This window comes from Bufo bufo, chromosome 4 (assembly GCF_905171765.1).
Source record: "Bufo bufo chromosome 4, aBufBuf1.1, whole genome shotgun sequence".
Taxonomy (NCBI): domain Eukaryota; kingdom Metazoa; phylum Chordata; class Amphibia; order Anura; family Bufonidae; genus Bufo; species Bufo bufo.
Window position 1 is genome coordinate 632,192,087 of NC_053392.1, and position 128,257 is coordinate 632,320,343.

A 128,257-nucleotide genomic window follows, 5' to 3' on the forward strand; every position below is an offset into this window, starting at 1 on the left:
AGAGAGTTATACTTCTTGTTAGTTTGGAATGCACTGCTAACTTTGAGATAAGATTCAGCAGAATCTTTTTAATTAGTAGAATTTGATTAGTATGATGTGGAAGTATTAACTTTTATGAATAACTGTTATATCTATACTGTTATAAAATGTATGCTTTTTATGGAATAAAGTAGAGTAGTTGATTCAGCAAGCGTGTCTGTGTCTGCTCTCCGAGCGCTCATAAATAAAACTTCAATTTGGAATCCCGACAATAATAGAGGTGGGGGTTTAGCCCCAACAAAGGTTAGAACAAGGGCTTCAGTTTAGGAAGGTAAGGGCTTCAGTTTAGGAAGGTAAGGTTAGGGTAAGGGCTTCAGTTTAGGAAGGTAAGGTTAGAACAAGGGCTTCAGTTTAGGAAGGCAAGTGTCACGACCTATGGTGTGCGCTGTGACACTGTTGCTACACTTGCGGTTGCCCGCGGCAACGTGTTGCTGTGTGAGCATGCGGTGGCAGTTTCTCGGCCTTCTGGGTGATTGCCGTGACATGGTTGCCACGCATGTTGTTGCCTGTGGCAACGCGTGGCTTTGTATGCTTGTTTGTGCACTTCCCCTTTATGTGGCTTCCTTCCCTTGTCTGGTGTTGGAAGGGTTAACTCCCTTCCTAGTGTTTTGTGAACACTGGGTTTATGTGTGTGTGGCTGCGGCTGCTTGGGCTATTTAGCCTCTGCTGGATGCCTGAAGCTGAGGGGTACTCCAGCCATGGTGTATGCTGGAGCTATCCTCCTGGTCTTCACATGCCATCTGTCCACTGAGGGCCACCCTTGTGGTCATTGATGTTCTTATGGTGTCTCACGTTTATTGCAGCTATGGCTGTCCTGGGTTCCTGTGTGGTTTGTGCTGTGTCCTTATGTTGGTGTGGACAGCAGCACTTGTGCACGGGTTCCAGTCAGTGTCTGTGGCAGGTAAGTGTGTTACTGGTCTCGCTTACCTGCCATCTCTATAGCTGTATGTGTTCCCCTCTCCTTGCAGCCTGGCCTCAGATAGAGACTCCTGTTCCTCCGTGACTGGGATGAACAGGTTGTCTCTCCCCTGCTCCTAAGTGAGGGATTACCAGGGCGACTTAGGGTTTCTAGGAATCCGGAGTATGAGTCGTCCTACCATTGGGGTCCGCTCATACAGTGAGGAGTCAGGGAGAGGATTAGGGACGCGGTAGGAGGTGACCTGCTCCCTTATTACTCCTTTTGGCCAGGCTGATCCCCTTTACCCTCTGACACCGCACGGTGGGGGGTTTCCTCCACTCTCCGTCGTGACAGTAAGGCTAGAACAAGGGCTTCAGTTTAGGAAGGAAAGGCTAGAACAAGGGCTTCAGTTTAGGAAGGAAAGGCTAGAACAAGGGCTTCAGTTTAGGAAGGAAAGGCTAGAACAAGGGCTTCAGTTTAGGAAGGAAAGGCTAGAACAAGGGCTTCAGTTTAGGAAGGAAAGGCTAGAACAAGGGCTTCAGTTTAGGAAGGTAAGGCTAGAACAAGGGCTTCAGTTTAGGAAGGTAAGGCTAGAACAAGGGCTTCAGTTTAGGAAGGTAAGGTTAGAACAAGGGCTTCAGTTTAGGAAGGTAAGGCTAGAACAAGGGCTTCAGTTTAGGAAGGTAAGGCTAGAACAAGGGCTTCAGTTTAGGAAGGTAAGGCTAGAACAAGGGCTTCAGTTTAGGAAGGTAAGGTTAGAACGAGGGCTTCAGTTTAGGAAGGTAAGGCAAGGATGAGGGCTTCAGTTTAGGAAGGTAAGGCTAGGGTACGGGCTTCAGTTTAGGAAGGTAAGGTTAGAATGAGGGCTTCAGTTTAGGAAGGTAAGGCTAGAACGAGGGCTTCAGTTTAGGAAGGTAAGGCTAGAACGAGGGCTTCAGTTTAGGAAGGTAAGGTTAGAACGAGGGCTTCAGTTTAGGAAGGTAAGGTTAGAACGAGGGCTTCAGTTTAGGAAGGTAAGGCAAGGATGAGGGCTTCAGTTTAGGAAGGAAAGGCTAGAACAAGGGCTTCAGTTTAGGAAGGAAAGGCTAGAACAAGGGCTTCAGTTTAGGAAGGTAAGGCTAGAACAAGGGCTTCAGTTTAGGAAGGTAAGGCTAGAACAAGGGCTTCAGTTTAGGAAGGTAAGGTTAGAACAAGGGCTTCAGTTTAGGAAGGTAAGGCTAGAACAAGGGCTTCAGTTTAGGAAGGTAAGGCTAGAACAAGGGCTTCAGTTTAGGAAGGTAAGGCTAGAACAAGGGCTTCAGTTTAGGAAGGTAAGGTTAGAACGAGGGCTTCAGTTTAGGAAGGTAAGGCTAGAACAAGGGCTTCAGTTTAGGAAGGTAAGGTTAGAACAAGGGCTTCAGTTTAGGAAGGTAAGGCTAGGGTACGGGCTTCAGTTTAGGAAGGTAAGGTTAGAATGAGGGCTTCAGTTTAGGAAGGTAAGGCTAGAACGAGGGCTTCAGTTTAGGAAGGTAAGGCTAGAACGAGGGCTTCAGTTTAGGAAGGTAAGGTTAGAACGAGGGCTTCAGTTTAGGAAGGTAAGGCAAGGATGAGGGCTTCAGTTTAGGAAGGTAAGGCTAGGGTACGGGCTTCAGTTTAGGAAGGTAAGGTTAGAACATGGGCTTCAGTTTAGGAAGGTAAGGCTAGGACAAGGGATTCCGTTTAAGAAGGTAAGGCTAGGACAAGGGCTTCAGTTTAGGAAGGTAAGGTTAGGGACCAGGGATATCAGGGGAGCTCAGAATCGCGACAACCAGGTCTTCCGTTATATAACAAGGGGCAGCCCTGTCTGGGGCCATTAGTAATGGGGCTGGAGGAGGAAAGAGCCATTTACCCCGATCCGTGCAGAGGAGGAGGGGGGGGATGAGATAAAATATTTTATGTAAAAATGTCAGGCCATTACCTATTTGTCTGAGGGCAGAGAGCAGAAAGGTCCAATTGACTTGGTCAAAAGCTTTCACAGCATTGACTGAGATCAGGCAAGAAGGGATGTTTTTTTTTTTTTTTTTGTTTGTTTTTTTAGAGGCATGGGAAATCAGTAGATTCTTTTATTGGTATTATCGTGGGCCTCCCTCTGGGGTATAAATCCAACTTGATCAGTATCTATAATTTTGGGTATATAGCAGTTAATCTGATAGGGCCTTGGCGAAAAAGTTCATGTCTGGATTGATGAGAGAAATGGGTCAGAAATGAGAGCATTGAGTAAGATCTCTGTCAGGTTGTGGGAGGACTGTGATGTGGCCATTAAAGATTGCAGTGTGAAGGGAGAAGGAAAAGAGACTGCGATGAACACCTGTGAACCCATCTGGGCCTGGACTTTTCCCTCCAGGAGAGGCCTTAATGGCCGCAGGTTCTGTAAACTCCCTCTCTAACGAGGCAGAGCCGTCTGTTGAGTATAATCCTCCACTCGCTGGGTGAAGTCTACTGAGGACAGATTGGCCAAGGGTCTCTGTAAATTATAGAGTGGTAGTAATCCTTAAATGTACTTACCACCTCCTCTGATGTAGGACGCATAACTCCGGTCCCAGACTATATAGATGGGATGAAGGTGTTGGAATAACGTGGGTGGATAAAGCGAGGACCTTGCCCAACGTGTTAGGAATATTCCTAACAAAACCTTTTATACCTTTCCCGACCTGATCTAGAAGAGATCTCAGGTCCATCCTGGTCTTGAGGAGGGAGGATATCCTAACAAAACCTTTTATACCTTTCCCGACCTGATCTAGAAGAGATCTCAGGTCCATCCTGGTCTTGAGGAGGGAGGATAAAATGGTGGGATTTGTTCTTGTTTATGTAAAATCTCAAAGTCTTGGATTTGTGCGAGAAGCTCATCAATAATAAAGACCTTTTCTTTCTAGCGCCCTGCTGTCGGAGAACCCCCGTATGACACCCTGCAAGCCTTCCACTAAGAGAGTTGGAATCGAGTGAAACAAAGGGAATCTGTAATGGTCTGTTCCACGGCCTGACAACAGACTTGGTCTTGGAGTACGTTCTGCTTCAATGACCAGTCCTATTCCCTAGGGACAGTGTCAGGTAGGGAGCGTGATGCGAGCACACCATCCGAGGGAGAAAAGGGAGGACATAAGAAAACTGAACGCAAGAAAAACTAAGTGTCCCCAGGCCAGGCAGACAGGGTGTCAAATCAGTGTCCACTCGGGGTCAGGCCGACAGAGATAAAGGGCCCAGCAAGGATGGGCTCATCTAGGGAGTCAGGTATTTGGATCTTGAGCTCCGTCATGATTATCAAGCTGAGGCTGGTTATTCCTGTGTCCTTGTCAGGTCTCTCTTTGTGGCAAAAGGTGGAGCAAAGGGCCACTCAGAAATAAATCCAGAGTGGAGAAGGAAGTCCAGAAGATCGTCGGTGGAGGCACCAAGACGTACTTACAATTGAAATAGAAAACCCCAGGAATGGGGTAGACCCTTGTCATGTAGGGCCGACAGCAATGGGCACAAAGCCCGTCTCTTTGGCAATGTGGGACGAGAAAGGGCAGCTAATAGCTGTTTGGCTGCCCCTTCCTAGTCAAGTGTCCCTTTAGTGCGAGTCAGTCTCATGATTTCCTTCTTGAGATGATAAAAACGAATCCGACAGATCACATTGCGTGTTCTGGCCAGGTCAATGCTGCGAGGCCCTAAGGTCCGGAGCACTCCATTCAGCTCAAGTGGAAAATCGGTAGGCTTATAAAGAAGAGTTTTAACTAGTTGTCGGACAAAGGTAATGAGGTCCGAGGCACCAACCTCCAATAACAACGGACTCGAATGTTGCTCCTCCTAATGGTTCTGTGCATCAAACATGTCCAAAAGCATTTGGGAGGCATTCTAGAATAGGTCGTCAATATCAGATCAGCAGGGGTCCGACACTCCACCGATCAGCTATTTCAATGGGACGCTGTGGATGTGATGGTGAGCAGATAAACAATGAAGAGGAGGCAGCACGGCGTACACCTTCTCTTCAAACATCTGATCGCCGGGCGTGCTGGACCCCTGCCGATCTGATATCGATGACCTATCCTGAGGAAAGGTCATCAATAAATATAATATGGACAATCGCTAGGATATTCCCCCATTGTCTGATACAACGAGAATGGAGCGAAGAAATAAATGGAGGGCGCATTGCGCATGCGCAGCCACCCTCCATTTCAATGGGGCCGCTGAAAATAGACGAGCGCTGGTTCTGCTATTTCCATCTGCCCCATAGAAATGAATAGGAGCTGGGACCGCGCATGCGCTTCTATTCACTTGTAGGGTAGCAGTTCTTAGTGGTGGACGGACCAGGGGTCCTCCAGCCACAGCTCTCCCCACTCCGTTCTCCTTGTAGGTGCGGGTCCTAGCGATATGCTCCCATTGTATGTGATGGGAATACCCCTTTAAGTCCGCTATGTCAGCGCTCACCTCAGATAATCGTGAGAGTTCCAGGCTCTCTCTTAAAAGAGGAGAATACTCGCCTCCGCGATGCTTCAGGCCTGCTCCAGTCCGCCATTACTGCACATGTGGCTCCGGTGTTAGACGTAGGAAAATAACGAATGCCGCTCCTGGTGTGAGACCTCTCTGGACGGTGTCTGGGAGCCAAGGTTGGATTTCTTCTTTCACCGATTTTAGATGCTAATGATGGTCGGGGTAAGAGCTCTCACTCCATGCGTCTGTTCGGCGCCATGGTCAGGCTGTGTCCCTCCATTATTCCCATCTCCCCCTAGTAGAAAGCTGGATCCAGTCTGTGCATCTGATGAGACCAGGTTGGTCTTTTAGGCCTGAGGACCCCATAAGACTAAGCGCACAGGTCCTTCCTCAGGATTGGGAGCGGACCAGTTTATTACAGGTGAGGGACACCTTCAGAGCCTTTTATTGCATTCCTCTTTTTAGAGGGGAGACATAAGACTTAAAGGGGTTTTGCTCATGTGGTCACTTACCTCATGTACATGTTTCCCGCGCCATTTCTCTTTCAGTTTGGACCCATTTTCACCCTGTAAACCGATCCCTCTGGTTTGTTTCCTTCCTGTATCCAGCCATACCCATGATGCAGTTCTCCAGCCTTGCCCCCACCTAGCTTATAGCTCCTCCTACCCAGCATGTTCCACAGACTCCCCATCGCTGCCCCGCCCATGGACATGACATCACTGGAAATAAAGATCTGCATGGACATGGTCATGTGACCACATGATATTTTTGCCAGCCGCACAGGTTCGGCTGATGAGTGTGGGGGGCTCCTGACTGACAGGTGATGTCGTGGGACACAAGGATCATGTGATATGGATATTGTCGGCCGATCCTTTTGTTCTCCTGTGAGAGAAGTGTCCAGAAGCGTTTTTCTCAATTCTCCCCATAGAATACACAAGGCTGAGCTGATGTGTCTGGGGCGGCCGGCAGGGGAGTCGGGAGAGGGGGCAGCCGGCAGGGGACCAGAGAGAGAGAGAGGCCGGCCGCCGGGGGGGCGTTGTGTGTCTCAGGAAAGGGGGCGATGGGGGGAAGGCGTTGTGTGTGTCAGGAAAGGGGGCGATAGGCGGGGGAGCAGAGAGAGAGAGGAGAGGGGCGGCCTGCGGGGGGGAACAGAGAGGGTGGTCGGCGGGGGGGGTTTGTGTGTGAGGAGAGGGGGGCCTGCGGGGAAACAGAGAGAGAGGGGGGCGGCCGGCCGACAGGGGGATTGTGTGTGTCAGGAGAGGGAACGGCCAGAGCAGAGAGAGAGGGTGGCCGGGTAGAGGGTGGGGTGGCGCGTTGTGTGTGTCAGGAAAGGGGGCGATAGGCGGGGGAGCAGAGAGAGAGAGGAGAGGGGCGGCCTGCGGGGGGGGGTTTGTGTGTGTGTCAAGAGAGGGGGCAGCCGGCGGGGGGAGGCTGTATTAATGGTGTATGGGCAGTGTTAGCACATAACTCATCTCAGCGGCTGCATTAACCCCCGGAGGAGCCAGGGCCAGGTCAGCAGAGCAGAAGGTGGACCTGTCCCAGCTCAGCTTCTCTTCCCAGACATCTGTGGCTACATGTGCGTCATCCACCGTATAGAAGAGAAGAGGCCAGAGGATGTAATCTGTGGTGGAGGAGCACTACTACCCCCAACATGACAGGAGGATGGACTCCGCTCACTTCTGGAGCACACGTTTCAGACCAAGGACACAATTACAGAAGAGATTTCATTTAATGAGCAGTTTACGTCCATGATCTAAAAAATACCAAAATCAAGAAGTCCGGGATGGGCGGTCAGCGCAGGAACGGCGCTCCGTTCTCACATTAAAAACAAAGTCCTAATAGGAACCTGGCGCTCAGCGAGTCCCCGATATGGCGTTATACCGCAGGGTCCTCCCAGTATAAACCGTAAGTCGGCATTACATAGAAAATGAAGGTATAACATGTTATACGCTAATTAATCATGGGGGCGAGGCCTCTGTCCTAAACCCCCCCTTAGCGCTGACGCCCCATCTCCTCTAGATCTCAGGCCGCACCGAGCGGCAGCATCCGAGGCCGACCTCCATCAAGCTCAGGAGAGTCAGGCTCGGACTCTTCAGATTATCACAACGCCCCCACGGCTTTTCAACCCTAATTAGTAAAAACGTGTGCGACCTTACAAGTGCATTTTCTACAGAAATCTTATACAGGGGCGCCTTCATAAAGCCAGTCCCTGGCAGTATTACCCCATGTGGGGGTCCCGGGGCATCAAGTTCCCTTTAAAACACTTTGTGGGTCAAATAAATAATTTATAATCGCCCAATAAAAACCCAGTAATAAGAGGAGTCCGCGATACATGATCCTTGTCTCCTGACGTAAACATGGCGGATAACGGAGGTGCAGAGCGCCCCATCACGGTATAAGGTGAAGGGTCACACAGAGGGGTCCCGAGAGGCTGGGAGAAACCCAGCGCCCAAGACCCTTACGTGACAATTGCAGATGGGACAGGGCACCCGAGAGTAGAGGGTCCCACAATGGATGTCGGAGCGTGAACCTACCACCGGGCTCAACTGGCGGCACTCGTCAGTCCTGAGGTAGAGGCAGCCTCTGGGGGCAAATTATAATCCAAATATAGCAGCTGACAGTAGGACTGAGCCTCCAGGAAGATGCTCGGAGCACCCGGCTGTCCCTGGAGCACAGTGGAAGAGGCTGTGAGGACGGGGCTCACGTCCTGGAGATGGCGCTGTAGGAGCCATGTACATATCACATGTATGAGGTACATCCACGGAGTCCGCTGTCCCTAAAATCCGCCGTGGATCCGGTGGGGCAGCTTTCTATTGCACTGGAGGCGAGTGACTCGACTGCCGGGCACATCACGTGATCAAACGCATCTCTGCGCCCAGCAGTGGGCATCCCATGATGTGATTATATAGAGGGCGAGTGAGGGTAACCCTGAGATAATACCAGATATTCCCCCCCCCCCACCATGTATTTGGCATCGAGTAGAAGGGTCTCTGTGTCCTCAGTTATGAAATCCTCTCAGTGTGATCGGAGCCTGAAACCAGACGTAGTCGTCGCTGGGGTAGGTGGTGTCTTCAGTTCCACTGCTGGACAGTTTGATGGTCAGGGTGTGGGCCCTGGTGGGCACCTTGTAGTTGAGTTTGGGTCGGAACCAGTCTGTGGCACAGTGTCGATGTCCCAGAACCATCAGCACCACACTCATGAGGCCGGAAGAGCGCAGGTCACTGAACGGGTCCGCCAGGAAGAGCGCCCGGAAGAGCTGACGAAGGCAGGAGCGCGGGCTCAGGCTCTGCTCACCGTTGCCCACCTGGATGCCCTCCATGTCTATCACATACAGCTCCTTAGGGCTGACAGCGGAGCCCCCCAACAGCAGCAGGACCCGGGGCACAGCCGTCAGTGTAAAGAAGACGTCCAGCTGGGACATTAACTCCGCCAAGTCTGAGAGGGCGCGCTGACACTGGCGGGAATCTGACGCCTCCTTTATCGGTCTTCTCACAACCTCTTCACCGTCCTGGAGAAAAGAGACAACGTAAGGGGCTAAAAGGCGGACCGAAAGGAGGTAGGGGGGGGGGGGGCTGGCGGCCACTTACCTTCTTCCCACTACAGAAGTGGAGAAGCTGCTCGTAGGGTAGGGGCAGCTGGTGCCTCTGGTGCAGGATGTGCTTCAGGAGCTCGCAGATGAAGCGGCAGCAGCTCTCCCTCGTCACCGGCCCCGGGAAGGCCACGCAGACGTCAGGACCCTCCCTCGAGCTGCGCCTAATGGGGCCACGAGGTCTGCGGGGCGGCTGCTCCATTCTCTGTGCCTGAAATACAATGTCAGGTACATCACTCACCCGTATGGACCCCAACACTGCTCCTCCTGTACCCCACCAGCACTGAACCCCTCCACTGCTCCTCCTGTACCCCACCAGCACTGAACCCCTCCACTGCTCCTCCTGTACCCCACCAGCACTGACCCCCTCCACTGCTCCTCCTGTACCCCACCAGCACTGAACCCCTCCACTGCTCCTCCTGTACCCCACCAGCACTGAACCCTCCACTGCTCCTCCTGTACCCCACCAGCACTGACCCCTCCACTGCTCATCCTGTACCCCACCACTGCTCCTCCTGTACCCCACCAGCACTGAACCCTCCACTGCTCCTCCTGTACCCCACCAGCACTGACCCCTCCACTGCTCATCCTGTACCCCACCAGCACTGACCCCCCCACTGCTCCTCCTGTACCCCACCAGCACTGACCCCTCCACTGCTCCTCCTGTACCCCACCAGCACTGACCCCTCCACTGCTCCTCCTGTACCCCACCAGCACTGACCCCTCCACTGCTCCTCCTGTATCCCACCAGCACTGAACCCCTCCACTGCTCCTCCTGTACCCCACCAGCACTGACCCCTCCACTGCTCCTCCTGTACCCCACCAGCACTGAACCCCACCACTGCTCCTCCTGTACCCCACCAGCACTGACCCCCTCCACTGCTACTCCTGTACCCCACCAGCACTGACCCCTCCACTGCTCCTCCTGTACCCCACCAGCACTGACCCCTCCACTGCTCCTCCTGTACCCCACCAGCACTGACCCCTCCACTGCTCCTCCTGTACCCCACCAGCACTGACCCCTCCACTGCTCCTCCTGTATCCCACCAGCACTGAACCCCTCCACTGCTCCTCCTGTACCCCACCAGCACTGACCCCCTCCACTGCTCCTCCTGTACCCCACCAGAACCCCTCCACTGCTCCTCCTGTACCCCACCAGCACTGAACCCCTCCACTGCTCCTCCTGTACCCCACCAGCACTGACCCCCTCCACTGCTCCTCCTGTACCCCACCAGAACCCCTCCACTGCTCCTCCTGTACCCCACCAGCACTGAACCCCTCCACTGCTCCTCCTGTACCCCACCAGCACTGACCCCTCCACTGCTCCTCCTGTACCCCACCAGCACTGACCCCCTCCACTGCTCCTCCTGTACCCCACCACAACCCCTCCACTGCTCCTCCTGTACCCCACCACAACCCCTCCACTGCTCCTCCTGTACCCCACCAGCACTGACCCCTCCACTGCTCCTCCTGTACCCCACCAGCACTGAACCCCTCCACTGCTCCTCCTGTACCCCACCAGCACTGACCCCCTCCACTGCTCCTCCTGTACCCCACCAGCACTGAACCCTCTACTGCTCCTCCTGTACCCCACCAGCACTGACCCCACCACTGCTCCTCCTGTACCCCACCAGCACTGACCCCTCCACTGCTCCTCCTGTACCCCACCAGCACTGAACCCCTCCACTGCTCCTCCTGTACACCACCAGCACTGAACCCCTCCTCAGCCGCCCCCCGGCATCACTTTCCTCTCAGGGGCCCCCTCCTCTTCCCCGGGGCCCCTCCGCGGACTTTCCCTCCCATTCTCACCAGCACTCCCGGGTCTCGGTTCTAACACTCGGCGTCACTTCCTGTTTCTCGTCGCTGACGTCACTGTGGGCGTGTCCGCTGCATTGCACTAGAGGCCGTTAGAAGTCCTCCCTCCAGCGGCCGCCATTTTGCTGGAGCCAAGAGCTCACCTGTGAGAGCGGAGCGCTCCCTTCAGCTTCTCCAGCAGTACACGTCGGCTGAGGCCGCAGGGCATGCTGGGACTTGTAGTGTCGCTCGCTGCCCCCGGGCTGAGGTCGGTGCGCTCAGTCTCCTGTGTGTTTGGCTTGTTTTGGTGGCCGTCAGCAGTTCTGAGGGGGCGGGGCTGATGACCGCACAAATCCTTAGGCTGCACTACTGAGGGCGGTAAGATGGCCGTCTGACAGGAGGCCCCACCCACATCAGTATGTACATCCTGCAGTTGTCAGTAGTGCAGCCTCAGCACCACAGGCCGATTACCTCCGCTCCGTACTCCCTGATTTCCTGACAGGTGGAGTTTTGTCACAATACAGGATCTAATGGAATATTGAACCCCCTGACGCCCCCTCTGAATAAATCTACGGGTGCTAGGACCATTGTGACGTTGTAAGAGGTGACTGCGCTGGAGCGATGTGCGACGCCCTCCTGCTCTCCTGCTCAGGGGCGGCCATAGCCTCATACTGGGGGGCGTGAACCCCGTCTGCACCAGGCAAAGGGTCTGATAGGGGCCTATAGGATGGGATATACTGTCCTCGAGGCTGCACCACCGAGACGGAGAAGCCGTGAGGTTCTGTAAACCGTTCCTGAGATCTGCTGCTGGTGATGATGTTTTCAGCACCTAGCTCCAATCTGTAGGGGGGGGGGGATGCCTCCTGTTTATTCACGTCCCAGTTATCACCACTTGTCAGACACTGAGAGGACAGAATCCTGAGCTGAGAGGCCTTGGTCTATCCCTCCAGCAGATGGCTGAGATGTCAGCGCTGGTCAACGCTGTGTGTCTTGGTGGTTGGGAGAAGACGATGAGAATGACAGGAAGAGGAGCAGAGAAGAGAACCTCTGCCCGGACGGGTCCTCTGATTAGAAGAATGGCGCTGAGTGATCTATTACTGCAAGTGAAATGTCACATCCCAAGCCTAGGGCGGCAAACAGCGTCCACACAACCATCAGAAGACTTCTGCACGACACTGGGCTACGAGCCGGACATCCAGCTACAGGTGTCCACTGACCTCCGCTCACCGCTCTCAAAGGCTATCCTGGTGCTCAGCAAGACGGCAATGGAGGCTGGAATGGAGATGTGTCCTCTTCAGTGATCAGTCCTGCTTTGGTCTCAGATGCAATGATAGCCAGATATCAGGCTGGAGATCATGTGGACAACACCATGCAGAGGCCTTTATAAGGGAACATCACACCAGTCCTACTCCCGGGATGGTATAATATACGGTGGATTTGGTCATGGAACCAGTGTTCCCGCCATTTCTCCAAAGTGTCCAAGGAGCCGCTTTTCAACAGGACACCCCCAGGCCACATATTGCTCGTTCTACGTATTACCATGGACTGTAGCGTCTCCGGACTTGTCTCCTATCCAGCACATCTGGGACGTCATTAGTCGGAGCTGCCAGCAGCTGATCTTGATGATTTGTGTGCCCAGGTGCATTCAGTTTGGCAGAACATTCCTCAGACAACCATTAATAACCTCACTGATATCTGGGAAGGCGAGTGAGTGCGAGTACATGTGCGAGTGGAGTTCATACTCCATACTGATTGCATCAAGAGGTTTTGAATAATTTGTTTCCATCATTTGCATATCATTAACATGTCTACCGATCCTGGGATTTCCAGAATTCCACGACCTTTCCTTCCTGGTGTTGTACTTTCAGTGTTGAGGAGTGTATGTAAGTGGAACCTAGTAAGATTATCAAAATGGCGACAGAAGCGTTAAATACCGCCGTCCGGTCCTGGCGTCGTGCCATTGGGCGATGTTGGTATGGCCTCCCAGACCTTGGAATCTAACATCTGGCTCTCTCCATCTTCAAGGATAGGCAGCTGCGCCGGGGATATTTACTGGGAAGAGCCGTTCAGGCCTTCATAGTAATCCTGGGAAATCCGCAGTATGAATGGGATTTGTGGTCGGATATCATAGAGACATCATGGGAAGAGCCCTGCAACTTGGTCATAGAGCCAAGGAGCGAGCCGCCCGATGTCCCCATCTATAGAGTCTGCTTTGGGTGCATTTCGCCTGCATTGAATAAACACGTCTAGTAAGCGTCTTGCTGGAAGGTAGGCTTGTTCTGCACGGGGAGGTCCTGGGTTTTGGAGTATTGAGTTTCCAGCCGAGAAGCCGTGTAGTTGGTCAGACTGAGTAATGTCAAGCACAGAGGGTGTGAAACCATCGACTCCTATGTCTAATGTATGCAACAAAAAAGATAAAGTGAAGTCTCAAAGGAAGCAGCTGTTGCTGGGTGATTCAATCATAAGGAGTGTGGAGCTTAAAGAAAATGGTTTTGTGAGATGTCTCTCTGGGGCTACTGCTAGAAGAGATAGAAGACGTATTATTAATATTGTTAAGCAAGCAAAGCAGGAAGGGGACGTGGATGTTCTTGTCCATCTAGGGACAAATGACCTGGCTTGCAATGAAGTGTCAGAGGTGAAAAAAACTTTTATCACACTTAGTAATGACGTACAGGATTTTGCATCCAGCATTTCATTTTCTGAAGTTCTGCCTGTGCATAATGTTCAGAATGATAGGCAGAGGCGCATAAAGGAGTTCAACATATGGCTTGGTAAATGGTGTCAAGAGCAAGGATTTGGCTTTGTTTCTCATGATAGCTCTACTTGGAATAGAAAGGAACTGTACAAAAAAGATGGTTTGCATCTTTCTCTCAAAGGAACAAATGTACTTAGTGAACAACTCCAAGAATTTGCGAAAGAGTATTTAAACTAGGAAGGGGGGGCAAAAGAGTGAAAATAAAAGAGTCCAATTGCCCCCCGAAACAATGCCAGAACAGGTCAGAAGCACTGAGGTTAAGAAATGATAAGCTCAGAGTCCTGTCTACAAATGCTCGCAGTTTAGGTAAAAAAATCAATGAACTTGGGTCAATAATGGCATCTGAGAATGTAGATTTAGTGGCTGTTACGGAGACATGGTTTAATGAAAGAAATGACTGGGACATAACCATACCAGGGTACTCTTTATACAGAAGAGACAGAGAAGGCAAGAAAGGAGGAGGAGTGGCCCTGTATGTGAAAGATAGCATTAAATCTAACCTAATACAAGTTGGTGAGGCCAACATAGAGTCAGTTTGGGTTACGTTGCAGTTTGCTAACCATGCAGTAACTCGTGTAGGTGTGATATATAGACCACCTGGTCAAGTTAAAGAACTAGATGATCTACTAGTTGAAGAAATAGCTAAAATGACAATGAAAGGAGAAGTTATCATTATGGGAGATTTCAATCTTCCAGATATAAACTGGAAAACCAAAATAGCAAGTTCTACCAGGAGTACAGATATTCTAAATTCCCTACTGGGGTTATCTCTACAACAAGTGGTTGAGGAGCCAACCCGGAGGGAGGCCATTTTGGATTTGGTATTCACAAACGGGGATTCGGTATATGATGTCATTGTAGGCGAAACCTTGGGATCTAGTGATCACCAGTCAGTGTGGTTTAATATAAGAACTGTGAAAGAGTCCCACCACACAAAAACAAAAGTTTTAGATTTTAGAAAAACAGACTTTTCAAAAATGAAATTAGTCATAAATGAGTCCTTATCAGACTGGAACGGATTACATGGAGTCCAGGAGAAATGGGACTACTTAAAAGGTGCATTATTGAAGGCAACAGAAAATTGCATTAGACTTGTCAGTAAAAGCAAAAAAAGGAGGAGACCACTGTGGTACTCAGCAGAAGTGGCCCAAATCATTAAAAATAAAAAGATAGCATTTTGTAATTATAAAAAAAAACCAGAGCAATGAAGATAAGGAAATCTACAAGATTAGGCAGAGAGAGGCCAAGCAAGTTATAAGAACTTCTAAAGCGCAGGCAGAAGAAAAACTAGCTCAGTCTATGAAAAAAGGGGATAAGACATTCTTCAGATATATAAATGAAAAAAGGAAATTAAAACAGGGAATAACTAAATTAAAAACAAAGGACGGAAGGTATGTAGAAGAGAATAAAGGGCTAGCCGACTGCCTTAATGAATACTTCTGTTCAGTTTTTACAAAAGAAAAAGAAGGAGAAGGACCTCCACTAGAAAGAATGACTAATAAATCGTTTGATGCATGTATCTTTACAGAGGAAGATGTTCTAAGTTTGCTGTCTAAGGTGAAGACGGATAAGTCACAGGGGCCTGATGAGATACACCCAAAATTATTAAAAGAGCTTAGTGGTGAGCTGGCAAAACCGTTAACAGATTTATTTAACCAATCATTAGTAACAGGAGTCGTCCCGGAAGATTGGAAATTGGCTAATGTCGTGCCCATTCACAAGAAAGGTAGTAGGGAGGAATCGAGCAACTATAGACCAGTGAGTCTGACATCAATAGTAGGCAAATTAATGGAAACCCTATTAAAGGATAGGATTGTGGAACATCTAAAATCCCATGGATTGCAAGATGAAAAACAACATGGGTTTACTTCAGGGAGATCATGTCAAACAAATCTTATAGATTTTTTTGACTGGGTGAATAAAATAATAGACGGTGGAGGTGCAGTAGACATCGCATATCTAGATTTTAGTAAGGCTTTTGACACTGTCCCACATAGAAGACTTATCAATAAACTGCAGTCATTGAGCATGGACTCCCATATTGTTGAGTGGATTAGGCAGTGGCTGAGTGACAGACAACAGAGGGTTGTAGTCAATGGAGAACATTCAAAACAAGGTCATGTTACCAGTGGGGTTCCACAGGGATCTGTACTGGGACCAATTTTGTTTAATATCTTCATAAGTGATATTGCAAAAGGCCTCGATGGTAAGGTTTGTCTTTTTGCTGATGACACAAAGATATGTAACAGGGTTGATGTTCCTGGAGGGAAACGCCAAATGGAAAAGGATTTAGGAAAACTAGAAGAATGGTCAGAACTCTGGCAACTGAAATTTAATGTGGATAAGTGCAAGATAATGCACCTGGGGCGTAAAAACCCAAGGGCAGAATATAGAATATTTGACACAGTCCTGACCTCAGTATCTGAGGAAAGGGATTTAGGAGTAATTATTTCAGAAGACTTAAAGGTGGGAAGACAATGTAATAGGGCAGCACGAAATGCCAGCAGAATGCTTGGATGTATAGGGAGAGGTATAAGCAGTAGAAAGAGTGAAGTGCTTATGCCGCTGTACAGAACACTGGTGAGACCTCACTTGGAGTATTGTGCGCAGTACTGGAGGCCATATCTCCAGAAGGATATAGATACTCTAGAGAGAGTTCAGAGAAGAGCTACTAAACTAGTACATGGATTGCAGGATAAAACTTACCAGGAAAGGTTAAAGGACCTTAATATGTATAGCTTGGAAGAAAGAAGAGACAGAGGGGATATGATAGAAACTTTTAAATACATAAAGGGAATCAACTCGGTAAAGGAAGAGAGCATATTTAAAAGAAGAAAAACTACCACAAGAGGACACAGTTTTAAATTAGAGGGGCAAAGGTTTAAAAGTAATATAAGGAAGTATTACTTTACTGAGAGAGTAGTGGATGCATGGAATAGCCTTCCTGCAGAAGTGGTAGCTGCAAATACAGTGAAGGGGTTTAAGCATGCATGGGATAGGCATAAGGCCATCCTTTATATAAGATAGGGCCAGGGGCTATCCATAGTATTCAGTATATTGGGCAGACTAGATGGGCCAAATGGTTCTTATCTGCCGACACATTCTATGTTTCTATGCCCCCACCATTCAGGTATGTGCTCTCAGGGGATCGGTCACATAGTTATTCCAATGGATTTTGGGGTACTCTCTGAACTCATCCAGGTTTTCATATTCTAGAACTTTTTTGTGACAATATTTTCTAGAGAGAGGAGGAGTGGGGCGTGATCCGAGATGGCGGTCGGGGTTATTCGGGAGTTGACGTTCTGCTGAAAGAGAGAAAAAAGAACGAGAAAAAAAATTGATGGGAGAAAAGGTTTTCTGTGCGGCCGAGTGACACGTGTTCCCTGGAACGGATGGTCATCTCCCCCCACGGATCACGAAAACCCAATCGTTCTTTAAGGTGCAGAAGAGATTGAGTAACGGCTGCATCACCTGGGTAGATCTATTGGTTTGGAGCATAGACTTTTACCAGGACGTACGGAATCGCATCAATCTGTACTTTCAAAATTAAATATCTACCCTGGAGATCAATGGTGGTGTCCTCTATGGAATAAGATGGGGCCTCCCCAAGACACTGAGCTGTGGGAGGCAGTGAGGCGCCTGTAAACCCTCATTGGTGTCTCACATCCACGTCTAATTTCGGTCTTCTGATTAAGATCTTTTTTTCTTTTGACAGGAGCCCCTTCCAGGACAGGAACCTCACGACCGCTGGGGTCTGATTAAATTCATGTCGGCAGTATAGAGTCTCGCTGTCTTGAGTCGCAAAGTCAATGTTATTCCCCGCGGGACGCAGGAACGGCTGGGTCAGGTACACAAGGTGGGAGGATAGGCTCTCGCTGCTGTGACTGCAAAACAGACAGAGAACGCCAGTGGAGCCACCGCCATCTCAGTACACAAGAAAGCCCTGTACAACACAAAGGTCGAGGGGCAAGAACACCGCCGAGGTGGCAAGCACTAGAGACTCACGAATGTACGGAGAAATTGATATAATGGGTGGGAGCTGGGCTCCCATTAGTGGAATTTGGTTTCCGAGGGATCTTCGAACTTGCAGGTTTAGGTTTCATCTCGTATCTGAAACTTGGCCGGATAAAGAAGCTGAAATCTGGTGCGGCGTTCTGACAGCATGCGACAAATACGCATCCTTTTTTGGGTTATCGCAGCAGAAAAATCCCGGAAGGTTCGGCGATAAGCTTGTAGCATCTTCTCTTTGACAGTCCAACTAACCCGATGGGGTCTGTTACCCCAATATTTGCTGGCTACGGGATCATCAGCCATTTCCGATTTCTTTTGTCAGGTAGTCAGTAAGGTCCTGGCCTCCTACAAAATGCTAATTATTACAACAATGTCTGTTGTCCAAATCACTGATTCTGTCTGGCAGCACAGTCCGGTGGACTATAGGAAGTCAGTTTATCCCTCCACGTTAACAGAATATCTGAAAGTTCAGCGTATACCGCGTGGTCTTAGATGCGTGATCGCACCTATTCCGCTACAGGATGATGCGGTTTATTTGCCAATGTAGTATGCAATGAATAATAGACATTCCCTGGGGTTAATGTTGCTGACGATGCAGCATTTACAGCTGGCGAGTGAATCGTTGCGCACAGAAATTGCTAAAGTTGATGAAATAAAAAAAATCTAAACCATCGAGGATGACCATGTTATACAGGCGGATTTAAATGCCGATACTGAGAAGCTACGGGCCACGATCCCGAAAGGAAAAATCTCTAAGCTTGAAAGAGACACCCGTGACTAGTTGCACAATAGAGTTTATACATGGGCGGAGGAAAACCGCCGAGCCCGCGGGCGAAGAACGGTTCATCCGAACGTGTGTCTGAGGCAGGAGAGGAGCCTCTGGAACTAATCATATGACGGTGAGATCTGGACGTTTAGAATGAAAACCAAAAAGAAAAAGGTACTAAAAGAGACTTCAGGGGAGTCGGCGACGAGCACTCGGTCAGAGAAAGAAAAGAAAAGAAAAAGGGACAAAAAGGAGACCAGTAAATCTATGGCCGATCTGACGGTGAACTAACAGACACAGAGCTGCTGCTGATGATGATATAACCGACTTTCAATTTCTGATTGGTTTTTATACATTTTGTCGACAGATAAGATTACAAATATTTTTTTTTGATGTGGATGGATTGAGAGGTAGGAGGATATCCCCTTCGGACATTATTCCTGATCCTCTACAGATTAAAAGTTGCTTTGATCCAGATATAAAAAAAAATGACCCATTGAGTTCACTTCAGTAAAAAGTCTTTGGGATAAGGTTCCACCTAGAAAGGAGAATCTATCTATGGCTACTTTCACACTATGACGGATCTCAATATCGGGAAAAAAAAACGCTTTCGTTTTATCCTCATTCATTGTCAATGCGGACAAATCGTAACAGAACGTTGCGCTCCAAAATGCATTCCGTCCTGGGATGTGTAGCAAGACGGCTCAGTCATGACCCCAAATGCAAGTCAATGGGGACTTTTTGGACAGGATCGACGGAATAAACAGCAGCGATGTCAGGTACCTGTGCACATTGGACGTCCATAGTTTTTATACAAATATACCGCAGGAGGAGGGACTGGAACGTGTATGTGAACAGCTAAAGCGCAACGCGAGGTTTAATAACCAGATCTTTATTTGGACAAAAAAACGTATTTTCGGTTTGATAGCGATTTTTACTTGCAGCTGCGGGGGACTTCGATGGGGTTCTTCGCCGCTCCGAGTTTCGCTAATATATTCATGGAAGCCTTCGAGACACGGCATGTATTCTGTGTGGGCGGCTTCGCTATGTGGACGCTGCGCTCATGCCGTGGAGGGGGGATCAATCTCCCCTTCTACAGTTTGTTACCCATTTAATCGATCAGAGTTACACCGAGCTAGGATGAAAATGTTATTCATTTTTTGGATGTGGAATTACGGCGAGCGTAGAAGAGGGAGGATGTGAGACCGCGCCATTCACAAAGACCACAGATGGAAATAACCCGCTGCTTCGTTCCAGCCACCAGGCGCTCCTATTTCTTCTAGTATCCCTAGGAGCCAGTTCACACGGGCCAGAAGGATATCCAGCACAGATAAAGAATAGGAAAAAAATCGCTTATTGGCGGTTAATAATTTCACACAGAGGGGTTATAATAAGAAAGAGGTGCCTGCGACGGGAATAGAGGTCGGTAAAAATACAGGCGAAAAAGAGGGAGAAGCAAAAGAAACAATGTGTTTCCAAATGTGATCGACCTTCTAAACTACAGGGAGTGCAGAATTATTAGGCAAGTTGTATTTTTGAGGATTAATTTTATTATTGAACAACAACCATGTTCTCAATGAACCCAAAAAACTCATTAATATCAAAGCTGAATATTTTTGGAAGTAGTTTTTAGTTTGTTTTTAGTTTTAGCTATTTTAGGGGGATATCTGTGTGTGCAGGTGACTATTACTGTGCATAATTATTAGGCAACTTAACAAAAAACAAATATATACCCATTTCAATTATTTATTTTTACCAGTGAAACCAATATAACATCTCAACATTCACAAATATACATTTCTGACATTCAAAAACAAAACAAAAACAAATCAGTGACCAATATAGCCACCTTTCTTTGCAAGGACACTCAAAAGCCTGCCATCCATGGATTCTGTCAGTGTTTTGATCTGTTCACCATCAACATTGCGTGCAGCAGCAACCACAGCCTCCCAGACACTGTTCAGAGAGGTGTACTGTTTTCCCTCCTTGTAAATCTCACATTTGATGATGGACCACAGGTTCTCAATGGGGTTCAGATCAGGTGAACAAGGAGGCCATGTCATTAGATTTTCTTCTTTTATACCCTTTCTTGCCAGCCACGCTGTGGAGTACTTGGACGCGTGTGATGGAGCATTGTCCTGCATGAAAATCATGTTTTTCTTGAAGGATGCAGACTTCTTCCTGTACCACTGCTTGAAGAAGGTGTCTTCCAGAAACTGGCAGTAGGACTGGGAGTTGAGCTTGACTCCATCCTCAACCCGAAAAGGCCCCACAAGCTCATCTTTGATGATACCAGCCCAAACCAGTACTCCACCTCCACCTTGCTGGCGTCTGAGTCGGACTGGAGCTCTCTGCCCTTTACCAATCCAGCCACGGGCCCATCCATCTGGCCCATCAAGACTCACTCTCATTTCATCAGTCCATAAAACCTTAGAAAAATCTTGAGATATTTCTTGGCCCAGTCTTGACGTTTCAGCTTGTGTGTCTTGTTCAGTGGTGGTCGTCTTTCAGCCTTTCTTACCTTGGCCATGTCTCTGAGTATTGCACACCTTGTGCTTTTGGGCACTCCAGTGATGTTGCAGCTCTGAAATATGGCCAAACTGGTGGCAAGTGGCATCTTGACTTTTCTCAGTTCATGGGCAGTTATTTTGCGCCTTGGTTTTTCCACACGCTTCTTGCGACCCTGTTGACTATTTTGAATGAAACGCTTGATTGTTCGATGATCACGCTTCAGAAGCTTTACAATTTTAAGAGTGCTGCATCCCTCTGCAAGATATCTCACTATTTTTGACTTTTCTGAGCCTGTCAAGTCCTTCTTTTGACCCATTTTGCCAAAGGAAAGGAAGTTGCCTAATAATTATGCACACCTGATATAGGGTGTTGATGTCATTAGACCACACCCCTTCTCATTACAGAGATGCACATCACCTAATATGCTTAATTGGTAGTAGGCTTTCGAGCCTATACAGCTTGGAGTAAGACAACATGCTTAAAGAGGATGATGTGGTCAAAATACTCATTTGCCTAATAATTCTGCACGCAGTGTAATAAAGAGAAGGTCATTCTGAAATATTGGGAGGTCCAAAGACATGATCACAGATTTGGCAGAATGTTTGTTGATAGCCCCCTTTTTGCTGATTAGAAGTTACTTACGCCGTAAAAACAGAGTTCCCTTGCAGCCCAGAGGAGGGCGCTCTCCCCTGCCTGAGCTCCGGGAATTGTGGGTGATGCTGTAGTGCACCCCACACAGGGATTTTGCAACGTGCGAGACACGTAATGACATTGACTGCTTGAAACGCCCATGTGGTAAGATATATTGGGCAAACATCTTGGCCTATACGGATCAGAATCAATGAGGATAAGTCCGGCATTAGGAAGGAACTCAGAAGGGAGAGTAAGATGGATGCAGTGGAGGTGAAAAAACAAGGTGATCGGGCCCCTCAGGTGTCAGGTCCTGGAGACAATGAGGAGGAGAACAGTAGGAGATTGTTACAAAGGGAGACCTTTTGGATACTGAAACTGCAGTCTTTAATACCTAAAGGGTTAAAGGGGTTGTCCGGGTTCAGATACCCTTATTTTCACCCCGGCAGCCCCCCTGAGGCTAGCATCTAAATCGCGCAGGGCAAGCGATCTTTTATTTACAATAACACACTGCCGCGTGGAAACTTCCGCCCGGCAGTGTGTTTGGTGACGTCACCGGCACTGATGGGCGGACTTTAAAACGGTAAAACAGCTAGGGCAGCGCTAAATCCCGCCCATCAGTGTCGGTGACGTCACCGGGCTTCCTGGCAGCCCCATGGAGAGCCCCGGTACGTCACTGTATCTCCAAAAAATGCCTTTGCCCTGCGCGATTTACCATGAACTGCTCCGATGCTCCTGTCAGGGGGCTGCCGGGGTGAAGATGGAGGTATGTCCGGGTTCAGCTCTGAAAGCGGACAACCCCTTTAAATGAAATTTGTAGCTTTAGTGCATTTATATGATTTTTTAGGGTTATTTATGGCTATGTATTTTGTATAAAAGGATATGGTTTGTATATATGTATCAGCTGATAGTGCTATAAAACCCCCAAATCCCCCTCTACCTGCACGCATGAGTAAGGGGAGCGTTCTCACGAAACGTCGCCTGGAGGGGAGGAGGTGTGAACGATGTCTGTCTCCGCGTCCCTCATGATGTACCATTTTATATTGGAATGAAGTAAATAAAAGAAACCTTTTGGTTTAGTAGCAGCGACTTGTGAGTCTGACGTCTAGTGCTCGCTCCCATACGATGTGCATGTTGTCAGCAGGACTAGCCTCGGCCATGCACGTTTGGGCCTTCCTGATATTCTGCTTGATCCTCTTGTAAGGTCCATATCAGTGTCCCTCGGGAACTATGAAACAACTTATGAGAGGTGAAGAGGGAGAAGAACGCCATCGCACACTATCCTACGTCTCCATCTCTACAAGCATTCTGGGCCAGGACAACACTCGGAGCGAGGACTCCGCAAGTATTATACACAACTGTGTACCGGGAATAAGGAAAACTGGGGCTGCACCACTGACAGTCAACCACTAGATGGCATCATAAGACAGGATAAGTCCAAATGTCCAGCTGAACCCTCCCTATAGGGCTTGGCTAATTCCTAGTATCCACGTATTTCCTCTTTGCTCACGAATAGAGTTGAGCGAACCTGAACTGTAAAGTTCGGGTTCGTACCGAACTTTAGGGTTTTTTGGCACCCGGACCCGAACATTTACGTAAAAGTTCGGGTTCGGTGTTCGGCGATTTTTCTGGCGCTTTTTGAAAGGCTGCAAAGCAGCCAATCAACAAGCGTCATACTACTTGCCCCAAGAGGCCATCACAGCCATGCCTACTATTGGCACGGCTGTGATTGGCCAGTGCAGCATGTGACCCAGCCTCTATATAAGCTGGAGTCACCTAGCGCCGCACGTCACTCTGCTCGGATTAGTGTAGGGAGAGGCTGCAGCTGCTGTGAGGGAGAGATCAGGGAGGAATCTTATCAAGAACTGGTTATGTACTCAGCGATCTACAGAAAAAGTGTTTTGTGGGTGCAGTGCACAAATTTTAGTGCCCTAAATTGAAAAAAATCTTATTTTTAATTGTCGGGTGACATTTTACCATTTTTGGCGTATACAAACCCCTGCTGTGCCTGGGTGACAGGGCCTAAATCTCTCCAAATCCTCTGTTCTATTGCTGGGTGACATGAACCCCCTTTTTGCCGTGAATGAACCCCTGCTCTGCATTGCTGACAGGGGCCTAAATTTAGTGAAAACATCTGTTACTGATGGGAAGATGCGCGACTACAAGCGCACGCTGATGATGGCATTCCCACCTGACAGCGGGGGCACAGTGGAAGCACAAGGCGAAGGCAGAGGAGGAGGAAGAGGTCGCCAACGCAGCTGGGGCACCGCCAGCACCTGAGAAGGCAGGGTTAGCATGGCAGAGATGTGGAAAAGCTTTGTCAGCCTTGGAGGTGCTGCCCTGCAGCCAGTGTATAGTGTGAACGTGTGTTTAGCAGAGAGCATTATCACGGGCCGCAGCCAATGTGGACAAGCTGACGTTTATTATAATGAACCAGGCATGGACCCCACAGGACTTGTCCGTACCTTGTGCAGAATAGACATTTATACCAGCCTCAACCATCCATTCTTGTACTCAAGTGCACTTATTCTTAGTTTTATTTTGTTATATGTCCCAATAATTTGGGGGATACCCCAATTTAAAAATAAAAAATAACACAAATCAGTGTTGGCTACCTATTCCTCCTTCACCGCCGCTTCCACCTACACCGCCACGTCAACCTACACTGCCACATCCACCCATCCACCGCCTCCTCAACCTCCTACTCCTAGATCCAGATTATTTTTAATTTTTCAGTTTTTTATGTTATTTTAAGTCATTTCCCTATCCACATTTGTTTGCAGAGTCCTTGCCATGCTCTTAAGCAGATTTTGATGCCTTTTGCAGCCCTCCAGCCCTTTCCAGGACTATTTTACAGCCATTTTAGTGCCCAAAAGTTCGGGTTCCCATTGACTTCAATGGGGATCGGGTTCGCGGTCAAGTTCAGGTCCCGAACCCGAACTTTTTTTTCAAGTTCGGCTGGACCTGCCGAACCCGAACATCCAGGTGTCCGCTCAACTCAATTCACGAAGTCAGATCGCTGGAATCTCGCGGTGCATGAGCTCGCACATGCGCAGTTCCTTCCCTGAAGCTGATACCAGCACAGGGCAGGAACACTATGCCGGCACTGCGCATGCGTGAGCTCGCACATCGCGAGATTGCGGCGATCTGACTTCGTGAGCAAGAAGAAGATTTGTGGATACAGGCGGTGCTGGGCTCCTTCACAGGGGGACATGGCTGGGCTCCAGGACGGTTCGTACAGCCCCTTAATCATCCACCCTACAGTCCAGACCTGCCTCCAGTCATTAATCATCCACCCTACAGTCCAGACCTGGCTCCAGTCATTAACCATCCACCCTACAGTCCAGACCTGGCTTTAGTCATTAATCATCCACCCTGCAGTCCAGACCTGCCTCCAGTCATTAATCATCCACCCTACAGTCCAGACCTGGCTCCAGTCATTAATCATCCACCCTGCAGTCCAGACCTGGCTCCAGTCATTAATCATCCACCCTACAGTCCAGACCTGGCTCCCTGTCATTAACCATCCACCCTACAGTCCAGACCTGGCTCCAGTCATTAATCATCCACCCTACAGTCCAGACCTGCCTCCAGTCATTATCTGTCCACCCTACAGTCCAGACCTGGCTCACAGTCATTACCGTCTACCCTACAGTCCAGACCTGGCTCACAGTCATTAACCGTCTACCCTACAGTCCAGACCTGGCTCCAGTCATTAACCGTCCACCTTACAGTCCAGACCTGGCTCCAGTCATTAACCATCCACCCTACAGTCCAGACCTGGCTCCAGTCATTAACCGTCCACCTTACAGTCCAGACCTGGCTCCAGTCATTAACCATCCACCCTACAGTCCAGTCCTGGCTCCAGTCATTGACCGTCCACCCTACAGTCCAGTCCTGGCTCCAGTCATTGACCGTCCACCTTACAGTCCAGTCCTGGCTCCAGTCATTAACGGTCCACCCTACAGTCCAGACCTGGCTCTAGTCATTAATCATCCACCCTACAGTCCAGACCTAGCTCCAGTCATTAACCATCCACCCTAAATTCCAGACCTGGCTCCAGTCATTAACCATCCACCCTACAGTCCAGACCTGCCTCCAGTCATTATCTGTCCACCCTACAGTCCAGACCTGGCTCCCTGTCATTAACCATCCACCCTACAGTCCAGACCTGGCTCCCTGTCATTAATCATCCACCCTACAGTCCAGACCTAGCTCCAGTCATTAACCATCCACCCTACAGTCCAGACCTGGCTCCAGTCATTAACCGTCCACCCTACAGTCCAGACCTGGCTCCCTGTCATTAACCATCCACCCTACAGTCCAGACCTGGCTCCCTGTCATTAACCGTCCACCCTACAGTCCAGACCTGGCTCCAGTCATTAACCATCCACCCTACAGTCCAGACCTGGCTCCAGTCATTAACCGTCCACCCTACAGTCCAGACCTGGCTCCCTGTCATTAACCATCCACCCTACAGTCCAGACCTGGCTCCCTGTCATTAACCGTCCACCCTACAGTCCAGACCTAGCTCCAGTCATTAACCATCCACCCTACAGTCCAGACCTGGCTCCAGTCATTAACCGTCCACCCTACAGTCCAGACCTGGCTCCCTGTCATTAACCGTCCACCCTACAGTCCAGACCTGGCTCCCTGTCATTAACCGTCCACCCTACAGTCCAGACCTGGCTCCAGTCATTAACCATCCACCCTACAGTCCAGACCTGGCTCCAGTCATTAACCGTCCACCCTACAGTGAAGACCTGGCTCCAGTCATTATCCGTCCACCCTGCAGTCCAGACCTGCCTCCAGTCATTAACCGTCGACCCTACAGTCCAGACCTGGCTCCAGTCATTAACCGTCCACCCTACAGTCCAGTCCTGGCTCCAATCATTGACCGTCCACCCTACAGTCCAGACCTAGCTCCAGTCATTGACCGTCCACCCTACAGTCCAGACCTGGCTCCAGTCATTAACCGTCCACCCTACAGTCCACTCCTGGATCCAGTCATTGACCGTCCACCCTACAGTCCAGACCTGGCTCCAGTCATTGACTGTCCACCCTACAGTCCAGACCTAGCTCTAGTCATTACCCGTCCACCCTACAGTCCAGACCTGGCTCCAGTCATTGACCGTCCACCCTACAGTCCAAACCTGGCTCCAGTCATTAACCGTCCACCCTACAGTCCAGTCCTGGCTCCAGTCATTGACCGTCCACCCTACAGTCCAGTCCTGGCTCCAGTCATTAACGGTCCACCCTACAGTCCAGACCTGGCTCCAGTCATTGACCGTCCACCCTACAGTCCAGTCCTGGCTCCAGTCATTAACGGTCCACCCTACAGTCCAGACCTGGCTCCAGTCATTGACAGTCCACCCTACAGTCCAGTCCTGGCTCCAGTCATTAACGGTCCACCCTACAGTCCAGACCTGGCTCCAGTCATTACCCGTCCATCCTACAGTCCAGTCCTGGCTCCCAGGGGTGGCTGCTATAGGTCAGGGGTCAGTAACCTCCAGCTGTTGTGAAGCTGCAACTCCCTCAATGGGAGTTCTGAAAAAAGCCAAGCAGGTGTGCATGCTGGGAGTTGTAGTGTCATAGCAGCTGGGGTCCCAGAGGGCGCTGACCCCCGCTGTGTGGTAGATTAGATCTGCTTCCATTCCCGATCAACAGAAAGAAGGAAGTAAATGAAGAGGCTGTGGTCACATGACCTGCTGTGGACAAGTGACATCACAGGTTGCTGCTCCTTACATCAGCCATCATTGAGAAGGTCACATGACCGAGTCTGATGAAAGATCTGTGTAACCGGGGGTGGGGTGGATGTCAGGTAGGAATGTAGAGAGGTGACAGCTGTGGGTAGGTGACAGGTAGGTGTGTGGAGGGAGACAGCTGTGGGTAGGTGACAGGTACAGTACAGACCAAAAGTTTGGACACACCTTCTCATTCAAAGAGTTTTCTTTATTTTCATGACTATGAAGGTATCAAAACTATGAATTAACACATGTGGAATTATATACATAACAAACAAGTGTGAAACAACTGAAAATATGTCATATTCTAGGTTCTTCAGAGTAGCCACCTTTTGCTTTGATTACTGCTTTGCACACTCTTGGCATTCTCTTGATGAGCTTCAAGAGGTAGTCCCCTGAAATGGTCTTCACTTCACAGGTGTGCCCTGTCAGGTTTAATAAGTGGGATTTCTTGCCTAATAAATGGGGTTGGGACCATCAGTGGCGTTGAGGAGAAGTCAGGTGGATGCACAGCTGATAGTCCTACTGAATAGACTGTTAGAATTTGTATTATGGCAAGAAAAAAGCAGCTAAGTAAAGAAAAACGAGTGGCCATCATTACTTTAAGAAATGAAGGTCAGTCAGTCAGCCGAAAAATTGGGAAAACTTTGAAAGTAAGGGCTATTTGACCATGAAGGAGAGTGATGGGGTGCTGCGCCAGATGACCTGGCCTCCACAGTCACCGGACCTGAACCCAATCGAGATGGTTTGGGGTGAGCTGGACCGCAGAGTGAAGGCAAAAGGGCCAACAAGTGCTAAGCATCTCTGGGAACTCCTTCAAGACTGTTGGAAGACCATTTCAGGGGACTACCTCTTGAAGCTCATCAAGAGAATGCCAAGAGTGTGCAAAGCAGTAATCAAAGCAAAAGGTGGCTACTTTGAAGAACCTAGAATATGACATATTTTCAGTTGTTTCACACTTGTTTGTTATGGATATAATTCCACATGTGTTAATTCATAGTTTTGATACCTTCATAGTCATGAAAATAAAGAAAACTCTTTAATGAGAAGGTGTGTCCAAACTTTTGGTCTGTACTGTAGGTGGTTGGAGGGTGACGGCTGTGGGTAGGTGACAGGTAGGTGGTTGGAGGGTGATGGCTGTAGGTAGGTGACAGGTAGGTGGAGGGTGACGGCTGTAGGTAGGTGACAGGTAGGTGGAGGGTGACGGCTGTAGGTAGGTGACAGGTAGGTGGTTGGAGGGTGACGGCTGTAGGTAGGTGACAGGTAGGTGGTTGGAGGGTGACGGCTGTAGGTAGGTGACAGGTAGGTGGAGGGTGACAGCTGTCGGTAGGTGGTTGGAGGGTGACGGCTGTAGGTAGGTGGTTGGAGGGTGACGGCTGTAGGTAGGTGACAGGTAGGTAGGTGGAGGGTGACGGCTGTAGGTAGGTGACAGGTAGGTAGGTGGAGGGTGACGGCTGTAGGTAGGTGACAGGTAGGTAGGTGGAGGGTGACGGCTGTAGGTAGGTGACAGGTAGGTGGAGGGTGACAGCTGTCGGTAGGTGACAGGTAGCTGGGCGGAGGGTGACAGCTGTCGGTAGGTGACAGGTAGGTGAGTGGAGGGTGACAGCTGTGAATAGGTGACAGGTAGGTGGGCTGAGGGTGACAGCTGTCGGTAGGTGGTTGGAGGGTGACAGCTGTGGGTAGGTGACAGGTAGGTGGAGGGTGACAGCTGTGGGTAGGTGACAGGTAGGTGGGCGGAGGGTGACAGCTGTCGGTAGGTGACAGGTAGGTGGGTGGAGGGTGACAGCTGTGGGTAGGTGACAGGTAGGTGGGCGGAGGGTGATAGCTGTAGGTAGGTGACAGGTAGGTGGTTGGAGGGGGACAGCTGTGGGTAGGTGACAGGTAGGTAGAGGGTGACAGTTGTGGGTAGGTGACAGGTAGGTGGATGTAGGGTGACAGCTGTGGGTAGGTGACAGGTAGGTGGAGGGTGACAGCTGTGGGTAGGTGACAGGTAGGTGGAGGGTGAGAGCTGTGGGTAGGTGACAGGTAGGTGGAGGGTGACAGCTGTGGGTAGGTGACAGGTAGGTGGAGGGTGACGGCTCTCGGTAGGTGACAGGTAGGTGGAGGGTGACAGCTGTGGGTAGGTGACAGGTAGGTGGGCTGAGGGTGACAGCTGTGAGTAGGTGACAGGTAGGTGGAGGGTGACGGCTGTCGGTAGGTGACAGGTAGGTGGAGGGTGACAGCTGTCAGTAGGTGACAGGTAGGTGGAGGGTGACAGCTGTGGGTAGGTGACAGGTAGGTGGAGGGTGACAGCTGTGGGTAGGTGACAGGTAGGTGGAGGGTGAGAGCTGTGGGTAGGTGACAGGTAGGTGGAGGGTGACGGCTGTCGGTAGGTGACAGGTAGGTGGAGGGTGACGGCTGTCGGTAGGTGACAGGTAGGTGGAGGGTGACAGCTGTCGGTAGGTGACAGGTAGGCGGAGGGTGACAGCTGTCCGTAGGTTGTAGATGTCTAAAAAATAAAAAAATGGAGACAGCACGTCCAAAAGGTGGATTTTAATTCCAGATGCAACGTTTCGGCTTAGTGATAGCCTTGTTATTATTGGGGGGCTTTTACCACCTCCCTTGGAGACGAGCACCCGCAGCATTATTACTAAGGAGTGCTGTCCACCCGTGGTTTTTCAGCTGTCCGTAGGTGACAGGTAGGTGGTTGGAGGGTGACAGCTGTCGGTAGATGACAGGTAGGTGGAGGGTGACAGCTGTCGGTAGGTGACAGGTAGGTGGAGGGTGACAGCTGTCGGTAGGTGACAGGTAGGTGGAGGGTGACAGCTGTCGGTAGGTGACAGGTAGGTGGAGGGTGACAGCTGTCGGTAGGTGGTTGGAGGGTGACAGCTGTGGGTAGGTGACAGGTAGGTTTTTTGGAGGGTGATGGCTGTAGGTAGGTGACAGGTAGGTGGAGGGTGACGGCTGTAGGTAGGTGACAGGTAGGTGGAGGGTGACGGCTGTAGGTAGGTGACAGGTAGGTGGAGGGTGACGGCTGTAGGTAGGTGACAGGTAGGTGGTTGGAGGGTGACGGCTGTAGGTAGGTGACAGGTAGGTGGTTGGAGGGTGACGGCTGTAGGTAGGTGACAGGTAGGTGGAGGGTGACAGCTGTCGGTAGGTGGTTGGAGGGTGACGGCTGTAGGTAGGTGGTTAGAGGGTGACGGCTGTAGGTAGGTGACAGGTAGGTAGGTGGAGGGTGACGGCTGTAGGTAGGTGACAGGTAGGTAGGTGGAGGGTGACGGCTGTAGGTAGGTGACAGGTAGGTGGAGGGTGACGGCTGTAGGTAGGTGACAGGTAGGTGGTTGGAGGGTGACGGCTGTAGGTAGGTGACAGGTAGGTGGAGGGTGACGGCTGTAGGTAGATGACAGGTAGGTGGAGGGTGACGGCTGTAGGTAGGTGACAGGTAGGTGGAGGGTGACGGCTGTAGGTTGGTGACAGGTAGGTGGTTGAAGGGTGACGGCTGTAGGTAGGTGACAGGTAGGTGGAGGGTGACGGCTGTAGGTAGGTGACAGGTAGGTGGAGGGTGACGGCTGTAGGTAGGTGACAGGTAGGTGGAGGGTGACAGCTGTCGGTAGGTGACAGGTAGGTGGAGGGTGACAGCTGTCGGTAGATGATAGGTAGGTGGAGGGTAACAGCTGTCGGTAGGTGACAGGTAGGTGGAGGGTGACAGCTGTCGGTAGGTGACAGGTAGGTGGAGGGTGACAGCTGTCGGTAGGTGACAGGTAGGTGGAGGATGACAGCTGTCGGTAGGTGGTTGGAGGGTGACAGCTGTGGGTAGGTGACAGGTAGGTTTTTTGGAGGGTGATGGCTGTAGATAGGTGACAGGTAGGTGGAGGGTGACGGCTGTAGGTAGGTGACAGGTAGGTGGAGGGTGACGGCTGTAGGTAGGTGACAGGTAGGTGGAGGGTGACGGCTGTAGGTAGGTGACAGGTAGGTGGTTGGAGGGTGACGGCTGTAGGTAGGTGACAGGTAGGTGGTTGGAGGGTGACGGCTGTAGGTAGGTGACAGGTAGGTGGAGGGTGACAGCTGTCGGTAGGTGGTTGGAGGGTGACTGCTGTAGGTAGGTGGTTAGAGGGTGACGGCTGTAGGTAGGTGACAGGTAGGTAGGTAGAGGGTGACGGCTGTAGGTAGGTGACAGGTAGGTAGCTGGAGGGTGACGGCTGTAGGTAGGTGACAGGTAGGTAGGTGGAGGGTGATGGCTGTAGGTAGGTGACAGGTAGGTAGGTGGAGGGTGACAGCTGTCGGTAGGTAACAGGTAGGTGGAGGGTGACAGCTGTCGGTAGGTGGTTGGAGGGTGACAGCTGTCGGTAGGTGACAGGTAGGTGGAGGGTGACAGCTGTCGGTAGGTGACAGGTAGGTGGAGGGTGACAGCTGTCGGTAGGTGGTTGGAGGGTGACAGCTGTGGGTAGGTGACAGGTAGGTTTTTTGGAGGGTGATGGCTGTAGGTAGGTGACAGGTAGGTGGAGGGTGACGGCTGTAGGTAGGTGACAGGTAGGTGGAGGGTGACGGCTGTAGGTAGGTGACAGGTAGGTGGCGGGTGACGGCTGTAGGTAGGTGACAGGTAGGTGGTTGGAGGGTGACGGCTGTAGGTAGGTGACAGGTAGGTGGTTGGAGGGTGACGGCTGTAGGTAGGTGACAGGTAGGTGGAGGATGACAGCTGTCGGTAGGTGGTTGGAGGGTGACAGCTGTAGGTAGGTGACATGTAGGTGGTTGGAGGGTGACGGCTGTAGGTAGGTGACAGGTAGGTGGAGGGTGACGGCTGTGGGTAGGTGGAGGGTGACGGCTGTAGGTAGGTGTTTGGAGGGTGACGGCTGTAGGTAGGTGACAGGTAGGTAGGTGGAGGGTGATGGCTGTAGGTAGGTGACAGGTAGGTAGGTGGAGGGTGACGGCTGTAGGTAGGTGACAGGTAGGTGGAGGGTGACAGCTGTAGGTAGGTGGAGGGTGACGGCTGTGGGTAGGTGACAGGTAGGTGGATGGTGACGGCTGTCGGTAGTTGGTTGAAGGGTGACAGCTGTGGGTAGGTGACAGGTAGGTGGATGGTGACGGCTGTAGGTAGGTGGAGGGTGACGGCTGTAGGTAGGTGGAGGGTGACGGCTGTAGGTAGGTGACAGGTAGGTGGAGGGTGACAGCTGTAGGTAGGTGACAGGTAGGTGGAGGGTGACAGCTGTGGGTAGGTAGGTGGAGGGTGACGGCTGTAGGTAGGTGACAGGTAGGTGGAGGGTGACGGCTGTAGGTAGGTGGAGGGTGACGGCTGTAGGTAGGTGACAGGTAGGTGGAGGGTGACGGCTGTAGGTAGGTAACAGGTAGGTGGATGGTGACGGCTGTAGGTAGGTGACAGGTAGGTAGGTGGAGGGTGACGGCTGTAGGTAGGTGGAGGGTGACAGCTGTGGGTAGGTAGGTGGAGGGTTACGGCTGTAGGTAGGTGACAGGTAGGTGGATGGTGACGGCCGTAGGTAGGTGGAGGGTGACGGCTGTAGGTAGGTGACAGGTAGGTGGAGGGTGACAGCTGTCGGTAGGTAGGTGGAGGGTGACGGCTGTATGTAGGTGACAGGTAGGTGGAGGGTGACAGCTGTAGGTAGGTGACAGGTAGGTGGAGGGTGACCGCTGTAGGTAGGTGACAGGTAGGTAGGTGGAGGGTGACAGCTGTGGGTAGGTGACAGGTAGGTGGATGGTGACAGCTGTAGGTAGGTGGAGGGTGACGGCTGTAGGTAGGTGACAGGTAGGTGGAGGGTGACGGCTGTAGGTAGGTGACAGGTAGGTGGAGGGTGACGGCTGTATGTAGGTGACAGGTAGGTGGAGGGTGACAGCTGTAGGTAGGTGACAGGTAGGTGGAGGGTGACCGCTGTAGGTAGGTGACAGGTAGGTAGGTGGAGGGTGACAGCTGTGGGTAGGTGACAGGTAGGTGGATGGTGACAGCTGTAGGTAGGTGGAGGGTGACGGCTGTAGGTAGGTGACAGGTAGGTGGAGGGTGACGGCTGTAGGTAGGTGACAGGTAGGTGGAGGGTGACGGCTGTAGGTAGGTGACAGGTAGGTGGAGGGTGACCGCTGTAGGTAGGTGACAGGTAGGTAGGTGGAGGGTGACAGCTGTAGGTAGGTGACAGGTAGGTGGAGGGTGACGGCTGTAGGTAGGTGGAGGGTGACGGCTGTAGGTAGGTGACAGGTAGGTGGAGGGTGACGGCTGTAGGTAGGTGACAGGTAGGTGGATGGTGACGGCTGTAGGTAGGTGACAGGTAGGTAGGTGGAGGGTGACGGCTGTAGGTAGGTGACAGGTAGGTGGAGGGTGACAGCTGTGGGTAGGTAGGTGGAGGGTGACGGCTGCAGGTAGGTGACAGGTAGGTGGAGGGTGACGGCTGTAGGTAGGTGACAGGTAGGTAGGTGGAGGGTGACGCTGTAGGTAGGTGACAGGTAGGTGGAGGGTGACGGCTGTAGGTAGGTGACAGGTAGGTAGGTGGAGGGTGACGGCTGTAGGTAGGTGACAGGTAGGTGGAGGGTGACAGCTGTCGGTAGGTGGTTGGAGGGTGACGGCTGTAGGTAGGTGACAGGTAGGTAGGTGGAGGGTGACGGCTGTAGGTAGGTGACAGGTAGGTAGGTGGAGGGTGACGGCTGTAGGTAGGTGGTTGGAGGGTGACAGCTGTGGGTAGGTGACAGGTAGGTGGAGGGTGACGGCTGTAGGTAGGTGACAGGTAGGTGGTTGGATGGTGACGGCTGTAGGTAGGTGACAGGTAGGTGGAGGGTGACGGCTGTAGGTAGGTGGTTGGAGGGTGACAGCTGTGGGTAGGTGACAGGTAGGTGGAGGGTGACGGCTGTAGGTAGGTGACAGGTAGGTGGTTGGATGGTGACGGCTGTAGGTAGGTGACAGGTAGGTGGAGGGTGACGGCTGTAGGTAGGTGGTTGGAGGGTGACAGCTGTGGGTAGGTGACAGGTAGGTGGAGGGTGACGGCTGTAGGTAGGTGACAGGTAGGTGGAGGGTGACGGCTGTAGGTAGGTGACAGGTAGGTGGATGGTGACGGCTGTAGGTAGGTGACAGGTAGGTGGAGGGTGACGGCTGTAGGTAGGTGACAGGTAGGTGGAGGGTGACGGCTGTAGGTAGGTGACAGGTAGGTGGAGGGTGACGGCTGTAGGTAGGTGACAGGTAGGTGGATGGTGATGGCTGTAGGTAGGTGACAGGTAGGTGGATGGTGACGGCTGTGGGTAGGTGACAGGTAGGTGGAGGGTGACGGCTGTAGGTAGGTGACAGGTAGGTGGAGGGTGACGGCTGTAGGTAGGTGACAGGTAGGTGGATGGTGATGGCTGTAGGTAGGTGACAGGTAGGTGGATGGTGACGGCTGTAGGTAGGTGACAGGTAGGTGGAGGGTGACGGCTGTAGGTAGGTGACAGGTAGGTGGATGGTGATGGCTGTAGGTAGGTGACAGGTAGGTGGATGGTGACGGCTGTGGGTAGGTGACAGGTAGGTGGAGGGTGACGGCTGTAGGTAGGTGACAGGTAGGTGGAGGGTGATGGCTGTAGGTAGGTGACAGGTAGGTGGATGGTGACGGCTGTAGGTAGGTGACAGGTAGGTGGAGGGTGACGGCTGTAGGTAGGTGACAGGTAGGTGGATGGTGATGGCTGTAGGTAGGTGACAGGTAGGTGGATGGTGACGGCTGTAGGTAGGTGACAGGTAGGTGGCCCGGACATACTCAGCAGCACTGGCCCCGCCCCCTCCTTCCCCTCAGATTTTCCTCACTGCACTGAGCGGATGATGCAATCAAATTGCCATCACATGGGCGTGGCCTGTTTGTTGACATCCTCGTTGCTGTGGGCGTGGTTACGGACAAGTCTTCAGCGGGGCGGGGTTTATTGAATATAAACTCTATAGAGAGCCGTGCTGGCGTGTAATGGGCGGGGTCTGCGAGCCTGCAGGTGTCGCGGATTGGCTGCGTCACGTGTCAGGTGGGCGGGCTATGGGCGTGGCCAGGCCTGTTTGGACACAGGGGTCTCGGGTCTCTCCTCAGAGTAGTGACCGGCCGGGGAGGCGGCTGTGAGCTGTGAGGCCGATGCCCGCGCTGGGCGCTCAGTATAACGGGGCAGCGGGGATGGAGCCGCGGGTGTTTGAGCTGTTCGGACCGGCGGGCGGCAGCGGAGCCAGAGGGAAAGCCGGGAGCAAGAGCAAGAAAGCCGGGAAGAGCCGCGGCCGGGGAGCGAAGAGCAACAACCCCCCGTACCTGCCCCCTGAGGTGAGAGCGGCCTGCTGGATGTGCCCCCCCCCCCCCCGAGGTGTAAAGGACCCCCCCTCTAGCCTTCAGTGCCCCCCCAGCTGTAAAGGACCCCCCCTAGCTGTCAGTGCCCCCCTCAGCTGTCAGTGCCCCCCCCAGCTGTAAGTCCCCCCCCCTAGCTGTCAGTGCCCCCCTAGCTGTCAGTCCCCCCCCAGCTGTAAGTCCCCCCCCCTAGCTGTCAGTCCCCCCCCAGCTGTAAGTCCCCCCCCAGGTGTCAGTGCCCCCCCAGCTGTCAGTGCACCCCCCCCAGCTGTAAGTCCCCCCCCTAGCTGTCAGTGCCCCCCCAGGTGTAAATGCCCCCCCCCCCCCAGCTGTAAAGGACCCCCCCCCCCCAGCTCTCAGTGCCCCCCCCAGGTGTCAGTGCCCCCCCAGCTGTAAAGGACCCCCCCCCCCTAGCTGTCAGTGCCTCCCCCCCAGCTGTAAAGGTTCCCCCCTAGCTCTCAGTGCCCCCCAGGTGTCAGTGCCTCCCCCCCTAGCTGTCAGTGCCCCCCCCCCCCCAGGTGTCAGTGCCTCCCCCCAGCTGTAAAGGACCCCCCCCCCAGGTGTCAGTGCCCCATATCATGTGTTGCTCCCTGTGTTGTAGCTGTCCCTATATAATACTGCCCCATCTCCTCACTGCCCCTGTATAGTGTTACTGCCCCCGGCTGGGGTAACATTCTGGGGTTGTCATTTGTGTTGTTGTTCCTGGAGTAATGGCAGCTAAATATAGAGGAGGAGGAATGTCCTGATGTTCTGCGCAGCCGCCTCCTGACACTGATAGCATCGGGGCCGACGGAGGGAAGCATTACACCGGGTACAGGGGTAGGACGGTAGCTGGATTACACCGGGTACGGGGGGAGGACGGTAGCTGGATTACACCGGGTACGGGGGGGAGGACGGAGGGAAGCATTACACCGGGTACGGGGGGAGGACGGTAGCTGGATTACACCGGGTACGGGGGGAGGACGGTAGCTGGATTACACCGGGTACGGGGGGAGGACGGAGGGAAGCATTACACCAGGTACGGGGGGAGGACGGTAGGTGGATTACACCGGGTACGGGGGGAGGACGGTAGCTGGATTACACCGGGTACGGGGGGAGGACGGAGGGAAGCATTACACCGGGACGGGGGGAGGACGGTAGGTGGATTACACCGGGTACAGGGGGAGGACGGAGGGAAGCATTACACCGGGTACGGGGGGAGGACGGTAGCTGGATTACACCGGGTACGGGGGGAGGACGGTAGCTGGATTACACCGGGTACGGGGGGAGGACGGAGGGAAGCATTACACCAGGTACGGGGGGAGGACGGTAGCTGGATTACACCGGGTACGGGGGGAGGACGGTAGCTGGATTACACCGGGTACGGGGGGAGGACGGAGGGAAGCATTACACCGGGACGGGGGGAGGACGGTAGGTGGATTACACCGGGTACGGGGGGAGGACGGAGGGAAGCATTACACCGGGTACGGGGGGAGGACGGTAGGTGGATTACACCGGGTACGGGGGGAGGACGGTAGCTGGATTACACCGGGTACGGGGGGAGGACGGAGGGAAGCATTACACCAGGTACGGGGGGAGGACGGTAGCTGGATTACACCGGGTACGGGGGGAGGACGGTAGCTGGATTACACCGGGTACGGGGGGAGGACGGAGGGAAGCATTACACCGGGACGGGGGGAGGACGGTAGGTGGATTACACCGGGTACAGGGGGAGGACAGAGGGAAGCATTACACCGGGACGGGGGGAGGACAGTAGGTGGATTACACCGGGTACGGGGGGAGGACGGCAGGTGGATTACGGCGGGAGGATGATAGGTGTATTACACTGGGTACGGGGGGAGGACGGTAGGTGGATTACACCGGGTACGGGGGGAGGACGGAGGGAAGCATTACACCGGGTACGGGGGAGGACGGTAGGTAGATTACACCGGGTACAGGGGGAGGATGGTAGGTGGACTACACCGGGTACGGGGGGAGGACGGTAGGTGGATTACACCAGGTATGGGGGGAGGACGGAGGGAAGCATTACACCGGGACGGGGGGAGGACGGTAGGTGGATTACACCAGGTACGGGGGGAGGACGGAGGGAAGCATTACACCGGGACGGGGGGAGGACGGTAGGTGGATTACACCGGGTACAGGGGGAGGACAGAGGGAAGCATTACACCGGGACGGGGGGAGGACAGTAGGTGGATTACACCGGGTACGGGGGGAGGACGGCAGGTGGATTACGGCGGGAGGATGATAGGTGTATTACACTGGGTACGGGGGGAGGACGGTAGGTGGATTACACCGGGTACGGGGGGAGGACGGAGGGAAGCATTACACCGGGTACGGGGGGAGGACGGTAGGTGGATTACACCAGGTACGGGGGGAGGACGTTAGGTGGATTACACTGGGTACGGGGGAGGACGGTAGGTAGATTACACCGGGAACGGGGGGAGGACGGTAGGTGGATTACACTGGGTACAGGGGGGAGGACGGTAGGTAGATTACACCAGGTACGGGGGGAGGACGTTAGGTGGATTACACTGGGTACGGGGGAGGACAGTAGGTAGATTACACCGGGTACGGGGGGAGGACGGTAGGTGGATTACACCGGGTACGGGGGGAGGACGGTAGGTAGATTACACCGGGTACAGGGGGAGGACGGAGGGAAGCATTACACCGGGTACGGGGGGAGGACGGTAGGTGGATTACACTGGGTACGGGGGAGGACGGTAGGTGGATTACACCGGGTACGGGGGGAGGACGGTAGGTGGATTACACTGGGTACAGGGGGGAGGACGGTAGGTAGATTACACCAGGTACGGGGAGAGGACGTTAGGTGGATTACACTGGGTACGGGGGAGGACGGTAGGTAGATTACACCGGGTACAGGGGGAGGATGGTAGGTGGACTACACCGGGTACGGGGGGAGGACGGTAGGTGGATTACACCAGGTATGGGGGGAGGACGTTAGGTGGATTACACCGGGTACGTGGGGGGGGGGGGGGGGGTAGATGACAGCTTCTGTCAGCACAGTAATATGGATCGTGTCCCCCTCCCCCACTCACTGAGCCGGGTTAACCCCTTCCTGCCTGGCTCACCTGTAGAGTTCCCGCTGTACCTGATGTATTATCTCTTCTTCTTACAGGCGGAGGAGGGGAACATAGAGTACAAGGTGAGCGCTGCTCCGTGTTCATCTATTATTAGAAGTTTCATAACTTTACTGCAGGTTTGGGGAGGCTGGACCCCATGATACCCCGTAGAGTACTGCAGGGCCGCTCCCGCGCCGTATAATCACCCCCCCCCCCCCCCTCTCTTCCAGCTGAAGCTGGTGAACCCGTCGCAGTACCGCTTCGAGCACCTGGTGACGCAGATGAAGTGGCGCCTTCAGGAGGGGCGCGGCGAGGCCGTCTATCAGATCGGAGTGGAGGACAACGGTCTCCTGGTGGGACTGTCGGAGGAGGAGATGCGAGCGTCCCTGCACACGCTTCACCGGATGGCAGAGAAGTATGGCGGCCGCCCTCCCCGCATTGTACGCTTGTGTCTCAGCCTCGTGGCTGACGTTTCGTTTCGCGCAGGGTTGGAGCGGACATCACGGTGCTGCGGGAGCGCGAGGTGGATTATGACAGCGACTTCCCCAGGAAGATCACAGAAGTTCTGATCCGCAAGGTCCCAGACAATCAGCAGGTACCCTCACACTGTGATGTCATAGGGGCGTGTCCTAATGGCATCTTTTATACCATGTGATGGCAGCCAGGTCACACCCCTTGTAATAAAAGAAATCACATGGTCTCCAGGCCACACCTCCTGCCTCTGGATTCAGGTGTCCGGCTTCTTCGCACATGCTCAGTGATGGGGGCGCCGCTGATTCCGTTTTCTCTCCTCAGTTTCTAGATTTGCGCGTTGCTGTCCTGGGAAATGTGGATTCTGGAAAATCAACTCTCCTGGGCGTCCTCACACAGGGGGAGCTGGACAACGGGCGCGGGCGCGCCAGACTCAACCTCTTCCGCCATCTTCATGAGATCCAGTCCGGTCGAACATCCAGCATCAGCTTTGAGATCCTCGGGTTCAATAGCAAAGGAGAGGTGAGGGGATAGGGGGTGAGGAATGGGGGAGGGGGGCAGTGAGGAGATGGGGGTGGGGGGAGCGGTGAGGAGATGGGAAAGGGAGCGAGGGACGGTGAGGTTGAGGGGAAAGGGAGCGAGGGACGGTGAGGTTGAGGGGAAAGGGAGCGAGGGACGGTGAGGGGAAAGGGAGCGAGGGGCGGTGAGGTTGAGGGCAGGGGAAAGGGAGCGAGGGGCGGTGAGGTTGAGGGCATGGGAAAGGGAGCGAGGGGCGGTGAGGTTGAGGGCATGGGAAAGGGAGCGAGGTGAGGTTGAGGGCATGGGAAAGGGAGCGAGGGGCGGTGAGGTTGAGGGCATGGGAAAGGGAGCGAGGGGCGGTGAGGTTGAGGGCATGGGAAAGGGTGCGAGGGGCGGTGAGGTTGAGGGCATGGGAAAGGGAGCGAGGGGCGGTGAGGTTGAGGGCATGGGAAAGGGAGCGAGGGGCGGTGAGGTTGAGGGCATGGGAAAGGGAGCGAGGTGAGGTTGAGGGCATGGGAAAGGGAGCGAGGGGCGGTGAGGTTGAGGGCATGGGAAAGGGAGCGAGGGGCGGTGAGGTTGAGGGCATGGGAAAGGGAGCGAGGGGCGGTGAGGTTGAGGGCATGGGAAAGGGTGCGAGGGGCGGTGAGGTTGAGGGCATGGGAAAGGGTGCGAGGGGCGGTGAGGTTGAGGGCATGGGAAAGGGAGCGAGGGGCGGTGAGGTTGAGGGCAGGGGAAAGGGAGCGAGGGGCGGTGAGGTTGAGGGCATGGGAAAGGGAGCGAGGGGCGGTGAGGTTGAGGGCATGGGAAAGGGAGCGAGGGGCGGTGAGGTTGAGGGCATGGGAAAGGGAGCGAGGGGCGGTGAGGTTGAGGGCATGGGAAAGGGAGCGAGGGGCGGTGAGGTTGAGGGCATGGGAAAGGGAGCGAGGGGCGGTGAGGTTGAGGGCATGGGAAAGGGAGCGAGGGGCGGTGAGGTTGAGGGCATGGGAAAGGGAGCGAGGGGCGGTGAGGTTGAGGGCATGGGAAAGGGAGCGAGGGGCGGTGAGGTTGAGGGCATGGGAAAGGGAGCGAGGGGCGGTGAGGTTGAGGGCATGGGAAAGGGAGCGAGGGGCGGTGAGGTTGAGGGCATGGGAAAGGGAGCGAGGGGCGGTGAGGTTGAGGGCATGGGAAAGGGAGCGAGGGGCGGTGAGGTTGAGGGCATGGGAAAGGGAGCGAGGGGCGGTGAGGTTGAGGGCATGGGAAAGGGAGCGAGGGGCGGTGAGGTTGAGGGCATGGGAATGGGAGCGAGGGGCGGTGAGGTTGAGGGCATGGGAAAGGGAGCGAGGGGCGGTGAGGTTGAGGGCATGGGAAAGGGAGCGAGGGGCGGTGAGGTTGAGGGGATGAGGAAAGATGGGGATGGGGGAGGGCAGCTGTGAGGCAGGGGATGGGGTGACAGTTGTGTGAAGAGCTGGAGGCGGCACCCGGTGGTGATGATGATGGTACATGACCCGTCTGCCTCCATCAGGTTGTGAATTACAGCGAGTCTCGCACGGCGGAGCAGATCTGTGAAAGTGCCTCCAAGATGATCACATTCATTGACCTCGCTGGTCACCACAAGTACCTGAAGACGACCATCTTTGGCCTCACCAGCTACTGTCCAGACTTCGCCATGCTGGTGGTGAGCGCCAACACTGGGATCGGTAAGTGTCCTGGAGTCAGCAGCCACACATGGTGGGTCCTTCGGCCTGAGGAATGTCTTGGAAGGACCCGCGGCTCTGCCCCCAGTTGTGCAGACTGGTGTCCTTAGGAAATGTCCAGGTGAGCTCGTAGCTGCAGTGGTTTGGCTGAAAAAAGTGGGCGCAGAGGATCGCAGGGACCGGAAGCCGGAAGAATCCGCTGACATCAGCTCCTCCCAGTGATTCCGGGGTGCAGCTATTTGTGGGGGGTGTCCTGTGACGTTGTGCCTTCTTCTCTCCGCAGCGGGTACCACGCGGGAGCACCTGGGACTGGCCATGGCTCTGAAGGTGCCTTTTTTTCTGGTGGTCAGTAAGGTGGACCTCTGCTCCCCGGCCACGGTAGAGAGGACACTGCGGCAGCTGGAGCGCACACTTAAACAGCCCGGCTGCAACAAGGTGCCGTTCATGGTGCGATCCGAGGACGACGCCGTCACCGCCGCGCAGCAGTTTGCTCAGTCACCAAAGTAAGAAGCAAGGGGTTTGTGCCCTGTACCCTGGTGAGGTGTCCTCTGACCGCCCCTGACCCCTCATCTCCTCTCATTCTGTAGCATCACCCCAATCTTCGCCATCTCCAGTGTGTCCGGGGAGTCTCTGGACCTCCTGAAGGTTTTCCTGAATATTTTACCTCCGCTCACGAACAGCCGAGAGCAAGAGGAACTGATGCAGCAGCTGCCGGAGTTCCAGGTCAGTGTCGTAATCGTAAAGTCTCAGGCGGGCCCCTTAGGCCAGCTCTCGCCCCACATCCCAGGGGCCCCTTAGGTCAGCTCTCGCCCCCAGCGGCCAATGCACTGCTATAAGAGTCACTCTCTCTGCAGGTTGATGAGATCTACACGGTGCCAGAAGTGGGGACAGTGGTGGGAGGAACACTGTACAGGTGAGCGCCGGTCACATAGGGAGACCCTCAGTCTGGGTGCAGCCTCCACCCTCTCTCATGGGTGGGTCAGATTTTGGTCCCTTGGAGATGAGCAGTGTGTGACAGCCACTTATGTCCTCTGCTCATCTTGGTGTGTGTATGTATGTGGCTCCATTGCTCTGCTGGTCACTGTACATCATGGGGGTGGTAGTAGTCCTGTCTTGAGATGACTGGTCCTGTGATCTGTTTGCAGTGGGGTGTGCAAGGAGGGCGAGCGCCTGGTGGTCGGACCCACAGATGGAGGCCGTTTTCTTCCATTGAGAGTGTGCAGCATCCAGAGAAACCGCTCCACCTGCCGCGTGTTACGGGCTGGACAAGCTGCGACCCTGGCCCTGGGAGCATTTGACCGCTCCCTGCTCCGGAAGGTGAGTTCACCCTGGTGGCTCCTGCTGTGCGGTCACGAGACGCCCTGTACCTGAGCCTCCTTGTTTCTCCCTCCAGGGCATGGTGCTGGTGAGTCCAGAGATGCTGCCCACCGTCTGCTGGGTATTTGAGGCAGAGATCGTCCTCCTGTTCCATGCCACCTCCTGCCGGCGCGGAGTGCAGGTCACTGTCCACGTAGGGAACGTCCGGCAGACAGCGGTGCTGGAGCACATACATGGCAAGGTGAGTGGAGTCTCCTGTGGTGGATGATGGGAGTGGAGGTCAGGTGATGATGAGACTCTCTCTGCTCTGTCTAGGATGAGTTGAGGACAGGAGAGAAGGCCGTTGTCCGCTTCCGTTTCATCAAGCACCCGGAATACCTGAAGCCTGGCACGAAGCTTCTCTTCCGGGAGGGCGTCACAAAGGGGATTGGACATGTGTGTAGCCTGCAGGTCATCACCACGGAGACTGGCACCCTCTGACCTCTGCCGTGGTGCTGACCACTTGACCTGGTGCTGGAGATCAGGAGCCACAGAAGTGGACACAGTGACCCCAGGGCGGAGCTGCCCGCCTGATAAACCGCCCTCCCTGGGTTTTACTCCGCGCTCAGATGCGTCTTTTATACGGATGTTTTTAGCCCCTTTTCTACTGTTTATTTTTTTAAGTAATAACCCGATGCTTCATCTGTGTCGCCCCGGATGAGGAGGCTGCGAACCCCCCTGTACTGTGGGGTTACACATGGGACTGGAATACCCCAGGGTCGTACATCCGTCTACTCCATTATCCCCTGTGGTGGCCAAAGCCCCCGGCACAATGGGCTCGTCAAACGAGGTATCGGCTGCCACAGCGGCGGCGCTCGCTCTTCTAACCACGTGTGCAGTTATGTGGAATCGTGTGATGTCTATAGTTTTGCACGTCTGTTCAGAATAAATAGTTTTCCTGCGTGTGCGGTGTCCGTCCCTGCAAACGTAGGACACAGAAGCGGGGTGTGGAGATCAAGTGCCCACAGGTCCACGCCGTAATCATCTATCTGCACCCAGGGGTCCGGTAATCACGCAGCAGGGGGAGTTACTGCTCACAGCCAGGGGGGCACGAGCTACTCACGTAGATCAGCTGAATGACAAATCAAAAAAGTGCAAAAATATAAACATTTAATATTCAAATAAAAACAGGAGGGCGAGGGGCAGGCAGAACGTCACCAGTGGAGGAGCCGCAGTCAGGATGTCTCTGGTGGTGGAGGAGGGACAGCAAGATGTCGCCAGTGGAGGAGGAGGAGCAGCAACAGTCAGGACGTTGCCGGTGGAGGAGCGGCAGTCAGAATGTCAGCAGTGCAGGACATCACAGGTGGAGGAGCAGCAACAGTCAGGACGTCGCCGGTGGAGGAGGAGAGACAGCAAGATGTCGCCAGTGGTGGAGGAGGAGCAGCAAGATGTCGCCAGTGGTGGAGGAGGGACAGCAACAGTCAGGATGTCGCTGATGGAGGAGCGGCAGTCAGAATGTCGGCAGTGCAGGACATCACAGGTGGAGGAGGAGCGGCAGTCAAGATTTCACTGCCGGGTAATGAACAGTCTCTATCTGGTTAGAAGCAGCAGAGGATCAGATCTCCGATATAAAGTGCGAAGCCCAAGCTCCAAAAGATGAGGAGCGGCTATTATAGTGCCGCATACAATACTCAGACCAGCTGTCAGTGGGGGCTCTGACGGCAGGGACCCCACTAACATCTAGAATGGAGGGGCCCTTCACTGTGCAGGAAACACTCCATGGCAGCACCTACAGCTTTTCCAGGCTTCTGGGTGACAACTCCACTGGCCATCATTAGAGCGACGGCTGAAATAGGATCAGCCACTCTGGGGTGCTGTGATGGCAGCCATAGGATCAGCACCCAGCTTTCTCAAGAACAGACAAAGCTGGAACAAAAGCAGGATGCGGTCACTGAGGGTCACGTCTGAAGAACGCGTCCAGCGTGCGGTTGCCCTCGCTACGGGCACGCTTGGCACTTGGAGTCACCACGTTTTTAGCTTTGCTCTTCAGTCTGTGACTGGTGGGTGTCATGGCCGCCCTCGCTGTGTCAGGACGAGGAGCAGAAAACGAGTCCTGTAATTCCTGAGCAAAGTGGTAATCGTTGTGCTCCGGGAGGTCCCACACCAGGATGGGCTGCTGACACGTCTCACAGACCACCATGTCCTCATCACAGGTCGGAGGCTGGACCTCCGAGCTGCTGCAGGACGAGGCCGCTGCAGACAACTCCGGAGAACAGGGGTGGCTAGATTCACTCAGCACGGCCTGTGTACCTGGGGACAGGGGCGTAGAGGGGGATTCACTACATGCTGCTTCACCTGCGGGGTCTCTCTTCTTCTCTGCCGCTCTCTGGAATAACATGTGGATGGTGCTGGGTGTCCGGCTCCCCACATCTCGCAGCTTTTTGGGGGAGATGATTCTGCTGGGGGACAGCTGTGAGGTCTGAGGCTTCTGGGTCCCGGGTGCCTCCTTGCTCAGTAAACTTGCAATGTCTCCTCCAGAAGCTGCTGTCTCAGAGAACTTGCTTGCAGAAAGCTGGAGCAGAGTGAGGGGAGGAGACCTGGAAACAGTCAGCAGAGAAGAGCCGTCAGTGGTCACTCCGCTCTGTCCTCACGTCTACATATCATCTGCTGGACATAGATGACCACCCCCGAGAAGTGGACAGGAGCGGTCAGCGCCCCTCCCATTATCAGTACCTAAATGCATGACCCCCCCCCCCCCATAGAGGTGAGAAGTGGACACGAGCGGTCAGCGCCCCTCCCATTATCAGTACCTAAATGCATGACCCCCCCATAGAGGTGAACACGAGCAGTCAGCGCCCCTCCCATTATCAGTACCTACCATGGATGACCCCCCAGAGGTGAGAAGTGGACACGAGCGGTCAGCGCCCCTCCCATTATCAGTACCTACCATGCATGACCCCCCCCCATAGAGGTGAGAAGTGGACAGGAGCGGTCAGCGCCCCTCCCATTATCAGTACCTAAATGCATGACCCCCCCCCCCCCCCAAAGAGGTGAGAGGTAGACACGAGCAGTCAGCGCCCCTCCTATTATCAGTACCTACCATGGATGACCCCCCCCCCCCCCCCCATAGAGGTGAGAAGTGGACAGGAGCGGTCAGCGCCCCTCCCATTATCAGTACCTACCATGCATGACCCCCCCCCCCCCCATAGAGGTGAGAAGTGGACAGGAGCGGTCAGCGCCCCTCCCATTATCAGTACCTACCATGCATGACCCCCCCCCATAGAGGTGAGAAGTGGACAGGAGCGGTCAGCGCCCCTCCCATTATCAGTACCTACCATGCATGACCCCCCCCCCCCCCCCATAGAGGTGAGAAGTGGACAGGAGCGGTCAGCGCCCCTCCCATTATCAGTACCTACCATGCATGCCCCCCCCCCCCCCCATAGAGGTGAGAAGTGGACAGGAGCGGTCAGCGCCCCTCCCATTATCAGTACCTACCATGCATGACCCCCCCCCCATAGAGGTGAGAAGTGGACAGGAGCGGTCAGCGCCCCTCCCATTATCAGTACCTACCATGGATGACCCCCCCCAACAGAGGTGAGAAGTGGACACGAGCGGTCAGTGCTCCCCCATTATCAGTACCTACCATGCATGACCCCCCCCCCATAGAGGTGAGAAGTGGACACGAGCGGTCAGTGCTCCCCCATTATCAGTACCTACCATGGATGACCCCCCTCCCCCTATAGAGGTGAGAAGTGGACACGAGCGGTCAGCGCCTCCCCATTATCAGTACCTACCAAGCAGCCTGTTGGGCCCCCGCTTTATTGAAGCTTTTCAGGAGGATAAAGGCGTCGCTGCTGATCTTCTGGGCGTCATAGCGGCTGAGGGCACAGACCCGGGACAGGCCGCTAGGGTCACCCTGGCGATGAAACCCTACGGTCAGCTGTTTGGCCACTCTGTGATTCTGAGGAGGAGAGAAGATATGAAGGACTGGACGTGTGCCACATGAGCGGGATGATGGAGTGGTCAGGATCAGCGGTGCTCACCATCTCTCGATCCTTCTTGAGCCGCTCTTCTAACTCCAGACACAACTGCAGAAGCCAGAACTGCACCTGCGGAGAGAAGAGGCAAAATGACACACTGAACTCAGACGTGGACCCCGAAGCCCACAGGCGCCAGGACACGGAGAACCCCGAAGCCCACAGGCGCCAGGACACGGAGAACCCCGAAGCCCACAGGCGCCAGGACACGGAGAACCCCGAAGCCCACAGGCGCCAGGACACGGAGAACCCCGAAGCCCACAGGCGCCAGGACACGGAGAACCCCGAAGCCCACAGGCGCCAGGACACGGAGAACCCCGAAGCCCACAGGCGCCAGGACACGGAGAACCCCGAAGCCCACAGGCGCCAGGACACGGAGAACCCCGAAGCCCACAGTTGCAAGGAAAGGATCTGCACTACAGTTATGTGTGACGTGTTTCGGCTCCAATCTGAGCCTTCCTCAAACATGCAAACCCAGTTAGAGCACCCGCCTGAACCCATAGGTGAGGTCACGTTACCATGGTGACAAACAATTCACAAGGTCCATAGATAGTCCTTCCGAGTCCATGTTCGTAATGTCTTGATGCCGTCCATAGTGATTACGATGCATATAATCAGCGCACAACATACACGAAATTCGGGATATTTGTCTTGTGGGTGAAATTTCAGGATGAACCTAAAATGCCCTCTAACCTTTACAGGGGAACGTAATGTGACCGTCTCAACTTCTGAATGCACATGTCCCAACTGTTCAGTGTTTCAGGACTTTTTGCACAACTTGCTGTTCTCCAACAAGAAGCTTAACGGCAAAATTCACACCAGGTGTTTGATCCATGAATCGCCCAATAAATTTCCTGGTTCAATTAGAATTGGTATTTAAACAGTCCTCCTCATCATGCTGCTCACATTCTGACATAATGAGACCAAGACGACACCTAACAATTGATGAACAGTACCTCGCCATTGCGAGGCTTTCAAGCAGGATGTTCTCAGACGGAAGTGGCCCCTGAGCTTAGAGCGTCAGTGTCATCAACAGGTTGTATCAGAGATACAGAGACACTGGAAGAGTCACAGAAAGGCAGAGAAGTGGACGTCCTTTGGCCGCATCCCACGCCGATGACCGCTTCATTGTGAACAATGCCCTGCAGAACTGCATGATGAATGCCACACAAGTGTCACGTCAGACCATTGGAAACCATTGACATCAGCGTGGTCTGTTTGCTAGTCGAGCTGCAGGGTACCTGACCACACCACCCGGCACAGGCATCATCATCTTGTATGAGCCAGGGAGCATCTACACTGACGAGGGACCAGTGGCCTCAGTGCTGCTCACTGATGTAAGTCGATTCACGCAGAGCAGAGATGATGGCCGCCAACCATGTTGGAGACGTCAAGAAGAGCACTCTGCATCAGCCACTGTGGTCACCAGACGGGCCTTTGGTGGTGGTGTCAGTGTGTCTAGTCAGTACAGAAGTGCCCTACACTGTGTGACTGGTCCAGTGACAGCCCAGCCTACCTGAAGAACATCATTACTCCAGTCATTGTGCCTCTGCAGGAACAACACCGGCCTAATGTCATCTTCATGGAGGACAATGCTCCAGCTCATCGAGGTCCATCATTAGGGAATGGCTGCTGTAAAACTGGGGGACCTCACATGGAGTGGCCTGCACTTTCTTCACACATGAATCCCACTGAAAACCTCTGGGATCTGTACCTCAATGACCTGAGGGCCGTCCTTCAGGAAGAGTGGGATGCCATGCCTCAGAGGACAATAAGACAACTTGTGAACAGCAGGAGACGTCGTTGTCAGGCTGGAATTGATGCTGAAGGCCACAGGACAAGTTCCTGAGACACGGACATTTAGTGGCGGTATACCCAACACTGGGGTCGGCTCTGAGATGAGGAAATCACCATCGCTGCTTCTACTTAATGCCGACTTCCATCATATGTTATCACTGGAGCCTGAACTTTTATGTTTTCCATAAATTTCACCCGAAAGCCAAATATCCCTAATCGTGTTGAGAGAACCAAGGTGTGCAAACCGGTTACATCCATCCGCAGGCCACACAGGAACTTTCCTTACCTTCCCTAATTTTTCCAAATCAGAAAGGGGAAGGACCCAGTCCTTCAGGAGATCATGTTGTACCAGGGCAACATTTCCCAAACAGCAAGGAAGGGAAGGACCGAAAAAAGATGCCGGGTGTGTTACAAAAAGGACCCCACTTATCACTGTGAATCCCACCCTGTGCAGGAAGGACTGTACCCGAGTCCACCGCTCACCCACCCATTATTTCATCCTTTATGCTCCATGTGATGTCACCCCTTATATCTCTGAGATACCCCACACACCTTACATGTCCTCCTACCTCTACATACTCATTTCTGTCAGACACCCGTTTGCCCAAAATTGCGAATAAATCCATATTTTGCAGTCTGCCTGCTGTGCGCCCATACAGCGGGCTACCGGCACATATGGGGTGTTGCCATAATAGGGAGAAAGCGGGTAACACATACTGGGTGCATTTTCTCCTGTTAGCCCTTGTGAAAGTGAAAAATTCGGACCTAAAGTGACTTTTTAATGAAAAAAATGCAACCATTTTCACAGCCAAGTTTTTATAAATTCAGTGAAACTCTTGTGGGGTCAAAGCACTCACTACACCTCTCGCTAAATTCTTTTAGGGCTTTAGTTTCTATAATGGGGTCACTTTTTTGGGGTTTCACTGCAGGGATATCTAAGGGTCTTGTCAAATGCAACATGGGACCTTAAAACCATTCAAGCAAAATCTGATCTCCAAAAACCATAGGGCGCTCCTTCCCTTCTCAGCCCTGCAGTGCACCCATACACGAGTACAACAATATATAGATTTACAAATGATCCGTAAGACCAATAACGCCTTTTTTGTTTCATGCGCCAATTATTAAAACGTAACATTTATTAGATCCATTGTTAAAATATAATAAACAAAATAAAGATGTTATAAAATATCAGCTGTCACATGGTCGCTTTGTATTTCGCTCTCCAGTATAGGGCTGGTCCACGGTCACTGGCTTGGGGGCAATGAGACGGTGCTGCGTGCTACTTCACCGCTCACTGTCCTTTAGACCATTCGCTATATAATTGTCTAGACCCCAAGTGCTACTTTATTCCCTGTGCTAAAAACCTCACATGTTTCACCAGTCAAACTGGCGTCTTCCGGGGAACTGGGCAGAGGACGGCTCTATAAAGCCTCTGCTGATGACATCACCGATGTCTCTAACGTATCGCTAGTTTCCATATTCCCATGTGGGCGTTAATCCTGAGTTAAGGGTTTTTGGAAACTGTAAAAGTAGGAGGATACATTCTGAGGTTTGTTTTGCTGTTAACTCTTTGTTTTTCTGGAAAAAAATTAAGAAATTGAAAAATCAGCAACAAAAAAAAAAAAGTTACATTTTACCGCCATTTTGCATTAGTTCCTATAAAACACCTTGAATAACTTGAGGGGTGTAGTTTCTACTTTACTTTTGGGTGATTTCTACTATGTCAGCCCCACAAAGTGACTTCAGAACTGAATTGGTCCTTAAAAAAAAAAAAAAAAAAAGTTTGCTTCTAAAATTCGAAGCCACTTATGTCCTAAAAAAATATAAGATGACATTTACAAAAAGATGGCGACATAAAGTAGACGTATGGGGAATATAAAGTAATAACTATTTTATGACGTATCACTACCTGCCTTAAAAGCAGAGAAATTCAAATTTAGAAAATTACGAATTTTTCTGAATTTTTGGTAAACATTCGATTTTTTTTTTATACATAAGTGAAATATATCGACTGAAATTTACCACTGTCCTGAAGTACAATGTGTCACGAGAAAATAGTCTCAGAATGGCCTGGATAAGTAAAAGCATTCCGATGTTTTTACCACATAAAGTGACTGATTTACAAAAAATGGCCGGGCAGGAGGGCGGCTGTGTCCCGGGAGGCAAACTCTCCAACCTTGGGGCCTAAATCGCGAGGACGAGCCACAAAGCTTATGGTATTCTTTGTATACTTCTATATATGCATCGTAAGCACTATGGACGGCACCAAGACATCACCAACGTGGACTCTGGAGGACTATCTATGGACTTTATGTGAATTGTCACCATGGTAACGTGACCTGGGGCCCAGATTGGGGCCAAAATGTGTCACACAACTATATTGTGGCAGATAAAATGCAGCAGAGGGGGACAGCAGGACAGGGCGACCCCGGGGAACCCAGGCGGCAGGACAGGGCGACCCCGGGAAACCCAGGCGGCAGGACAGGGCGACCCCGGGGAACCCAGGCGGCAGGACAGGGCGACCCCGGGGAACCCAGGCGGCAGGACAGGGCGACCCCGGGGAACCCAGGCGGCAGGACAGGGCGACCCCGGGGAACCCAGGCGGCAAGACAGGGCGACCCCGGGGAACCCAGGCGGCAGGACAGGGCGACCCCGGGGAACCCAGGCGGCAGGACAGGGCGACCCCGGGGAACCCAGGCGGCAGGACAGGGCGACCCCGGGGAACCCAGGCGGCAGGACAGGGCGACCCCGGGGAACCCAGGCGGCAGGACAGGGCGACCCCGGGAAACCCAGGCGGCAGGACAGGGCGACCCCGGGAAACCCAGGCGGCAGGACAGGGCGACCCCGGGAAACCCAGGCGGCAGGACAGGGCGACCCCGGGGAACCCAGGCGGCAGGACAGGGCGACCCCGGGGAACCCAGGCGGCAAGACAGGGCGACCCCGGGGAACCCAGGCGGCAGGACAGGGCGACCCCGGGGAACCCAGGCGGCAGGACAGGGCGACCCCGGGGAACCCAGGCGGCAGGACAGGGCGACCCCGGGGAACCCAGGCGGCAGGACAGGGCGACCCCGGGGAACCCAGGCGGCAGGACAGGGCAACCCCGAGGAACCCAGGCGGCAGGAAAGGGCAACCCCGAGGAACCCAGGCGGCAGGACAGGGCAACCCCGAGGAACCCAGGCGGCAGGACAGGGCAACCCCGAGGAACCCAGGCGGCAGGACAGGGCAACCCCGAGGAACCCAGGCGGCAGGACAGGGCGACCCCGAGGAACCCAGGCGGCAGGACAGGGCGACCCCGAGGAACCCAGGCGGCAGGACAGGGCAACACTGAGGACATTAGCTTTACATTCACCCTTTAATGAGCCGCACCTGATCCTGAGTGCACAGAGACGTCTTCCTAGGGAAGGTCTTACTGCAGCCGATGGATTTGGGTAACTGTCTGGGCTTCACAGGTTCGTCTTCAATGCCGCGGCACAGGAGGTAAAGCCATGAGCTGCAGAGCACAAGGTGGTCAGGTAGTGCTGAGGGAAATACCATCACAACATGGCGGACGGTTCAGACAATTCTCTAAAGGCGAGAAGCGGTTCCATGCAGCAGTCACCTGCCCGGGGACACTGCAGTGACCAGCAAGGCTCAGGACAGAGCTGCGCCCCGTTTTTATTACTGATCAGCCCCCGACTCACCCTGTCTTATCTCCAAAGTGGCTCTGAAGAGCGGATTCACTGAACGCCATCAGCTGCCCCATGTACTCCACCCCCAGGAGCTCCTTAATAGAGTCGCCAAGTTTACCTCCAAGATGGCGTCTGGTGAGAGAAGAGCGTTACAGCCGGAGAACATGAAAAATAGTCTTGTCAGTCCCACCTACGGCAACCGCCAGTGCTTGCTTTAAAGGCTATGTACACCTTTGGGGGCATTTTTATTATTATTAAATTGTTCTCATTTTGAGCTAAAAATCACTTTTTACATTGGTCTTTATTACAAATATGGAGCCCTTTTCTCTGTACAGATCTGAGATTCTCCAGTAGCAGGATCTGAATTTTCTCTCTGCTCAGTCAGACAGGGAGCTAACGGCTCCTTATCTCTGCCCTTATAAACACTCATTATAACTCAGTCCTTATCTTACTGATAAGAATGTGGCTTAAATAAGTGTTTATGACCCTTTGTGACAGAACACCTCAATAATTTTAATAAAGGCCGATTGAAAAAAAGATTTTTGGCCCAAAATTAGTAAAATGCAGTCCAAAAAAATAAATTACCTCTGAAGGTGTACATAGCCTTTACGTTGTGTATTTTCAGGTTACTGTCCCTTAAAACCACCATTACCACTGCAGGACTCACATTTTCCCGATGGGTAGCTGGCTGAACAGTCCGGGGACGCCGCTCTGGGACAGGACGGTTTGGCGGTTGGGTTTATTCAGTCCACACGTCAGCTTTGCCAGAACCTATGGCAGAGAATAGCGATAACGGGGAGGAGATCACTGGGAATCGGCGCAGGACGCGCAGTAAGTCATCGCCCGGATCGCTGTGGGCTGTGTCTGCAGTGATCCAGATGGTTCTGGTGCCGACTGTGCACACGAGCCTTACATCCAATCAGAACCCACCTTGTTGTGCGAGATCCCGGCCGAGCACTGGAACGTGGTCTCTGCCTCCACGGCCGCTCTCATCTCCTCCACAATGATGGCGCCCACCGTCAGCTGCAGCTCCGGGCTCTGAGGGTCTCCCGTGTCCAGGGAATTTAGCCACTGCTCCACCCCAAGGCGCCGCTGATCCTCTGAGACACAAAATCGGTGGACCCCATCAACCGCCATCTAATGGCTTCAGCTCACAAGGCGCCCCCCTATATGGGGTGAAGCCCAATTATACTGTCAGCGTCCAGCATTATTTCTAGATTATAAAGAAAAACATACAGACCCCCAACAGGCGTCTTCAGGGGCCACAGCTCTACTGAAAATTTACTACAGGGAGTGCAGAATTATTAGGCAAGTTGTATTTTTGAGGATTAATTTTATTATTGAACAACAACCATGTTCTCAATGAACCCAAAAAACTCATTAATATCAAAGCTGAATATTTTTGGAAGTAGTTTTTAGTTTGTTTTTAGTTTTAGCTATTTTAGGGGGATATCTGTGTGTGCAGGTGACTATTACTGTGCATAATTATTAGGTAACTTAACAAAAAACTAATATATACCCATTTCAATTATTTATTTTTACCAGTGAAACCAATATTACATCTCAACATTCACAAATATACATTTCTGACATTCAAAAATAAAACAAAAACAAATCCGTGACCAATATAGCCACCTTTCTTTGCAAGGACACTCAAAAGCCTGCCATCCATGGATTCTGTCAGTGTTTTGATCTGTTCACCATCAACATTGCGTGCAGCAGCAACCACAGCCTCCCAGACACTGTTCAGAGAGGTGTACTGTTTTCCCTCCTTGTAAATCTCACATTTGATGATGGACCACAGGTTCTCAATGGGGTTCAGATCAGGTGAACAAGGAGGCCATGTCATTAGATTTTCTTCTTTTATACCCTTTCTTGCCAGCCACGCTGTGGAGTACTTGGACGCGTGTGATGGAGCATTGTCCTGCATGAAAATCATGTTTTTCTTGAAGGATGCAGACTTCTTCCTGTACCACTGCTTGAAGAAGGTGTCTTCCAGAAACTGGCAGTAGGACTGGGAGTTGAGCTTGACTCCATCCTCAACCCGAAAAGGCCCCACAAGCTCATCTTTGATGATACCAGCCCAAACCAGTACTCCGCCTCCACCTTGCTGGCGTCTGAGTCGGACTGGAGCTCTCTGCCCTTTACCAATCCAGCCACGGGCCCATCCATCTGGCCCATCAAGACTCACTCTCATTTCATCAGTCCATAAAACCTTAGAAAAATCAGTCTTGAGATATTTCTTGGCCCAGTCTTGACGTTTCAGCTTGTGTGTCTTGTTTAGTGGTGGTCGTCTTTCAGCCTTTCTTACCTTGGCCATGTCTCTGAGTATTGCACACCTTGTGCTTTTGGGCACTCCAGTGATGTTGCAGCTCTGAAATATGGCCAAACTGGTGGCAAGTGGCATCTTGGCAGCTGCACGCTTGACTTTTCTCACTTCATGGGCAGTTATTTTGCGCCTTGGTTTTTCCACGCGCTTCTTGCGACCCTGTTGACTATTTTGAATGAAACGCTTGATTGTTCGATGATCACGCTTCAGAAGCTTTGCAATTTTAAGAGTGCTGCATCCCTCTGCAAGATATCTCACTATTTTTGACTTTTCTGAGCCTGTCAAGTCCTTCTTTTGACCCATTTTGCCAAAGGAAAGGAAGTTGCCTAATAATTATGCACACCTAATATAGGGTGTTGATGTCATTAGACCACACCCCTTCTCATTACAGAGATGCACATCACCTTATATGCTTAATTGGTAGTAGGCTTTCGAGCCTATACAGCTTGGAGTAAGACAACATGCATAAAGAGGATGATGTGGGCAAAATACTCATTTGCCTAATAATTCTGCACACAGTGTATATGTTTCATGTACTCTAAATAAGGCCATGCAAGATGACTATTCAGGAAACAATAAGGAGAGGGAGGGGCTAGCAGAGGAAGGGGAGGAGCAGAAAAAAAAAAAATTCACGCTAAACTCCAAAAACGGACGGACAAATTTACTGGCACCCTCAGCTTAATATTTGGTTGCACACCCTTTGGAAGAAATAAGTGACATCAATCACCTCCTATAACAACTGTCCACGAGCTTCTTTCACCTCTCACCTGGTAGTGTGGAGCACTCTTTTGTAGACTGCTCCAGGTCTCTCACATTTGAAGGTCACCTTCTCCACAGTGTTCAATGGGATTTAGATCCGAACTCATTGCTGGCCACTAAAGAACTCTCCAGCACTTTGTTCCCATCCATTCCTGAGGGCTTCTTGTAGTGTGTTTGGGGTCATTGTCCTGCTGGAAGACCCATGACCTAGAATGCAAACCCAGCTTTCTGACGCTGGGCCCTACATTGTGACCCAAAAACCTTTGGTGATTTATCAGATTCCATGATGCTTTGCACACAGTCAAGGCACCCAGTGCAAGAGGCAGCGAAACAACCCCAAAGCATCTTTGAACCTCCACCATATTTGACTGTACTGCGTTCTTTTCTTTGTAGGCCTCATTCTGTTTTCTGTAAACAGTAGACTGATGTGCTTTACCAAAAAGCTCCACCTTGGTCTCATCTGTCCACAAGACGTTTTCCCATATGGGCTCACTCACGCACATTTTGGCAAACTGCAGCTGAGTTTCTTTATGTCTCTGTGTCAGCAGTGGGCCCTACTCGGTCTCCTGCCATAGCGTTTCATTTCAGTCAAATGTCGAGGGGTAGTTTGCGCTGACACTTATGCTCCCCGAGTCTGCAGGACAGCTTGAAGTTCTTTGGAACTTGATTTGGGCTCCTTATCCATCATTCGGACTATCCTGCGTTACAACCTTTCAACAATTTTTCTCTTCCATCCACGTCCAGGGAGATTAGCTACAGTGCCATGGGTTGTAAACGTCTGGATTATGTTGTGCACTGTGGACAAAGGAACATCAATATCTCTGGAGATGGACGTGTAACTTTATATTTTTGATTTGTCCCACAGTTTTGGCCCTTGTGTCCTCAGACCCTTTCTCTTCTCTATGCTGATATATTCCACAGTTTTGGTCCTCACGTCCTCAGACCATTCTCTTCTCCACTTTCTGTTCTCCAGGCTGATATATTCCACAGTTCTGGTCCTCACGTCCTCAGACCGGTCTCTTCTCTCTGTTCTCCAGGCTGATATATTCCACAGTTTTGGTCCTCACGTCCTCAGACCGTCCTCCTCTCTCTGTTCTCCAGGCTGATATATTCCACAGTTTTGGTCCTCACGTCCTCAGACCGGTCTCCTCTCTCTGTTCTCCAGGCTGATATATTCCACAGTTTTGGTCCTCACGTCCTCAGACCGGTCTCTTCTCTCTGTTCTCCAGGCTGATATATTCCACAGTTTTGGTCCTCACGTCCTCTTCTCTCTGTTCTCCAGGCTGATATATTCCACAGTTTTGGTCCTCACGTCCTCAGACCGGTCTCTTCTCTCTGTTCTCCAGGCTGATATATTCCACAGTTTTGGTCCTCACGTCCTCAGACCGGTCTCTTCTCTCTGTTCTCCAGGCTGATATATTCCACAGTTTTGGTCCTCACGTCCTCAGACCGGTCTCTTCTCTCTGTTCTCCAGGCTGATATATTCCACAGTTTTGGTCCTCACGTCCTCAGACCGGTCTCTTCTCTCTGTTCTCCAGGCTGATATATTCCACAGTTTTGGTCCTCACGTCTTCAGACCGTTCTCCAGGCTGATATTTTCCACAGTTTTTCCTGCAGTGGATGGAGCTGGCCGGCTGCAGAGGCCTGCTCCATACATCACCTCACACAATGACCTACAGGTACGTCATAATGCGCTTAGGGATTAAAAAGGTGTCAACAATATTGCCTGGCCCATTTTTGGAGTTTTATGTGAAATTATGTAAAATTTGCCTTTTTTTCTCATTTTTTTTGTGTTGTTCCAATAAACATGTGTAATTGCAATAATTTTCTAAGAGAAATAATTTTATGAAAAATTTCAGGGGTGCCAACACTTGTGGCCACGACTATGTCAAAAGACACCGATTACATCCAGAGGGAGCATAGGTTTAATCAGGAGGAGACAGTAAGCATGAAGGCTTCATACTGCACCAGGTCTTGGGACTGGCCATTTTCTAGGTACATCCCTGCATACTCAGTACATCTATATACTGGGACACGGTGACATCACCTCCTTCAGGTCTGGATCGGCTGGCTGCTCGGCCCATACCGCAGACCAGGACTGGGGGATCCGATCACCTCGGCTCCATTGTATATTGGAGGCATCCTTGAAAGCTATCATACAGACTGGTTCTAGGACCCCTCAGTATCATCCCACTGACTCCCGGTGGCGACACCTCGGCCGGATTTCTGTGGACATCTGTCTGGACACGCCCACGGGGAGCCAACCTGAGAATTTCTTTATTGTGGCTTTTAGAAGAGAAGCTCAGGGTAATGTGAATGGGCACCAACACAAACCATCACAGGGCTCCAGATGGCGACTTAGAATTACAAAACCGGCGACAAGACTTTGTAGTCTTGTCGCCATTTGCACCGCCCTAGACCTTCCGCTGCTCTTTCATCAAACATTGCGCGTCACACATCGAATCTCCATCGCCAGCCCGGCCAGAAAAGCTACAAACCTCCTCCTCCAATCAGGTGTCCGGTCACATGCAGGTGAAGACTTTGGATTCTGTTCACTGATTGGCTAATCTGGCACTCCGGCATTGTGATAGAGACCCCATGGGGGAGAGTGTGCCTAGTAGAGGGGCTCCTGCCAGTCACTGACCGCCTGGCACTGACCCCCCTCCCACTTGTGCCGTTCCTTTCACCGTAGTTGTGCCCCAGGTCATTGAAGGACTGGGGAAGATATCTTCATGTATGGACTGCTAGGTGTCTGGGAACCCCTCCAATAATTAAAGTAGGGGTGCACCGAAATTAAAATTCTGGTCCGAAACCGAAAATTCAGGATGCCCTTGACCGAAACTGCCTTTTTGCCCAAATACTTTTAAAATACTTTTTTTTTTAATGATTGGCGCTGTTATGGAGAGGGGGATCTGTGGGTGGCGCTGTTATGGAGAGGGGGATCTGTGGGTGGCGCTGTTATGGAGAGGGGGATCTGTGGGTGGCGCTGTTATGGAGAGGGGGATCTGTGGGTGGCGCTGTTATGGAGGGGGGGATCTGTGGGTGGCTCTGTTATGGAGGGGGGGATCTGTGGGTGGCGCTGTTATGGAGGGGGGGATCTGTGGGTGGCTCTGTTATGGAGAGGGGGATCTGTGGGTGGCGCTGTTATGGAGAGGGGGATCTGTGGGTGGCGCTGTTATGGAGAGGGGGATCTGTGGGTGGCGCTGTTATGGAGAGGGGGATCTGTGGGTGGCGCTGTTATGGAGAGGGGGATCTGTGGGTGGCGCTGTTATGGAGAGGGGGATCTGTGGGTGGCGCTGTTATGGAGAGGGGGATCTGTGGGTGGCGCTGTTATGGAGAGGGGGATCTGTGGGTGGGCTGTTATGGAGAGGGGGATCTGTGGGTGGCGCTGTTATGGAGAGGGGGATCTGTGGGTGGCGCTGTTATGGAGAGGGGGATCTGTGGGTGGGCTGTTATGGAGAGGGGGATCTGTGGGTGGCGCTGTTATGGAGAGGGGGATCTGTGGGTGGCGCTGTTATAGAGAGGGGATCTGTGGGTGGCGCTGTTATAGAGAGGGGATCTGTGGGTGGCGCTGTTATGGAGAGGGGGATCTGTGGGTGGCGCTGTTATGGAGAGGGGGATCTGTGGGTGGCGCTGTTATGGAGAGGGGGATCTGTGGGTGGCGCTGTTATGGAGAGGGGGATCTGTGGGTGGCGCTGTTATGGAGAGGGGGATCTGTGGGTGGCGCTGTTATGGAGAGGGGGATCTGTGGGTGGCTCTGTTATGGAGAGGGGGATCTGTGGGTGGCGCTGTTATGGAGAGGTGGATCTGTGGGTGGCGCTGTTATGGAGAGGGGGATCTGTGGGTGGCTCTGTTATGGAGAGGGGGATCTGTGGGTGGCGCTGTTATGGAGAGGGGATCTGTGGGTGGCGCTGTTATGGAGAGGGGGATCTGTGGGTGGCGCTGTTATGGAGGGGGGGGGATATGTGCACTGTTATGGGCATAACAGTGCACAGATCCCTTTCCTCATAGCAGTGCACAGATCCCCCCTCCCCATAGCAGTGCACAGATCCCCCCTCCCCATAGCAGTGCACAGATCCCCCCTCCCCATAGCAGTGCACAGATCCCCCCTCCCCATAGCAGTGCACAGATCCCCCCTCCCCATAACAGTGCACAGATCCCCCCTCCCCATAGCAGTGCCATAGACTGATCCCCCTACCCATAACAGCCCCGGCCCTGCTGCTCACAGCAGACTAATCACTCACTGCATCTTTATTTTACCTTACAATCGTGACGCTCCAGTAACAACTCTGCAGGCAGAGCGGAGGGCGGCGTAACGTCACTTACTCACGTGATGCATTGCTCCGCCCACTTTATGAATGAAGGAGGCGGAGCAGGCGCGTCACGTGAGTAAGTGACGTTACGCCGCCCTCCGCTCTGCCTGCAGAGTTCTTACTGGAGCGTCACGATTGTAAGGTAAAATAAAGATGCAGTAAACCGCCCGCCCGGAGATGGTGAGTGACAAATCCCACACCCCATATTTTCGGCCGATATTGTCGGCCGAAATGGATTAGGTACATTTTCGGCCGATATTTTCGGCTGCCGGAATTTCGGTGCACCCCTAAATTAAAGAGTGGCACCATACCCTACGGCGCTCCCTGAAATAAATGCATAGAGAATAAATGTAGCGCCAAGGCGCACGCTCCACCAGCCTCTCCATTCATTTCGGGGTATGGGGCAGTCCCAGTGGTCAGAAATATAAAGCTATCCTGTGGATTATCAGATTACCAGAATACCCTTTTAAAGGGGTAGGCCCATCTCTCACTTTGGTGGCATAGGATAGGTACGGCCCCCAAAGTGAACGAGGGCGCCCCATGTATGCATGCCCACCCTGTATTGACTTTTAAAGAAGTGCCGAAACTTCCATAGAGGTGAATGAAATGAAGAGGTGATCGCGCCTGCGTAGTTCACGGTCCATTCACTTCTATGGAAGTTCTGGAAATAGCCGAGAGCGCCTGCCGCACATGCGTGGTGCTCTCCTCTTAATTTTGGGGTCCCTGTTCTAGAGATAGGTGGGAAACGGAGTGGGCTGTAGCTTAGAAAACCCCAGGCTCCTAAGCACCCCAGCTATATTATATGGATTTTAAATTTGGCGACTAAAAATTTCATTTGGCGACTAAATTGTTCAGGTTCGGAGCCAATGGCTCCTTGAGATTTTTTTAGTCTGGAGCCCTGGAACTGACAAGTGCTCGGCGCCTCCCAAAGACCTCGTCAGTACAACGACCCCAGGAGGAAAGATTGAAATCCCCCACCAGACAAAAACCATCAGAGTAATGTGACCGCTGACCGTGCCCATGGCGGTGCCAATAATTTACCATGAAACACAAAATACCTGTAAAAAAAACTAACAAACTGCAATAACAGAAGTAGAGAGAACAGAGCGATGTGTGCGTTACACGGTCCTAGTCTGCACAGGCGTCTAAAGCCGTCATACAAGAACTGGACACCGGATAACAGAGCGTTCTCTAACAACTTCATGGACCCTAGCGACCGTGTCCACGCTCTAGAGCTGCACTCACTATTCTGCTGGTGCAGTCACTGTGTACATACATTACTTATCCTGTACTGATCCTGAGTTACATCCTGTATTATACTCCAGAGCTGCACTCACTATTCTGCTGGTGCAGTCACTGTGTACATACATTACTTATCCTGTACTGATCCTGAGTTACATCCTGTATTATACTCCAGAGCTGCACTCACTATTCTGCTGGTGCAGTCACTGTGTACATACATTACTTATCCTGTACTGATCCTGAGTTACATCCTGTATTATACTCCAGAGCTGCACTCACTATTCTGCTGGTGCAGTCACTGTGTACATACATTACTTATCCTGTACTGATCCTGAGTTACATCCTGTATTATACTCCAGAGCTGCACTCACTATTCTGCTGGTGCAGTCACTGTGTACATACATTACTTATCCTGTACTGATCCTGAGTTACATCCTGTATTATACTCCAGAGCTGCACTCACTATTCTGCTGGTGCAGTCACTGTGTACATACATTACTTATCCTGTACTGATCCTGAGTTACATCCTGTATTATACTCCAGAGCTGCACTCACTATTCTTCTGGTGCAGTCACTGCGCACATACATTACTTATCCTGTGTTACATCCTGTATTATACTCCAGAGCTGCACTCACTATTCTGCTGGCGCAGTCACTGTGTACATACATTACTTATCCTGTACTGATCCTGAGTTACATCCTGTATTATACTCCAGAGCTGCACTCACTATTCTGCTGGTGCAGTCACTGTGTACATACATTACTTATCCCGTACTGATCCTGAGTTACATCCTGTATTATACTCCAGAGCTGCACTCACTATTCTGCTGGCGCAGTCACTGTGTACATACATTACTTATCCTGTACTGATCCTGAGTTACATCCTGTATTATACTCCAGAGCTGCACTCACTATACTGCTGGTGCAGTCACTGTGTACATACATTACTTATCCTGTACTGATCCTGAGTTACATCCTGTATTATACTCCAGAGCTGCACTCACTATTCTGCTGGTGCAGTCACTGTGTACATACATTACTTATCCTGTACTGATCCTGAGTTACATCCTGTATTATACTCCAGAGCTGCACTCACTATTCTGCTGGTGCAGTCACTGTGTACATACATTACTTATCCTGTACTGATCCTGAGTTACATCCTGTATTATACTCCAGAGCTGCACTCACTATTCTGCTGGTGCAGTCACTGTGCACATACATTACTTATCCTGTACTGATCCTGAGTTACATCCTGTATTATACTCCAGAGCTGCACTCACTATTCTGCTGGTGCAGTCACTGTGTACATACATTACTTATCCTGTACTGATCCTGAGTTACATCCTGTATTATACTCCAGAGCTGCGCTCACTATTCTGCTGGGTAGGAGTAGGTACCTCTGGTCAGGCTGCTCTGCTCGGTGGGGTTGAGGTGGGGGTAGCCCTGCACATGGGTGGTCTTCAGTGACCCCGGCGGTATGGGGCGGCCCGCCATCTCTTGTATCCTCCCCTGTACGGTGTCGGTCAGGTCGATATACGCCTCGTCGATGCTCGCTCTCTCCACCACAGCGAATCGGGACATGATCTCCATGACTTCCACGCTCGCCTCCCGATACCTGCCGGACACAAGGGGGGATGGAGCAGTGCGGTCACACCAGGCGGGCGGGGGAGGGGGTGTCACTCACTTTGACAGGTCGGCCTTCCCATGAGCCTCTCGGACGCGGGCGATCTGAAGCTCGGCGCACAGCTTCTTGGCGTCATTGGCGAACATGTTCCTGGTAACCCCAAAAGCTCGCGCTTCATAGCTGACAGCGATTATCCTGCGGACACAGGCGCAAATCAACAGCTGGAAACAAGCCCCGCCCCACAGCGCCAGAGGACAGCATGTGACTAGCGGACCATGCGGCGGATGGGGAGCCCGCCACAGATAGGCATCCAGGGCTCAGTATATTGTATCCGCCATGGATTATCAGACGGTACGTATATTATATCTCAGACGGTACGTATATTATGTCCGCCGAGGATTATCAGAAGGTACATATATTGTATCCGCCGTGGATTATCAGACGGTATGTATATTATATCCGCCGTGGATTATCAGAAGGTACATATATTATATCCGCCGTGGATTATCAGAAGGTACATATATTATATCCGCCGTGGATTATCAGACGGTACGTATATTATATCCGCCATGGATTATCAGACGGTACGTATATTATATCCGCCATGGATTATCAGACGGTACGTATATTATATCCGCCGTGGATTATCAGACGGTACATATATTGTATCCGCCGTGGATTATCAGAAGGTACGTATATTATATCCGCAGTGGATTATCAGACGGTACGTATATTATATCCGCCATGGATTATCAGACGGTACGTATATTATATCCGCCGTGGATTATCAGACGGTACATATATTGTATCCGCCGTGGATTATCAGACGGTACGTATATTATATCCGCAGTGGATTATCAGACGGTACGTATATTATATCCGCCGTGGATTATCAGACGGTACATATATTGTATCCGCCGTGGATTATCAGACGGTACGTATATTATATCCGCCATGGATTATCAGACGGTACGTATATTATATCCGCCGTGGATTATCAGACGGTACGTATATTATATCCGCCGTGGATTATCAGACGGTACGTATATTATATCCGCCGTGGATTATCAGACGGTACGTATATTATATCCGCCATGGATTATCAGACGGTACGTATATTATATCCGCCGTGGATTATCAGACGGTACGTATATTATATCCGCCGTGGATTATCAGACGGGACGTATATTATATCCGCCGTGGATTATCAGAATCATTGTGTTGCATTGCATGTTTTGTTTAACAGTCTGGTTCTCAGCCATAGCAACGTGCCCCTGCACTTTGGGATGTGCTGACTGACCCCCTTTTTCTATGGATTATCAGAAGGTATGTATATTATATCCGCCGTGGATTATCAGACGGTACGTATATTATATCCGCCGTGGATTATCAGAAGGTACGTATATTATATCCGCCGAGGATTATCAGACGGTACATGTATTATATCCGCCGTGGATTATCAGACGGTACGTGTATTATATCCGCCGAGGATTATCAGACGGTGTTATGGCGGTAGGCGGGGTCATGTGTTAGAGGTCATTGGTCACAAGAAGAACAGAGCGATCTAGAAAGATGAGACGTAGGACCAGGAGACGGGGGATTGTACCCTAACCCCATTATCATCCCTGTGGCTCGGGCCCCTCGCCCCCCCCCCCCCCCCGGTATAAGGTCTGAGGCTCGGGCCCCCCCGGTATAAGGTCTGAGGCTCGGGCCCCTCGCCCCCCAGTATAAGGTCTGAGGCTCGGGCCCCTCGCCCCCCCGGTATAAGGTCTGAGGCTCGGGCCCCCCCGGTATAAGGTCTGAGGCTCGGGCCCCTCGCCCCCCAGTATAAGGTCTGAGGCCCGGGCCCCTCGCCCCCCAGTATAAGGTCTGAGGCTCGGGCCCCTCGCCCCCCAGTATAAGGTCTGAGGCCCGGGCCCCTCGCCCCCCAGTATAAGGTCTGAGGCCCGGGCCCCTCGCCCCCCAGTATAAGGTCTGAGGCCCGGGCCCCTCGCCCCCCAGTATAAGGTCTGAGGCTCGGGCCCCTCGCCCCCCAGTATAAGGTCTGAGGCCCGGGCCCCTCGCCCCCCAGTATAAGGTCTGAAGCTCGGGCCCCTCGCCCCCCAGTATAAGGTCTGAGGCCCGGGCCCCTCGCCCCCCAGTATAAGGTCTGAGGCCCGGGCCCCTCGCCCCCCAGTATAAGGTCTGAGGCCCGGGCCCCTCGCCCCCCAGTATAAGGTCTGAAGCTCGGGCCCCTCGCCCCCCGGTATAAGGTCTGAGGCTCGGGCCCCTCGCCCCCCAGTATAAGGTCTGAGGCCCGGGCCCCTCGCCCCCCAGTATAAGGTCTGAGGCTCGGGCCCCTCGCCCCCCAGTATAAGGTCTGAGGCTCGGGCCCCTCGCCCCCCAGTATAAGGTCTGAGGCTCGGGCCCCTCGCCCCCCAGTATAAGGTCTGAGGCTCTGGCCCCCCAGTATAAGGTCTGAGGCCCGGGCCCCTCGCCCCCCGGTATAAGGTCTGAGGCTCGGGCCCCTCGCCCCCCGGTATAAGGTCTGAGGCTCGGGCCCCTCGCCCCCCGGTATAAGGTCTGAGGCTCGGGCCCCTCGCCCCCCAGTATAAGGTCTGAAGCTCGGGCCCCTCGCCCCCCGGTATAAGGTCTGAGGCTCGGGCCCCTCGCCCCCCGGTATAAGGTCTGAGGCTCGGGCCCCCCGGTATAAGGTCTGAGTCTCGGGCCCCTCGCCCCCCAGTTATCACGCCTGTGGCCCCTCACCCTCCTCCTCGCCACGTCTTGTACTGCGCCACCACCACCGGCTTGCTCTTCAGCTCCGGCCGCAGCCTCTGCTCCACCTGCACATAGAAGCAGTCCATGTCCACCAGGGCGACCACCCGCGGCCGAGCGGGCTCCATGGGGTGTCACCGACCGGAGACCCGAGCTGTCAGCTGACGGGGATGCTGGGGGTAGTAGTGCGGCTCTTCTCTTTCCCGCCACTCTTCTGACAGAACCAGTGACCTCAGCACAGGTGACCGCGGCTGCGCACTACAGTCCACAGGCGGGTCGGAGGAGGTCACGTGCCTCGTCAGGGTCATCCGCGCAGGCGCAGTGAGAGCGGTCGGCGCACAGTGTGAGTGCGCATGCTCTGTGCGGCTCACGCTGGTGCCCTCGCTGTGTATTGCCGGGGAGATGGCGGAGCAGGTCCGGGGTCTGTGCGAGCGCCTGGTGCAGGCGGTGACCGTCATCATGGAGCCCAGCTCGGCCCACGAGCACAGGCTGGAGGCGCTGCGGGTGAGGCCGGGCCCTGTCCGCGTGGGAGGGGTGATAATAATATACCGGGAGGGGTGATGATAATAATATACCGGGAGGGGTGATAATAATAATATACCGGGAGGGGTGATAATAATAATATACCGGGGGGGATAATAATATACCGGGGTGTCAATGGGGGGGGGGGGGGATAATATACCGGGGAGTATATGGGGGGGGTGATAATAATATACCGGGGTGTATATGGGGGGGGGGGTGATAATAATATACCGGGGTGTATATGGGGGGGGGGGGGTGATAATAATATACCGTGGTGTATATGGGGGGGGGGGGTGATAATAATATACCGGGGTGTATATGGGGGGGTGATGATAGTAATATACCGGGGTGTATATGGGGGGGGGGGGGTGATAATATACCGGGGTGTATATGGGGGGGGGGTGATAATAATATACCGGGGTGTATATGGGGGGGGGTGATAATATACCGGGGTGTATATGGGGGGGGGGGGGTGATAATAATATACCGGGGTGTATGGGGGGGGGGGGTGATAATAATATACCGGGGTGTATATGGGGGGGGGGTGATAATAATATACCGGGGTGTATATGGGGGGGGGGGGTGATAATAATATACCGGGGTGTATGGGGGGGGGGGGGTGATAATAATATACCGGGGTGTATATGGGGGGGGGGGTGATAATAATATACCGGGGTGTATGGGGGGGGGGGGTGATAATAATATACCGGGGTGTATATGGGGGGGTGATGATAATAATATACCGGGGTGTATAGGGGGGGGTGATGATAGTAATATACCGGGGTGTATATGGGGGGTGATGATAGTAATATACCGGGGTGTATGGGGGTGATGATAATAATATACCGGGGTGTATATGGGGGGGTGATGATAGTAATATACCGGGGTGTATATGGGGGGGTGATGATAGTAATATACCGGGGTGTATATGGGGGGGTGATGATAGTAATATACCGGGGTGTATGGGGGGGTGATGATAGTAATATACCGGGGTGTATATGGGGGGGTGATGATAGTAATATACCGGGGTGTATATGGGGGGGTGATGATAGTAATATACCGGGGTGTATATGGGGGGGTGATGATAGTAATATACCGGGGTGTATGGGGGGTGATGATAATAATATACCGGGGTGTATATGGGGGGGTGATGATAATAATATACCGGGGTGTATATGGGGGGGTGATGATAGTAATATACCGGGGTGTATATGGGGGGGTGATGATAGTAATATACCGGGGTGTATATGGGGGGGTGATGATAGTAATATACCGGGGTGTATGGGGGGGTGATGATAGTAATATACCGGGGTGTATATGGGGGGGTGATGATAGTAATATACCGGGGTGTATATGGGGGGGTGATGATAGTAATATACCGGGGTGTATATGGGGGGGTGATGATAGTAATATACCGGGGTGTATATGGGGGGGTGATGATAGTAATATACCGGGGTGTATATGGGGGGGTGATGATAATAATATACCGGGGTGTATATGGGGGGGTGATGATAGTAATATACCGGGGTGTATATGGGGGGGTGATGATAGTAATATACCGGGGTGTATGGGGGGGTGATGATAGTAATATACCGGGGTGTATATGGGGGGGTGATGATAATAATATACCGGGGTGTATATGGGGGGTGATGATAATAATATACCGGGGTGTATATGGGGGGGTGATGATAGTAATATACCGGGGTGTATATGGGGGGGTGATGATAATAATATACCGGGGTGTATATGGGGGGGTGATGATAATAATATACCGGGGTGTATATGGGGGGTGATGATAATAATATACCGGGGTGTATATGGGGGGGTGATGATAGTAATATACCGGGGTGTATGGGGGGGTGATGATAGTAATATACCGGGGTGTATATGGGGGGGTGATGATAGTAATATACCGGGGTGTATATGGGGGGTGATGATAGTAATATACCGGGGTGTATGGGGGGTGATGATAATAATATACCGGGGTGTATATGGGGGGGTGCGGTTATTGGGGGTCTCGTGTCCTGATCGCCCGGTGACCCGCTTCCTTCTCTCCCGCAGTTCTGTGAGGACTTCAAGGAGAAGTGCCCGGTGTGTGTGCCCTGCGGGCTGCAGCTGGCGGAGAGGTCGCACCCCCCGGTTGTCCGACACTTCGGCCTGCAGGTTCTGGAGCACGTGGTGAAGTAAGGAGGGTCTGCTGGGGAGAGCGGGGGCTCAGCCGGGCCGTTCTGAGGTTCCTCTTCTCCCTGTGGGGGCCCCTGTCCTCTGGGGGGGGGGGCGCCCACCACACTTTCTGACTACCCTGGCCCGCTCTGAAGATTTGGGGTTTCTTAGCCTCGTGTGGTATCGGAGGCAGCCCCCCCGCAGGTCGAGGGGCCCCTCCGCTCACAGTCCCCGACGACTCTTTGTAATGTTCTGTTGTGATCGATCTGATCTTTATTTACGATGACCTTCTCGCGTACACCGCGCTCTCGGGTCCCAGACTGGCGATCGTCCGGCTCCGCTATTGGGCCTGGATGCCTATAGACCCCGGGGGTCTGAGACCTGGCACGGGGGTCCCCCTCCCAGTAAGCTCCAAGCGCAGAGCTCTCCCATAACATATGCATCAGGGAGCGGACAGCCTGAGTGCGCCCGAAGGGAATGGGGCAGGAATAACGGGGGTTATCTGTGAGCCGTGGGGGGCGATCCCTCCAGTCCGCCCAGATTGTAGGACACCCCCCAGGACCGAGGCCTCCCCAGCTCTGCCGTAGTAATGATACAGGATGCGGTCCTGGGCGAGGGTCCCCGCTCGGAGTGTTGTCAGAGCCCCCCCCTCTGCAGATTCTAGGTTGCTGCCTTTTCCATACTGAGGAGCGGAGTGTGCGCTGTTATCGTGCACGCGCTGCGGACCCAGGCGGGGGTTTCCGGTGAATCCAGTGAGCGGGGGATGTGACAGTCTGCGGCGGAGGATGAAGCCACAAGCGGTGACTCTCCAGCTCTGCTCTCGAGGACTCGGCTGCAGGTGGCGGCGGAGGATGCGCTCTCCTCCTCCTCTCTCCTCCGCTCTGCGCTCGGCCGCTGTGGTTTCCTCTGCTTCATTCATCGCTGATTCCTCAAAGTCCCCCCCCCCCCCCCCCCCGCTGTGATCCGGGGAGAACGAACATCATGTGATATAATATAACACACCGGCCTCATCCAGAGTTACTGCATACTCTAGTCCAGTGATAGGCAAACTGCGGCTCTCCAGCTGTTGCAGAACTACAACTCCCAGTATGCAAAGACTGCCTACAGCTTTCAGCCTACAGCAGGGCATGGTGGGAGTTGTAGTTTTGCAACAGCTGGAGAGCCGCAGTTTGCCTATCACTGCTCTAGTCAGACCCGGAGCTGCATGCATTATACTGCTGTGATATCATGTATTATTCTCCAGTCACATCCAGAGCTGAGGCATGTATGGTAGGAGGGGGCGGGCAGGGTATGGTAGGCGGGGGCGGGCAGGGTATGGTAGGAGGAGGGGGCGGGCAGGGTATGGTAGGCGGGGGGCGGGCAGGGTATGGTAGGAGGGGGGCGGGCAGGGTATGGTAGGAGGGGGGCGGGCAGGGTATGGTAGGAGGGGGCGGGCAGGGTATGGTAGGAGGGGGGCGGGCAGGGTATGGTAGGAGGGGGGCGGGCAGGGTATGGTAGGAGGGGGGCGGGCAGGGTAGGGTAGGAGGGGGGCGGGCAGGGTATGGTAGGAGGGGGGCGGGCAGGGTATGGTAGGAGGGGGGCGGGCAGGGTATGGTAGGAGGGGGGCGGGCAGGGTATGGTAGGAGGGGGGCGGGCAGGGTATGGTAGGAGGGGGCGGGCAGGGTATGGTAGGAGGGGGGCGGGCAGGGTATGGTAGGAGGGGGGCGGGCAGGGTATGGTAGGAGGGGGGCGGGCAGGGTATGGTAGGAGGGGGGCGGGCAGGGTATGGTAGGCGGGGGCGGGCAGGGTATGGTAGGAGGAGGGGGCGGGCAGGGTATGGTAGGAGGGGGGCGGGCAGGGTATGGTAGGAGGGGGGCGGGCAGGGTATGGTAGGAGGGGGCGGGCAGGGTATGGTAGGAGGGGGGCGGGCGGGGTATGGTAGGAGGGGGGCGGGCAGGGTATGGTAGGAGGGGGGCGGGCAGGGTATGGTAGGAGGGGGGCGGGCAGGGTATGGTAGGCGGGGGCGGGCAGGGTATGGTAGGAGGAGGGGGCGGGCAGGGTATGGTAGGCGGGGGGCGGGCAGGGTATGGTAGGAGGGGGGCGGGCAGGGTATGGTAGGAGGGGGGCGGGCAGGGTATGGTAGGAGGGGGGCGGGTAGGGTATGGTAGGAGGGGGCGGGCAGGGTATGGTAGGAGGGGGGCGGGCAGGGGATGGTAGGAGGGGGGCGGGCAGGGTATGGTAGGAGGGGGGCGGGCAGGGTATGGTAGGAGGGGGCGGGCAGGGTATGGTAGGAGGGGGGCGGGCAGGGTATGGTAGGAGGGGGGCGGGCAGGGTATGGTAGGAGGGGGCGAGCAGGGTATGGTAGGAGGGGGCGGGCAGGGTATGGTAGGAGGGGGGCGGGCAGGGTATGGTAGGCGGCGGCGGGCAGGGTATGGTAGGTGGCGGCGGGCAGGGTATGGTAGGCGGGGGTGGGCAGGGTATGGTAGGTGGCGGCTGATCTGACATGTCTGGTTTGGGAACTACATTCTGGAGCGCCTCTTCCTATCTCTCTGTTGTGCTGTTCCTGTATTATTCCTACTTGTCAGCAGTCTGCAGTAAAGGTCCTGCTGGGTGTTACCAGGAGCTGGTGTGTCTGTGCTGCTAATGTCAGACTGCTGGGACACCCCCCAACTGGTAGCGCCCATCTGTACCTTTACTGCTGACAGCAATTCATTCATAAACTTCCAGTAGAAATAACAGAGGAACATCGGAACGCAGAGCGCTCCAGGATTCCTATAACGGAGGTAAGGCGGCGCTCCTACCGCGGACGTGTCTGGAGAGGGGGAGCCTCGCCCTCCGCTCAGTCTCTTCCTGCAGACTCGTCAGGGACTGTGTGAGCACACAGGACAGTGACCGCAGCATCGGGTGTGACTGGAGTAGAAGACATGATGTAGCTGCAGGATTGTGACCGCAGCTCCGGATGTGACTGGAGTATAAGACGCGATGTAGCTGCGGGCTTGTTACTGCAGCTCTGGCTGTGACTAGAGTAGGCGAGGGCCTCACTCATGTCTGTCTGATCTTCCAGGTTCCGGTGGAATGACATGGAGCGGGAGGAGAAGGTGATCCTGAAGGACAGTGTGATGGGACTGATGGCCGCTGTAAGTCACTTCCGGGCCCCTGACTGGACATAACAGGACCCCAGGGGCCGCTGCGCTCTAGACATGGCGCTTCATGCGCTCTCTGATGGACGGCGGGCATTGATTGTTCCCCTGCACAGGTTCTGGTGGGGGGGACACCCGCTCTCCATGTACGTGTCTCCTGCTGGCGGTGGTCTCTGTACAGTGTGGACCCCCCCTGTATATAGCGGTCAGTGTGCGTGTCTCCTGCTGGCGGTGGTCTCTGTACAGTGCGGACCCCCTGTATATAGCGGTCAGTGTGCGTGTCTCCTGCTGGCGGTGGTCTCTGTACAGTGCGGACCCCCTGTATATAGCGGTCAGTGTGCGTGTCTCCTGCTGGCGGTGGTCTCTGTACAGTGCGGACCCCCTGTATATAGCGGTCAGTGTACGTGTCTCCTGCTGGCGGTGGTCTCTGTACAGTGCGGACCCTCCTGTATATAGCGGTCAGTGTGCGTGTCTCCTGCTGGCGGTGGTCTCTGTACAGTGCGGACCCTCCTGTATATAGCGGTCAGTGTACGTGTCTCCTGCTGGCGGTGGTCTCTGTACAGTGTGGACCCCTCCTGTATATAGCGGTCAGTGTACGTGTCTCCTGCTGGCGGTGGTCTCTGTACAGTGCGGACCCCCCTGTATATAGCGGTCAGTGTACGTGTCTCCTGCTGGCGGTGGTCTCTGTACAGTGCGGACCCCCCTGTATATAGCGGTCAGTGTACGTGTCTCCTGCTGGCGGTGGTCTCTGTACAGTGCGGACCCCCCTGTATATAGCGGTCAGTGTACGTGTCTCCTGCTGGCGGTGGTCTCTGTACAGTGCGGACCCCCCTGTATATAGCGGTCAGTGTGCGTGTCTCCTGCTGGCGGTGGTCTCTGTACAGTGCGGACCCCCCTGTATATAGCGGTCAGTGTGCGTGTCTCCTGCTGGCGGTGGTCTCTGTACAGTGCGGACCCCCCCTGTATATAGCGGTCAGTGTGCGTGTCTCCTGCTGGCGGTGGTCTCTGTACAGTGCGGACCCCCCTGTATATAGCGGTCAGTGTGCGTGTCTCCTGCTGGCGGTGGTCTCTGTACAGTGCGGACCCCCCTGTATATAGCGGTCAGTGTGCGTGTCTCCTGCTGGCGGTGGTCTCTGTACAGTGCGGACCCTCCTGTATATAGCGGTCAGTGTGCGTGTCTCCTGCTGGCGGTGGTCTCTGTACAGTGCGGACCCTCCTGTATATAGCGGTCAGTGTGCGTGTCTCCTGCTGGCGGTGGTCTCTGTACAGTGCGGACCCTCCTGTACATAGCGGTCAGTGTGCGTGTCTCCTGCTGGCGGTGGTCTCTGTACAGTGCGGACCCTCCTGTATATAGCGGTCAGTGTGCGTGTCTCCTGCTGGCGGTGGTCTCTGTACAGTGCGGACCCCCTGTATATAGCGGTCAGTGTGCGTGTCTCCTGCTGGCGGTGGTCTCTGTACAGTGCGGACCCCCTGTATATAGCGGTCAGTGTGCGTGTCTCCTGCTGGCGGTGGTCTCTGTACAGTGCGGACCCCCTGTATATAGCGGTCAGTGTACGTGTCTCCTGCTGGCGGTGGTCTCTGTACAGTGCGGACCCTCCTGTATATAGCGGTCAGTGTACGTGTCTCCTGCTGGCGGTGGTCTCTGTACAGTGCGGACCCTCCTGTATATAGCGGTCAGTGTGCGTGTCTCCTGCTGGCGGTGGTCTCTGTACAGTGCGGACCCTCCTGTATATAGCGGTCAGTGTACGTGTCTCCTGCTGGCGGTGGTCTCTGTACAGTGTGGACCCCCTGTATATAGCGGTCAGTGTACGTGTCTCCTGCTGGCGGTGGTCTCTGTACAGTGCGGACCCCCCTGTATATAGCGGTCAGTGTACGTGTCTCCTGCTGGCGGTGGTCTCTGTACAGTGCGGACCCCCCTGTATATAGCGGTCAGTGTACGTGTCTCCTGCTGGCGGTGGTCTCTGTACAGTGCGGACCCCCCTGTATATAGCGGTCAGTGTGCGTGTCTCCTGCTGGCGGTGGTCTCTGTACAGTGCGGACCCCCCCTGTATATAGCGGTCAGTGTGCGTGTCTCCTGCTGGCGGTGGTCTCTGTACAGTGCGGACCCCCCTGTATATAGCGGTCAGTGTGCGTGTCTCCTGCTGGCGGTGGTCTCTGTACAGTGCGGACCCCCCCTGTATATAGCGGTCAGTGTGCGTGTCTCCTGCTGGCGGTGGTCTCTGTACAGTGCGGACCCCCCTGTATATAGCGGTCAGTGTGCGTGTCTCCTGCTGGCGGTGGTCTCTGTACAGTGCGGACCCCCCTGTATATAGCGGTCAGTGTGCGAGTCTCCTGCTGGCGGAGGTCTCTGTACAGTGCGGACCCCCCTGTATATAGCGGTCAGTGTGCGTGTCTCCTGCTGGCGGTGGTCTCTGTACAGTGCGGACCCCCCTGTATATAGCGGTCAGTGTGCGAGTCTCCTGCTGGCGGTGGTCTCTGTACAGTGCGGACCCTCCTGTATATAGCGGTCAGTGTATGTGTCTCCTGCTGGCGGTGGTCTCTGTACAGTGCGGACCCTCCTGTATATAGCGGTCAGTGTACGTGTCTCCTGCTGGCGGTGGTCTCTGTACAGTGTGGACCCCCTGTATATAGCGGTCAGTGTACGTGTCTCCTGCTGGCGGTGGTCTCTGTACAGTGCGGACCCTCCTGTACATAGCGGTCAGTGTACGTGTCTCCTGCTGGCGGTGGTCTCTGTACAGTGCGGACCCCCCTGTATATAGCGGTCAGTGTGCGAGTCTCCTGCTGGCGGTGGTCTCTGTACAGTGCGGACCCCCTGTACATAGCGGTCAGTGTGCGTGTCTCCTGCTGGCGGTGGTCTCTGTACAGTGCGGACCCCCCTGTATATAGCGGTCAGTGTGCGAGTCTCCTGCTGGCGGAGGTCTCTGTACAGTGTGGACCCTCCTGTATATAGCGGTCAGTGTGCGTGTCTCCTGCTGGCGGTGGTCTCTGTACAGTGCGGACCCTCCTGTATATAGCGGTCAGTGTACGTGTCTCCTGCTGGCGGTGGTCTCTGTACAGTGCGGACCCTCCTGTATATAGCGGTCAGTGTGCCTGTCTCCTGCTGGCGGTGGTCTCTGTACAGTGCGGACCCCCCTGTATATAGCGGTCAGTGTGCGTGTCTCCTGCTGGCGGTGGTCTCTGTACAGTGCGGACCCCCCTGTATATAGCGGTCAGTGTGCGAGTCTCCTGCTGGCGGTGGTCTCTGTACAGTGCGGACCCTCCTGTATATAGCGGTCAGTGTATGTGTCTCCTGCTGGCGGTGGTCTCTGTACAGTGCGGACCCCCCTGTATATAGCGGTCAGTGTGCGTGTCTCCTGCTGGCGGTGGTCTCTGTACAGTGCGGACCCTCCTGTATATAGCGGTCAGTGTATGTGTCTCCTGCTGGCGGTGGTCTCTGTACAGTGCGGACCCTCCTGTATATAGCGGTCAGTGTGCGTGTCTCCTGCTGGCGGTGGTCTCTGTACAGTGCGGACCCCCTGTATATAGCGGTCAGTGTGCGTGTCTCCTGCTGGCGGTGGTCTCTGTACAGTGCGGACCCCCTGTATATAGCGGTCAGTGTACGTGTCTCCTGCTGGCGGTGGTCTCTGTGTAGTGCGGACCCTCCTGTATATAGCGGTCAGTGTACGTGTCTCCTGCTGGCGGTGGTCTCTGTACAGTGCGGACCCCCCCTGTATATAGCGGTCAGTGTGCGAGTCTCCTGCTGGCGGAGGTCTCTGTACAGTGCGGACCCTCCTGTATATAGCGGTCAGTGTGCGTGTCTCCTGCTGGCGGTGGTCTCTGTACAGTGCGGACCCTCCTGTATATAGCGGTCAGTGTGCGAGTCTCCTGCTGGCGGAGGTCTCTGTACAGTGCGGACCCTCCTGTATATAGCGGTCAGTGTGCGTGTCTCCTGCTGGCGGAGGTCTCTGTACAGTGCGGACCCCCCTGTATATAGCGGTCAGTGTACGTGTCTCCTGCTGGCGGTGGTCTCTGTACAGTGCGGACCCCCCTGTATATAGCGGTCAGTGTACGTGTCTCCTGCTGGCGGTGGTCTCTGTACAGTGCGGACCCCCCTGTATATAGCGGTCAGTGTGCGTGTCTCCTGCTGGCGGTGGTCTCTGTACAGTGCGGACCCTCCTGTACATAGCGTTCAGTGTGCGTGTCTCCTGCTGGCGGTGGTCTCTGTACAGTGCGGACCCTCCTGTACATAGCGTTCAGTGTGCGTGTCTCCTGCTGGCGGTGGTCTCTGTACAGTGCGGACCCCTCCTGTATATAGCGGTCAGTGTACGTGTCTCCTGCTGGCGGTGGTCTCTGTGTAGTGTGGACCCCCCTGTATATAGCGGTCAGTGTGCGTGTCTCCTGCTGGCGGTGGTCTCTGTACAGTGCGGACCCCCCCTGTATATAGCGGTCAGTGTGCGTGTCTCCTGCTGGCGGTGGTCTCTGTACAGTGCGGACCCCCCTGTATATAGCGGTCAGTGTGCGTGTCTCCTGCTGGCGGTGGTCTCTGTGTAGTGCGGACCCCCCTGTATATAGCGGTCAGTGTACGTGTCTCCTGCTGGCGGTGGTCTCTGTACAGTGCGGACCCCCCTGTATATAGCGGTCAGTGTACGTGTCTCCTGCTGGCGGTGGTCTCTGTACAGTGCGGACCCCCCCTGTATATAGCGGTCAGTGTGCGTGTCTCCTGCTGGCGGTGGTCTCTGTACAGTTGCGGACCCTCCTGTATATAGCGGTCAGTGTACGTGTCTCCTGCTGGCGGTGGTCTCTGTACAGTGTGGACCCCCCTGTATATAGCGGTCAGTGTACGTGTCTCCTGCTGGCGGTGGTCTCTGTACAGTGCGGACCCCCCTGTATATAGCGGTCAGTGTACGTGTCTCCTGCTGGCGGTGGTCTCTGTACAGTGCGGACCCTCCTGTATATAGCGGTCAGTGTACGTGTCTCCTGCTGGCGGTGGTCTCTGTACAGTGCGGACCCCCCTGTATATAGCGGTCAGTGTACGTGTCTCCTGCTGGCGGTGGTCTCTGTACAGTGCGGACCCCCCTGTATATAGCGGTCAGTGTACGTGTCTCCTGCTGGCGGTGGTCTCTGTACAGTGCGGACCCTCCTGTATATAGCGGTCAGTGTGCGTGTCTCCTGCTGGCGGTGGTCTCTGTGTAGTGTGGACCCCCCTGTATATAGCGGTCAGTGTACGTGTCTCCTGCTGGCGGTGGTCTTACGTTGTTTTGTCGTTACAGGGGGTCCGTCCCATCATGGAGGAGGAAGGACACATCAAGGATGTGCTGGCTCGGATCGTGGTGGAGATGATAAAGCGGGAATGGCCTCAGCACTGGCCCGACATGCTGACGGAGCTGGAGGGTCTCATCAAGAACGGGGTACAGGGCTCCCCACAGATTGGGGGGGGGGGGGGGTCCTTGTCCTCGGGGGTTGTGACCGGTGTGTCCTCTCTGCAGGAGGTGCAGACGGAGCTGGTGATGTTCATCCTGCTGCGGCTGGCCGAGGACGTGGTCACCTTCCAGACTCTGCCCGCTCAGCGCCGCAGAGACATCCAGACCACCATGACCCAGAACATGGAGAAGCTCTTCGCCTTCATGCTGAGCATTCTGGGGGACAGCGTGCATCAGTACCAGCAGCTGGTGAGTCCTTCCAGGTGTGGGCGTGTCCTGGCTGCACTGATACACTGCGACAAACCCTCAGAGTGTTGTGTGGGGACTTCCCGGCTCTGACTGTTGTTTTCTCCTTGCAGAAGAGTGAAGCGTCTCAGAAGGACAAGGTGAGTGATGGCGGTCTACCGGGTGGGCCCCACAGCCTCCTGCATCGAACATCCCCTCTGATGAGACTCATTCTCACAATGGAAGACCCGCGGCTAATGACCGCAACTCACCGTCAGTAATATCACGGCATCTAAAGGGTGAAAAATCCGGAAGCTCGCGCTTCCGGGCTTCTTGCCTGCGTCCTCTGCGGCCAGTGATGGATTTAATGCGCTGGGTCCTGGATGTTGGAGCTGCAATTAGTATTTTGGTCAGCAGGTGGCAGGACGGCATCAGAAGTGGCCCCCCCCCCCCCCCACAGCTCAGTAGAGTTATGGGGTCAGAATATGGTGATTAGGGGGTATCGCTGTAATCGTACTGACCCAGAGAATGGAGGGCGCAGCTCGGATTTGCCGCAAACGGGACGCCGTATGAACAGAACCCGTAAAACGGTGGAGAAATAGCGTATTTTTTTTTCCCAATTCCACCTCATTTGGATTTTTTCCCTGATCCCCACTACATTGTATGCCACGATTAATGCTGGCATTAGAAAGTACAACTTGTCCCGCAAAAAATAAGCCCTCGTACGGCTACGTGACCGGAAAAATAAAAGCGTTATGGCTCAAGGAAGATGGGGAAGGAAAATGAAAATGCAAAACTGAAAAAAACCTCCGGTATCCTAAGGGTTAAAAGAAGCGCGGCTGCACTTGTGTCATGTGACCGTGTAGTAAACCATCGTCCACCCCTATGACAGCGCCCCGCCCCCCAGATCCAGAAGTCCATATTAAATATCCCCATTCACTGACAGCAAGCAGAGAACTGAAATAACAAATATAACAACATTTCAGAGTGTCTGGTAGAAAAGACGGGTTCAGCCCTTTTAAATCTCCACTTTGTCGTGGTCCCCGGTATTGACTGCATGTTGTCTTCCAGTGCCAGGGACTGTGCCGCGTGGCGCTGGCGGCTCTGAACACTCTGGCCGGATACATAGACTGGGTGTCCACCGGCCACATCACTGCCCATGACTGCAAACTGCTGCAGATGCTGTGTCTCCTGCTGGAGGAGGAGGAGCTGCAGGTGGAGGCGGCCGAGTGTCTGCTCATCGCAGTCAGCAGGAAGGTGAGAACCTGTGTCATACTCCAGAGCTGCACTCACTGTTCTGCTGGGGCAGTCACTGTGTACATACATTACTTATCCTGTACTGATCCTGAGTTACATCCTGTATTATACTCCAGAGCTGCACTCACTGTTCTGCTGGGGCAGTCACTGTGTACATACATTACTTATCCTGTACTGATCCTGAGTTACATCCTGTATTATACTCCAGAGCTGCACTCACTATTCTGCTGGTGCAGTCACTGTGTACATACATTACTTATCCTCTACTGATCCTGAGTTACGTCCTGTATTATACTCCAGAGCTGCACTCACTATTCTGCTGGTGCAGTCACTGTGTACATACATTACTTATCCTGTACTGATCCTGAGTTACATCCTGTATTATACTCCAGAGCTGCACTCACTATTCTGCTGGTGCAGTCACTGTGTACATACATTACTTATCCTGTACTGATCCTGAGTTACATCCTGTATTATACTCCAGAGCTGCACTCACTATTCTGCTGGTGGAGTCACTGTGTACATACATTACTTATCCTGTACTGATCCTGAGTTACATCCTGTATTATACTCCAGAGCTGCACTCACTATTCTGCTGGTGCAGTCACTGTGCACATACATTACTTATCCTGTACTGATCCTGAGTTACATCCTGTATTATACCCCAGAGCTGCACTCACTATTCTGCTGGTGCAGTCACTGTGTATGTACATTACTTATCCTGTACTGATCCTGAGTTACATCCTGTATTATACTCCAGAGCTGCACTCACTATTCTGCTGGTGCAGTCACTGTGTACATACATTACTTATCCTGTACTGATCCTGAGTTACATCCTGTATTATACTCCAGAGCTGCACTCACTATTCTGCTGGTGCAGTCACTGTGTACATACATTACTTATCCTGAGTTACATCCTGTATTATACTCCAGAGCTGCACTCACTATTCTGCTGGTGCAGTCACTGTGTACATACATTACTTATCCTGTACTGATCCTGAGTTACATCTTGTATTATACTCCAGAGCTGCACTCACTATTCTGCTGGTGCAGTCACTGTGTACATACATTACTTATCCTGTACTGATCCTGAGTTACATCCTGTATTATACTCCAGAGCTGCACTCACTATTCTGCTGGTGCAGTCACTGTGTACATACATTACTTATCCTGCACTGATCCTCAGTTACATCCTGTATTATACTCCAGAGCTGCACTCACTATTCTGCTGGTGCAGTCACTGTGTACATACATTACTTATCCTGTACTGATCCTGAGTTACATCCTGTATTATACTCCAGAGCTGCACTCACTATTCTGCTGGTGCAGTCACTATGTACATACATTACTTATCCTGTACTGATCCTGAGTTACATCCTGTATTATACTCCAGAGCTGCACTCACTATTCTGCTGGTGCAGTCACTGTGTACATACATTACTTATCCTGAGTTACATCCTGTATTATACTCCAGAGCTGCACTCACTATTCTGCTGGTGCAGTCACTGTGTACATACATTACTTATCCTGTACTGATCCTGAGTTACATCTTGTATTATACTCCAGAGCTGCACTCACTATTCTGCTGGTGCAGTCACTGTGTACATACATTACTTATCCTGTACTGATCCTGAGTTACATCCTGTATTATACTCCAGAGCTGCACTCACTATTCTGCTGGTGCAGTCACTGTGTACATACATTACTTATCCTGCACTGATCCTCAGTTACATCCTGTATTATACTCCAGAGCTGCACTCACTATTCTGCTGGTGCAGTCACTGTGTACATACATTACTTATCCTGTACTGATCCTGAGTTACATCCTGTATTATACTCCAGAGCTGCACTCACTATTCTGCTGGTGCAGTCACTGTGTACATACCTTTCTTGCACTGACCCTCAGTTGTTGTGCTGTACAGGGGAAGATGGAAGATCGGGTTCCTCTTCTCGTGCTCTTCGGGGACAATCCCATGCACTGTATCATGACAGCGGCTCAGTAAGTGGATTCCTCCTTCCTTCCTCTGCGCTGGTTCTGCTCTCTTCCTGCCGTCTCTGATGCTGCTCTTCTGTCTCTGTCTGCACAGGAAGGCGCACAGTGAGGGTCTGCAGGAGAAGTGCTATGTCTTTCTGAAGCGGCTGTGTCAGGTGCTGTGCGCTTTGAGCAGCCAGTTGTGCGCTCTGACTGTGGTAAGGTCCCCCTCCTTTTCCTCCCGTCCACCACCTCCTCGTCCTGTCCCCGTCCTTGGCCCACCCACCTCCTTCTCACCCTCTCCCTCCTCCTCCTTATCAACCCCTCCCCTCCTGATCATCATCATCATCATCATCAACCCCTCCCCTCCTCCTCCTCATCATCATCATCATCATCATCATCATCATCATCAACCCCTCCCCCCCTCCTCATCATCATCATCAACCCCTCCCCCCTCATCATCATCATCATCAACCCCTCCCCCCCTCCTCCTCATCATCATCAACCCCTCTCCTCCTCCTCATCCTCATCATCAGCCCCTCCCCCCTCATCATCATCATCAACCCCTCTCCTCCTCCTCATCATCATCATCATCATCATCATCATCCCCTCCTCCTCATCATCATCATCAACCCCTCCCCTCCTCCTCATCATCATCATCATCATCATCATCAACCCCTCCCCTCCTCCTCATCATCATCATCATCATCATCAACCCCTCCCCTCCTCCTCATCATCATCATCATCATCATCAACCCCTCCTCATCATCATCATCAACCCCTCCCCTCCTCCATCATCATCATCATCATCCTCATCATCCTCATCATCATCATCATCAATCCCTCCCCCCTCCTCATCATCATCATCAACCCCTCATCATCATCATCAACCCCTCCCCTCCTCATCATCATCATCATCATCAACCCCTCCCCCCCTCCTCATCATCATCATCATCAACCCCTCCCGCTCCTCCTCCTCATCATCATCATCATCATCAACCCCTCCCCTCCCGCTCCTCCTCCTCATCATCATCATCAACCCCTCCCCTCCCGCTCCTCCTCCTCATCATCATCATCAACCCCTCCCCTCCCGCTCCTCCTCCTCCTCATCATCATCATCAACCCCTCCCCTCCCGCTCCTCCTCATCATCAACCCCTCCTCTCCCGCTCCTCCTCATCATCATCATCATCATCATCATCAACCCCTCCTCTCCCGCTCCTCCTCATCATCATCATCATCATCATCATCAACCCCTCCTCTCCCGCTCCTCCTCATCATCATCATCATCAACCCCTCCTCTCCCGCTCCTCCTCATCATCATCATCATCAACCCCTCCCCTCCCGCTCCTCCTCCTCATCATCATCATCAACCCCTCCCCTCCCGCTCCTCCTCCTCCTCATCATCATCATCAACCCCTCCCCTCCCGCTCCTCCTCATCATCATCATCAACCCCTCCTCTCCCGCTCCTCCTCATCATCATCATCAACCCCTCCTCTCCCGCTCCTCCTCATCATCATCATCATCAACCCCTCCTCTCCCGCTCCTCCTCATCATCATCATCATCATCATCATCATCATCAACCCCTCCTCTCCCGCTCCTCCTCATCCTCATCATCATCATCAACCCCTCCCCCCCTCCTCATCATCATCATCATCATCAACCCCTCCCCTCCTCATCATCATCATCATCATCAACCCCTCTCCTCATCATCATCATCAACCCCTCCCCCCCTCATCATCATCATCATTAACCCCTCCCCTCCTCCTCCTCATCATCATCAACCCCTCCCCCCCTCATCATCATCATCATCATCAACCCCTCCCCTCCCGCTCCTCCTCCTCATCATCATCAACCCCTCCCGCTCCTCATCATCATCATCATCATCATCATCATCATCATCATCAACCCCTCCCCTCCCGCTCCTCCTCCTCATCATCATCATCATCCCCTCCCCTCCCGCTCCTCCTCCTCATCATCATCATCATCAACCCCTCCCCTCCCGCTCCTCCTCCTCATCATCATCATCATCATCATCATCAACCCCTCCCCTCCCGCTCCTCCTCCTCATCATCATCATCAACCCCTCCCCTCCCGCTCCTCCTCATCATCATCATCATCATCATCATCAACCCCTCCTCTCCCGCTCCTCCTCATCATCATCATCATCATCAACCCCTCCTCTCCCGCTCCTCCTCATCATCATCATCATCAACCCCTCCTCTCCCGCTCCTCCTCATCATCATCATCATCAACCCCTCCTCTCCCGCTCCTCCTCATCATCATCATCATCATCAACCCCTCCTCTCCTGCTCCTCCTTCTCATCATCATCATCAACCCCTCCTCTCCCGCTCCTCCTCATCATCATCATCATCATCAACCCCTCCTCTCCCGCTCCTCCTCCTCATCATCATCATCAACCCCTCCTCTCTCGCTCCTTCTCATCATCAACCCCTCCCCTCTCGCTCCTCCTCCTCATCATCATCAACCCCTCCTCTCCCGATCCTCCTCATCCTCATCATCAACCCCTCCTCTTCCGCTCCTCCTCCTCATCATCAACCCCTCCTCTCCCGCTCCTCCTCATCATCATCAACCCCTCCTCTCCCGCTCCTCCTCCTCATCATCATCATCATCATCAACCCCTCCTCTCCCGCTCCTCCTCATCATCATCATCATCATCAACCCCTCCTCTCCCGCTCCTCCTCATCATCATCATCATCATCAACCCCTCCTCTCCCGCTCCTCCTCATCATCATCAACCCCTCCTCTCCCGCTCCTCCTCCTCATCATCATCATCATCATCATCATCATCAACCCCTCCTCTCCCGCTCCTCCTCATCATCATCAACCCCTCCTCTCCCGCTCCTCCTCATCATCATCATCATCATCATCAACCCCTCCTCTCCCGCTCCTCCTCATCATCATCATCATCAACCCCTCCTCTCTCGCTCCTTCTCATCATCATCAACCCCTCCCCTCTCGCTCCTCCTCCTCATCATCATCAACCCCTCCTCTCCTGCTCCTCCTCATCCTCATCATCAACCCCTCCTCTTCCGCTCCTCCTCATCATCATCAACCCCTCCCCTCCCGCTCCTCCTCATCATCATCATCAACCCCTCCTCTCTCGCTCCTCCTCCTCCTCCTCATCATCAACCCCTCCCCTCTCGCTCCTCCTCCTCATCATCAACCCCTCCCCTCTCGCTCCTCCTCCTCATCATCATCAACCCCTCCTCTCCCGCTCCTCCTCATCATCATCATTAACCCCTCCTCTCCCGCTCCTCCTCATCATCATCAACCCCTCCCCTCTCGCTCCTCCTCATCATCTTCATCAACCCCTCCTCTCCCGCTCCTCCTCCTCATCATCATTAACCCCTCCCCTCCCGCTCCTCATCATCATCATCATCAACCCCTCCTCTCCCGCTCCTCCTCCTCCTCATCATCATCATCAACCCCTCCTCTCCCGCTCCTCCTCCTCCTCATCATCATCATTAACCCCTCCTCTCCCGCTCCTCCTCCTCCTCATCATCATCATTAATCCCTCCTCTCCCGCTCCTCCTCATCATCATTAACCCCTCCCCTCCCGCTCCTCATCATCATCATCATCAACCCCTCCCCTCCCGCTCCTCCTCCTCCTCATCATCCCCCTCCTCGTTTTGCTCGGTCTCGTTGCCTCCTCTCACACTCCTTTTCGCCGCAGTCCTCGGACGTCAGCGTGGGGGTCCCGGAGACGTTTGGTAAATTCCTGAGCTCATTGCGGGAGTTTACGGTGCACCCCAGTCAGGTGAGTGACGGCCGGTGATGATGTCTCTTCCACGGCCCCCGGCCCCCTCTAATACCCGCACCCCCTCAGTTTCTCAGGTCAAGCACTCTGATGACATGGGGCGCCCTCTTCAGACATGAGGTCCTCTCAAAGGACGCGGCTCTGAAGGCAATGGTCCCGGAGTTCCTGAGGATCTGTACGAGTAATCTGGTGAAGGTGAGGGATGGCGCAAGGACGGGGTCACTGGGGGTCTACGCTCTGTTCCTGCCCCCCACTAACCTTGGCCGCTCTGTCCCCAGGTGGGTTACCCTTCCAAGAATGACAGCCCCAGCTGCGAATACTCCCGTCTGGACTGCGACAGCGATGAAGACTTCAACACCTTCTTCAACTGTGAGTAGAACTGTTAGCAGAGGGTAATCTAAGGGGCCCCTGGAGGGCCCGCACGTGCTTGTCTTGTACACAGGGGCCCCGTTACTCTCTTCCATCTTCACCTGGGGTCCCCAGGCTCAAGTCAGGGGATTGCAGAGCTGTGAGGAGTCCAGCTCTCCATCCTAGGACCCTTCTTGCCCTGTCTGTGGGTGACCCCGGCTTCTCCCCTGCAGATTTCAAGGCCTTGATGGGCGATGTGATGCGGGCCGCCTGCCGCGTGGACCCCCTGACCAGTTTCCGCCTGGCGGATGAATGGCTGCGGTTCCAGCTGAAGGCTCCAGTGGACCCAGGGTTGAATTGCTGTATGTGGTGACGCCGGCGCTCTGCAGACATGTCGCCTGCGCTGTAGGTGCCCTGGGCGCTCTGTACATCACTTGTGCTTGTGTCCTGCAGCTAAAGCAGGGGATGGGCTGTGCAGCCTGCTGTCCCCCTCCTTCATACAGTGGGACGCCATGACCTTCTTCTGCGAGTGTGTGATCACCCAGGTGCTCCGACTGCTGCCCAAAGAGGTGAGACTGCTCCTGTAGTGCAGACGTATGGCAGTATACTCCCCCCCCCCCGACATCACTTTGGAGCACTTACCTGCAGTATGTGTGACTGTGCCGGGCTCCTCTTATATACAGAAGCTGCTCCTGTAGTGCAGACGTATGGCAGTATACTCCCCCGACATCACTTTGGGGCACTTACCTGCAGTATGTGTGACTGTGCCGGGCTCCTCTTATATATAGAAGCTGCTCCTGTAGTGCACACGTATGGCAGTATACTCCCCCGACATCACTTTGGTGCACTTACCTGCAGTATGTGTGACTGTGCCGGGCTCCTCTTATATACAGAAGCTGCTCCTGTAGTACAGACGTATGGCAGTATACTCCCCCCCCCGACATCACTTTGGTGCACTTACCTGCAGTATGTGTGACTGTGCCGGGCTCCTCTTATATACAGAAGCTGCTCCTGTAGTGCAGACGTATGGCAGTATACTCCCCCGACATCACTTTGGGGCACTTACCTGCAGTATGTGTGACTGTGCCGGGCTCCTCTTATATATAGAAGCTGCTCCTGTAGTGCACACGTATGGCAGTATACTCCCCCGACATCACTTTGGTGCACTTACCTGCAGTATGTGTGACTGTGCCGGGCTCCTCTTATATACAGAAGCTGCTCCTGTAGTACAGACGTATGGCAGTATACTCCCCCCCCCGGCATCACTTTGGTGCACTTACCTGCAGTATGTGTGACTGTGCCGGGCTCCTCTTATATATAGAAGCTGCTCCTGTAGTGCAGACGTATGGCAGTATACTCCCCCCGACATCACTTTGGTGCACTTACCTGCAGTCTGTGTGACTGTGCCGGGCTCCTCTTATATATAGAAGCTGCTCCTGTAGTACAGACGTATGGCAGTATACTCCCCCCCCCGACATCACTTTGGTGCACTTACCTGCAGTATGTGTGACTGTGCCGGGCTCCTCTTATATACAGAAGCTGCTCCTGTAGTACAGACGTATGGCAGTATACTCCCCCCGGCATCACTTTGGAGCACTTACCTGCAGTATGTGTGACTGTGCCGGGCTCCTCTTATATACAGAAGCTGCTCCTGTAGTGCAGACGTATGGCAGTATACTCCCCCGACATCACTTTGGTGCACTTACCTGCAGTATGTGTGACTGTGCCGGGCTCCTCTTATATACAGAAGCTGCTCCTGTAGTGCAGACGTATGGCAGTATACTCCCCTGACATCACTTTGGTGCACTTACCTGCAGTATGTGTGACTGTGCCGGGCTCCTCTTATATACAGAAGCTGCTCCTGTAGGGCAGACGTATGGCAGTATACTCCCCCGACATCACTTTGGGGCACTTACCTGCAGTATGTGTGACTGTGCCGGGCTCCTCTTATATACAGATGCTGCTCCTGTAGTACAGACGTATGGCAGTATACTCCCCCCGGCATCACTTTGGTGCACTTACCTGCAGTATGTGTGACTGTGCCGGGCTCCTCTTATATACAGAAGCTGCTCCTGTAGTACAGACGTATGGCAGTATACTCCCCCCGGCATCACTTTGGAGCACTTACCTGCAGTATGTGTGACTGTGCCGGGCTCCTCTTATATACAGAAGCTGCTCCTGTAGTGCAGACGTATGGCAGTATACTCCCCCCGACATCACTTTGGTGCACTTACCTGCAGTATGTGTGACTGTGCCGGGCTCCTCTTATATATAGAAGCTGCTCCTGTAGTGCAGACGTATGGCAGTATACTCCCCCCGGCATCACTTTGGTGCACTTACCTGCAGTATGTGTGACTGTGCCGGGCTCCTCTTATATATAGAAGCTGCTCCTGTAGTGCAGACGTATGGCAGTATACTCCCCCCGACATCACTTTGGTGCACTTACCTGCAGTATGTGTGACTGTGCCGGGCTCCTCTTATATATAGAAGCTGCTCCTGTAGTGCAGACGTATGGCAGTATACTCCCCCCGACATCACTTTGGTGCACTTACCTGCAGTATGTGTGACTGTGCCGGGCTCCTCTTATATATAGAAGCTGCTCCTGTAGTGCAGACGTATGGCAGTATACTCCCCCCGACATCACTTTGGTGCACTTACCTGCAGTATGTGTGACTGTGCCGGGCTCCTCTTATATATAGAAGCTGCTCCTGTAGTGCAGACGTATGGCAGTATACTCCCCCCCCCCCCCCCCCCCCCCCCCCCCCCCCGGCATCACTTTGGTGCACTTACCTGCAGTATGTGTGACTGTGCCGGGCTCCTCTTATATATAGAAGCTGCTCCTGTAGTGCAGACGTATGGCAGTATACTCCCCCGACATCACTTTGGTGCACTTACCTGCAGTATGTGTGACTGTGCCGGGCTCCTCTTATATATAGAAGCTTCTCCTGTAGTGCAGACGTATGGCAGTATACTCCCCCGACATCACTTTGGTGCACTTACCTGCAGTATGTGTGACTGTGCCGGGCTCCTCTTATATACAGAAGCTGCTCCTGTAGTGCAGACGTATGGCAGTATACTCCCCCGACATCACTTTGGAGCACTTACCTGCAGTATGTGTGACTGTGCCGGGCTCCTCTTATATATAGAAGCTGCTCCTGTAGTGCAGACGTATGGCAGTATACTCCCCCCGGCATCACTTTGGGGCACTTACCTGCAGTATGTGTGACTGTGCCGGGCTCCTCTTATATATAGAGACTGCTCCTGTAGTACAGACGTATGGCAGTATACTCCCCTGACATCACTTTGGGGCACTTACCTGCAGTATGTGTGACTGTGCCGGGCTCCTCTTATATATAGAAGCTGCTCCTGTAGTGCAGACGTATGGCAGTATACTCCCCCCCGACATCACTTTGGTGCACTTACCTGCAGTATGTGTGACTGTGCCGGGCTCCTCTTATATACAGAAGCTGCTCCTGTAGTACAGACGTATGGCAGTATACTCCCCCCCCGACATCACTTTGGTGCACTTACCTGCAGTATGTGTGACTGTGCCGGGCTCCTCTTATATATAGAAGCTGCTCCTGTAGTGCAGACGTATGGCAGTATACTCCCCCGACATCACTTTGGTGCACTTACCTGCAGTATGTGTGACTGTGCCGGGCTCCTCTTATATACAGAAGCTGCTCCTGTAGTACAGACGTATGGCAGTATACTCCCCCCGACATCACTTTGGAGCACTTACCTGCAGTATGTGTGACTGTGCCGGGCTCCTCTTATATATAGAAGCTGCTCCTGTAGTGCAGACGTATGGCAGTATACTCCCCCCGACATCACTTTGGTGCACTTACCTGCAGTATGTGTGACTGTGCCGGGCTCCTCTTATATACAGAAGCTGCTCCTGTAGTGCAGACGTATGGCAGTATACTCCCCCGACATCACTTTGGTGCACTTACCTGCAGTATGTGTGACTGTGCCGGGCTCCTCTTATATATAGAAGCTGCTCCTGTAGTGCAGACGTATGGCAGTATACTCCCCCCCCATCACTTTGGTGCACTTACCTGCAGTATGTGTGACTGTGCCGGGCTCCTCTTATATATAGAAGCTGCTCCTGTAGTGCAGACGTATGGCAGTATACTCCCCCCGACATCACTTTGGAGCACTTACCTGCAGTATGTGTGACTGTGCCGGGCTCCTCTTATATATAGAAGCTGCTCCTGTAGTGCAGACGTATGGCAGTATACTCCCCCCGACATCACTTTGGTGCACTTACCTGCAGTATGTGTGACTGTGCCGGGCTCCTCTTATATACAGAAGCTGCTCCTGTAGTGCAGACGTATGGCAGTATACTCCCCCGACATCACTTTGGTGCACTTACCTGCAGTATGTGTGACTGTGCCGGGCTCCTCTTATATATAGAAGCTGCTCCTGTAGTGCAGACGTATGGCAGTATACTCCCCCCGACATCACTTTGGGGCACTTACCTGCAGTATGTGTGACTGTGCCGGGCTCCTCTTATATACAGAAGCTGCTCCTGTAGTGCAGACGTATGGCAGTATACTCCCCCTGACATCACTTTGGGGCACTTACCTGCAGTATGTGTGACTGTGCCGGGCTCCTCTTATATACAGAAGCTGCTCCTGTAGTGCAGACGTATGGCAGTATACTCCCCCGACATCACTTTGGTGCACTTACCTGCAGTATGTGTGACTGTGCCGGGCTCCTCTTATATATAGAAGCTGCTCCTGTAGTGCAGACGTATGGCAGTATACTCCCCCGACATCACTTTGGTGCACTTACCTGCAGTATGTGTGACTGTGCCGGGCTCCTCTTATATATAGAAGCTGCTCCTGTAGTGCAGACGTATGGCAGTATACTCCCCCCGACATCACTTTGGGGCACTTACCTGCAGTATGTGTGACTGTGCCGGGCTCCTCTTATATATAGAAGCTGCTCCTGTAGTGCAGACGTATGGCAGTATACTCCCCCCGACATCACTTTGGGGCACTTACCTGCAGTATGTGTGACTGTGCCGGGCTCCTCTTATATACAGAAGCTGCTCCTGTAGTGCAGACGTATGGCAGTATACTCCCCCCGACATCACTTTGGTGCACTTACCTGCAGTATGTGTGACTGTGCCAGGCTCCTCTTATATACAGAAGCTGCTCCTGTAGGGCAGACGTATGGCAGTATACTCCCCCCGACATCACTTTGGGGCACTTACCTGCAGTATGTGTGACTGTGCCGGGCTCCTCTTATATACAGAAGCTGCTCCTGTAGTGCAGACGTATGGCAGTATACTCCCCCCGACATCACTTTGGTGCACTTACCTGCAGTATGTGTGACTGTGCCGGGCTCCTCTTATATATAGAAGCTGCTCCTGTAGTGCAGACGTATGGCAGTATACTCCCCCCGACATCACTTTGGTGCACTTACCTGCAGTATGTGTGACTGTGCCAGGCTCCTCTTATATACAGAAGCTGCTCCTGTAGGGCAGACGTATGGCAGTATACTCCCCCCGACATCACTTTGGTGCACTTACCTGCAGTATGTGTGACTGTGCCGGCTCCTCTTATATACAGAAGCTGCTCCTGTAGTGCAGACGTATGGCAGTATACTCCCCTGACATCACTTTGGTGCACTTACCTGCAGTATGTGTGACTGTGCCGGGCTCCTCTTATATACAGAAGCTGCTCCTGTAGTGCAGACGTATGGCAGTATACTCCCCCGACATCACTTTGGTGCACTTACCTGCAGTATGTGTGACTGTGCCGGGCTCCTCTTATATACAGAAGCTGCTCCTGTAGTGCAGACGTATGGCAGTATACTCCCCCCGGCATCACTTTGGGGCACTTACCTGCAGTATGTGTGACTGTGCCGGGCTCCTCTTATATATAGAAGCTGCTCCTGTAGTGCAGACGTATGGCAGTATACTCCCCCGACATCACTTTGGGGCACTTACCTGCAGTATGTGTGACTGTGCCGGGCTCCTCTTATATATAGAAGCTGCTCCTGTAGTGCAGACGTATGGCAGTATACTCCCCCGACATCACTTTGGTGCACTTACCTGCAGTATGTGTGACTGTGCCGGGCTCCTCTTATATACAGAAGCTGCTCCTGTAGTACAGACGTATGGCAGTATACTCCCCCGACATCACTTTGGGGCACTTACCTGCAGTATGTGTGACTGTGCCGGGCTCCTCTTATATACAGAAGCTGCTCCTGTAGTGCAGACGTATGGCAGTATACTCCCCCCGGCATCACTTTGGTGCACTTACCTGCAGTATGTGTGACTGTGCCGGGCTCCTCTTATATATAGAAGCTGCTCCTGTAGTGCAGACGTATGGCAGTATACTCCCCCCCCCGACATCACTTTGGGGCACTTACCTGCAGTATGTGTGACTGTGCCGGGCTCCTCTTATATACAGAAGCTGCTCCTGTAGTGCAGACGTATGGCAGTATACTCCCCCCGACATCACTTTGGGGCACTTACCTGCAGTATGTGTGACTGTGCCGGGCTCCTCTTATATATAGAAGCTGCTCCTGTAGTGCAGACGTATGGCAGTATACTCCCCCGACATCACTTTGGTGCACTTACCTGCAGTATGTGTGACTGTGCCGGGCTCCTCTTATATACAGAAGCTGCTCCTGTAGTGCAGACGTATGGCAGTATACTCCCCCCGACATCACTTTGGTGCACTTACCTGCAGTATGTGTGACTGTGCCAGGCTCCTCTTATATACAGAAGCTGCTCCTGTAGGGCAGACGTATGGCAGTATACTCCCCCCGACATCACTTTGGGGCACTTACCTGCAGTATGTGTGACTGTGCCGGGCTCCTCTTATATATAGAAGCTGCTCCTGTAGGGCAGACGTATGGCAGTATACTCCCCCCGACATCACTTTGGTGCACTTACCTGCAGTATGTGTGACTGTGCCGGGCTCCTTTTATATACAGAAGCTGCTCCTGTAGTGCAGACGTATGGCAGTATACTCCCCTGACATCACTTTGGTGCACTTACCTGCAGTATGTGTGACTGTGCCGGGCTCCTCTTATATACAGAAGCTGCTCCTGTAGTGCAGACGTATGGCAGTATACTCCCCCCGACATCACTTTGGTGCACTTACCTGCAGTATGTGTGACTGTGCCAGGCTCCTCTTATATACAGAAGCTGCTCCTGTAGGGCAGACGTATGGCAGTATACTCCCCCCGACATCACTTTGGTGCACTTACCTGCAGTATGTGTGACTGTGCCGGGCTCCTCTTATATATAGAAGCTTCTCCTGTAGTGCAGACGTATGGCAGTATACTCCCCCCGACATCACTTTGGTGCACTTACCTGCAGTATGTGTGACTGTGCCGGGCTCCTCTTATATATAGAAGCTGCTCCTGTAGTGCAGACGTATGGCAGTATACTCCCCCCGACATCACTTTGGTGCACTTACCTGCAGTATGTGTGACTGTGCCGGGCTCCTCTTATATATAGAAGCTGCTCCTGTAGTGCAGACGTATGGCAGTATACTCCCCCCGACATCACTTTGGTGTACTTACCTGCAGTATGTGTGACTGTGCCGGGCTCCTCTTATATATAGAAGCTGCTCCTGTAGTGCAGACGTATGGCAGTATACCCCCCCCGGCATCACTTTGGTGCACTTACCTGCAGTATGTGTGACTGTGCCGGGCTCCTCTTATATATAGAAGCTGCTCCTGTAGTGCAGACGTATGGCAGTATACTCCCCCGACATCACTTTGGTGTACTTACCTGCAGTATGTGTGACTGTGCCGGGCTCCTCTTATATACAGAAGCTGCTCCTGTAGTGCAGACGTATGGCAGTATACTCCCCCCGACATCACTTTGGTGTACTTACCTGCAGTATGTGTGACTGTGCCGGGCTCCTCTTATATACAGAAGCTGCTCCTGTAGTGCAGACGTATGGCAGTATACTCCCCCCCCCCCCCCCCCCCCCGGCATCACTTTGGTGCACTTACCTGCAGTATGTGTGACTGTGCCGGGCTCCTCTTATATATAGAAGCTGCTCCTGTAGGGCAGACGTATGGCAGTATACTCCCCCCGACATCACTTTGGTGCACTTACCTGCAGTATGTGTGACTGTGCCGGGCTCCTCTTATATATAGAAGCTGCTCCTGTAGTGCAGACGTATGGCAGTATACTCCCCCCGACATCACTTTGGTGCACTTACCTGCAGTATGTGTGACTGTGCCGGGCTCCTCTTATATACAGAAGCTGCTCCTGTAGTGCAGACGTATGGCAGTATACTCCCCCGACATCACTTTGGTGTACTTACCTGCAGTATGTGTGACTGTGCCGGGCTCCTCTTATATACAGAAGCTGCTCCTGTAGTGCAGACGTATGGCAGTATACTCCCCCGACATCACTTTGGTGCACTTACCTGCAGTATGTGTGACTGTGCCGGGCTCCTCTTATATATAGAAGCTGCTCCTGTAGTGCAGACGTATGGCAGTATACTCCCCCTGACATCACTTTGGGGCACTTACCTGCAGTATGTGTGACTGTGCCGGGCTCCTCTTATATATAGAAGCTGCTCCTGTAGTGCAGACGTATGGCAGTATACTCCCCCCGACATCACTTTGGTGCACTTACCTGCAGTATGTGTGACTGTGCCGGGCTCCTCTTATATACAGAAGCTGCTCCTGTAGTGCAGACGTATGGCAGTATACTCCCCCGACATCACTTTGGTGCACTTACCTGCAGTATGTGTGACTGTGCCGGGCTCCTCTTATATATAGAAGCTGCTCCTGTAGTGCAGACGTATGGCAGTATACTCCCCCGGCATCACTTTGGTGCACTTACCTGCAGTATGTGTGACTGTGCCGGGCTCCTCTTATATACAGAAGCTGCTCCTGTAGTGCAGACGTATGGCAGTATACTCCCCCGACATCACTTTGGGGCACTTACCTGCAGTATGTGTGACTGTGCCGGGCTCCTCTTATATATAGAAGCTGCTCCTGTAGTGCAGACGTATGGCAGTATACTCCCCCCGACATCACTTTGGTGCACTTACCTGCAGTATGTGTGACTGTGCCGGGCTCCTCTTATATATAGAAGCTGCTCCTGTAGTGCAGACGTATGGCAGTATACTCCCCCCGACATCACTTTGGTGCACTTACCTGCAGTATGTGTGACTGTGCCGGGCTCCTCTTATATACAGAAGCTGCTCCTGTAGTGCAGACGTATGGCAGTATACTCCCCCGACATCACTTTGGTGCACTTACCTGCAGTATGTGTGACTGTGCCGGGCTCCTCTTATATACAGATGCTGCTCCTGTAGTGCAGACGTATGGCAGTATACTCCCCCGACATCACTTTGGGGCACTTACCTGCAGTATGTGTGACTGTGCCGGGCTCCTCTTATATATAGAAGCTGCTCCTGTAGTGCAGACGTATGGCAGTATACTCCCCCCGACATCACTTTGGAGCACTTACCTGCAGTATGTGTGACTGTGCCGGGCTCCTCTTATATATAGAAGCTGCTCCTGTAGTGCAGACGTATGGCAGTATACTCCCCCGACATCACTTTGGTGCACTTACCTGCAGTATGTGTGACTGTGCCGGGCTCCTCTTATATACAGATGCTGCTCCTGTAGTGCAGACGTATGGCAGTATACTCCCCCGACATCACTTTGGTGCACTTACCTGCAGTATGTGTGACTGTGCCGGGCTCCTCTTATATATAGAAGCTGCTCCTGTAGTGCAGACGTATGGCAGTATACTCCCCCCGACATCACTTTGGTGCACTTACCTGCAGTATGTGTGACTGTGCCGGGCTCCTCTTATATATAGAAGCTGCTCCTGTAGTACAGACGTATGGCAGTATACTCCCCCCCCCCCGACATCACTTTGGGGCACTTACCTGCAGTATGTGTGACTGTGCCGGGCTCCTCTTATATATAGAAGCTGCTCCTGTAGTGCAGACGTATGGCAGTATACTCCCCCCGACATCACTTTGGTGCACTTACCTGCAGTATGTGTGACTGTGCCGGGCTCCTCTTATATATAGAAGCTGCTCCTGTAGTACAGACGTATGGCAGTATACTCCCCCCCCCCGACATCACTTTGGGGCACTTACCTGCAGTATGTGTGACTGTGCCGGGCTCCTCTTATATACAGAAGCTGCTCCTGTAGTGCAGACGTATGGCAGTATACTCCCCCCGACATCACTTTGGGGCACTTACCTGCAGTATGTGTGACTGTGCCGGGCTCCTCTTATATATAGAAGCTTCTCCTGTAGTGCAGACGTATGGCAGTATACTCCCCCGACATCACTTTGGGGCACTTACCTGCAGTATGTGTGACTGTGCCGGGCTCCTCTTATATATAGAAGCTGCTCCTGTAGTGCAGACGTATGGCAGTATACTCCCCCGACATCACTTTGGTGCACTTACCTGCAGTATGTGTGACTGTGCCGGGCTCCTCTTATATATAGAAGCTGCTCCTGTAGTGCAGACGTATGGCAGTATACTCCCCCCCGACATCACTTTGGGGCACTTACCTGCAGTATGTGTGACTGTGTCGGGCTCCTCTTATATACAGAAGCTGCTCCTGTAGTGCAGACGTATGGCAGTATACTCCCCCCCGACATCACTTTGGTGCACTTACCTGCAGTATGTGTGACTGTGTCGGGCTCCTCTTATATACAGAAGCTGCTCCTGTAGTGCAGACGTATGGCAGTATACTCCCCTGACATCACTTTGGTGCACTTACCTGCAGTATGTGTGACTGTGCCGGGCTCCTCTTATATATAGAAGCTGCTCCTGTAGTGCAGACGTATGGCAGTATACTCCCCCGACATCACTTTGGTGCACTTACCTGCAGTCTGTGTGACTGTGCCGGGCTCCTCTTATATATAGAAGCTGCTCCTGTAGTGCAGACGTATGGCAGTATACTCCCCCGACATCACTTTGGTGCACTTACCTGCAGTCTGTGTGACTGTGCCGGGCTCCTCTTATATACAGAAGCTGCTCCTGTAGGGCAGACGTATGGCAGTATACTCCCCCGACATCACTTTGGTGCACTTACCTGCAGTATGTGTGACTGTGCCGGGCTCCTCTTATATATAGAAGCTGCTCCTGTAGTGCAGACGTATGGCAGTATACTCCCCCCGACATCACTTTGGTGCACTTACCTGCAGTATGTGTGACTGTGCCGGGCTCCTCTTATATACAGAAGCTGCTCCTGTAGTGCAGACGTATGGCAGTATACTCCCCCGACATCACTTTGGTGCACTTACCTGCAGTATGTGTGACTGTGCCGGGCTCCTCTTATATACAGAAGCTGCTCCTGTAGTGCAGACGTATGGCAGTATACTCCCCCCTGACATCACTTTGGTGCACTTACCTGCAGTATGTGTGACTGTGCCGGGCTCCTCTTATATATAGAAGCTGCTCCTGTAGGGCAGACGTATGGCAGTATACTCCCCCCGACATCACTTTGGGGCACTTACCTGCAGTATGTGTGACTGTGCCGGGCTCCTCTTATATATAGAAGCTGCTCCTGTAGGGCAGACGTATGGCAGTATACTCCCCCCGACATCACTTTGGTGCACTTACCTGCAGTATGTGTGACTGTGCCGGGCTCCTCTTATATATAGAAGCTGCTCCTGTAGTGCAGACGTATGGCAGTATACTCCCCCCCGACATCACTTTGGTGCACTTACCTGCAGTCTGTGTGACTGTGCCGGGCTCCTCTTATATATAGAAGCTGCTCCTGTAGTGCAGACGTATGGCAGTATACTCCCCCGACATCACTTTGGTGCACTTACCTGCAGTATGTGTGACTGTGCCGGGCTCCTCTTATATATAGAAGCTGCTCCTGTAGTGCAGACGTATGGCAGTATACTCCCCCCGACATCACTTTGGGGCACTTACCTGCAGTATGTGTGAATGTGCCGGGCTCCTCTTATATATAGAAGCTGCTCCTGTAGTGCAGACGTATGGCAGTATACTCCCCCCGACATCACTTTGGTGCACTTACCTGCAGTATGTGTGACTGTGCCGGGCTCCTCTTATATACAGAAGCTGCTCCTGTAGTGCAGACGTATGGCAGTATACTCCCCCGACATCACTTTGGTGCACTTACCTGCAGTATGTGTGACTGTGCCGGGCTCCTCTTATATACAGAAGCTGCTCCTGTAGTGCAGACGTATGGCAGTATACTCCCCCTGACATCACTTTGGTGCACTTACCTGCAGTCTGTGTGACTGTGCCGGGCTCCTCTTATATATAGAAGCTGCTCCTGTAGGGCAGACGTATGGCAGTATACTCCCCCGACATCACTTTGGTGCACTTACCTGCAGTCTGTGTGACTGTGCCGGGCTCCTCTTATATATAGAAGCTGCTCCTGTAGTGCAGACGTATGGCAGTATACTCCCCCGACATCACTTTGGTGCACTTACCTGCAGTATGTGTGACTGTGCCGGGCTCCTCTTATATATAGAAGCTGCTCCTGTAGTGCAGACGTATGGCAGTATACTCCCCCGACATCACTTTGGTGCACTTACCTGCAGTATGTGTGACTGTGTCGGGCTCCTCTTATATACAGAAGCTGCTCCTGTAGTGCAGACGTATGGCAGTATACTCCCCCGACATCACTTTGGTGCACTTACCTGCAGTATGTGTGACTGTGTCGGGCTCCTCTTATATACAGAAGCTGCTCCTGTAGTGCAGACGTATGGCAGTATACTCCCCCCGACATCACTTTGGTGCACTTACCTGCAGTATGTGTGACTGTGCCGGGCTCCTCTTATATATAGAAGCTGCTCCTGTAGTGCAGACGTATGGCAGTATACTCCCCCCGACATCACTTTGGTGCACTTACCTGCAGTATGTGTGACTGTGCCGGGCTCCTCTTATATATAGAAGCTGCTCCTGTAGTACAGACGTATGGCAGTATACTCCCCCCGACATCACTTTGGTGCACTTACCTGCAGTATGTGTGACTGTGCCGGGCTCCTCTTATATACAGAAGCTGCTCCTGTAGTGCAGACGTATGGCAGTATACTCCCCCCTGACATCACTTTGGTGCACTTACCTGCAGTATGTGTGACTGTGCCGGGCTCCTCTTATATATAGAAGCTGCTCCTGTAGTGCAGACGTATGGCAGTATACTCCCCCCCGACATCACTTTGGTGCACTTACCTGCAGTATGTGTGACTGTGCCGGGCTCCTCTTATATACAGAAGCTGCTCCTGTAGGGCAGACGTATGGCAGTATACTCCCCCCGACATCACTTTGGTGCACTTACCTGCAGTATGTGTGACTGTGCCGGGCTCCTCTTATATATAGAAGCTTCTCCTGTAGTGCAGACGTATGGCAGTATACTCCCCCGACATCACTTTGGGGCACTTACCTGCAGTATGTGTGACTGTGCCGGGCTCCTCTTATATACAGAAGCTGCTCCTGTAGGGCAGACGTATGGCAGTATACTCCCCCCGACATCACTTTGGTGCACTTACCTGCAGTATGTGTGACTGTGTCGGGCTCCTCTTATATACAGAAGCTGCTCCTGTAGTGCAGACGTATGGCAGTATACTCCCCCGACATCACTTTGGTGCACTTACCTGCAGTATGTGTGACTGTGTCGGGCTCCTCTTATATACAGAAGCTGCTCCTGTAGTGCAGACGTATGGCAGTATACTCCCCCCGACATCACTTTGGTGCACTTACCTGCAGTATGTGTGACTGTGCCGGGCTCCTCTTATATATAGAAGCTGCTCCTGTAGTGCAGACGTATGGCAGTAGACTCCCCCCGACATCACTTTGGTGCACTTACCTGCAGTATGTGTGACTGTGCCGGGCTCCTCTTATATACAGAAGCTGCTCCTGTAGTGCAGACGTATGGCAGTATACTCCCCCCTGACATCACTTTGGTGCACTTACCTGCAGTATGTGTGACTGTGCCGGGCTCCTCTTATATATAGAAGCTGCTCCAGTAGTGCAGACGTATGGCAGTATACTCCCCCCCGACATCACTTTGGTGCACTTACCTGCAGTATGTGTGACTGTGCCGGGCTCCTCTTATATACAGAAGCTGCTCCTGTAGGGCAGACGTATGGCAGTATACTCCCCCCGACATCACTTTGGTGCACTTACCTGCAGTATGTGTGACTGTGCCGGGCTCCTCTTATATATAGAAGCTTCTCCTGTAGTGCAGACGTATGGCAGTATACTCCCCCGACATCACTTTGGGGCACTTACCTGCAGTATGTGTGACTGTGCCGGGCTCCTCTTATATACAGAAGCTGCTCCTGTAGGGCAGACGTATGGCAGTATACTCCCCCCGACATCACTTTGGTGCACTTACCTGCAGTATGTGTGACTGTGCCGGGCTCCTCTTATATACAGAAGCTGCTCCTGTAGTGCAGACGTATGGCAGTATACTCCCCCCTGACATCACTTTGGGGCACTTACCTGCAGTATGTGTGACTGTGCCGGGCTCCTCTCCTTTACAGAAGCTGCTCCTGTAGTGCAGACGTATGGCAGTATACTCCCCCTGACATCACTTTGGTGCACTTACCTGCTGTATGTGTGACTGTGCCGGGCTCCTCTCCTTTACAGAAGCTGCCGGTGTCTCAGGGCATTGACCTCCTCCAGCAGGTGCTTTGCTACGAGACCGGGGACCCCCTGATCCTGTCCTGCGACCTCACCCTGCTGTCCGTGCTCTTTCCCTTCATGCGCTACATGAATGGCTCAATGCCGGCACTGTTCTCCAAGGTTGGTGGTTGTGAGGGGGCGGGGGGGGGGGGGGGGGGTGCTGATCCCGCTCCTTGCCTGATTCTCGTCTTCTCTGCAGCTCTTCTCGGTGGTGACCTTTGACCTGTGTAATAAGGTAAGTCCTGTGTGTCCCGGTAGTCCCTGTGTGATCGGCAGGCGGGTCCCCTGTGAAGCACTCCATTGTTGTGTCTCCTCCCAGGGACCCCGGAGTCGTGCAGTGAAGAACGTGCGCCGTCACGCCTGCTCCTCCCTTATAAAGATCTGCCGGGATTTTCCGGATCTGGTTCTGGTGAGTGGCCGGCTGCAGTGAGGGCTTGTGGGGTGCGGAGGGCCGGGTGCTGACTCTCCTCTCCTGCGCAGCCTCACCTGGATCTCCTGTGCGCGCACACCATGCTGCTGCTGCAGGACGAGCGGCTCTCGCAGTTTGAGAAGTACGGCCTGCTGGAGGCGCAGGTCCTGATCAGTAACCAGCTCAAGGACTACGAGCGGCAGCGGGGCTTCCTGGTGCAGATGCTCGCACCGGCCATATCTGTCTGGATGTCCGAGGAGCTGCAGAGGTGAGCGGGCGCAGCGTGGAACCTGGTCCCTGCCGCGTGGCTCCATCTGAACCTCGCGCCTCTTCTCTTCCAGAGCCGTATCCAGTCCTGATGACTTCATTTCTTATGTGGGAGCTGACGTCTTGAGAGGTGAGACGGAAGATGACCAGAGCCCATGTAAGGTGAACCGCAGCCAGGTGAGTGGAGCCTTCACAACAACCCCCCACGTGACTCTGCAGCCGACAGGATGATGGTCCTCCTGTCACCCCCCCCAAATCTAAGGACACTTCTCCTCCTGGTCCGCTGCGGGGGAGGAGGGTCACGTGTGGATGTCCAGCGATCTCGGGTGACTTAGTCTTCTGGTTGCAGCTCAGCTTCTGCCTGTACGCGTGGGAGGCGCTGCTCCGACGAGCGCGATGGCCCGGTAACCCCGAACAGGCTAAAGCTGGAGGCTATGTTGTGGGGTACTCCTCCTCTGGGACCCCGATCTGCCGCAACCCCTGCAGTGAGGAAATGGTGAAGATTTTTGAGGGTCTGTTGAGCCTGGTGAGGTGAGTAGTAGACAGTCCGTCCATCGTGCTGCCGTCTCGCCCAGCCCTCGCTCACCTGTCTCATCCCTGCAGGACGTTCAACAATTTATACCTTCCGGAAATCGTCCAGAAAATGGGCGACTTCTATGTGAAATGCCTGGACATGCTGGAGATGGAGAAGAAGGGCATTCTGGGTAAGCTCTACTGTGTATTAATGGCGCCATCTGGTGTCACTACATCACTACTTGCTGACTCTCGTCTGGTATTACAGGGCTGCCGCAGCCGCTCCTGGATGTGTACGATGCTCCGGTGTACAAGAGCGCGCTGGAGAGAATGCAGGGCTTCTTCTTCTCCATCTTTGAAGGCTGGTGAGCCCCCGGAAGTCTCCCTTTCCTTCCCTCCTCTTTCTACCACCTCCCCTTCTGCTTCCCTCTGTCTCTCCGTGCTCAGCCGCTCCACTTCTTTTCCCTTCTGTTTACCCCTTTGCACCGCCTTACCTTCCGCCTCGCCCTCCCCCTGTTGCCTTACCTTCCGCCTCGCCCTCCCATCTTCTTGCCTTACCTTCCGCCTCGCCCTCCCCCTGTTGCCTTACCTTCCGCCTCGCCCTCCCATCTTCTTGCCTTAGCTTCCGCCTCGCCCTCCCATCTTCTCGCCTTACCTTCCGCCTCGCCCTCCCATCTTCTTGCCTTACCTTCCGCCTCGCCCTCCCATCTTCTTGCCTTACCTTCCGCCTCGCCCTCCCATCTTCTTACCTTACCTTCCGCCTCGCCCTCCCCCTGTTGCCTTACCTTCCGCCTCGCCCTCCCCCTGTTGCCTTACCTTCCGCCTCGCCCTCCCCCTGTTGCCTTACCTTCCGCCTCGCCCTCCCATCTTCTTGCCTTACCTTCCGCCTCGCCCTCCCATCTTCTTGCCTTACCTTCCGCCTCGCCCTCCCATCTTCTTGCCTTACCTTCCGCCTCGCCCTCCCATCTTCTTGCCTTAGCTTCCGCCTCGCCCTCCCATCTTCTCGCCTTACCTTCCGCCTCGCCCTCCCATCTTCTTGCCTTACCTTCCGCCTCGCCCTCCCATCTTCTTGCCTTACCTTCCGCCTCGCCCTCCCATCTTCTTGCCTTACCTTCCGCCTCGCCCTCCCATCTTCTTGCCTTACCTTCCGCCTCGCCCTCCCATCTTCTTGCCTTACCTTCCGCCTCGCCCTCCCATCTTCTTGCCTTACCTTCCGCCTCGCCCTCCCATCTTCTTGCCTTACCTTCCGCCTCGCCCTCCCATCTTCTTGCCTTAGCTTCCGCCTCGCCCTCCCATCTTCTCGCCTTACCTTCCGCCTCGCCCTCCCATCTTCTTGCCTTACCTTCCGCCTCGCCCTCCCATCTTCTTGCCTTACCTTCCGCCTCGCCCTCCCATCTTCTTGCCTTACCTTCCGCCTCGCCCTCCCATCTTCTTGCCTTACCTTCCGCCTCGCCCTCCCATCTTCTTGCCTTACCTTCCGCCTCGCCCTCCCCCTGTTGCCTTACCTTCCGCCTCGCCCTCCCATCTTCTTGCCTTAGCTTCCGCCTCGCCCTCCCATCTTCTTGCCTTACCTTCCGCCTCGCCCTCCCATCTTCTTGCCTTACCTTCCGCCTCGCCCTCCCCCTGTTGCCTTACCTTCCGCCTCGCCCTCCCATCTTCTTGCCTTACCTTCCGCCTCGCCCTCCCCCTGTTGCCTTACCTTCCGCCTCGCCCTCCCATCTTCTTGCCTTAGCTTCCGCCTCGCCCTCCCATCTTCTTGCCTTACCTTCCGCCTCGCCCTCCCATCTTCTTGCCTTACCTTCCGCCTCGCCCTCCCATCTTCTTGCCTTACCTTCCGCCTCGCCCTCCCATCTTCTTGCCTTACCTTCCGCCTCGCCCTCCCATCTTCTTGCCTTACCTTCCGCCTCGCCCTCCCATCTTCTTGCCTTACCTTCCGCCTCGCCCTCCCATCTTCTTGCCTTACCTTCCGCCTCGCCCTCCCATCTTCTTGCCTTACCTTCCGCCTCGCCCTCCCATCTTCTTACCTCCCTCCTTATTACCGTCTCCCCCTTCCTCCCTCCTTATTACCGTCTCCCCCTCCCTCTTCTTACCTACCTACCGTCTTCTTACCTCCCTCATTCATACCTACCTTCTTACCTTCCTCCTGTCCTTGCTCAGTTGTCAGATCCTGGGGAACATTGGGCCGTCCTTGCTGCAGGATTATTACTCGATACCAGGTTTGGCGGGCCGCCTCGTTAACTCAGTCTTCTGCAACCTCACCCACATCCCGGACTTCCGCCTGCGCCCACTGTTGCATATCCTTTCTGTGGGGTGAGATGCGGGTGTGGGGGTACAGCGGGTGCCATGCTGCTTCCTTAAAGGGGTTTTCCGAGATATTAATACAGATCACCTATCCTCTGGATAGGTCATCAGTATGTGATCAGTGGAGGTCTGACATCCGAGACCCCCCCGCTGATCAGTTGTTTGAGAAGTGTCTGGAATATAAAGCAAAAGGCTTTATATAAGGCCTCATGCACGCGGCCGTTGTTTTTGTCCGCATCTGAGCCGCAGTATTTGCGTCTTGGATGCGAACCCACTCACTTCAATGGGGCCGCAAAAGATGCGGAGAGCACTCCCTGTGCTTTCCGCATCCGTTGCTCCGTTCCGTGGTCCGCATAAAAAATATAACATGTCCTATTCTTGTCCGTTTTGCGGACAAGAATAGGCAGTTATATTAATGGAATAGGCAGTTATATTAATGGAACGCACACGGACGCCATCCGTGTTTTGCGGATCTGCAATTTGTGGACCGCGAAACACACAACGGTCGTGTGCATAAGGCCTAAAAGAAAGGATCAAAGATAAGATTTCAAATGATTATTGATCCTTGAGGTGGACATATAGAACACCTCAAAAAGAGTTATATCGGTTATTTTATTGTGCGATCAGTAAAGGTAGAAGCGTCTATGCAAAAATATAAATGATTTATACAATAATTTAAAATACAAAGATTAATCAATAGGAAAATCAATAATCTGCAATGATACACAGTGATATGCAGTACCCAAAATTCAACTCAAATACCAGAGTATACACAGTACCTCTCAGACAGAAAAAAATAATACAATCCACCTCAACTGCAATTTTTAGATATAAAAACTCAATAACGTTAATAAAAGATACGAACCCTTGCTCGGCACAAACTATGACTAATCTCGGATAATGGGGTAGCAATATAAATGATCAAGCCTGGTATTGACTATGGAATGAAATTATTCCAATCAGAGAGTTACCTCTGAAATTAATATTTAGGTCTTTTATTCAGTAATATGCATCGTTACTGAATAGTGACAATATTGATGTAGCACTTTTAACGACTATACATCCGCCAACAGCGGGGAGTTTGCTGAATATCAGGCTGATTAATTTATATTAATACTACACAGAATAAAGTTATACATTACCGAGAATGCAGATGATGTGCAGAGACTAAGGGAAGTCCGCTCTAAGGTACGATCTGGTCATTAGGATCTTTCTCCCGGGTTTTCTTTGTTTCTTGGTGTTTTCTCTTTTTTTCTTGTTGTCCTTTTTGTTTCTGTTCTGTTCCTCTCCCTCATCTGTGTGTGCTTTATGATCACAAACTTATCAGTTAGACACACCTTCCTAGCTTGGAGTTTTCCAATCATTGTCGGCTAGGCGTGTACATACGATAAGAACTGTGATGTCATTGTAATACCCAAAATGCACTTCTGCTGTTGGTGTAATGTTACTCCTTTACCCCTAGGTGACACTATTACCTAAGCTATTAGGATATTTAATCCTTAATAAATGGTACTATCTCACATTCTATACACATGACCTCTGGAACCTAAATCAAAGCTAGAGGGATTAATTCCGACACTTCTACCAATCAAGCACAGACTTTTAGGCACCATTTGAATGTTTCCCAGATTGTTATTTTATGGGACCGATAAGAAAATGAGCCTTGTTTTCTCACAGAGATATCTGTGCCTCCTCTGCTACACCAACGGGTGATTGATGGTTCGTTAAAATACCACTTCTTTGGAGATACTCCTTAACAAAGTCCATACTAAAACTGTTTTCATCATATAATAGGAATATATGCGTTCCTATTGAGAAATGTATATGATGACCGATACATAAACATCCTTAATAATACGTAACAATATAAAACGATACATAATGTTTTATTGATTCTCTTATACAAAACTAAGGTTAATTATAAGCTTATATAGATATCACAGATTTTCTGCTTCATTAATAAAGACCAAACTGTAGAGGTAATTAGCACCAGCTGCGTCTGGAGAGCACCCTTATCTCCTGTCATAAATCCATAAGGAGACAAGAAGGCCTCTTTTCAGACTGGTACATCCATGAGGAGAAATGTTATCTGAACTGTCCTTCCCATGACTCTCTTTCGGCCATCTTTAAAATACATACATATAACAATATGGGCTCTTATAGGTATATATAATCAAATCCACTATAATTAGGATATCTAGATCAATGTTTTATACACTTATGAAAAAGCTCAACAGAAGGCATCGGTCCTCCCGTGAACACCGCGGCCTTCTCTCGCCTTCTTCTAGGCCAGTGACGTCACATTCATCGGTCACATGACCTAGGAGCAGCTCAGCCCCATAGAAGTGAATGGAGCGGAGCGCGATACCAAGCACGGCCACTATACAATGTATGGCCCTGTGCCTTGTCAAAAAACTGATCAGTGAGGGTCCCGAGTGTCGGACCACCACCCATCAGATACTGATGACCTGTCCAGTGCCGGAAGTGAGCGCTTACCTACATTCGCCAATTATAGTCTATGGGCGCATCAAGCCATACATTTCTATACGTTTTTCTGTTTACAAGCGTGTCTGCGTTCAGCAAAAACGAGGTGTGAACAGGCCCTTACACTGCTAGGATACATGTGACATAGAAGAAACCCGGAGTGCTTCCTTAACCTGCTGATTACGCTTCTTTGTGAAGCCACTGATTGTCTCCTGTCCTCCTGACAAGTACGAGAGCCTCCTGGGGCCAATCCTGGGGCCCCTCCTCAGCTTCCTGCACCAGGTAACCCCATAGACACCTCATGCACACGGAGCACCCCAATACGCCCCAACATCACTGATGACTGTCACTTTATCTTCCAGAGGCTGTCGCAGAAGTGGCTGGCGAGGTGAGTCCTGGAGGCGGAGCTGCACCTAATGTGCTCCACTCACCTCCAGAGCTGCGTTCAGAAAGTCACTATATGATCTGACATAATGTACGCGGAAAACCAGATTCATCTAGAGCTGCAGACAGATGATGCAGCAGTAGAGTAGCCTCTGCAGCTCTGGATGTGAATGGAGTATATAGGGGTTTGCCACGGGGGGTGGGACCATTATTTGCTGGACTGGGAGAGTGTCAGCTTTTTGGTTGTCTCTGCAGTGAGGAGGATTACTCCGAGCTGAACACCGAGACTACGGAGATCCTGGAGGTGGAGCTGGTGCGGCTGCTGACCCGGGAGATGGTGGACCTCATCAGTGAGTGTATATCCCCCCCCCGCTGTATACTGCCCCCGACCCCCCCCCCCCATCACCGCTGTACACCCGCTGCTGACCCGGGAGATGGTGGACCTCATCAGTGAGTGTATATCCCCCCCCCCCCCGCTGTATACTGCCCCCGATAGACCCCCCCCCCCATCACCGCTGTACACCCGCTGCTGACCCGGGAGATGGTGGACCTCATCAGTGAGTGTATATCCCCCCGGCCCCCGTATAGTGAGCGCCCCCACTGTATACTGCCCCCGACCCACCCCCATCACCGCTGTACACCCGCTGGTGACCCGGGAGATGGTGGACCTCATCAGTGAGTGTATATCCCCCCCCCCCCCCCCCCGCTGTATACTGCCCCTGACCCCCCCCCCCCCCCCCCCCCCCCATCACCGCTGTACACCCGCTGCTGACCCGGGAGATGGTGGACCTCATCAGTGAGTGTATATCCCCCCCCCCGCTGTATACTGCCCCCGACCCCCCCCCCCCCCCCCCCCATCACCGCTGTACACCCGCTGGTGACCCGGGAGATGGTGGACCTCATCAGTGAGTGTATATCCCCCCCCGCGCTGTATACTGCCCCTGACCCCCCCCATCACCGCTGTACACCCGCTGCTGACCCAGGAGATGGTGGACCTCATCAGTGAGTGTATATCCCCCCCCGCTGTATACTGCCCCCGACCCCCCCCCCCCCCCCCCCCCCCCATCACCGCTGTACACCCGCTGGTGACCCGGGAGATGGTGGACCTCATCAGTGAGTGTATATCCCCCCCCGCTGTATACTGCCCCTGACCCCCCCCCCCCCATCACCGCTGTACACCCGCTGCTGACCCAGGAGATGGTGGACCTCATCAGTGAGTGTATATCCCCCCCCCGCTGTATACTGCCCCCGACCCCCCCCCCCCCCCCCCTATCACCGCTGTACACCCGCTGGTGACCCGGGAGATGGTGGACCTCATCAGTGAGTGTATATCCCCCCCCCCGCTGTATACTGCCCCTGACCCCCCCCCCCCCCCCCCCCCCCCATCACCGCTGTACACCCGCTGCTGACCCAGGAGATGGTGGACCTCATCAGTGAGTGTATACCCCCCCCGCTGTATACTGCCCCCGACCCCCCCCCCCCATCACCGCTGTACACCCCCTGCTGACCCGGGAGATGGTGGACCTCATCAGTGAGTGTATATCCCCCCCCCCGCTGTATACTGCCCCCGATAGACCCCCCCCCCATCACCGCTGTACACCCCCTGCTGACCCGGGAGATGGTGGACCTCATCAGTGAGTGTATATCCCCCCCCCCACGTTTAGTGAGTGCCCCCGCTGTATACTGGCCCCCCCCCCCCCCATCACCGCTGTACACCCGCTGCTGACCCGGGAGATGGTGGACCTCATCAGTGAGTGTATATCCCCCCCCCCCCCGTATAGTGAGCGCCCCCGCTGTATACTGCCCCCGCCCCCCCCCCCATCACCGCTGTACTACACCCGCTGCTGACCAGGGAGATGGTGGACCTCATCAGTGAGTACATATACCCCCGTATAGTGAGTGCCCCCCGCTGTATACTGCCCCTTGCTGTACACGCGCTGCTGACCGCTCCCCCTGTGTCCTTCATAGTTGTCAGCTGTATAGCCAAGAAGACGTCGGAGGCCTCGTCGGGCAACGCTGCGGGGGAGGAGGTGCGCAGTGCGGCTCCAGTAGACGCTGACGGTAAGGATTCATGTCTGACCTTCCATCTGTCCTCCAATCTCTGCGTCACCCAGCTTTCCAAGGATCCTGAGTGGTAGACTTCAGCCCTGCTATAGATGTGCAACTCAGGATCCTAGGAAAGCTGGGTGCACCTGAGATGGGGAAGTTGTAGTGCTGACCACCGTCTATAGGTCCATTCTGATAATCCGGCATGTCGGTCTATACATGGTACCTGCGGCAGGGTGGTCGTGTGTAGCGCTGCTCTACTGCCGGACTATGGAGAGACTCCTTCTAATCCGGCATGTCGGTCTATACGTGGTACCTGCGGCAGGGTGGTCGTGTGTAGCGCTGCTCTACTGCCGGACTATGGAGAGATTCCTTCTAATCCGGCATGTCGGTCTATACGTGGTACCTGCGGCAGGGTGGTCGTGTGTAGCGCTGCTCTACTGCCGGACTATGGAGAGACTCCTTCTAATCCGGCATGTCTGTCTATACGTGGTACCTGCGGCAGGGCGGTCGTGTGTAGCGCTGCTCTACTGCCGGACTATGGAGAGACTCCTTCTAATCCGGCATGTCGGTCTATACGTGGTACCTGCGGCAGGGTGGTCGTGTGTAGTGCTGCTCTACTGCCGGACTATGGAGAGACTCCTTCTAATCCGGCATGTCGGTCTATACATGGTACCTGCGGCAGGGTGGTCGTGTGTAGTGCTGCTCTACTGCCGGACTATGGAGAGATTCCTTCTAATCCGGCATGTCGGTCTATACGTGGTACCTGCGGCAGGGTGGTCGTGTGTAGCGCTGCTCTACTGCCGGACTATGGAGAGACTCCTTCTAATCCGGCATGTCGGTCTATACATGGTACCTGCGGCAGGGTGGTCGTGTGTAGCGCTGCTCTACTGCCGGACTATGGAGAGACTCCTTCTAATCCGGCATGTCGGTCTATACATGGTACCTGCGGCAGGGTGGTCGTGTGTAGCGCTGCTCTACTGCCGGACTATGGAGAGATTCCTTCTAATCCGGCATGTCGGTCTATACGTGGTACCTGCGGCAGGGCGGTCGTGTGTAGCGCTGCTCTACTGCCGGACTATGGAGAGATTCCTTCTAATCCGGCATGTCGGTCTATACGTGGTACCTGCGGCAGGGTGGTCGTGTGTAGCGCTGCTCTACTGCCGGACTATGGGGAGATTCCTTCTAATCCGGCATGTCGGTCTATACGTGGTACCTGCGGCAGGGCGGTCGTGTGTAGCGCTGCTCTACTGCCGGACTATGGAGAGATTCCTTCTAATCCGGCATGTTGGTCTATACGTGGTACCTGCGGCAGGGCGGTCGTGTGTAGCGCTGCTCTACTGCCGGACTATGGAGAGATTCCTTCTAATCCGGCATGTCGGTCTATACGTGGTACCTGCGGCAGGGCGGTCGTGTGTAGCGCTGCTCTACTGCCGGACTATGGAGAGATTCCTTCTAATCCGGCATGTCGGTCTATACGGGGTACCTGCGGCAGGGCGGTCGTGTGTAGCGCTGCTCTACTGCCGGACTATGGAGAGATTCCTTCTAATCCGGCATGTCGGTCTATACGTGGTACCTGCGGCAGGGCGGTCGTGTGTAGTGCTGCTCTACTGCCGGACTATGGAGAGATTCCTTCTAATCCGGCATGTCGGTCTATACGTGGTACCTGCGGCAGGGTGGTCGTGTGTAGCGCTGCTCTACTGCCGGACTATGGGGAGATTCCTTCTAATCCGGCATGTCAGTCTATACGTGGTACCTGCGGCAGGGTGGTCGTGTGTAGAGCTGCTCTACTGCCGGACTATGGAGAGATTCCTTCTAATCCGGCATGTCGGTCTATACGTGGTACCTGCGGCAGGGCGGTCGTGTGTAGTGCTGCTCTACTGCCGGACTATGGAGAGACTCCTTCTAATCCGGCATGTCGGTCTATACGTGGTACCTGCGGCAGGGTGGTCGTGTGTAGTGCTGCTCTACTGCCGGACTATGGGGAGATTCCTTCTAATCCGGCATGTCAGTCTATACGTGGTACCTGCGGCAGGGTGGTCGTGTGTAGTGCTGCTCTACTGCCGGACTATGGAGAGATTCCTTCTAATCCGGCATGTCGGTCTATACATGGTACCTGCGGCAGGGTGGTCGTGTGTAGCGCTGCTCTACTGCCGGACTATGGAGAGATTCCTTCTAATCCGGCATGTCGGTCTATACGTGGTACCTGCGGCAGGGTGGTCGTGTGTAGAGCTGCTCTACTGCCGGACTATGGAGAGATTCCTTCTAATCCGGCATGTCGGTCTATACGTGGTACCTGCGGCAGGGCGGTCGTGTGTAGTGCTGCTCTACTGCCGGACTATGGAGAGACTCCTTCTAATCCGGCATGTCGGTCTATACGTGGTACCTGCGGCAGGGTGGTCGTGTGTAGCGCTGCTCTACTGCCGGACTATGGAGAGATTCCTTCTAATCCGGCATGTCGGTCTATACGTGGTACCTGCGGCAGGGCGGTCGTGTGTAGTGCTGCTCTACTGCCGGACTATGGAGAGATTCCTTCTAATCCGGCATGTCGGTCTATACGTGGTACCTGCGGCAGGGTGGTCGTGTGTAGCGCTGCTCTACTGCCGGACTATGGAGAGACTCCTTCTAATCCGGCATGTCGGTCTATACGTGGTACCTGCGGCAGGGTGGTCGTGTGTAGCGCTGCTCTACTGCCGGACTATGGGGAGATTCCTTCTAATCCGGCATGTCGGTCTATACGTGGTACCTGCGGCAGGGCGGTCGTGTGTAGCGCTGCTCTACTGCCGGACTATGGAGAGATTCCTTCTAATCCGGCATGTCGGTCTATACGTGGTACCTGCGGCAGGGTGGTCGTGTGTAGAGCTGCTCTACTGCCGGACTATGGAGAGATTCCTTCTAATCCGGCATGTCGGTCTATACGTGGTACCTGCGGCAGGGCGGTCGTGTGTAGTGCTGCTCTACTGCCGGACTATGGAGAGACTCCTTCTAATCCGGCATGTCGGTCTATACGTGGTACCTGCGGCAGGGTGGTCGTGTGTAGCGCTGCTCTACTGCCGGACTATGGAGAGATTCCTTCTAATCCGGCATGTCGGTCTATACGTGGTACCTGCGGCAGGGCGGTCGTGTGTAGTGCTGCTCTACTGCCGGACTATGGAGAGATTCCTTCTAATCCGGCATGTCGGTCTATACGTGGTACCTGCGGCAGGGTGGTCGTGTGTAGCGCTGCTCTACTGCCGGACTATGGAGAGATTCCTTCTAATCCAGCATGTCGGTCTATACGTGGTACCTGCGGCAGGGCGGTCGTGTGTAGTGCTGCTCTACTGCCGGACTATGGAGAGACTCCTTCTAATCCGGCATGTCGGTCTATACATGGTACCTGCGGCAGGGTGGTCGTGTGTAGTGCTGCTCTACTGCCGGACTATGGGGAGATTCCTTCTAATCCGGCATGTCGGTCTATACGTGGTACCTGCGGCAGGGTGGTCGTGTGTAGTGCTGCTCTACTGCCGGACTATGGGGAGATTCCTTCTAATCCGGCATGTCGGTCTATACGTGGTACCTGCGGCAGGGTGGTCGTGTGTAGTGCTGCTCTACTGCCGGACTATGGAGAGACTCCTTCTAATCCGGCATGTCGGTCTATACGTGGTACCTGCGGCAGGGTGGTCGTGTGTAGTGCTGCTCTACTGCCGGACTATGGGGAGATTCCTTCTAATCCGGCATGTCGGTCTATACGTGGTACCTGCGGCAGGGTGGTCGTGTGTAGTGCTGCTCTACTGCCGGACTATGGAGAGATTCCTTCTAATCCGGCATGTCGGTCTATACATGGTACCTGCGGCAGGGTGGTCGTGTGTAGCGCTGCTCTACTGCCGGACTATGGAGAGACTCCTTCTAATCCGGCATGTCGGTCTATACGTGGTACCTGCGGCAGGGTGGTCGTGTGTAGTGCTGCTCTACTGCCGGACTATGTAGAGACTCCTTCTAATCCGGCATGTCGGTCTATACGTGGTACCTGCGGCAGGGTGGTCGTGTGTAGCGCTGCTCTACTGCCGGACTATGGAGAGATTCCTTCTAATCCGGCATGTCTGTCTATACGTGGTACCTGCGGCAGGGTGGTCGTGTGTAGTGCTGCTCTACTGCCGGACTATGGAGAGATTCCTTCTAATCCGGCATGTCGGTCTATACATGGTACCTGCGGCAGGGCGGTCGTGTGTAGTGCTGCTCTACTGCCGGACTATGGAGTGATTCCTTCTAATCCGGCATGTCGGTCTATACGTGGTACCTGCGGCAGGGTGGTCGTGTGTAGTGCTGCTCTACTGCCGGACTATGGAGAGATTCCTTCTAATCCGGCATGTCGGTCTATACGTGGTACCTGCGGCAGGGCGGTCGTGTGTAGTGCTGCTCTACTGCCGGACTATGGAGAGACTCCTTCTAATCCGGCATGTCGGTCTATACGTGGTACCTGCGGCAGGGTGGTCGTGTGTAGCGCTGCTCTACTGCCGGACTATGGAGAGATTCCTTCTAATCCGGCATGTCTGTCTATACGTGGTACCTGCGGCAGGGTGGTCGTGTGTAGCGCTGCTCTACTGCCGGACTATGGGGAGATTCCTTCTAATCCGGCATGTCGGTCTATATGTGGTACCTGCGGCAGGGTGGTCGTGTGTAGCGCTGCTCTACTGCCGGACTATGGGGTGATTCCTTCTAATCCGGCATGTCGGTCTATACGTGGTACCTGCGGCAGGGTGGGCGTGTGTAGTGCTGCTCTACTGCCGGACTATGGAGAGAATCCTTCTAATCCGGCATGTCGGTCTATACGTGGTACCTGCGGCAGGGCGGTCGTGTGTAGAGCTGCTCTACTGCCGGACTATGGAGAGATTCCTTCTAATCCGGCATGTCGGTCTATACGTGGTACCTGCGGCAGGGTGGTCGTGTGTAGTGCTGCTCTACTGCCGGACTATGGAGAGACTCCTTCTAATCCGGCATGTCGGTCTATACGTGGTACCTGCGGCAGGGCGGTCGTGTGTAGCGCTGCTCTACTGCCGGACTATGGGGTGATTCCTTCTAATCCGGCATGTCGGTCTATACGTGGTACCTGCGGCAGGGCGGTCGTGTGTAGCGCTGCTCTACTGCTGGACTATGGAGAGACTCCTTCTAATCCGGCATGTCGGTCTATACGTGGTACCTGCGGCAGGGCGGTCGTGTGTAGCGCTGCTCTACTGCCGGACTATGGGGTGATTCCTTCTAATCCGGCATGTCGGTCTATACGTGGTACCTGCGGCAGGGTGGTCGTGTGTAGTGCTGCTCTACTGCCGGACTATGGAGAGACTCCTTCTAATCCGGCATGTCGGTCTATACGTGGTACCTGCGGCAGGGTGGTCGTGTGTAGCGCTGCTCTACTGCCGGACTATGGAGAGACTCCTTCTAATCCGGCATGTCGGTCTATACGTGGTACCTGCGGCAGGGCGGTCGTGTGTAGCGCTGCTCTACTGCTGGACTATGGAGAGACTCCTTCTAATCCGGCATGTCGGTCTATACGTGGTACCTGCGGCAGGGCGGTCGTGTGTAGCGCTGCTCTACTGCCGGACTATGGGGTGATTCCTTCTAATCCGGCATGTCGGTCTATACGTGGTACCTGCGGCAGGGTGGTCGTGTGTAGCGCTGCTCTACTGCCGGACTATGGAGAGACTCCTTCTAATCCGGCATGTCGGTCTATACGTGGTACCTGCGGCAGGGTGGTCGTGTGTAGCGCTGCTCTACTGCCGGACTATGGAGAGACTCCTTCTAATCCGGCATGTCGGTCTATACGTGGTACCTGCGGCAGGGTGGTCGTGTGTAGTGCTGCTCTACTGCCGGACTATGGAGAGATTCCTTCTAATCCGGCATGTCGGTCTATACGTGGTACCTGCGGCAGGGCGGTCGTGTGTAGTGCTGCTCTACTGCCGGACTATGGAGAGATTCCTTCTAATCCGGCATGTCGGTCTATACGTGGTACCTGCGGCAGGGCGGTCGTGTGTAGCGCTGCTCTACTGCCGGACTATGGAGAGATTCCTTCTAATCCGGCATGTCGGTCTATACATGGTACCTGCGGCAGGGTGGTCGTGTGTAGCGCTGCTCTACTGCCGGACTATGGAGAGATTCCTTCTAATCCGGCATGTCGGTCTATACGTGGTACCTGCGGCAGGGCGGTCGTGTGTAGCGCTGCTCTACTGCCGGACTATAGAGAGATTCCTTCTAATCCAGCATGTCGGTCTATACGTGGTACCTGCGGCAGGGCGGTCGTGTGTAGAGCTGCTCTACTGCCGGACTATGGGGAGATTCCTTCTAATCCGGCATGTCGGTCTATACGTGGTACCTGCGGCAGGGTGGTCGTGTGTAGCGCTGCTCTACTGCCGGACTATGGGGAGATTCCTTCTAATCCGGCATGTCGGTCTATATGTGGTACCTGCGGCAGGGTGGTCGTGTGTAGTGCTGCTCTACTGCCGGACTATGGAGAGATTCCTTCTAATCCAGCATGTCGGTCTATACGTGGTACCTGCGGCAGGGCGGTCGTGTGTAGCGCTGCTCTACTGCCGGACTATGGAGAGACTCCTTCTAATCCGGCATGTCGGTCTATACGTGGTACCTGCGGCAGGGTGGTCGTGTGTAGTGCTGCTCTACTGCCGGACTATGGAGAGACTCCTTCTAATTCGGCATGTCGGTCTATACGTGGTACCTGCGGCAGGGTGGTCGTGTGTAGCGCTGCTCTACTGCCGGACTATGGAGAGATTCCTTCTAATCCGGCATGTCGGTCTATACATGGTACCTGCGGCAGGGTGGTCGTGTGTAGTGCTGCTCTACTGCCGGACTATGGAGAGACTCCTTCTAATCCGGCATGTCGGTCTATACGTGGTACCTGCGGCAGGGTGGTCGTGTGTAGTGCTGCTCTACTGCCGGACTATGGAGAGACTCCTTCTAATCCAGCATGTCGGTCTATACGTGGTACCTGCGGCAGGGTGGTCGTGTGTAGCGCTGCTCTACTGCCGGACTATGGAGAGATTCCTTCTAATCCGGCATGTCGGTCTATACGTGGTACCTGCGGCAGGGTGGTCGTGTGTAGCGCTGCTCTACTGCCGGACTATGGAGAGATTCCTTCTAATCCGGCATGTCGGTCTATACGTGGTACCTGCGGCAGGGTGGTCGTGTGTAGCGCTGCTCTACTGCCGGACTATGGAGAGACTCCTTCTAATCCGGCATGTCGGTCTATACGTGGTACCTGCGGCAGGGTGGTCGTGTGTAGTGCTGCTCTACTGCCGGACTATGGGGAGATTCCTTCTAATCCGGCATGTCGGTCTATACGTGGTACCTGCGGCAGGGTGGTCGTGTGTAGTGCTGCTCTACTGCCGGACTATGGAGAGACTCCTTCTAATCCGGCGTGCTGCTGCCTCTCCTCTTTTAACCCTTCCCCCTCCAGATGAGGAAATGATGAGTGTGGACGCTGCGGCCGTCGGCTCTCTGGAACTGTCAGATCTCGGGAAGTTCCTGATGTCACTCGAGGTTAGTGCGCCCCCAGAGGTGACCGCTGGTACAACCAGTATTACTGCTCCGGCAGCAGCCGTCTCTCTGCCTCCCCAGTAGATTAGCCGCTCTGGGAAAGCTGGGTGCCCACCTTCAGGTGCTGTCATCTGTCACCCCGCAGGAGGTGTCGACCACCCTGCTGATCAGCGCATACAGTCCGCTCGTATGGATGGACACGCCGGCCTGTCAGAAAGCTGCCTCCCAGCTGTGCTGGCCCCTTCTCAAACAGGTGCGCACTATCACCCCCACCCTCTCATGTCATAGCCCACCACTATCCTCACTTTCCTCTCCTCGGCCCCCCAGGTGCTCTCCACTTCTCTGCCCTCTGAAGCCGTCATCTGTTTTTTCACCAATGTTCTGCGCGGCCTCCAGATCCACGGCCAGCACGAGGCCTGCAACTTGGCCCTGGCGACCCTGGCCTTCCAGATCTACAGCACCCTGGTAAGAACTGTCCCCCCGCCCTGGCTGACTATCCGTCTCCCTACCCCCCCCCTCGCCCTGGCTGACTGTCCGTCCCCGCCCTGGCTGACTGTCCGTCCCCGCCCTGGCTGACTGTCCGTCCCCGCCCTGGCTGACTGTCCGTCCCCGCCCTGGCTGACTGTCCGTCCCCGCCCTGGCTGACTGTCCGTCCCCGCCCTGGCTGACTGTCCGTCTCCCGTCCCCGCCCTGGCTGACTGTCCGTCCCCGCCCTCGCCCTGGCTGACTGTCCGTCTCCCCCCCCCCCCCCCCCCCCTCGCCCTGGCTGACTGTCCGTCTTTCCCCCCCCCCCCCCCCTCGCCCTGGCTGACTGTCCGTCTTTCTCCCCCCCTCGCCCTGGCTGACTGTCCCTCCCACTCCCCCCCCCTCGCCCTGGCTGACTGTCCGTCTCTTTCCCCACCCCCTCGCCCTGGCTGACTGTCCGTCTTCCCCCCCCTCGCCCTGGCTGACTGTCCGTCTTTCCCCCCCCCCTCGCCCCCTGGCTGACTGTCCGTCTTTCCCCCCCCTCGCCCCCTGGCTGACTGTCCGTCTTTCCCCCCCCTCGCCCTGGCTGACTGTCCGTCTTCCCCCCCTCGCCCTGGCTGACTGTCCGTCTCCCCTCCCCCCCCCCTCGCCCTGGTTGACTGTCCGTCTCCCCTCCCCCCCCCCCTCGCCCTGGCTGACTGTCCGTCTCTCCCCCCCCCCCCCTCGCCCTGGCTGACTGTCCCTCCCCCTCCCCCCCCCCTCGCCCTGGCTGACTGTCCGTCTCTTTCCCCACCCCCTCGCCCTGGCTGACTGTCCGTCTTCCCCCCCCTCGCCCTGGCTGACTGTCCGTCTTTCCCCCCCCTCGCCCCCTGGCTGACTGTCCGTCTTTCCCCCCCCTCGCCCCCTGGCTGACTGTCCGTCTTTCCCCCCCCTCGCCCCCTGGCTGACTGTCCGTCTTTCCCCCCCCTCGCCCCCTGGCTGACTGTCCGTCTTTACCCCCCCTCGCCCTGGCTGACTGTCCGTCTTCCCCCCCTCGCCCTGGCTGACTGTCCGTCTCCCCCCCCCCCCCCCTCGCCCTGGTTGACTGTCCGTCTCCCCCCCCCCCCCCCCTCGCCCTGGCTGACTGTCCGTCTCTCCCCCCCCCCCCCCCTCGCCCTGGCTGACTGTCCGTCTCCCGCCCCCCTCCCTGGCTGTCTGTCCGTCGTCCCCCCCTTTCCCCCCTCGCCCCCTGGCTGACTGTCCCTCTCCCCCCCTCGCCCTGGCTGACTGTCCGTCTCCCTCCCCCCCTCGCCCTGGCTGACTGTCCGTCTCCCTCCCCCCCCCCCCCCCCCTCGCCCTGGCTGACTGTCCCTCTCCCCCCCTCGCCCTGGCTGACTGTCCGTCTCCCTCCCTCCCTCGCCCTGGCTGACTGTCCGTCTCCCCCCCCCCCCCCCCCCTCGCCCTGGCTGACTGTCCGTCTCCCTCCCTCCCCCCCCTCGCCCTGGCTGACTGTCCGTCTCCCTCCCCCCCCCTCGCCCTGGCTGACTGTCCGTCTCCCCCCCCCCCCCCCCCCCTCGCCCTGGCTGACTGTCCTTCCCCCCCCCCCCCCCCCCTTCCCTCGCCCTGGCTGACTGTCCTTCTCCCCCCCCCCCCCCTCGCCCTGGCTGACTGTCCTTCTCCCCCCCCCCCCCTCGCCCTGGCTGACTGTCCGTCTTTCCCCCCCCCTCGCCCTGGCTGACTGTCCGTCTTTCCCCCCCCCTCGCCCTGGCTGACTGTCTGTCTTTCCCCCACCCCTCGCCCTGGCTGACTGTCCGTTTCCCCCCCCCCCCTCGCCCTGGCTGACTGTCCGTCTTCCCCCCCCCCCCTCGCCCTGGCTGACTGTCCGTCTTCCCCCCCCCCCCCCTCCCCCTGGCTGACTGTCCGTCTCCCCCCCCCCCCCCCTCACCCTGGCTGACTGTCCGTCTTCCCCCCCCTCGCCCTGGCTGACTGTCCTTCTCCCCCCCCCCCCTCGCCCTGGCTGACTGTCCGTCTTTCCCCTCGCCCTGGCTGACTGTCCGTCCCTTGTTTCTCCAGCGCCCTCAGGTCCCGGAGCTGGGGGTGGTGATGGAGCAGGTCCCCAACATCCATGCTGAGTCCTTGAAGGGGTTTGACGCTCGTCTACGGTGTCCGGCGGAGAAAAAAGCAGAGAAGCGAAAGAAGGAACATTTCAAGCGCCTCATCGCTGGCTGCATTGGGGTGAGAAGAATCGTGGCTCAGCCTCCAGTATAATGATTGTCAGCTCTGTGGTCCAGCCCTCCAATAGTGAGGAGGAGCCAAATATAGGAATGCCCCTAACAATGCTGTCCTATTATCAGTATATAATCTATAGAGGACGGGACGTGTATAATGTGTCAGTGTATTATACAGTATTACACCCCGTCCTGTCATCAGTATATAATCTATAGAGGACGGGACGTGTATAATGTGTCAGTGTATTATACAGTATTACACCCTGTCCTGTCATCAGTATATAATCTATAGAGGACGGGACGTGTATAATGTGTCAGTGTATTATACAGTATTACACCCTGTCCTATTATCAGTATATAATCTATAGAGGACAGGACGTGTATAATGTGTTAGTGTATTATACAGTATTACACCCCGTCCTGTCATCAGTATATAATCTATAGAGGACGGGACGTGTATAATGTGTCAGTGTATTATACAGTATTACACCCTGTCCTATTATCAGTATATAATCTATAGAGGACAGGACGTGTATAATGTGTCAGTGTATTATACAGTATTACACCCTGTCCTATTATCAGTATATAATCTATAGAGGACGGGACGTGTATAATGTGTCAGTGTATTATACAGTATTACACCCCGTCCTGTCATCAGTATATAATCTATAGAGGACGGGACGTGTATAATGTGTCAGTGTATTATACAGTATTACACCCTGTCCTGTCATCAGTATATAATCTATAGAGGACGGGACGTGTATAATGTGTCAGTGTATTATACAGTATTACACCCTGTCCTATTATCAGTATATAATCTATAGAGGACAGGACGTGTATAATGTGTTAGTGTATTATACAGTATTACACCCCGTCCTGTCATCAGTATATAATCTATAGAGGACGGGACGTGTATAATGTGTCAGTGTATTATACAGTATTACACCCTGTCCTATTATCAGTATATAATCTATAGAGGACAGGACGTGTATAATGTGTCAGTGTATTATACAGTATTACACCCTGTCCTGTCATCAGTATATAATCTATAGAGGACGGACGTGTATAATGTGTCAGTGTATTTTACAGTATTACACCCTGTCCTATTATCAGTATATAATCTATAGAGGACGGACGTGTATAATGTGTCAGTGTATTATACAGTATTACACCCTGTCCTGTCATCAGTATATAATCTATAGAGGACGGGACGTGTATAATGTGTCAGTGTATTATACAGTATTACACCCTGTCCTGTCATCAGTATATAATCTATAGAGGATGGGACGTGTATAATGTGTCAGTGTATTATACAGTATTACACCCTGTCATCAGTATATAATCTATAGAGGACGGGACGTGTATAATGTGTCAGTGTATTATACAGTATTACACCCTGTCCTGTCATCAGTATATAATCTATAGAGGACGGACGTGTATAATGTGTCAGTGTATTATACAGTATTACACCCTGTCATCAGTATATAATCTATAGAGGACGGACGTGTATAATGTGTCAGTGTATTATACAGTATTACACCCTGTCATCAGTATATAATCTATAGAGGACGGGACGTGTATAATGTGTCAGTGTATTATACAGTATTACACCCTGTCATCAGTATATAATCTATAGAGGACGGGACGTGTATAATGTGTCAGTGTATTATACAGTATTACACCCTGTCATCAGTATATAATCTATAGAGGACGGACGTGTATAATGTGTCAGTGTATTATACAGTATTACACCCTGTCCTGTCATCAGTATATAATCTATAGAGGACGGGACGTGTATAATGTGTCAGTGTATTATACAGTATTACACCCTGTCATCAGTATATAATCTATAGAGGACGGACTCTGCGCCACCTTCCTGGGCACTTCACGCCCACTCCCCTGTGTGCCCCGGGCTGTAGTATTCGGGGTGTATCCTCAGCGGGTCGCCTCTCGCCCCCATCCCCCTGTGTGCCCCGGGCTGTAGTATTCGGGGTGTATCCTCGGCGGGTCGCCTCTCGCCCCCACCCCCCTGTGTGCCCCGGGCTGTAGTATTCGGGGTGTATCCTCGGCGGGTCGCCTCACCCCCATCCCCCCGTGTGCCCCGGGCTGTAGTATTCGGGGTGTATCCTCAGCGGGTCGCCTCTCACCCCCACCCCCCTGTGTGCCCTGGGCTGTAGTATTCGGGGTGTATCCTCAGCGGGTCGCCTCTCACCCCCACCCCCCTGTGTGCCCCGGGCTGTAGTATTCGGGGTGTATCCTCAGCGGGTCGCCTCTCACGCCCACCCCCCTGTGTGCCCCGGGCTGCAGTATTCGGGGTGTATCCTTGGCGGGTCGCCTCTCACCCCCACCCCCCTGTGTGCCCCGGGCTGTAGTATTCGGGGTGTATCCTCAGCGGGTCGCCTCTCACCCCCACCCCCCTGTGTGCCCTGGGCTGTAGTATTCGGGGTGTATCCTCAGCGGGTCGCCTCCCACCCCCACCCCCCTGTGTGCCCTTGGCTGTAGTATTCGGGGTGTATCCTCGGCAGGTCGCCTCTCACGCCCACTCCCCTGTGTGCCCCGGGCTGCAGTATTCGGGGTGTATCCTCAGCGGGTCGCCTCTCACCCCCACCCCCCTGTGTGCCCCGGGCTGTAGTATTCGGGGTGTATCCTCAGCGGGTCGCCTCTCACCCCCACCCCCCTGTTTGCCCCGGGCTGTAGTATTCGGGGTGTATCCTCGGCGGGTTACCTCTCACCCCCACCCCCCTGTGTGCCCCGGGCTGGAGTATTCGGGGTGTATCCTCGGCGGGTCGCCTCTCACCCCCACCCCCCTGTGTGCCCCGGGCTGTAGTATTCGGGGTGTATCCTCGGCGGGTCGCCTCTCACGCCCACCCCCCTGTGTGCCCCGGGCTGCAGTATTCGGGGTGTATCCTTGGCGGGTCGCCTCTCACCCCCACCCCCCTGTGTGCCCCGGGCTGTAGTATTCGGGGTGTATCCTCAGCGGGTCGCCTCTCACCCCCACCCCCCTGTGTGCCCTGGGCTGTAGTATTCGGGGTGTATCCTCAGCGGGTCGCCTCTCACGCCCACTCCCCTGTGTGCCCTGGGCTGTAGTATTCGGGGTGTATCCTCGGCAGGTCGCCTCTCACGCCCACTCCCCTGTGTGCCCCGGGCTGTAGTATTCGGGGTGTATCCTCGGCAGGTCGCCTCTCACGCCCACTCCCCTGTGTGCCCCGGGCTGCAGTATTCGGGGTGTATCCTCGGCGGGTTACCTCTCACCCCCACCCCCCTGTGTGCCCCGGGCTGTAGTATTCGGGGTGTATCCTCAGCGGGTCGCCTCTCACCCCCACCCCCCTGTTTGCCCCGGGCTGTAGTATTCGGGGTGTATCCTCGGCGGGTTACCTCTCACCCCCACCCCCCTGTGTGCCCCGGGCTGGAGTATTCGGGGTGTATCCTCGGCGGGTCGCCTCTCACCCCCACCCCCCTGTGTGCCCCGGGCTGTAGTATTCGGGGTGTATCCTCGGCGGGTCGCCTCTCACGCCCACCCCCCTGTGTGCCCCGGGCTGCAGTATTCGGGGTGTATCCTCGGCGGGTTACCTCTCACCCCCACCCCCCTGTGTGCCCCGGGCTGGAGTATTCGGGGTGTATCCTCGGCGGGTCGCCTCTCACCCCCACCCCCCTGTGTGCCCCGGGCTGTAGTATTCGGGGTGTATCCTCAGCGGGTCGCCTCTCACCCCCACCCCCCTGTGTGCCCCGGGCTGTAGTATTCGGGGTGTATCCTCGGCGGGTCGCCTCTCACCCCCATCCCCCCGTGTGCCCCGGGCTGTAGTATTCGGGGTGTATCCTCAGCGGGTCGCCTCTCACCCCCATCCCCCCGTGTGCCCCGGGCTGTAGTATTCGGGGTGTATCCTCAGCGGGTCTCCTCTCGCCCCCATCCCCCTGTGTGCCCCGGGCTGTAGTATTCGGGGTGTATCCTCAGCGGGTCGCCTCTCACCCCCATGTGTTGTGACCATTTCTCTCTTTTCTTACAGAAGCCGCTGGGGGAGCAGTTTCGGAAAGAAGTTCACATCCGGAATCTTCCGTCTCTCTTCCAGAAGAAGGCGCGGCCGGCGCTGGACGAGGACGCCGTCTTAGGAAGCTGCGCAGAGTCGCTCCCAGCGTTATTCCAGCCGTGAGGCGAGGTCACAGCAGCAGGGGAGGTTCGGAGCACCTCGTACCTCGAAGTCCGTGTACACGAGGTCTCTGATCCTTCTCAGGCTGCACATTTATCCTCCCCCCCCCCCTATGGGGGTCCAAACAATCCACTAAACAGACATTCCTGGACTGACGCCGCTAGTGCTCTCTGTGGGCAGCACCTTCAGGCTGGCAAATCAGAACAATGGCCGCCTCTACAGCCCGGAAGGGACAGACCTAACACCATCATATTGATTCCACCGTCTGCGAGGAGGAGCTGAAATGACGAGGACTTTAATGATCGACCTAATGAACTTCTGCAAAACGACTACGCGTCCCAGCATGCTTCACTACAGCGAGAGGAGGAACAAGGGCCCGTGGGGTTTCTTAAACAAGGTGGCGGCTGCTCTGAAGCGCCATTACCGCTTTTTTAGTGGACGTCACTTATTTATTTTCTTCTATGATAGTTCCTCTTCTGTCCTGTGACGTCAGTAAATGTTTGATACAAACTCAAGGTGTGAGACTCTGAACGTGGAAGAGACAGCCGAGAAATGGCTGATAACAGGGGGCAATAGACTGTATTCTCCTGTCCTACAGTCATCCTCTCCCCTGAAATGTCTGATAACAGGGGGCAATAGACTGTATTCTCCTGTCCTACAGTCATCCTCTCCCCTGAAATGGCTGATAACAGGGGACAATAGACTGTATTCTCCTGTCCTACAGTCATCCTCTCCCCTGAAATGGCTGATAACAGGGAGCAATAGACTGTATTCTCCTGTCCTACAGTCATCCTCTCCCCTGAAATGGCTGATAACAGGGAGCAATAGACTGTATTCTCCTGTCCTACAGTCATCCTCTCCCCTGAAATGGCTGATAACAGGGGGCAATAGACTGTATTCTCCTGTTCTACAGTCATCCCCCCCCCCCTGAAATGGCTGATAACAGGGGGCAATAGACTGTATTCTCCTGTCCTACAGTCATCCTCTCCTCTGAAATGGCTGATAACAGGGGGCAACAGATTGTATTCTCCTGTCCTACAGTCATCCTCTCCTCTGAAATGGCCGATAACAGGGGGCAATAGATTGTATTCTCCTGTCCTACAGTCATCCTCTCCCCTGAAATGGCTGATAACAGGGGGCAAAAGATTGTATTCTCCTGTCCTACAGTCATCCTCTCCCCTGAAATGGCTGATAACAGGGGGCAATAGATTGTATTCTCTGGTCCTACAGTCATCCTCTCCCCTGAAATGGCTGATAACAGGGAGCAATAGATTGTATTCTCCTGTCCTACAGTCATCCTCTCCCCTGAAATGGCTGATAACAGGGAGCAATAGACTGTATTATCCTGTCCTACAGTCATCCTCTCCCCTGAAATGGCTGATAACAGGGGGCAATAGACTGTATTCTCCTGTCCTACAGTCATCCTCTCCCCTGAAATGTCTGATAACAGGGGGCAATAGATTGTATTCTCCTGTCCTACAGTCATCCTCTCCCCTGAAATGGCTGATAACAGGAAGCAATAGACTATATTCTCCTGTCCTACAGTCATCCTCTCCCCTGAAATGGCTGATAACAGGGGGCAATAGATTGTATTCTCCTGTCCTACAGTCATCCTCTCCCCTGAAATGGCTGATAACAGGGAGCAATAGACTGTATTCTCCTGTCCTACAGTCATCCTCTACCCTGAAATGGCTGATAACAGGGGGCAATAGAATGTATTCTCCTGTCCTACAGTCATCCTCCCCCCTGAAATGGCTGATAACAGGGGGCAATATATTGTATTCTCCTGTCCTACAGTCATCCTCCCCCCTGAAATGGCTGATAACAGGGGGCAATAGACTGTATTCACCTGTCCTACAGTCATCCTCTCCTCTGAAATGGCCGATAACAGGGAGCAATAGACTGTATTCTCCTGTCCTACAGTCATCCTCTCCCCTGAAATGGCTGATAACAGGGAGCAATAGATTGTATTCTCCTGTCCTACAGTCATCCTCTCCCCTGAAATGGCCGATAACAGGGAGCAATAGACTGTATTCTCCTGTCCTACAGTCATCCTCTCCTCTGAAATGGCTGATAACAGGGGGCAATAGACTGTATTCTCCTGTCCTACAGTCATCCTCTCCCCTGAAATGGCTGATAACAGGGGCAATAGACTGTATTCTCCTGTCCTACAGTCATCCTCTCCCCTGAAATGTCTGATAACAGGGGGCAATAGACTGTATTCTCCTGTCCTACAGTCATCCTCTCCCCTGAAATGGCTGATAACAGGGGGCAATAGACTGTATTCTCCTGTCCTACAGTCATCCTCTCCCCTGAAATGGCTGATAACAGGGAGCAATAGACTGTATTCTCCTGTCCTACAGTCATCCTCTCCCCTGAAATGGCTGATAACAGGGGGCAATATACTGTATTCTCCTGTCCTACAGTCATCCTTCCCCTGAAATGGCTGATAACAGGGGGCAATAGACTGTATTCTCCTGTTCTACAGTCATCCCCCCCCCCCCCCCCCCTGAAATGTCTGATAACAGGGGGCAATAGACTGTATTCTCCTGTCCTACAGTCATCCTCTCCTCTGAAATGGCTGATAACAGGGGCAATAGACTGTATTCTCCTGTCCTACAGTCATCCCCTCCTCTGAAATGGCTGATAACAGGGGCAATAGATTGTATTCTCCTGTCCTACAGTCATCCTCTCCCCTGAAATGGCTGATAACAGGGGGCAATAGACTGTATTCTCCTGTCCTACAGTCATCCTCTCCCCTGAAATGGCTGATAACAGGGAGCAATAGACTGTATTCTCCTGTCCTACAGTCATCCTCTCCCCTGAAATGGCTGATAACAGGGGGCAATAGACTGTATTCTCCTGTTCTACAGTCATCCCCCCCCCCCCCCCTGAAATGTCTGATAACAGGGGGCAATAGACTGTATTCTCCTGTCCTACAGTCATCCTCTCCTCTGAAATGGCTGATAACAGGGGCAATAGACTGTATTCTCCTGTCCTACAGTCATCCCCTCCTCTGAAATGGCTGATAACAGGGGCAATAGATTGTATTCTCCTGTCCTACAGTCATCCTCTCCCCTGAAATGGCTGATAACAGGGGGCAATAGACTGTATTCTCCTGTTCTACAGTCATCCCCCCCCCCCCCCCTGAAATGTCTGATAACAGGGGGCAATAGACTGTATTCTCCTGTCCTACAGTCATCCTCTCCTCTGAAATGGCTGATAACAGGGGGCAATAGACTGTATTCTCCTGTCCTACAGTCATCCTCTCCTCTGAAATGGCTGATAACAGGGGCAATAGACTGTATTCTCCTGTCCTACAGTCATCCCCTCCTCTGAAATGGCTGATAACAGGGGGCAGTAGACTGTATTCTCCTGTCCTACAGTCATCCTCTCCCCTGAAATGGCTGATAACAGGGGGCAATAGACTGTATTCTCCTGTCCTACAGTCATCCTCTCCCCTGAAATGTCTGATAACAGGGGGCAATAGATTGTATTCTCCTGTCCTACAGTCATCCTCTCCCCTGAAATGGCTGATAACAGGGGGCAATAGACTGTATTCTCCTGTCCTACAGTCATCCTCTCCCCTGAAATGGCTGATAACAGGGAGCAATAGATTGTATTCTCCTGTCCTACAGTCATCCTCTCTCCTGAAATGGCTGATAACAGGGGGCAATAGACTGTATTCTCCTGTCCTACAGTCATCCTCTCCCCTGAAATGGCTGATAACAGGGAGCAATAGACTGTATTCTCCTGTCCTACAGTCATCCTCTCCCCCTGAAATGGGTGATAACAGGGGGCAATAGACTGTATTCTCTTGTCCTACAGTCATCCTCTCCCCTGAAATGGCTGATAACAGGAAGCAATAGACTGTATTCTCCTGTCCTACAGTCATCCTCCCCCCTGAAATGGCTGATAACAGGAGCAATAGACTGTATTCTCCTGTCCTACAGTCATCCTCTCCCCTGAAATGGCTGATAACAGGGGGCAATAGACTGTATTCTCCTGTCCTACAGTCATCCTCTCCCCTGAAATGTCTGATAACAGGGGGCAATAGATTGTATTCTCCTGTCCTACAGTCATCCTCTCCCCTGAAATGGCTGATAACAGGGGGGCAATAGACTGTATTCTCCTGTCCTACAGTCATCCTCCCCCCTGAAATGGCTGATAACAGGGGGCAATAGACTGTATTCTCCTGTCCTACAGTCATCCTCTCCCCTGAAATGGCTGATAACAGGGGGCAATAGACTGTATTCTCCTGTCCTACAGTCATCCTCTCCCCTGAAAAGGCTGATAACAGGGGCAATAGATTGTATTCTCCTGTCCTACAGTCATCCTCTCCCTGAAATGGCTGATAACAGGGGGCAATAGATTGTATTCTCCTGTCCTACAGTCATCCTCTCCCCTGTAATGGCTGATAACAGGGAGTAATAGACTGTATTCTCCTGTCCTACAGTCATCCTCTCCCCTGAAATGGCTGATAACAGGGGCAATAGATTGTATTCTCCTGCCCTACAGTCATCCTCTCCCCTGAAATGGCTGATAACAGGGGGCAATAGACTGTATTCTCCTGTCCTACAGTCATCCTCTCCCCTGAAATGTCTGATAACAGGGGGGCAATAGACTGTATTCTCCTGTCCTACAGTCATCCTCCCCTCTGCAATGGCTGATAACAGGGGGCAATAGACTGTATTCTCCTGTCCTACAGTCATCCTCTCCCCTGAAATGGCTGATAACAGGGTCCAATAGACTGTATTCTCCTGTCCTACAGTCATCCTCTCCCTGAAATGGCTGATAACAGGGAGCAATAGACTGTATTCTCCTGTCCTACAGTCATCCTCTCACCTGAAATGGCTGATAACAGGGGGCAATAGACTGTATTCTCCTGTCCTACAGTCATCCTCTCCCCTGAAATGTCTGATAACAGGGGGCAATAGATTGTATTCTCCTGTCCTACAGTCATCCTCTCCCCTGTAATGGCTGATAACAGGGGGTAATAGACTGTATTCTCCTGTCCTACAGTCATCCTCTCCCCTGAAATGGCTGATAACAGGAGCAATAGACTGTATTCTCCTGTCCTACAGTCATCCTCTCCCCTGAAATGGCTGATAACAGGGGGCAATAGACTGTGTTCTCCTGTCCTACAGTCATCCTCTCCCCTGAAATGGCTGATAACAGGGAGCAATAGACTGTATTCTCCTGTCCTACAGTCATCCTCTCCTCTGAAATGTCTGATAACAGGAGGCAATAGACTGTATTCTCCTGTCCTACAGTCATCCTCTCCCCTGAAATGGCTGATAACAGGGGGCAATAGAGTTCTCTAAAGTTTTATTGTTCCGTAGATTGCGCTCTCTTTCCCAAGATCTATGTTGGCTATAAATGAATGGAAATATTGTCTCCGTTTTACCCCTATCCATAGGGGATTAACGACTGTTCTACCTCTTCTGCTGCCGCTGGGCTCACTGTATATAAACATACGGTTTATCATCACCGCAGCCAATCACTGGCCAAGGTGGAGACCGGATCGTCTTGTGTCATGTGACCATTTCTCGTGATGTAAGGAGAGCCGGTCATCGCTGTGGCCATATCAAACCAATTGTTGATGTCAAGGGAGCTTAGCGGAGCAGGCCTGAAGCATGGCGAGCAGGTAAGTAATCGTTAATTTCTAACGATAATTTGTTTTCCCTTAGTCCTAACAGCAGCACAGATGGGGTTAACTGCCCCCTGTGGACTGGTAGGACCGGCAGAATTTTTAATGAGCCCAAGAACCAATAACAAAAGTTCCCACTCCCTCAAAAGGAGGGAACTACCCCCCAGCCACCGTGTTTTCAGCAAGCATACGTACTCAGGGTGGGAAATTTGTATGCTGCTGTTAGGACTAAGGGAAAACAAATTATCGTTAGAAATTAACGATTCCCTTACGTCCTACCAGCAGCACAGACGGGGAGATAACAAGAAGAACCCCTAGGGAGGGCCTTCCTGCCTGGCAGAATCAAGGATAGTCTGCCCAAAGGCCGAAAACTCCGCAAACTTAGCACCGACTCTGTAGTGTGAGATAAAGGTTGATTCGGAGCCCCAGGAAGCCGACTTGCAGATTAGCTCTAAGGAAGTTGATTTCTTTCTGCCACTGAGGTTGAAACGGCCCTAGTAGAATGGGCCCTTAACGAACTCTGGAGGGTCCAGAGATTGAGACAGAAAAGACTCCCTGTAACGGAACGCCTAGCACCCCGCCCGGGTACCTCCGTCGATAGTTGCTCCTAGTGCTTCCAGAGGACTCCAAGCACTCCACTCGACACCGTCAGCACTGCAGACCCCACGAACCGCCGCAGCTTGTTTGGGGTCTCACCGTCCTCCACCCACACTGGACCCAAGACCGGGCTTCAGCTTCCAGTGGGTGAACCTCTCCTAAATCCAGAGACAGGAACCAGGAGCAAGCTCTTACAAGAGCTTGTACTCAGGGGAGTATTGTGATATAGCAATCCCCAAGAGTGTAGTTATTCCATCCGCCAAACATGAGCCAAGACTTCATGAAGGTATAAAATAGGAACTCTCTTTATTTTAACACACAAGCATTTTATACACATCTCCCAACAATGTTACCACCCACAGGGTTTTGTAAAAACAGCCAATCACATGTATCTACAGTATTCAACCTTCCCAGCAATTGTACACAAAATCCCCTTCCCTCCACCTGTAACGCAATAAACAAAATACAATGAGCATTGTCTGAGACGCAATTAACTAACACAATGAACATTGTCTGAGACGCAATTAACTAACACAATGAACATTGTCTGAGACGCAATCCACAAAATACCATTACCAAACGTAATGGACTAACTTGAACCCTGGTCTAATTCGTGGGGGTGAGAGTTCAAGTTAGTCCAAGTCCTTTGTGAACAAATGAGGCCTGGCTGATGAGAGGGCCCATAATCCTGGGGCAAGAGGCCAGCAGCCAGGCCCCTCCAAAACCCAGTGGCGAGGTTGGTTTCGCCACACTCCCTAATGGCTTCCCTGATCCAGCGACTAATGGAAACCTTAGACGCTTTACGGCCTTTATTTTTACCAGCAAACAGGAGGAAGAGATTCTCATCAATCCTGAACTCCCTGGACCTATCCAC

At 53.6% G+C, this 128,257-nt stretch overlaps 4 protein-coding genes across 5 annotated transcripts; 2 read left to right on the plus strand and 2 right to left on the minus strand.

Moving 5' to 3' along the window:
• Positions 1 to 7,094: 7,094 nt before the first annotated feature.
• On the minus strand, positions 7,095 to 10,808 carry LOC120999831 (MAD2L1 binding protein). Of its 2 annotated transcripts, XR_005778655.1 has the most exons (4): positions 10,761 to 10,808; positions 8,950 to 9,162; positions 8,252 to 8,870; positions 7,095 to 8,190 (listed from the first exon to the last, which is right to left on the minus strand). XR_005778655.1 is itself a non-coding variant. In XM_040430842.1 (3 exons), exons 2-3 carry the CDS (start codon positions 9,151 to 9,153, stop codon positions 8,361 to 8,363), a joined length of 714 nt encoding a protein of 237 aa, XP_040286776.1. In that variant the 5' UTR covers positions 9,154 to 9,162; positions 10,761 to 10,808; the 3' UTR covers positions 7,095 to 8,360. The 2 variants fall into 2 exon arrangements, 1 of the variants encoding a protein (XP_040286776.1); XM_040430842.1 differs by having other exon boundaries at positions 7,095 to 8,870.
• Positions 10,809 to 34,796: 23,988 nt separating this feature from the next.
• On the plus strand, positions 34,797 to 43,416 carry GTPBP2 (GTP binding protein 2). Its single transcript, XM_040430833.1, has 12 exons — positions 34,797 to 35,393; positions 38,551 to 38,577; positions 38,725 to 38,909; positions 38,981 to 39,089; positions 39,290 to 39,487; positions 40,986 to 41,160; positions 41,441 to 41,660; positions 41,745 to 41,880; positions 42,012 to 42,070; positions 42,303 to 42,474; positions 42,551 to 42,715; positions 42,790 to 43,416. The coding sequence occupies exons 1-12, from the start codon at positions 35,214 to 35,216 to the stop codon at positions 42,952 to 42,954; spliced, it is 1,791 nt and encodes a 596-aa protein (XP_040286767.1). The 5' UTR covers positions 34,797 to 35,213; the 3' UTR covers positions 42,955 to 43,416.
• Positions 43,417 to 43,956: 540 nt separating this feature from the next.
• POLH (DNA polymerase eta) lies at positions 43,957 to 65,206 on the minus strand. The gene is made up of 10 exons (XM_040430832.1): positions 64,968 to 65,206; positions 62,283 to 62,417; positions 61,996 to 62,213; positions 52,886 to 53,055; positions 52,623 to 52,726; positions 51,968 to 52,087; positions 51,654 to 51,777; positions 46,497 to 46,562; positions 46,248 to 46,414; positions 43,957 to 45,050 (listed from the first exon to the last, which is right to left on the minus strand). The coding sequence occupies exons 1-10, from the start codon at positions 65,102 to 65,104 to the stop codon at positions 44,402 to 44,404; spliced, it is 1,890 nt and encodes a 629-aa protein (XP_040286766.1). The 5' UTR covers positions 65,105 to 65,206; the 3' UTR covers positions 43,957 to 44,401.
• Positions 65,207 to 65,323: 117 nt separating this feature from the next.
• XPO5 (exportin 5) lies at positions 65,324 to 121,641 on the plus strand. The gene is made up of 32 exons (XM_040430829.1): positions 65,324 to 65,480; positions 67,560 to 67,681; positions 70,705 to 70,777; positions 76,030 to 76,167; positions 76,246 to 76,428; positions 76,539 to 76,565; positions 77,476 to 77,661; positions 79,584 to 79,660; positions 79,749 to 79,851; positions 83,332 to 83,415; positions 83,485 to 83,610; positions 83,694 to 83,784; positions 83,997 to 84,125; positions 84,217 to 84,332; positions 98,356 to 98,511; positions 98,591 to 98,626; positions 98,711 to 98,800; positions 98,872 to 99,068; positions 99,142 to 99,244; positions 99,417 to 99,598; positions 99,671 to 99,771; positions 99,849 to 99,945; positions 101,738 to 101,874; positions 104,550 to 104,647; positions 104,728 to 104,753; positions 105,005 to 105,099; positions 106,718 to 106,810; positions 114,240 to 114,322; positions 114,465 to 114,572; positions 114,647 to 114,784; positions 116,837 to 116,998; positions 120,996 to 121,641. The coding sequence occupies exons 1-32, from the start codon at positions 65,379 to 65,381 to the stop codon at positions 121,137 to 121,139; spliced, it is 3,603 nt and encodes a 1,200-aa protein (XP_040286763.1). The 5' UTR covers positions 65,324 to 65,378; the 3' UTR covers positions 121,140 to 121,641.
• Positions 121,642 to 128,257: the final 6,616 nt, after the last annotated feature.

Bases quoted from the DNA above. Each gene is read 5' to 3' on its own strand.
- LOC120999831 (XM_040430842.1), bottom strand. From the start codon at position 9,153: ATGGAGCAGCCGCCCCGCAGACCTCGTGGCCCCATTAGGCGCAGCTCG. The intron at 8,871-8,949 runs GTAAGTGGCCGC...TCTTTTCTCCAG, and splicing joins ACTTCTGTAGTGGGAAGAAG to GACGGTGAAGAGGTTGTGAG.
- GTPBP2 (XM_040430833.1), top strand. From the start codon at position 35,214: ATGCCCGCGCTGGGCGCTCAGTATAACGGGGCAGCGGGGATGGAGCCG. The intron at 41,161-41,440 runs GTAAGTGTCCTG...TTCTCTCCGCAG, and splicing joins GAGCGCCAACACTGGGATCG to CGGGTACCACGCGGGAGCAC. The intron at 42,475-42,550 runs GTGAGTTCACCC...TTCTCCCTCCAG, and splicing joins ACCGCTCCCTGCTCCGGAAG to GGCATGGTGCTGGTGAGTCC.
- POLH (XM_040430832.1), bottom strand. From the start codon at position 65,104: ATGGAGCCCGCTCGGCCGCGGGTGGTCGCCCTGGTGGACATGGACTGC. The intron at 53,056-61,995 runs GTACCTACTCCT...TTTGTGTCTCAG, and splicing joins GCAGAGCAGCCTGACCAGAG to AGGATCAGCGGCGCCTTGGG. The intron at 51,778-51,967 runs GTGAGTCGGGGG...TGTGCTCTGCAG, and splicing joins CACTTTGGAGATAAGACAGG to CTCATGGCTTTACCTCCTGT.
- XPO5 (XM_040430829.1), top strand. From the start codon at position 65,379: ATGGCGGAGCAGGTCCGGGGTCTGTGCGAGCGCCTGGTGCAGGCGGTG. The intron at 65,481-67,559 runs GTGAGGCCGGGC...TCTCTCCCGCAG, and splicing joins ACAGGCTGGAGGCGCTGCGG to TTCTGTGAGGACTTCAAGGA. The intron at 76,566-77,475 runs GTGAGTGATGGC...GTTGTCTTCCAG, and splicing joins AAGCGTCTCAGAAGGACAAG to TGCCAGGGACTGTGCCGCGT.